Source organism: Dendropsophus ebraccatus, chromosome 6 (assembly GCF_027789765.1).
Source record: "Dendropsophus ebraccatus isolate aDenEbr1 chromosome 6, aDenEbr1.pat, whole genome shotgun sequence".
Lineage (NCBI taxonomy): Eukaryota > Metazoa > Chordata > Amphibia > Anura > Hylidae > Dendropsophus > Dendropsophus ebraccatus.
Window position 1 is genome coordinate 93,169,992 of NC_091459.1, and position 129,976 is coordinate 93,299,967.

Genomic DNA, 129,976 nt, shown 5'->3' on the forward strand with positions numbered 1-129,976 from the left:
TCTTCTCAGATGGTAAAGCTGACCATTCTTCTTGGAAAAAGCCTCCAGTTCCTGTGAATTCCTGGGTCTTGCATGAACTGCACACTTGAGATTTACTCAGAGTGGCTCAATGATATTGTGGTCAGGAGACTGAGATGGCCACTCCAGAACCTTCACTTTGTTGTGCTGTCAAATTGGCCTTGTGTTTTGGATTGGTGACATGTTGGAACGTCCATGTACGTCCCATGTGCAGCTTCCATCTTTACTTCAACTTTGACCAAGTTTCCTGTACCTTTGTAGCTCACACATCCCCAAAACATCAGCGTTTTCACTTCTACGCTTTTACAGTACATAGTGTTCCTTTCATCATAGACCTTGACATCTCTCCAAATGTAATGTTTATGTTTGTGGCCAAAAAGTTTGATTTCGTTTCATCACTCCAAATTACCTTGTTCCAGAAGTTTTGAGACTTGTCTCTGCACAGTTTGGTGTATTGTAGGCGAAATACTTTGTGGCGTTTGTGCAGTAATGGCTTTCTTCTGGCGACTTGACCATGCAGCCCATTTTTCTTTATGTGCATCTTGAACCAGCCACAACACTAGTTTTCAGAGAGTCCTGTATTGCAGCTGATGCTATTTGTGGGGTTTTCTTTGAATCCCAAACAATTTTCTAGTTAGTTGTGGCTGACATTATTGTTGGTCTACCTGACTGTGGTTTGGTTTGTACAGAGCCCCAGATTTTCCATTTGTTAATCTCAGTTTGGACACTGCTGTCTGGCATTATCGATTCCTTGGATATCTCTTTGTACCTTTCCTGTTATATATAGTTCAACTACCTTTTCCTGTAGATCCATTGACAATTCTTTAGCTTTCCCCATGACTCACAATCCAGAAACATCAGTGGCTGGATAAAAGATGCAAGAGTCTGTCTGGATCCCAGAAACGCACTCAGCTTTTATACACACGCACGCACGCACACACACGTTACCTTTAGTAGCCATTCAAACCCATTTGTGTCAACTTCTGGGCATGTTATCAGGCCAAAATCAGGGTATGTAAACTTTTGATCAGGGTCATTTGGATGTTTTTGGTATTCATTATGATTTAAAGAGAAAACACAGTAGATTAACAATAAATGGCTTCACCCAACCGCTAACCATGAGGGGGAAGTTTTTGTGTTATCATTCATATTCTCTGAAAAAGGACAAGAAAGCAAAAATTCTGCCGGGGTATGTAAACTTTTGAGCGCAACTGTACACTGGCAGCATAGAAAATCTCCCCCCACCTCTTGTAATCTACAGTAGCAGAATAATTAATGACATTTCATTCACATACTGTGACTAAAATCCACAGTGTGAAGTAATATGTATTGTATGATTTATACCCCAGTATGTCAGCTTTTCTTGAAGGTTTCACCCACTTCTTTTAAGCTAGGTTCACACTACGTATATTTCAGTCAGTATTGCAACCAAAACCAGGAGTGGATTAAAAACACAGAAAGGCTCTGTTCACACAATGTTGAAATTGAGTGGATGGCCGCCATATAACAGTAAATAACGGCCATTATTTCAATATAACAGCCGTTGTTCTAAAATAACAGCAAATATTTGCCATTAAATGGCGGTCATCCACTCAATTTCAACATTGTGTGAACAGATCCTTTCTGTGTTTTCAATCCACTCCTGGTTTTGGTTGCAATATGAGGACCACAATACTGACTGAAATACACATAGTGTGAACCCAGCCTTAAGCTTTGCAGTGCATAGGTTGAAAGTAGCAGGGGACGTACTGCGATTAAAGGGGTTGTCCAGCAAAAACGTTTTATTTCAAATCAACTATTGTCAGAAAGTTATATAGATTTGTAATTTACTTCTATTAGAAAATCTCAAGTCTTCTCATACTTATCAGCTGCTGTATGTACTACAGAAATGTTGTTTTATTTTCAGTCAGACACAGGGCTCTCTGCTGACATCTCTGGCCGAGACAGGAACTCTCTAGAAAATGAGAGGCTTTCTATGGGAATCCCCATAGAAAACCTTTACTGGTCTGGACAGTTCCTGTGTAGGCCAGAGATGTCAGCAGAGAGCCCTGTGTCAGACTGAAAATAAAACAACATTTCCTGAAGGACATACAGCAGCTGATAAGTATGAGAAGACTTGAGATTTTCTAATAGAAGTAAATTACAAATCTATATAACTTTCTGACAATAGTTGATTTGAAAGAAAAAGTTTTTCGCTGGACAACCCCTTTAAGTCCCTAGCAATTACATTCAGTTGTTTCTTCTGTTTTATTGCCACTGTGAGAGTTGCACTGAAAAGGGGTTCACTAAGGGTACTATTACACGGAACGATAATCGGCCGAATCGATTATCGCTCCATGTAATAAATACAATGATCAGCCGATGACAACGATCATCGGCTGATTGTTGATATAGGTTTGGATCTATTTTCGTCGGGCGGCGACCGCGCACTGCTACGTGTAATAGCGATGCGCGGCTGGCAACTGACGATATACATTACCTATCCAGGTTTCAGGGCTGCTGCTGCCGTCTTCTTCTCTCCGGGTCCTGCGCGCTCTAGCTTCAGAGTGGCCTGTCATTTGACATTTGTCATTCCCCTGTGGTGCGCGCCGCTCTGGAGGAGGAAGGAGCCGGCATACACAGCATCCTCCGGTGTCTGTGACAGCTGCCCGACACAGGAGGATGCTGTCTACGCCGGCTTCTTCCCCAGCAGAGCAGAGCGTGTCTTCAGTCTCCTGCGGGCCGCGCGCGATGACGTCATTTCATCACGCGCCGCCTGCAGGAGAAGACCGGCACAGAGGACCTGGGATAGAAGAGGACATGGGCAGCGTGGGAGCGGAGGTAAGGTGAGTGGGATGTTTATTTTTTTTTATTTGGGGGTTAACTAGGCCACCAGGGACATGCCTGATGGGGGTTAACTAGGCCACCAGGGACATGCCTGATGGGGGTTAACTAGGCCACCAGGGACATGCCTGATGGGGGTTAACTAGGCCACCAGGGACATGCCTGATGGGGGTTAACTAGGCCACCAGGGACATGACTGATGGGGGTTAACTAGGCCTACCAGAGGCATCACTGGGGGGGTTAACTAGGCCACCAGGGACATGACTTGGGGGTTAACTAGACTACAAGGGGCATCACTGGGGGGTTAACTACAATAGCAGGGGCATCACTGGGGGTTAACTACAATAGCAGGGGCACTAGGGGAACAATACTTTGCCTTGCCCCGGGTGCTGCAAACCCACGCTACTAACTGCCGCACACGGTATGCGGCCCTCGAATGATTTTATTAATGCCCGACCGGCCCTCGACATGGAAAAGTTCCCCACCCCTGATCTAGTGAATGGATCACTCAATTAGTAAATCAAAGTTGTCATTTTGTGTAGTGTAAATTAAGACGGTCTGTTATGTAAACAAGTAGTTCACACAATGCGTGCAACAATGTAGCTGACATCTACTGGCTCATAGGTGGGGCCCAGTTTTACAGAAACTATCAATGGGATTACGCATGGATTTTAATTGAAGTAGAATGTAGAAGAATGTAAAACTATTAAGGCCCTATTACACCAAGCGATTATCGACCATTACGGCTGATAATTGCTTGGTCTAATAGCTCCTGTTAAAAGGCAACGATCAGCTGACATGCACAGTATTGGCTGATCCTTGTCTTTCAACATGTTGAAAAACTAGAACAATAGTGGCAGTCTGCGGGCCATAGCTGACGGTGTGTATAATAGGAGCGGCAGCAACAAACTGCTGCTATCTTCTATGGCCCCCCAGACGCCACCCCCCCCCCCCACCCCCACACACACACTCTTAACTGCTTGCTGTCGGTGCGTTTAATATAGCCAGCAGCGAGCGGGGAATGAGGAGCAGGTCAGCGCTCGCTTGCTCTTCCAGATCGGCCCATATAGTAGGGCCTTTAGTCTTTCATTTCTATTTTCCTTCTTTTAGGTTATACTCTTGTGTTTTGCTTGCAGAACTACATCAAAATCTACTTATGTTGTTTCAGCCTATGGGTATTTTTACACAACGTGGATATGGTGCAAATTTTCAGCTACTTTTTTTTTTTTTAACGAACATTTTTAATTTTTTTGCTTGGATTTTCTGCTGTGAATATTTGCAACTGATTCACAATAGATACACATGGGGTGAAAGTTTCTTTTCTTACTTTAAAGTAAGCAGTCAATTACAGTAAACAAGCCAATCCTGAACAATTGTAGCATCTATATAGTAATAAAAGAAGAGAAATCCAATCCACCAGGCATGTAACTATAACATGTTGACCTTGTTAATACAATTCCCAAGGAAACCTGGTAAGTTAAACATGAGAGAAAATAAATAGAAGGAATAAAAGGAGGAGACAAAAAGAGAGAAAGAAGAAGATAAAAAGGGGGTAAGGATGGGGAGGAAGGGGAAACAGGTTTGGGGGGGGGGGGAGGGGACAGATTAATATCTTGCTCTTTGCTCTGGATGGGTACCAATGACACCCAAGCATTTGAGGAGCGAGAAAACTGAAGTCATCACATGCACAAGAAGGGATAGAAGAACACCAGAATCTAAGCCAAGGTGGCCACTGAGTTTCCATTAAGTGATGGGGTCTATCGGTATGTTTGCCATACGTGTCAGAGGACTTCCTGTCACTTTAAAGAGGAACTCCACATAAGGAAAACTTGTTTTCTATTAAAAGTACATTAGAAGTTATATCGATGTGTCTATACAATGTATTATCATATCTGTACGGTTCTGCCACACTGGTAGCTGATAGAAATGCAAAAAGTGAAGAAAAATGGCTTTTGTGCCAATCCATATTGTCTCCTGCTCCCTTTGCTCTCCCCCCTTAGGAGACAGAGATTCCATGCCTCCGTCTCACATTGTGTGTCTTTGCTGAGCACAGGCTGATGATGCAGACAGGGGGCAGGGCGTGATGTCACAGGAGGCTTGGCTGGATCCCCCAATCCCCTGAGTGATTCACCATCTCTGACCGGCCAGAAGCAGCTGCTGCAACTTCACTGATTGTGCAAAACTCTGCAGTGAAATTAGGGCTGTGTTTATACATGTTGGAGTGTCATTGCAGTACTGCAGCGTATTCACAAAAATGATGCTGTAACACAAGTAAATAATGCTAAACGCCAGAAAGGATCAGAGCCGGCACTGCCAATCCCACCTGCACAAAAAACGAGGCATAAACAGTATATCCCATGTAAGATAGTATTGGATAAACTCCTTATTGTAAGGCTCAATTTCAAAGATAAAAGATACTTGATCATAATATGTGCAGGGAAATGAAAAGAAAAAATAAATTAAAAAGTTCTTTACTTTATTCCAATATCAGCATTACAGGTAGAGAATACAGTGTGCTGTGTGGTGTTACAGGTAGAGAATATAGCGTGCTGTGTGGTGTTACAGGTAGAGAATACAGCGTGCTGTGTGGTGTTACAGGTAGAGAATACAGCATGCTGTGTGGTGTTACAGGTAGAGAATACAGCGTGCTGTGTGGTGTTACAGGTAGAGAATACAGCATGCTGTGTGGTGTTACAGGTAGACAATACAGCGTGCTGTGTGGTGTTACAGGTAGAGAATACAACGTGCTGTGTGGTGATACAGGTAGAGAATACAGCATGCTGTGTGGTGTTACAGGTAGAGAATACAGCGTGCTGTGTGGTGTTACAGGTAGAGAATACAGTGTGCTATGTGGTGTTACAGGTAGAGAATACAGTGTGCTGTGTGGTGTTACAGGTAGAGAATACAGCGTGCTGTGTGGTGTTACAGGTAGAGAATACAACGTGCTGTGTGGTGTTACAGGTAGACAATACAGTGTGCTGTGTGGTGTTACAGGTAGAGAATACAGTGTGCAGTGTGGTGTTACAGGTAGAGAATACAGTGCTGTGTGGTGTTACAGGTAGAGAGTACAGAGTGCTGTGTGGTGTTACAGGTAGAGAATACAGCGTGCTGTGTGGTGTTACAGGTAGAGAATACAGCGTGCTATGTGGTGTTACAGGTAGAGAATACAGTGCTGTGTGGTGTTACAGGTAGAGAATACAGCGTGCTGTGTGGTGTTACAGGTAGAGAATACAGCGTGCTGTGTGGTGTTACAGGTAGAGAATACAGCGTGCTGTGTGGTGTTACAGGTAAAGAATACAGCGTGCTGTGTGGTGTTACAGGTAGAGAATACAGTGTGCTGTGTGGTGTTACAGGTAGAGAATACAGCATGCTGTGTGGTGTTACAGGTAGAGAATACAGCGTGCTGTGTGGTGTTACAGGTAGAGAATACAGTGTGCTATGTGGTGTTACAGGTAGAGAATACAGTGTGCTGTGTGGTGTTACAGGTAGAGAATACAGCGTGCTGTGTGGTGTTACAGGTAGAGAATACAGCATGCTGTGTGGTGTTACAGGTAGAGAATACAGCGTGCTGTGTGGTGTTACAGGTAGAGAATACAGTGTGCTATGTGGTGTTACAGGTAGAGAATACAGTGTGCTGTGTGGTGTTACAGGTAGAGAATACAGCATGCTGTGTGGTGTTACAGGTAGAGAATACAGCGTGCTGTGTGGTGTTACAGGTAGACAATACAGTATGCTGTGTTACAGGTAGAGAATACAGTGTGCTGTGTGGTGTTACAGGTAGAGAATACAGTGCTGTGTGGTGTTACAGGTAGAGAATACAGAGTGCTGTGTGGTGTTACAGGTAGAGAATACAGCGTGCTGTGTGGTGTTACAGGTAGAGAATACAGCGTGCTGTGTGGTGTTACAGGTAGAGAATACAGCGAGCTGTGTGGTGTTACAGGTAGAGAATACAGCGTGCTGTGTGGTGTTACAGGTAGAGAATACAGCGTGCTGTGTGGTGTTACAGGTAGAGAATACAGCGTGCTGTGTGGTGTTACAGGTAGAGAATACAGCGTGCTGTGTGGTGTTACAGGTAGAGAATACAGTGCTGTGTGGTGTTACAGGTAGAGAATACAGCGTGCTGTGTGGTGTTACAGGTAGAGAATACAGTGTGCTGTGTGGTGTTACAGGTAGAGAATACAGCGTGCTGTGTGGTGTTACAGGTAGAGAATACAGCGTGCTGTGTGGTGTTACAGGTAGAGAATATAGCGTGCTGTGTGGTGTTACAGGTAGAGAATATAGCGTGCTGTGTGGTGTTACAGGTAGAGAATACAGCGTGCTGTGTGGTGTTACAGGTAGAGAATACAGTGTGCTGTGTGGTGTTACAGGTTGAGAATACAGCCTGCTGTGTGGTGTTACAGGTAGAGAATACAGCGTGCTGTGTGGTGTTACAGGTAGAGAATACAGTGCTGTGTGGTGTTACAGGTAGAGAATACAGCGTGCTGTGTGGTGTTACAGATAGAGAATACAGTGTGCTGTGTGGTGTTACAGGTAGAGAATACAGTGTGCTGTGTGGTGTTACAGGTAGAGAATACAGCGTGCTGTGTGGTGTTACAGGTAGAGAATATAGCGTGCTGTGTGGTGTTACAGGTAGAGAATATAGCGTGCTGTGTGGTGTTTCAGGTAGAGAATATAGCGTGCTGTGTGGTGTTACAGGTAAAGAATACAGCGTGCTGTGTGGTGTTACAGGTAGAGAATACAGTGTGCTGTGTGGTGTTACAGGTAAAGAATACAGCGTGCTGTGTGGTGTTACAGGTAGAGAATACAGCGTGCTGTGTGGTGTTACAGGTAGAGAATACAGTGCTGTGTGGTGTTACAGGTAGAGAATACCGTGTGCTGTGTGGGTGGGACCACAATGAAATGATAAAGTACTGCAAATAATTCAGTAACACAATGAAACTGCAATGTGTGAACACACCCTGCCTATTCCCCGCAACAGCTTTGGGCGGGTAATAAGCAGGGTGGAGGACTGTGATGAACAGCTGAGGGAAAGCATTGCATTCTGAAACCTATAGTACTGTGTACAACTGATAAACCAGGAAGTACAGAAACACGATACAGAACAAATGCCCCCAAACAAATGGATTTTTGGTAGTTTCAAAACTGGGATTGATAGTTAAGTAATGCTATTTGCTTCTGCAGAACTTTCATTCCCCCCCCTCTACCTGGAGTTCCCCTTTAACCCCTTAGCGACCCATGACGTATCTGATACGTCATGGTGCCGCGGGGGGTGTTCAGAGCGGGGTCCCGCCGGGACCCCGCTCTGAACGGCACTGATCCCGGCTGACACGTGCAGCCGGGCAGTGCCTCTGTTAGCACACTATCCCTGGTGTCTAGTGGGTCGGATCTCCCCCCCGCGATGCGATCGCGGGGGGGAGATCCGTTCTTCTGCCCGTGCCGGGCCTCAGTCGGAATGACGCTGATCCCGGCTCGGCAATAGATTGCTATGGCCTGCAGCAGGCCATAGCAATCTATGACCAATCTAATCGATCTTTGCTGTGTATATACACAACATTGATCTCTATGAGAGATCAGTGCTATGTATATACAAGCCCCCCAGGGGGGCTTCTAGTCCATGTAAAAAAAAAAGTAAAAAAGTGTTTTTATTAATAAAAAATCCCCTCCCCTAATAAAAGTCCAAATCACCCCCCTTTTCCCATTTTATAAATATAAATTAATAAATAAACAAATAAATAAACATATTTAGTATCGCCGCACACGTAATCGCCCGAACTATTAATTAATCACATTCCTGATCTCGCACGGTAAACGGCGTCAGCGCACAAAAATTCCAAAGTGCAAAATTGCGCATTTTTGGTCGCATCAAATCCAGAAAAAATGTAATAAAAAGTGATCAAAAAGTCGTATATGCGCAATCAAGGTACCGATAGAAAGAACACATCATGGCGCAAAAAATGACACCTGACACAGCCCCATAGACCAAAGGATAAAAGCGCTATAAGCCTGGGAATGGAGCGGTTTTAAGGAACGTGTATTTGTTAACAATGTTTTGATTTTTTTAAAAGCCATCAGATACAATAAAAGTTATACATGTTATATATCGTTGTAATCGTAACGACTTGAGGAACATGCATAACAAGTCAGTTTTACGATAGGGCGAACGGCGTAAATGCAAAACTCCCCGAAATCAAAACAAATTTGTTTTTGTTTTCAATTTGACAGCGCAAATGATTTTTTTCTGGTTTCGCAGCATATGTTATGGAAAAATAATGGCGGTCATTGCAAAGTACAATTTGTTTCGCAAAAAATAAGCGTTCATATAAGTCTCTCGGTGAAAAAATGCAAGCGCTATGGACTTTTAAACATAAAATGGAAAAAGCAAAAGCGCAAAAACGAAAATTGGCTTTGACCTTAAGGGGTTAAGCAAACATACCCCATAATGAGAATTTTATACATACCTGCCCTCGCTCCCTGGAGTCCTTCTAGTATCTCCCCACTCTCTGCAGCTGCCACTGACACTTCTGAGCTGGTCTCTTCAGTGACAGGCTACTCTGCCAATCACTGGCATTACACTGGCCAACGTACTGGCATACCTACAGCAATGACGTGTTTGAGACAACCAGCACAATCCCACTAAAGTCTATAGTACAACAAAACGCAACAGTTTGCCAAGAAATGCAACACCCTCACCATGCTGTGTTTTGGAAAAGCTGCCAAAAAAAACTCAAAAACACCAGAGAGTAGAGTAATGTCACACCAAAAAACGTCATGTAAGTAAGGTACTGTATATCATAAACTTTCATTGACTTCCAGCCAATTGACTTTTCGCATGGTGTTTTTTATTGGCTTTTTCCCAAGATTTTAAGGCAGAGTGAAGCCGGCCTAATACTGACCACGTGATTGTAGCGTGACTGGCCAATAGCACTGTGGAATCTGTTGGCACTATAGAAATTATTACATACTATTATTATTATTATTATGAGGCCATTGTATATCTGCTGTAGATGGAGTGATCTGAAATATTGAATTTCTTTTGGTTTGTGTAATGAGGAAATGTTCGAATTTAACACAGCTCACAACACGCAACTAAATAAGTGCCTGCTCAGGGAATTCTATTTAAAAAACAAACAAGCAAACAAACAAAACAAAATTCAGTCTTTCCAGTACTTATCAGCTGCTCTGAACAATTCCTAACACACACAGAGGTGGCAGCAGAGAGCACTGCATTAGCCTTCAAAGAATACATCACTTCCTGCAGGGCATACAGCAGCTGATAAGCCCTGCAAGGCTTGATTTTTTTTTTTTTTTTTAGTAGAAGCAACGTACAAATCTGTGTAACTTTCTGGCTCATGTTCCTTTAAAAAAAAAATCTTCTCCGGAGTAACCCTTTAATCATGTTTTAAGGCTCTTTAAGGGTGCGTTCACACGTACAGGACCTGCAGCAGATTTGAAGTTGCTGATTTGCTTTGAATCTAATCTGGGCCATCAAATCTGCTGCGGATCCTGTATGTGTGAACGCACCCAGGGACTATACATGGAGCAGAGTACGGTTGTTTCCCCTCAAATCCGTGTTTGACCCTTAAAGGGGTTTGCAGGGATAAGATGGCTTACACCTTTTGTCCCCTGGTGCTAACTTTCTGCCAGGTAGTTAAAGGGGTTACCCAGCACTACAAAAACATGGCCACTTTTCCCCCTACTGTTGTCTCCAGTTCAGGTGCAGTTTGCAGTTAACCCTTAGACGACCCAGGGCGTATAGTTACGCCATGGAAGTCTGTCCCCAGACGACCTAGGGCGTAACTGTACGCCCTGGGTGTTTCTCCCGCTATGAAGCGTGCTCCGGAGCGCACTTCATAGCAGGTGGGGGCCGGCTGCAATCAGCAGCCAGGACCTCACCGGTAATTACACGCAGCAGCGATCGCGCTGCCGCGTGTCATTAACTCCTTAAACGCCGCGATCGCGGCGCGACCGCAGCGTTTAAGTGTAAGTGACAGGGGGAGCACTGGCTACTATAGGGGTGCTGGCTACTATGGGGGGCACTGGCTACTATGGGGGGCACTGGCTACTATGGGGGGCACTGGCTACTATAGGGGTGCTGGCTACTATGGGGGCACTGGCTACTATGGGGGGCACTGGCTACTATAGGGGTGCTGGCTACTATGGGGGCACTGGCTACTATGGAGGGCACTGGCTACTATAGGGGTGCACTGGCTACTATGGGGGGCACTGGCTACTATGGGGGGCACTGGCTACTATGGGGGGCACTGGCTACTATGGGGAGGGACTGGCTACTATGGGGGCACTGGCTACTATAGGGGTGCTGGCTACTATGGGGGCACTGGCTACTATGGGGGGCACTGGCTACTATAGGGGTGCTGGCTACTATGGGGGCACTGGCTACTATGGAGGGCACTGGCTACTATAGGGGTGCTGGCTACTATTACACAGTACAACTATTCCTGTAAAAAATAAGCCATTACATGGCTTGTGGATAGAAAACTGAAAGTGCTAGAGCTCTTAGAAGGGGAGGAGGGAAAAACGAAAATACTAAGATCAAAATTTGCGCGGTCCACTGGGTCATTTTGGGCCTGGTCCTCAAAGGGTTAAGCTCCATTTACTTCAATGGAACTGAGTTTTAAAACCCCACCCAAACTGGAGACAACAGTAGGGGGAAAGTGGCCATGTTTTTGTAGCGCTGAATAACCCCTTTAACTCTGGGGAGCAGAAGACTTGAGCCATCTTCTGCTCCTTGGAAACCACTTGAGGAGTGCTTTCACACGTACAGATTCTGTGGCAGATCCGCAGCAGATTTAATGGCCCAGATTTTATTTGCTTTGAATCTGCACCATTAAATCTGCTGTGGATTCTGTACATGTGAACACACCCTAAGGCCATGTACACACAACGTATGAATAGCGGCGCACAGACATGTCAGTTCACACAATAAAGCGTGCAGCTCTGACTGCACGCTCCATTGTGTGCAGGGGTGAATTGGGATGCGGGCGCACACGGGTACGCCCGCATCCGAATTCACCAGAAATAAAGATCATCTAATTTGGATGATCTTCAGTAACACCGGCACAGAACAGCCGGTGTCATACGCAAAGTAATCATAGCCTAAGGGTCAAACACTGATTTGAAGGGAATCTGTCTCATGTAGGTGGGACGGAAGAGCAAGTTGTTTTCCTTTGGGAAACAAGCTACTTTCCATACTCTTTTCCCATGAAGCATTACATGGCTCGTAAAGGTCCTTTTAGATGGGCTGAGTATCAGGCAAATGAGCGCTCCTAAGAATGTTCCTTGCTTATCAAATGACTGGAGCTAGAGATGAGTGAAGCACTGATCTAAACGAAGCGAAGCGCTTCATTTGCCCGTCGCTCCGCTCATTAAGCCACTGGGCTGTCAGTGCTGCTCCAATTCCCGCCACTCCCCCCAGGATGTTAGGAAAATCTGGACCCAATCCTGGGGGGAGGGAGCAGGGAGCGGAGCAGTGCTGACAGCCTAGTGGCTTGATGAGCGGAGTGAAGAGCAAATGAAGCGCTTCGCTTCGTTTAGATCAGTGCTTCACTCATATCTAATTGGAGCATTTGTCATCCCTGTTATGTTATAGTTGGGTTTGGATAAATAGATAGATAGGAGATAGATAGATAGATAGATAGATAGATAGATAGATAGATAGATAGATAGATAGATAGATAGATAGATAATGGATTAAAGGCCCTATTACACCAAAAGATGTCTGACATTATTTTACAGATTTTTCCAGCCAAAGCCAGAAATGGATTTGAAAAGAGGAGAAATCTCAGTCTTATCTTTATGCCCTGTTCTCTGTTTATAGTCCGTTTCTGACTTTGGCTGAAAAAAATCTGTCAGATAATCTGTCAGACATCTTTCAGTGTAATAGACAGAGAAATAGATAAGAGATAGATAGATAGATAGATAGATAAGAGATAGATAGATAGATAGATAGATAGATAGATAGATAGATAGATAGATAGGAGATAGATAGATAGATAGATAGATAGATAGATAGATAGGAGATAGATGGATAGATAGATAGATAGATAGATAGATAGATAGATAGATAGATAGGAGATAGATAGATAGATAGATAGATAGATAGATAGGTAGATAGATAGATAGATAGATAGATAGATAGATAGATAGATACATAGGAGATAGATAGATAGATAGATAGATAGATAGATAGATAGATAGATAGATGAGATAGAAAGGTAAAGAGAGAGAGAGAGACAGAGAGAGAGAGACAGCATAGTGTTCAATAGTAAATGTTTAGGGGACCCCGACCCCCGTCTTGCTGTCAGTCCCATGTTCCTCAGCTATAGTCAGAGGGTAATGGCTGGTGAGAGTCCAGAGAGTGATCTGCAGGCACCCTGCTGCACGTTCCCCCCACACTTGTAACCCGACCTGTACGTGGGAGTGCTGCCTTGGGCTGCTGCCCTGTAAGGTAAAGTCCCGGTTGGAGGAGGAGGAGGCAGGGCCGGGCAGGGCACCGCTCATGCATTATTCAGGCCCACAGACGCCTCTCCCTGTCCTGTGAGTTGACATTTTGTTACTTTGTTAGGGACAGGGTGAGGACCGGCAGCAGCAGTCACCCGCTCAGCAGCCTCTCAGCTTCTCCGGCTGCTCCAGGTCACAGAGGGGAGAGAACTTTCGGCCAGTGACGTCATAATGCTGAACTTCTGCAGGGGAGCGTTCACACTGTCTGCGTTGTAGGACTCCTCCGGCTCTCCAGCTCCTGTCTCCCCGTCTCATCTCTCGGGTAATCGCTGTGACTCCAGGCTCCTCAGGCTTCTTGTAACCTTGTTGTCTTTGGTTCTACAAGGATGAACCAGAATCCAGGTCTCCCCCCACCAGGGCAGCAGGTCATCCATGTCACCCAGGACCTGGACACGGACTTGGAGAACTTGTTTAACTCTGTCATGAACCCCAAACCCAATTCTTGGAGGAAGAAAATCCTACCAGAGTCCTTCTTCAAGGAACCCGACTCCGGCTCGCACTCGCGGCAGTCCAGCACGGATTCCGGCAGTCACCCCCCCAGGCTCGGGATCCAGCACGTCCGATCGCACTCCTCTCCTGCCTCCTTACAGCTCGGTGCCGGGACCGGGACCGTGCCCAGCCCAGCCCAGCAGCATGCCCACCTCCGCCAGCAGTCCTATGATGTGACCGACGAGCTGCCCCTACCCCCCGGCTGGGAGATGGCATTCACCCACACCGGCCAGAGATACTTCTTGAAGTAAGTGGGGGTCCAGAGTTTGGGGGTTCCATGGTTGTGTAAGCTCCATGCATGAGAAATCCCTATGTAGGCTGAGAGGGAATTGCATTAACCCCTTCCCACCCACAGGGCTCTGCTAAGGAATGTTGCTATTTCCTTTCCTGCCAGTGGATTATGCAATCCCATCAACCAGGGGTGTCTGTACAGTGTAGCTTTAACCCCTTAGCTGCTGAACACAACACCAGCTCAGGGCAGAGAATCTATAGGAGTAATCCCCATAGCTCTGACCACTCACTGGATATAGGGATAGATTGTATTCAATGCATTTCATCACATCATTTCTTACCTAAGTACAGTGTGACAGTGAAGGGTTAATGTGCCAGGCTTTGAGACATTGTTCTAACTACTTTCTGCCAAATCTTACCCAAGCCATAGCATTTCCTGTGTCCCACACCAAGATTGGGAAGTTGCCCCTAAGTTTTACATCTAGTTATGTTTGTGAACACCAGACCCTCTATGAGTCATAATGTATTAAAGGTATTATATAAAGGTATACATCATGTTATGCAACAAGACCCCAGGTGGTGTCATGGTGGTAGTGCTCTAGTATAGTGAATGCAGATCTACCATCAGGGTCTAATGCCTGTGCGGCTTATTTTATATCTATATTCCTTTCCAAACAGCATGATCATATAAACTGTGCCGTTCTGTGTGAAGGTGTCCCCATTATCCCTGCTGATCAGTGTGTCCCCATTATCCCTGCTGATCAGTGTGTCCCCATTATCCCTGCTGATCAGTATGTCCCCATTTCCCCTGATGATCAGTGTGTCCCCATTATCCCTGAAGATCAGTGTGTCCCCATTATCCCTGCTGATCAGTATGTCCCCATTGTCCCTGATGATCAGTGTGTCCCCATTATCCCTGAAGATCGGTGTGTCCCCATTATCCCTGCTGATCAGTATGTCCCCATTATCCCTAATGATCAGTGTGTCCCCATTGTCCCTGCTGATCAGCATGTCCCCATTATTCCTGCTGATCAGTATGTCCCCATTACCCCTGATGATCAGTGTGTCCCCATTATCCCTGAAGATCAGTGTGTCCCCATTATCCCTGCTGATCAGTATGTCCCCATTGTCCCTGATGATCAGTATGTCCCCATTACCCCTGATGATCAGTGTGTCCCCATTATCCCTGAAGATCAGTGTGTCCCCATTATCCATGCTGATCAGTGTGTCCCCATTATCCCTGATGATCAGTGTGTCCCCATTATCCCTGAAGATCAGTGTGTCCCCATTATCCTTTCTGATCAGTGTGTCCCCATTATCCCTGCTGATCAGTGTGTCCCTATTATCCCTGCTGATCTGTGTTCCCATTATCCCTGCTGATCAGTGTGTCCCCGTTATCCCTGCTGATCAGTGTATCCCCATTATCCCTGCTGATCAGTGTGTCCCTATTATCCCTGCTGATCAGTATGTCCCCATTATCTCTGCTGATCAGTATGTCCCCATTATCCCTGCTGATCAGTGTGTCCCCATTATCCCTGCTGATCAGCGTGTCCCTATTATCCCTGCTGATCAGTGTGTCCCTATTATCCCTGCTGATCAGTATGTCCCTGTTATCCCCATTTTTCTGTATGTACCCTCTTACCAGTGCAGACTTTGTGCAGATAGTAACAATGTGTCCTACCTATGGTGTTTTCATGTATCCCATCTATGTACAGTATCAGGATCTGACAAATAACCTGACTGCTGCCATAGACACTGTATGCCTTCAGCCATGATGTCCTTGGTATGTTTCTCCACTCTCCTGTTTGTATTCCATAGAGAATAATAATACAGCAGTGTAAGTAGGAGGGGGCGGCAGGGATGTGTAGTCAGTCACTGTTTGCTATTACAGTCCCTGCCTCTATGTGAGAAGCTGCCTCCTTCTTCCAGCAGATTACTGGAAGTGGGAATAATAGCAGCCAGATCCACGTCTAGACTTCTGTCTACATATGTCCAGGGTAACATCACCAGGCATTACTATCAGTGTTCCTATTCCCTGCACCAGCTGCCATTCTGCTCCCTGAAATAAGATGCTGGAATAGTATATAGGACAAGAAGCTTCTCGGACTGTCCTGCCTTATGCACATCTCATGTTCCGGCTAAAGTGACCGGACTTAATTTCCTCATAATACCGTGAGGTGTCAGCTGTTGTTCTCTGGTATCTCTCAGTGTACACCTCTTATTTAGCACCTGGGACTTGTAGAACTTGAAACAACAGCTGGAAAAACTACAGATGACCACATTCTTCTCCATTATCAGGATTAGCCTCAATTTGCAACAATGAAAGTGGGAGAACAGAGATTAGTTTGTCTCTTGGCACAACTCCTAGGTGTAAATTTACATAGGACTGCAGCTACCGCATTATATTAGTCTAGAGAGTTCATAAATGAAGAAGCGTTACAGAACACGCTCTGCTCCATGTGTATAGAGGCTGTAATGTGTCTGAGGCCTATAACGTGTCTGAGGCCTGCTCAGCCTACACTGCTGGATGTAAAGGATTTGCTGTCTGTCAATGTTTACATGAAACAGCTGACAAAGTGAACTTGGAGGAAGGTGAGGCGGTCCACAAGTGGCCGATACTACTGCGCCAGATCTGTATTCTCTGGAGCCTTACAACAGCAAACACTGCACAGTGCACCAGATTGGTGATGGCTTCTCTAACCTCTGACTCTTCACACATTCCTTTCTACCTCACCACCTGCAGTAATAGTACAGTGTGTCATCAGTACAACTGGAGATCGCTGCCGTTTTCATGTATTCTGTCAATGGAACCTGTAAGTGTAGACCTGGTTTGCAAGTTTTTTTTAAAATTTATTTATATCATTTATTAATTTTGTCCCTTCTAACAACAGACAAAGCTCCACCCCCTGTGCAAACGCACATCAGGAAATATAATCTTGGATGCCCTATATGCATAACAAGTAGCTCATAGAGTTCACATCGGAAGGCGTAGGGCGTATTTGTACACCCTGCCTGAGATTGCTCAGTGCTTCATGTTTTTTGCATATAGTGTGTCATAAGAAACTCAGCACTGGACCAGAAATAAATAAATAGATGTAAAGGAAACAGCAAGACCCTTAAGGGTGTGTTCACACAATTATGTTTTTAATTGCAGTTATTGAATACAGAGCCAGGAGCAGATTATAAATAGAGGACACGTATAAAAGAAAGACAGAGACCTTTTTAAAAATCCATTCCTGACTTGGTATCCCATAATTGCAATTTAAAACCTAAATGTGTGAACACTGCCTAAGGCCGGTTTGCATGGTTTTCGTGGTACTTTTTATTTTTTTTTTTTGCATATCATATAAACGTAGTTTGTAAAATAGTTTGTTGCATTTTTTGGTTTATCTCATTTTTGCAAACATGGGGGTAGATTTATCAAACATGGTGTAAAGTGAAACTGGCTCAGTTGCCCCTAGCAACCAATCAGATTTCACCTTTCATTTTCCAAAGAGTCTGTGAGGAATAAAAGGTGGAATCTGATTGGTTGCTAGGGGCAACTGAGACAGTTTTACTTTACACCATGTTTGATAAATCTCCCCTATGGTTTGCATTTTTGGTAACATGGTTTGGATATGGCAATTTTTTTTCTGGCACTTCTTCCCATGAGCTTTTCTTTTTACCATAAGGCAGGGAAAACACCTGTACAAAACAACACACAAAAAAAGAAAGAAAAACAGTAAACATGCCATAAGGCCTTCTTTATACATATATATTTTTTGCATTGCACTTCCTTTAAAAAAAAAAAAAAACACTTTCAAAAACTAGCATTTACATGCTTTATTTTTTTTTATATGTGCATTTCTGGTTGTGTGTTGTCTGCGGCATTTTTAGTTAGTTACTTCCGTTTTTAGTTAGTTATTCAGTCCTTAGATCACATGTTCACAGCTGTAATGGCAGATACTAGAGATGAGCGAACCGGGTTCGAGTCGATCCGAACCCGAACTTTCGGCATTTGATTAGCTGGGGCTGCTGAACTTGGATAAAGCTCTAAGGTTGTCTGGAAAACATGGATACAGCCAATGACTATATCAATGTTTTCCACATAGCCTTAGGGCTTTATCCAAGTTCAGCAGCCACCGCTAATCAAATGCCGAAAGTTCGGGTTTGGATCGACTCGAGCATGCTCGAGGTTCGCTTATCTCTAGCAGATACCTCACCTCCACCATATACTTGCTTCACCAAATGCTTCTTGAGGGTAAATAATGTTGGAGTTGATAAGAATCATTTTAGGACAATTCATGTTTATAAAGTAGATAGTCTACTGGTCAAAGACGTCCTTCATCATACTTCATAAACCAACTGGATTTTGGCTGTCAATATTCAGTGTTACCCAATCACAGTTTTTTTGTAAGAGCTATTTACATTTATTAAGTTACTGTCCTTTTAAGCTTTGAAGGCGCCAGTCAGAGGTGTAGTGAATGGAAAATCACATTGACTTCAAAGGGAGTTTCCATGCCATAGTGCCCTGTCCAGCAACAACAAGGCTTAATGAATAATCTGACAAGTATTTCATAGGAGACAGTGAAATGCAAGTGTTCCAACCTACATCCCCACAGCTTAGTTTTCTTGTATTTGATATCTATGAGATTTCAGTTAGAGCTGTGTTTAGAATAAAGTATTTGATGTCTGGTCTGGGGGTAATATAGCCATGAAACAATAGCAGCACATGTTTAATGACTAATTCCACAGTAGAAGAAATATCAAATCACTTAAAGGGATTGTGTGGTATTTTTAAAGGAATCAGGCTGGGTTAAAAAAAAAAATAATAACTTAACAACCCCCTGTCAGCCAATTGATGGTCGAGGAAGTCACAGCTAAGGCCTGTAATTGGCTGAACCTGTTTTGCTGCTACTGGCATGGGTGCAGAGGGGGTTGTAATGTTAAATATATGGGCAACCAATCAGAGATGTGCCCACTGGAGAGTCTGACACCACCATCAGATGATCCATATGCATCTAAGTTGTGCTGTCCTCCTGAGATAAACATGCATCTTGTACCCATAGAAACATCTCAGTAACTGTGTAATAATTGACATTATAGCCAGTTTGTTCCAGCTGCAGCATCGGGGTGGTAAGAACAGGCGATTAAGGGGCATCGCACAAGGAGCAGACTGTTAATTCATTTATCACTTGTACAGAGATAAGACACCAGTGCTCAGCCCACATATCATATGTAGGAATGAACCAGTTATGAAATCAGAGTGGGGATATTTTTAGAACTAGGATATATATATATATTTTTTTTTTAATTTTTTTTTATTATTATTATTTTTTTTTTTACGTTGTTCCAGCTCTTATGGGAATCTGTAGCTAAGGAGGCCATGTTGTTGCAGACTTCTTCTAAACATGGATTTACACAGTATGGGGACATAGAAGTTTGAATTTGTTAGACACATACAAGTGGTAAGGTATGACAATGATACTAGTAGATTTATTTATTGATTACTCTACCTTTCTAGTTGGTGCTTTGACTATGGCCTTCTAGTCAGTTTCTGATACAAAGGCAGTGACAGGAGTAGGAAAGATGTATTGGGCCCATTTAGCCACTCTCATGGTATTGCCTGAGGTGAATTACTTTTAGCAACATGTGAATCTTGAGGAGGAATGCACAAACAATAGATGTTTACTGAGACAAGTGATTGATTAGAGGAAATCACTTTGTTGGTAAATGTATCGGTCTTCCGTGGACTCGTTTTGCCTTCTAGATCAACTAATTAAACAGGGTTGGACAGTGTAGGAATGTTTTTCAGACATAAAAAGGTGTTGCCCAATCACAGTGTCCTGTTTCATGGTCGCACCTGGACACACAGGGAATGGCCACTTAACTGACCACTTTCCACATGGGTGACTTGCTTCAGCCACTAACTGGGTTGAGCAGGCTTTGCCTTGTGGTGGAGACCTCGTGGATGTTAGAAGGACAGTGGCGGGACACAGAAAGGTTATTATCCAGTCATTTTAATAAAACTCCTGCAATCAGTTAGTCCTAAAAGATTTAGTAACTTCAAAGTTTAGTAGCCAGGATCTATTTAAAAGGGTTGGCCATTTTATAGTAAAAGAAAATTTCTGTGTAGTATAAGTAAGTGTATTCACATTACTTACTGACAGACACTCCCTGTGTACCTAATAGAGCTAAAATCACCCCCCCCCCCCTTCCAGACTGTGCTGCCCTGCTCTGTGGTGAGGCTGTCCATAAGTCCATAAGATGGCCAACATGTAGGAGCATGTGACCATGCCCCGCCTCCAGTATCCACCATAGGCATATACAGGCTTAGTGATAAACACTGGAGTGCAGGCCATGGTCACATGCACCTTTATGTCAGCCATCTTATGGACAGACTCACCACAGAGCAGGGCAGCACAGCCTGGAGGAAAGGAGTCTGATTTTAGCTCTATGAGGTACACAGGGAGCTGCTGTCAGTAAGGGCAGTGAGTACACTTACTAATACTGTACACTGAACAATTTTACTATAAAGTGGTCAACCCCTTTAAAGAGTGGGACATAGGGCATGACATATGGTGTGGAAGCATATCATGGTGTCCTCAAATAAAAAAAACAAGTGTCAGGAATAATTTACTATAGCACAATGTCCAACTCTGAAAAGCAGAAGTCATATATCACTGAAAACAATGCAGAAAGCTGTGCCAGCTCCTTCCTTTCTACAGGAGTGGGTTACTAAACCAGAGCTACAGTATCACTGCAGTCAGTTCAAGGGATTATTACACATTAATGGGATTTACCTTCATTTTATTTCTCTTTGTAAAATTGCCTGCCACTCCCTAGGCCCAATGTCATGAACCGAATTGCAGGGTGAAGAAAACCAAATGCCCCCGACTGCTCTTTCTATAATTACACTAAAACCAACATTAGAGGTCAAGAAACAACTGCAAGACACAGTTGCTGAAGCTTCTCTGATTCACAGTTATATGTTTGAAGTGGAGATGAGTGGAATGTGTTGAAGCTGCTCATCACATAGCAGATGCTGCCGCTCCAAGCAACCGAACAGACAAATAGGGGCAGTGGTCCATCCGAACTTTCAGCAGAGATTTTTACAGCTATAGATGCTATAGAGCTCATGTACAGGATGATTGCAGAATCGTTCCAAAAAAGGGATGTATGTCGCCCTCATAGAACCTATGATGGAGTATTGGCAGATTTACTAAGCCAAATGCTTCCAAATGATAGAAAATGGTGTACATCTCATGCGTTTTGTCTGATAAAGAGGTATAGTCTAATGGAATAGAATGTGGCTGAAAATGAGTTAAGTGCATCAACACATGGTGCAGACCTTTACAGCAAAGTAAGTCAAATTATAGATTTAGATTTATCAAACAGCCTTAGCCCCTGTGATAAAGATAGTAAACTTTTACACAGCCTTTTCTAGGTAAGTCTGCCCCATTGTTTTCATAGAGCAAGCCTTCTAGTACAGTCAGATTCATCGGAAGACAATAACCCATTGTTCTAGCATGGCATAAATAGTGGCATAGCACCTGACGATAATTGAGCTGTCTCTGAATTAGAAGATGACTGCGTGTATACAGCATGATGGGGCATACAACTAACCCTGACCCTCTATCCAAACTTGGAATAAAGGCCAATAGTTGCCAGTCGAACATTTGTTGAGCCAACAGTCGTCTCTGCCAATATCCCCATACACATTAATGTTTGGCAGGGCCCAACCCTTATGTATTGCCCATGGACAGAGGAGAACAAAAGGGTTGGCCAGATGGCCTTTTCTCTCATGACATCAACTGCAGGATCAGGAGGCCACTTTACACTTTGGACAACTTTTGACAAATATATTTGGGCACCTTAATGCCCCATTTGACAGTGGCACTATCAATTAATTAAGACTACTGTAGGTCATGACCTTCATGGTCCTTTATGGTAAGGGCCTTTTACATGGGATGATTATTGTGCAATAAATTGTTAAATTTAAGCAATAATCTTCTGATGCAGTATCAACAAAGATCAAATGACAAACCAAAATTTGCTTGTGTGTTGTTGATCGCATCATTTGATGCCATCATTGTTAATTGTTCGCAAGTCCTTCAATGTACACACTCGGTGTGCAAAGGAATCAGTGTATATTACCATAGTATTTATGATCCTATTAACGGCTTTTTGTAGCGATTTATCTTTTAGTCTAAACACATGGGGGAGATTTATCAAGCTAGTGTAAAGTAGAATTGTCTTAGTTGACCCTAGCAACCAATCAGACTCTACCTTTAATTTTTCAAAGAATCTGTGAGGAATGAAAAGTGGAATCTGATTGGTTGCTAGGGGCAACTGAGCCAGTTTCACTTTACACCATGTTTGATAAATCTCCCCAATATTGTTTAAAAAAAATCATTGATTGTCGTTCGCTAAAGGAGTACTTAAGTGATTTATTTGTACGAGTCAAAGGACCCTTGCTGTACTCACATTCACATGCTCATTTTCTCTCTTCCTTATCCAATGTGATCAGTATGGAGCCCTCATCTTTCAGCTGCTGGGCCCCATAGCATCTGCTGCGTCTCCCACCCTTTAAGTTACACACCCATATTTAGCTATAAAAGCTGTATAGATTAGCTATCCCATTTACTGTATATTTATGTTTTATTTTTCTTCCGTGAGAAATCACTGCCAGGGTATTTTATAGAAAATGTAATATAAAATATAGCAAGTTCCCCAGTGCAAGTAGCACAAATCCTTAGGATTAGTGGGGAAATGTCCCAGCACTTTATTCTTTTGCTATGCTCTTGTAGTATATTAATGTTCCCTAGTGAGTCTCAATGACTCTTTCCTCTAAACTATCTGGGGAATGTTGTGATTTCAATAAAGCTCCAAGTGAGTCACTGCTTCATTATTATTTCGGACATTGATGGATTCCGCTTGCCTTAAAGCCTTGATTCAATGTTATAAATGTGCATAAAACTGTCGGAAACAAAGGCGGAGAACATCACTGATAATATTCAACAACAAATTGGTAATATTAAAGTAAATGTGCTTGACACTAAAATAAGCTTTTGGATGGCCCAGATAGTCTTAAAAACATTGTTGTTCCCACTTTGCCATTTGTCAGGTGTCACAGATAGGCAGTTAGGATTTCTTTAGTTTTTAATTTGCAGAAGTGACTAGCATTGCCTTACATTATCACATTATGATATCTTGATTCCATATTCTCTAACCTGGTATAGTGTTTATCAGATCATCCTTAAGGTGGCCACGCGGCTGTAACGCCATCTGTTGGTAAAAAGTTGGGAAGCTATTATATACTTTACACAGTCAGCTGAATCTGTGGCTTTTCCTGGCAAAATCAGCTGTTTCCTGGTTATGGGGTGGGGTGGGGGGCTGGTATTAGGAGATGTCAGCTGCCACATTCTGAAAGGGTGGATAAGACAGCCCCTTTAAGATTTTATAACTTCTTAAAAGGATTAGATGGATCTTACGTTTCATGGAGATTTTCTTTAGTATGGTGTGTGCTAGCAATGGTATTTACATTTAGACTTGTGCTTGACCCGAGAACCAACCTCACTATAGTAGTTGTTAATACCACCATTCCCTCTTACAAAGTATAAATGACATTAAAAACTGTTTGTCATTAATTTACTGGTAGTGAAATGATAAGATTCTATAAGTATAATAGTATTTATCTAACGCCTAACTTATATCACCCCATTTAACGCCCACCGATTTATGTATTTCAAGGTCAGGTAGCATTTCTTTGTGCAGAAGGGGTTACAGAACAATAATAAACTTGTACACGAAGTGCTGAAAAAGTTGGAATTTAAAGCTCATGACTGGAGGACATAGCCAGTCGTCTACATAGAGCCCTCATTGTTCTCCCTATTTGTCTCTTGCTTAAATTTTAATAATTATTGAGTTGCTGGTGATTATTAACTGAGATTATATTTAACATTGAAAAAAGAGCTACATTCCAACCCTGTGGAGGACAACACCATGCTGGCATCTGTTATCATAAGTTGGCAGGACATTTACAGGTAGTTTGGGAAAGTTGCTTGCTTGGCATATGTAACATCTACCTAGGGAGCAGTAACTCAGTCTTATTTAGTAATGTCCCTCTCTGTAAATACAGTTAGGTATTAGTACTGCAGTTTAGTAAATGAATCCATAGCTTAAACTGCTCACTACTCTATTATAATGTCCTCCAGGCTACTGCTTCTAAGAGATATAGGAGAAAAGGATCCACTCTTCTGTGTGTAATCATCATATTGAAAAGAGATTTAGGGTGAGCTGTTGTATCAGTTTTACTATACATTCATAGTATACATCAGCACGTCAGCCCTATACTTCAGCATACTAGTCAGCTAGTAACTACATTCAGGCCTTTTCCTACACGTATATATTTAGTTAGCAGAACTCAAAACACAGTGGACCATGCGTTCTGCAAAGTAATGCCGCCCCCCCCCCCCTTATTATTAAGAATCTAGCAACAGTTGACACAAGTTTCTTGTACTTCTGCCTATTTACTTTTGGCCTTTAAAAAACTAAGGCTAGGTTTACACCTACTTCTAAAGTACTAAGTTTAGGGTATACATCAGCATACTAAAAGATATGCCAATTTATTGTATACTACTAAGTACAATTGAGTTCGGTGGGGCCAACATAGTCTACTACTACTCTAGTCTAAGGGCCCTATTCCACCGGACGATTATCGTTTGCATAATCGTTAACGATTAACGAACTCAAACGACCGCTATTGCGAAAGACCTGAAAACGTTCACTCATTTCCATGGAACGATAATCGTTACTTATGATCGTAATTGTGATAATTTTTTCTTCGCTATTTATTCGCTATTGCGTTCGTATCTATTGCGAACGACCGAACGATGTCTTATTCAATGCGAACGATTTGCGAACGTTTTGCGAACAAGCAACGATAAAAAAAGGTCCAGGTCTTATAAAGCGATCAACGATTTCTCGTTCGGTCGTTAATCGTTAACTGCATTTCAACCGAACGATTATCGTTTAGATTCGAACGATTTACCGATAATCTGAACGATAACGATCCGGTGGAATAGGGCCCTAAATGATTACATTTTGTCAATTTTTTTTTAGTTCTTTTGTAGGACTCCTGGAGTTTGGCCACCAGGAGTCCTGCAAATGTAAATCCTGTTTATGCTGGTATGCAGACATATACCCAGGAGGCCAGGAGGTGGAGTTGATCCTTTAGTTACATATTGTCAGACTGGTAGGTTGGTGTAATGTAGAAAACTGCAACACAGGAGAGTTATAATGCAGTAACAGGAGAAACCACCTACCATGTGCCACCGTAGGTTGGCTGTGACATCTCCCTTGGTACCATATATAGCTATAACTCTAAATAAGAACACCGAAATATATAGATTTACACGTGTAGGTGGCTATGACTGCTGGTTTGGCATTTAGGGTGTAGCTAATGGGTAACAGTAAAGTACAGTTTATTATATAATGTATATTACCTCGGAACATATTTTATAGAATAACTCCCTGTCTTGTCTTTAGGGAGTGTTTTATAGAAGTTTTCTGGAGACAACTGCAGTGTCTGGTCTTAGCGCTGCCTGAAGGAACGTGCAGCCATTTTGCAGATCATGTATATCTTGTTCTTCGGTGCTGGGGTTCTATTTTGGTCGTGACTGTAAACTTGCTGTATAAAGAGGGGCCATGACCGCTCTCTGTTAACATGCTGTAACTTGACTCCTGCTGCTGAACTTAAAGTCACGGATTGGGTTTACTGATGCTGCCTAGAAATGCCTGCTTTAACAAAGTGAGCTTTGTGTTGTAAAAACAAGTTTGGGAGAAGCACAGAGCCTGCTTTTTTAGGATATGACACACAAAGCTGAGATTTTATTTTTTCCCCCTCTTGTTTAGTTTCTTTCATATAGAAAGTTCTCAGCCATCTATGTGGTATAACCTGCAAGTTTACTCCTCAGCCCTTATGACATTTGGCCCCTCCTCTTACGTCGGAGCAGCACACTAACAAAATACTACAAGTTTACTAAAGCATGAAAAACTCCACCAGTTTTAAGAACACTTTAAGAGGGGCATAATGGGTATTTTATTTTATGTTTCTTTTTTGCTTTTTAGTTTTACATTATAAATATCTCCGCACTGCTGCAAAGACAATGTACTCACTGGAGCTCACTATCTTTTTTTCTTATCTAGGTTACACTCTACATTGTTTATTTTAGATTTTTTTTTCTTAGAAACTCTGAACAATGGCACACTGTTTGCCACCATATGGTTTTCTTTGACACCCTACATTCTTCACTAGAAGCAGTGCCTGCATATTATGGCATGCAATGCATTCACATAGAGGTACAGTATGGAGCCATATTAGTTTGTTGGCTCGGAGTATGGATCTCAATTATATCTAATATAGACAAGTGCATTTACCAAAAGCTTATTTAGCCAACAGCTATCTCTCAGACTGGCCCATGGATATGAACACTTTTTTTTGCTGAACATGCATATTTATTGCCATGGGGGAACTGATGGGTTTACCCATGGTGAAGAATACTCACCTGCTAAAGCATATTCCTGTAAAGAACATCAACAAAAACAGGACAGTGACCAGGCACCACATAGTTTTCTTCAAAACTAGGATACAGTTTGTAGAACTGCATAATCCTCTCCAGGTTTTATAAAATATTAGACATACACTCACCGGCCACTTTATTAGGTACACCATGCTAGTAACGGGTGGTCTTCTGCTGCTGTAGCCCATCTGCCTCAAAGTTGGACGTACTGTGCGTTCAGAGATGCTCTTCTGCCTACCTTGGTTGTAACGGTTGGCTATTTGAGTCACTGTTGCCTTTCTATCAGTTCGAACCAGTCTGCCCATTCTCCTCTGACCTCTGGCATCAACAAGGCATTTCCGCCCACAGAACTGCCGCTCACTGGATGTTTTTTCTTTTTCGGACCATTCTCTGTAAACCCTAGAGATGGTTGTGCGTGAAAATCCCAGTAGATCAGCAGTTTCTGAAATACTCAGACCAGCCCTTCTGGCACCAACAACCATGCCACGTTCAAAGGCACTCAAATCACCTTTCTTCCCCATACTGATGCTCGGTTTGAACTGCAGGAGATTGTCTTGACCATGTCTACATGCCTAAATGCACTGAGTTGCCGCCATGTGATTGGCTGATTAGAAATTAAGTGGTAACGTGCAGTTGGACAGGTGTACCTAATAAAGTGGCCGAGGAGTGTACACTTCATTCTGTTTGTTTGGGTATTTATAACAGCTGGTCCAGTTTGGACACCCTTTCCAGTTAGAATGCCCTCTCCAGTTAAGACACCTCCTCCATTTGGGACACCCTCTCCAGTTGGGATACCCTTTCCAGTTAGGACACCCTCTCCAATTGGGATACCCTTTTCAGTAAGGACACCCTCTCCAGTTAGGATGCCCTCTCCAGTTAAGACACCTCCTACATTTGGCATACCCTTTCCAGTTAGGACACCCTCTCCATTAGGGACACCCTCTCCAATTAAGACACCTTCTGCAGTTGGGCCACCTGCTTCAGTTGGGACATCCCCCTTAAAACCCAATACCTTAATAGACAGTACATTTTTATTTCCTTATACATGTTGTAGTAAGCTTATAATTACTTGACTTAAATGTTTGTCTTTGCATTTATTCAGTATGATTTCACAAACTGAATGGTATACTTACAGACTTGTGAATGAGTTTTCCTTGTTACTTAATTTTTGAGCCCTATAGAGATAGTCACACTGAGATTTATACTGCCCTGAGTTGCGTAGCAGGAACTAAGTGGTTATTGTCAAAGATGAAAATCATGAAACAATCTCTCATCGCAGTCATGCTAGAGGCCTATAGCAATTATAAACTACACATGAATGACATAGCATTTTTTTAGCTTTGCAACTTCTAATAATACTATGTTGTTAAATTATGGTAAAGGGGTGGTGCCATCCTATGCATTCATGGTATATCAACAGGATATGCCTTAAATGCCTGATAGGTATGTGTCCCACCCTTTCCAAGGATTCTCCATTCTTGCTCATAGGGGAGGCCCTGAACAAGAACAGGCAACCCCTTTAAGCCACTTGAACGTGAAATCTTTCATATCTTTGGTGACTAATGAATCCCTCATAATGCATCATGCTGGCTGTAAGGATAGTATGTACGACTAATTGAATTGAAAATATTATTCTTTTCTTAAGTTCTTAAAGGGAACCTGTCACTATGAAAATGCAATCCAACCTGGTTTTAGAGTTGGAGGGGCAGCAGACTGTCGCTATCCTGATAATTTTGAAAGGTCATGTTTGAAGAGAACGACCAGCTGATCAGAGAAGAAAATGGTCAGCCAGCGTGCACAATGTCGGCTGATCGTTGTCTTTCAGTATCTTTTAACATGTTGACGGACCAACGATCAGGATAGCAGCAATATCACAGCTTCCCCACAGCTCTTCCTGGCTCTTACCCGCTCAATGTCAGCGCGAGTAATAGCGCCAGCAGCAATCGGGGAACGAGGAGCAAGCTAACGCTGACCTGACAGGATCCTCTGGATCGCCTGGTGTAATAGGGGCTTAAGACTAAAATCTTAGATTTTTTTAAATTAGTGTAAGGGTCAACTTAACGTTACATTTTTGGCTGGGTTCACACTAATCCGTTTTTTGCGGAAAAAAAAAAAACATGGAAAAATGGATGCATTTGTGTGCATCCGTTGTTAATTGAATTCCATTATTAAAAAAATTATCAAAACGCATTCGTTTTTTTACATACGCAAAAATTAGCCGACTGTATTTTTGTGTACGTTATAAAACGGATGCGTTTCGATCCGTGTTTTTTTTTTTGTTTTATAATGGAAGTCAATAAAAAAACTGATCAAAACGGATGCACATAAATGCATCAATTTTTCTATCCGTTTTGTCATCCATTTTTTGCAAATACGGGTGAAAAAAGCGGATTGCAAAAACGTAGTATGAACCCAGTCTTAGATCTAAGTTGTTATGCGTTGAGGAATGAAATATTATTAACTTAAACAGTAATTGTCTAGTCTAATAAATCACAACATTGTGTGTGAATCAAGCTTTGCAGAGGATAATTAACTGGGACAGGTAAATCTATACAGAGATGTACATTTCCACTGGCAATATATTTCATTTTATTCAAAACTAGTGCCATATACTACCTACATCATAGGAATTTACTAAGGCGTCCAACCATTTCCGATTTACTGCTAGTTCAGATATATGCTTTAAGTGTGCTCCAGACTATCATTAGAAGGATGGGTTGGCCTCTCCTTATGTCTAGCTTTCTACTTTATTCCTCAGACTTTCCACGTCTTGCAGGCCCATCATACTCCAGAGTCCGCTGCTTTGGTGGGCCTCATTTCCAAGTGCAGTCTGGTTTTTGAATAAATGTGGCACTTTGATATTCCCCCAACTGTGAGGCCTGTCTTCAGCTTCACGATGGAGCAATGTCTGAACCAAGACTGGCAGTCAAAGCAGAATTGTGTAACTCTTTCTCCAGAAAGCAGGGAGCAGGCCAGCACGTCCTCTCAGCCATATGGCTGTGTATTGTTTAAGTGTCTCAGATTCTGATTGTAGGCTGCCAGTGGAAAGCTGTGCACGCTTTATTACTGGAGGTCAGTCTTGTAATGTCGCATCTCTTAGCAAGCTGCTTTGGAGCGCTTTTTCCGTTCCTTGCCTGCGGACAATTTCGTGGTTAGACCTGACTCACTTCCTGCTCCAATATGTCCTAGATCAAGTGAAAAAACCTGTTTGTTTCACTCAGAATTCACTGGTCTTGCCCATAGTTCACTGGACTGACTTTCGGGAGGTTATAAAAGGACAAGAGCTTCTTTGAAACAGCATGTGTTAGAAGTGAGAGCCCTAGCGTGACTAGCAGATATAAATTGTATGGAAGCAATTAAAGTAGAAGGAAATGTCATGCCGGCCAAATATAAATCCACAAACCCAAAGCTCTGATTAATGTTTTTTCCCCCTTCTTCTCGTTTTATAAGAAGGGAGTCGTTTAGGAGGGTCGTTTTAATCAATCCCTAATGCTCCTGTAACGGTAGATGCCAGATACAGTGTGATATAGTGGATTGTTGTTATGGTTTATTGTGTTTAGTTCTGGTCATTGCAATCGTTACGGGTCAAAGGGCAAAATTTTCTATCACTTTGACTTCACTGATACAGTTTATATTTAGCAGTAACAAACGATAGTGCCTGGGCCTTGTTAGTGTTGTTGCTATTGTTATGGTTTATTGTGATTTTTTAAAACTCTTATTAAATTTAGAAGCTAATCTATAATTATTCTATGTATGTCCTGGGGCTGAATACATCAGTTTGTTTTATCTCTAGGTAAATACTGTACAGTATTCATAGACTATGGGGCAGATGTATCCCAAATGTGGATTATGTCTCTGCGTGACTTTACAAAGGGGCTCTATGCCTCGAAACGCGTCGTCCACCAGACTTTCCTCCAATAAAGAATCTTTAAATTCCTGTCTGCTATTCAGTGATATTAAATTGTGGGTTTTTACTGACAACTGGTTCTGGTTCTGTTTCTCTTACAGATGTTGATGTCCTTATTTGTGATCTTCCAATTAACGTTGGAGGATCAACAGATGGAAGGAGAATCACCTCCTGCCCGATGACTAAGCCACAAGTAGATAGTGACTAAAACAACCTAGTTCGTCTTCCAGATATCATCACTATAATGTTTTTATTAAGTGCGTTGAGTCACGTTTTGTTTCCTTTATCCTCTTTTGTAGTGTGTAGGTGGTCGTAGAAGCTGATGGTGGGACTGATTGAATAAGTAAAGATAGTTTTATGCTTTGGATACTGGTCTTTCATTAGAAAACACGTAACATATTCAGATTTTGCTGTTTGGGATTGGGTTTACAGTGCAAAAGACAGTTCCTGCCAAGGAATGTTCATGCTGGCCGTCTTCCATGGTGTTTGTTTAAGGAAAACTATAGCAAAAATAGAAGTTGTTTAATATGAAATAACTTGTGGTAACATTTGACTAAATTTTATGTTTTGTTGGAGGCACCACAGGATAAGTTTTCTCCTATAATTTTACTATGCACGGATCAACATTTGTGAATAGTCCAGTATCTTTATTCTAAGCTTATGCGTTGTATAGTAATTCTGCCATGTACTGACCCCACAACCTTTGCCTTCTTTTCTGGATTCTAAGGCGTTCTAAATGTACAGTATATAATAATATTAAATAGCAGACAGAATCCCTCCAACAGCAAAAGGGAAATGGTAGAGGACTTCCCCTCTGTTAAGGAAACCACAGGAAGCCACAGTGTGGAACTTGTGGTGGGAATCTGTACACAATCACTACGATAACATATAGATGATTTGCTATGTTTTAGGTATGTGTGTTTTTGTATGTCATAGAATATCCTACCTAGATTGTGAAGCAGGTTGATATGGAGATATTGATAGTGATTTACCAGCATAGGGATATATTTTTAGTATAATTTAGTGGACGTGTCTTGAGAGGATTGGGAGAGATCACTAGCGCAGGATATTGACTCATAAGCCTTTCCATCTCCTGGTAGATTGACTTCTGAAAGAACAATATAACTCCTAGCTTCCCCCCCCCCCCCCCAGTTTTATCTTAAACAAGCAAAGGACTGAATGATTTTCCTACTAAAAACAGGAAACTGCAAAGTATAATGAAAATCTATACCATTCCCAAAAATAATATTGACTGAGTCGTGTTGCCATGTGGAGCAGCCAGGTCTCAGTCAACATTTCTCCACTTTGTGGCCCACCTGTAGTCTCTTGGTTCTCCATATTAGTTTATATTGCAAATATTATACAGTGTATAAAGTAGTCTGATGTAAATATCCCAAAAATAAGAAAATCCAAAAAAGACTCCCTGGAGTATAAATACATCTTTAATAACTGATGGCCAAATGATCGTCCAGCTAAATTACATATCCCGCCACCTATCCACCCCATACACAGGGATGCTCAGCACAGGCAAGTGTTCCTGTGTTCCCTATGAGGAGGGGTAAGCTGCCACTCTCGCTTCAGCTTATTACTCTCCAAAAAAAAGGGGTCTGCTGTGATTTTCCGAATCCGACACGAGGTGTTTGGGGGCCTTTAAGATCAGTCCACCAGAATCTATAAACTGAGCAGATATGGACCAATTCTTCTGATCTATGCGACAATCAGGTTTGGGCAAATGTATTATATTTATCAATTTATTTTGCATAGCAGTATTTTGGCACAAAGTTTTTATTTTACTTAACATTTTTGACTTTCCTGTGTTTTACGCACATTTGTGACTTTTGTACACCAGAGTAAGTATTGATACCTTTCACTATGTTTGAAGTGTTCTGTAGTGATTTACACTCTACAGTGTACACAGTTCTACAGTGCAGTAGGTATCTAGAGGGTAGTCAGACATGGGCTGGGCTCACACTACTGTTTGAGGCTCATTTGGCTGGCTTCATTGCATGCAGTGTTGCTATATCCAGCGAAATGTGGAGCACCATGACGGTAGACCCCACTGGGGTCTGTCATGCACCATTGGTGTCCTGCATAACACCTATATTTTAGTGCCGTTTTCCTTTGTTCTGCTCCAATGACATAGCAATGGAAGAAACAATGGTAAATTGAACCTAGCCATAAGACCATATTACACCAACAGATTATCTGACAGATTTTTCTAAGCCAAATCCAGGAATGGATTCAAAAAGCTGTTCGCTGTTTATAGTCCATTCCTGGCTTTGGATAAAAAAAAAATCTCTCAAATAATTTGTTGGTGTAATAGGTCCCTTAGTTTCCCTCAGCGTCAGAAGAGGCATGTGCCCTACGTGGATACCATAATAGAAAAAAACATGAATAATGGTAGAGAGATTACTTAGTGACTTTTTATATGAGCCAGTGAAACTATACAAGACTTTCAGATATTATTACGAGCGGTGGGATTAGTAAGAGGATGTGCGTGTCTTCACAGGTTTTCTCCATGCTAAAAATACTTCAAAGATCTAAAATGGAAAAACATATTTTCTGAAAGAGGAGCCCTTATTTAGAAACTGATGCTGAAAACCTGGGAGACATCAGACCATTTCACGAGAGCATCTGGTACTTTTTATGTCACACCAAGACACGGATTAAGATCAACTAATAAAGAGGACTTAACTAGTTCATGCTGCTGGTATATCTTTTTGAACTTTGAATTGGATCTTTTAAGAATACCAGCACCTGTTCAGGAAAGAAAGCCTTATCTGAAAATACTACCCTCATGCACTTCAGTATAGTCGTGCATGTTGCGGGCGTCAGAGTTGGCTATCAACAGAGTAGAACATTTCCTTCTAGTAAAAAGAAACTTAAAATACCTGAGGATGATGTATTGGGTTGTGTTGCAATATAATCATTTCACCAAACATTTTTTTAAAAATCCAATCCGGTAAATAATATTCACAGTTTTTAAGTTTTTGTCTCCTGATATCTTGTGACTGATATCTACTATTGTTATCTTCTGACTGATATCCTCTCCTGTTATCTTCTGACTGATATCCTCTCCTGATATCTTCTATACAGACTGATGCATGAAAAATAAAGGCCCTCTTACACAAAGCGATTATCGGCCGTTTTTGGCCGACATGCACGATGTTGACTGATTGTTGTCTTTCAACATGTTGAAAAGTAAACAATCATAATAGCAGCGATATGCTGCCGTTGCTCAGTGTAATGGAGAGGCGGCAGAAGACCGCCACTATCTTCTATTTGCTCCCCGCAGCCCCCCGGCTCTTACACGCTCGCTGCCGTTGCATGTAATAGCGCCGGCAGCGAGCGGGAAATGAGGAGCAAGCGAGGGCTGACCTGAAAGGTTGGCGCTCGCTTGTTCCCTCTCATCGCCCCGTATAATAGGGGCCTAAAGAGAACTAATCACTTAAAAAACACCTGTAACGCTATGGGAATGTGCTGTAGCAGCAGCCAGCACACTTCTCAAACATGCTTCTACACCCCCCGTCCCTGCAATGTACAAGCCGAAAACTTACTTTACAAACTTGGTGTCCTGTATATAAATTGCCCCCAAGTAGTCACCGTGGGCGGTGAGCTGCGGCAAGTAGTCACTGTCCCTTGGGCGTTCCGGAGCGGTAATCACGCCCCTCTGTGCGTGATTAGCCTGCATATTTATTGCGACGTCACTGAGAGGCCCGCACGCCTACGTTCCTGCTGTGCTGCTCATGCGCAGTACAGCGGGCCCGGTCCGCACCGTACTGCGCAGGTGCAAAATAGCCTCGAACTCATTGTACTTGTACATTGCAGGGACGGGGGGTGTAGAAGCATATTTGGGAAGTGTGCTGGCTGCTCCTACAGCACATTCCCATAGCGTTACAGGTGTTTTTTAAGTGATTGGTTCCCTTTAAAGTGTCACTGTTGTTTAAAGTTGTTTGCAGAAATCAAATGCAGAAGTACAGGCGATTTTAAGAAATTTTGTAATTGGCCAAAAAATGCATTTTTGAGTAAATGAGTTAATTTACAGCTACATCACCGGGCTATCTCCTCTGAGGTCAGCACTAACCTCTTTGACCTCTGAATACCGGCTTTCACACAGCTCCCACTGTGTAATCCTTTGTTCTCTGCTCTCTGCTGATGACTAATCTCCCTCCTCCTTCCTCCCCTCTCCATGGGTTACACAGGGCTCAACTGATGTAAAAGAGTCGTGATTTCCTGATAATGAGCAGTGAATGAGATAGAGGAGGGGGGGGGGGACCTGGAGAAAGTCTTTTTGAATGCAGTTAATGGCATATTTGCCTAATAAACTCAATTAGAAAGTTTTGTAAAATCGCCTGTACTATTGACTTCCGCAAAAAAAATAAAAAAATACGACAGTGACACTTTAAGTCATGTTGTACATATGCCGTTTGAGCTGTGTTTACATCTACTGTGCCATCGTAGGAAAAGAACATCCGTGTGGCCTGTAGACCCATTGGTTTCCATCATGTTTTTTTTTTTTTTTTTAAGTAGCACAGCTATTGCTACTATTTCCAGCTTTTTATTGTCAAAGCATCCAAATGTTCGTGTTACAAAGTAAAAAATAAAAATGGTACATGTCCGTCAAGTTTACACCATTTATCAATTCTCACTTCTGTTTCTCCATATAAACTCATGGCAGGTTATGGTGTCACTTTTGTCAGCCAAATTGTCAACTCTGACAGCTGGGACTTTGTGACATCTATGTGTGGCCACAGGTGATTAAACTGTCCATCTGTCCCTTAAACTGGCCATATAGGTGGCATTGCCTGAACTTTCCAAATCCTTGTACATTGCATCTACAATTCTGTACTCTCCATCCATGTCATCAGGGGTGTTACACAGTAAGATACAGTATATGCCCACCACATGTATCTTAGCATCTTACCTATCGTTGTGTCTAGTTGTGCTATACTGTAGGATGAGGGATAGGTAGAATTTTACATACTTAGTTATTGAAGTGAACACTAATTCACCGCCGTATGAATGCACCAGTATGAGAATGCAGTCAGTATGAGAGACTGCTGTACAGTGCCTCCATTATGCACTGTATTTTCCCCTAGAAGCAATACAAAATACCTCTGTACAACAGCATGTGATGGAACCTATAAAATGGAAGGCACATGACCCATAGCAGTCCACGGGCTGTGTATTATAACTTTGTACATGGACCCTTGTTTTTTTGTTTAAGGAGATACATATGAGTGCACTTTCTCCTTGGAGGAAACTAATACCGAGAGACACATCTTTATACTGGACTAGGTGCAGCTGGGGCAAAGAGCGGTTCTCTAAAGTAGACTCTGCTTTTTCATGTGTTTTTAATGGCATTGGACCATTTTTCCCAGCCATTTGCAAACAGTGTCTGTCTGGCAGGATTTCCTGGATACAGCAGACAGTGGAATCGCTGAGGGCCAGCGTTTTGAACTTCTTGTGATCAGCCTGGTTATGGAGGCTGTTTTGCTTTTTTTCATGGGTTATGAGCAGCCTATTACAGGGATAAAGCACTGTTCAGGAAAGAATCCTCATTATGTCACTACAGTAAAACACTAGGGAAGGCTTAGGTATTAAACCAGTATATTGCTTCACAGCAGCACCTCCTGGGAATACAACCGGGGACTTAAGAAATTATCTTCTTGTGGTTTTCTTTAAAGGATCCTTTCATCCAAATGACAAATAATTTTTATTTGATAACGTACAAAAAATAAATTTTGGTTTGTTTTTGTGTCACACCGAATCATAAGAAAGTAAAAAAATAAATCCTTGTGGTTTTACATAGGACGGCAAGTTAACCTAAATTTAAAATGGAAAATAGAAACTTAAGAGGCAATGACAATTTTTATTGGCTAGTGAGATTTGTTTAATCTTTTTTATACAGTGCATATATGAAATAAACTAAATATATACCTCAGATAATGACCATTAGACCTAAAGCTATTGGTCCCAACCTGCTATGCTAATGCTTGGGGAGCAGAGTGGGTTAAAGGGATACTAGTTCTCCCTAAGGAGAGTCCACAATAAGAAGTGTGGCGACTTAAGCCCCTATTCTATGGGCAGACACTGACAGAAGCAAACGGGCGCTATTAGCCCCACCGCTATTCCACGCATCAGCAGCGAGCGGGTGAGTGCGGGAGGGGCCGCTGGGAGGTGCGGGGGTGCTGCCCGGGTGATCGCTGATCGTGTAGGCAGCCCATAGCATACAACAGTAGCAGATCATTGCTGTATAAGTTGTTTGTCTTTCAACATGTTTGAAAGACAACCAACAATGTCAGCTAATCGTTGCCTTCTATTCCATGGGACGATTATCGGCTGTAACGGTCCATAATCGTTCTGTGGAATAGGGCCTTTAATAGCTGTTGGTGTCCACTGGGAATTCTGGGGAAAAAAAGGATATGCAAAAGATGTCACTTGAAAACAATGTGTCACTCCATCTAGGAATCTTAGAACATTGAGTGGTGATCTATGCCAAGCTAAAAATCTCTTGTTTGTTTCAGAGCAGAGCAGGGTGTTGGCTGGCTAGTGGGAGGCCTATCAACTTGGGGCAGAGGCATACTAGTTCTTCTTGAAGAGAACTGTCATAAATGAAGAGAGTGTCATAAATGTATGGAGAGCTCAAGGGGTGCTCCAGCATGGGGGCACTTTCTGGGGGGGGACCGGGGAGGAGGTGGCTGAAATAAAAGACTTCAAACTTCAGACTTCACTCCTTCACTGAGTGGCTGAGCGGCCCTGAGACGTAGCGTCTCTTGCGGCGTCAGACACCTGGAAGCGGCCGGGAACCGGGGACCGGAGCGCCGTGATGAGTGACCCGCCGCTGGAAACGGGGGGTGAGTGGACGTCTTTTATTTCAGCCACCTCCTCCCTGGTCCCCCCAAAAAAGTGCCCCCACACTGGATAACCCCTTTAAAGGACATTTCTGCTCCACTAAAAATTCTGGTTAGAAAGTGTATGCCACCAAGGTCTCACACTACATAGGCAAAGTCAGTCAGTCAGTTAGTGTTTCACTCCATCTAAGAGTTTGAGTGAGGGAGTGGTAAGCCACTACCAGGCACAACTGGAACGACAAAAGGATTGGACAAGTTTAAATGCAGCTACCTGATCCTTTTTTCAAGAGTCATGTCGAGAGGCCACCTTTAACGTTAGATGGTTGGCTGGCCAACAATAATAATGGTTATGGCCACCTTTAAACCTGTCATTACTATTATGCTGTCTAATCCACTAGTCATCGGGGCAGTCCCCGGCAGCTTTTCCCTGCCCCACCTGCCTTGATTGATGTATCTCTCAATGTTTGGGTATAGAGAGAGATCTATCAATCAAGATCAATGGGGGTGGAGAGTAGCATTAAAGTGAAGACAGGCTTCATACTTAATGGGAGGAGTCTAATCTGAACTTCAATACTGATCATATGACATTAAAGAGAAGTTAGTGTTGAATGCGGCCCTGCCTCCCTCAGGATTTGGCAATGAAGGAGTTAACTGTTTCCCAAGGTTTCGAAGGTTTGGGCTTTGGGAATGATTAGTGTTACTGCCGTGCCAGGACCTGCTTTGCACAAATGCATTTGGAGTGCTGGTGCTAATTTTCCACAGAAGGGGACTCGCTCTGTCAGACAGCTGAACTCTCCAAGACCTCTTGTATTATCTGCTGGAAACTCTGAGCAGAGGGAGAACTGAGTTTGTCACTGCCTTGGAAAAAGCCCCTTCACTAAAGTGTCAGGAATCCAACCTGCCAAACACCTTAAACTGAACAGCAGAGGGCTCTCGGTTAACCCTTTAAGACCCAGATCACAAAGGACTTATATTGTCTTCTCATTTTCCTGCAGTAAGAAACAAAGCAACATAAGGGCCAGTTCACACTGAGCAAAACATGTCAATTCTTTAAGCGGAGAGCCACGGAGAACAGAGCCATGCAAGACATCATCACATTGTCACAGTGCGGCAGACCGGATTCTGAGCGGAGTCCTCGGGGCGGGTTCCATGGTGCAGCCTCTGCTCGGAATTTCCACCTGTTTTGTTCAGTATGAACATTCTCTATTAACATGAAAACTCCCTTTGGCACTACTCAGGTTTTTTTTTTTATAGCCGTCATTGATTTGAATGTTATGTCAGATTTTCAGGAAAAGAAATCTTCATGCAGTGCCAAAGGGATCTATAGAGCCTATCAATCTGGAAATCTGATTCCAGTCCAAGGTCACAAGATTTACCAAGGTGAACTCACATGTATCTAGATGACATCAGATGGTCATGTTACTTGTACTTACCTTTTAGATACATCTATTTTTTGGCAAAGCTTGATAAGAACCATCACCACCACCTTTGCATCTCATTCAAAGGTTGGCAACAAGCTTTTCCAGAAAAAGAGAAAAACTTGCAGGCTTAGGCTATGTTCACACACAGTATTTCCATCAGTCTTTTGGTTAGTATTTTTTTTTTAACCAAAACCAGAAGTGTTTGTTTTTTTTAAACTAGAAACTGTACAAATCTTTCCATTATAATCTTTCCCTATCAGTTCCGTTCTTTATTTTGGTTGTAAAAATACTGACCAAAAGACTGAAGAAAATACTATGTGTGAACATTGCCTTAAGGTGTATGGGAGCACTCCCAAACAGCCACACACAGGCTGATTATCGGCACCAAGCTTCCCTGCCTGCCAGTAATTGTTCAGCTTGAAAGGACTCCATTGAAATGTTTTTTCCTCTCAAATTAGTTGATTTTAAAAATTTCCAATCTTCCAGTACTTATCATCTGCTGTATGTCCTCCATGTTTATTCTCTCCAGCCTGACACAGTGCTCTCTGCTGCCACATCTGTCCATTACAGGAACTTTACAGAGCAGTAGCAAATTCCCATAGAAAACCATTTGTGCTTTGGACAGTTCCAGACATGAACAGAGGTGGCAGCAGAGAGCACTGTGTCAGACTGGAAAGAATACACTATTTCCTGCAGGACATACAGCAACTGATAAGTACTGGAAGACTTGTGATTTTTAAATAGAAGTAAATGACAAATCTAAATAACACCTCATATAAAAGATATAAAAAATATTTAGCCGGAGTACCTCTATAACTGTTCACTTCTGATTGTCCCCACTTGGTGGGCAGAGAACTGATAAAAAGCCCATTGCTGAATGTTCCTAGATGTTCATTATGGGGATTGGTGGGGCTCTCAGGACTTGGAACTCGACAAATCAGAACTTCTGATTTGTTGCTAGTAAATGTCAGAGGATTTATAAAGATATAAGTGCCCTTTGATATTTCCTTATTATACGAGTTAATTTTATTTTTTTGTTACTAATAATAAGAGATTATAATTGCACCACGTATATTGGGTCCTTTTTACCAAATCAACGAGGAGGCTATGCTCTCACCCTTTTTTAAAACAACATAAAAACACAAAACAATTCCATAAAATCCCAGGAACATATATATATACACATTCCTACTGCATCAGCCATCTGCAATAGGAACGTATATATAAAGATTGTGGACGTACAAGGCATTAAAGGGAACCTGTCACCCACCCCACCCCTGGACAGAGCCCTGAATACATACCCCATACCCACTCCTGCGTGTCCTGCTCCCGGTATTCCCTGTCCGGGGGGGGGGGGGCTGCCTGGGGTGACAGGTTCCCTTTAGAGGGTTTGTTCTAGAAAAAGGCTGTACTATATATCCAGAAACGTCTGTCCACGGGCAGTGTCTGGCATTGAAGCTCATCTCAACTGAAGTGAATGGAGGGGGACTGTTTGTTGAAAAACAGCAGACCGTTCTTTTTGTCCTAGATAACCCCTTTAAGCTTCTCATTGTGGTTATGGAAGGACTAAGTAAGGCCAGACTGCAGCAACTGTTACTGATCCATGTATATTTAACCCTCTATCAGACAGAACATGACAGAAGTTGGAGATTAGGCCATCTGTCTAATGTTGAGTGGTCAACCCTGAAGAGAGACCATTGTGGCCCATGAGAAGCTATAGCTGGATGTAGCGGAAGTGCTCAGTCTAGCTGCCTGCGTGGGCCACTTAAAGTGCCTGGGGGTTACAGAGGCTATGCTCTTAGGCCCGCTTGGACATAACCCCCTTTTCAGTGTTTGCCGGCCACAAATGTACAAATATATAAATGTGAAGATCTTACAGAGCGCACTTTGTCATTTAGCTTCTGTCAATCACTAAAGAAATGTAACTTGTGGGCCGAGAGTTAACGCTGCACCTTACATTTCCGAGGTAGCACAACTACGTGGGCTCTTGAATAACCACATTATTAGCTCGATAAATGCATTTTGGCTAATGAGGCCCAGACATTAGCAGCCTGTTTGAGGACAGGAACACAATATGAATTGTCTATTTCAGTTTCTGTTCCTTTGTTCTTACTCCTTGGGCCCTGTCCAGATCTTAAATGTTAAATTACCAATAAAAATCAAAGGGGGTTTTGTTTCCCAATGTGTCATTGGTTACAGTGTTAAGTCTGGGAGCATTCTGTATACTAACAATGAACTCAGTCAATAGCTTGGGACTCAGCGAGATTTCTTTAACTAGCTCTTATCTGGATATCTGCAAGAAGCCAGTTATTTACTGCCCACACCATCCTCTTCTCTCTCTGCACAAAACGATCTGGAAGCGATAGCTTTAAAGAGCCAACTTGTTTGGAAAAAGCCACTGTGCAGGGTCATGACGAACAGCAGATCTACAGTGCTGCACTTCAGAATGAAACCTTCATTAAACTTTTGACTCTTTTGAGATAATATACAGTAAAGGCCCTATTCCACAGGTCGTTTAGAGGAGCAACATCGTTCGTATTCGGCCGATATCGGCCGCTACGAACGATATTCGTCCCGTGGAATAGAGTGCAACGATCAGCCGACATCGTTCATGTCGGCTGATCGTTGCAGTCGCTTGTTGAATAGGAGCATCGGCAGCAGACGCTGCTATATCCTATGGGCTGCCCGGACGATCAGCGATCCCCCGGGCAGCTCCCCGCCGCCCCTCCCGCACTCACCCGCTCGCTGACGCCGCGTTGAATAGCGGCGGCAGCGAGCAGGGAACGAGGAGCAAACGAGCGCTAATAGCGCTCGTTTGCTCCTCCAAACGACTCGTGGAATAGGGGCATAAGAGGCTACAGTACTAAACTACTTGCAGAGTTGACCCTCCCACTGGAAACGTACAGGTTCCTCCATGTCTTTCTTTTGCATATATGCTTCTCGCTGTCCTAAATTTGGGTAGTGTACCTCTCGGTGAGAGATTTTTGACGGCTAGACATGCCTCTACTCAAAGACATTTTGCCCAATTGACAAACGAGGAGACGCATCATTGGAGTATGATAAGCAGGATGGTTGTTTTAGCAAATCGCCCATTATCTAGGCTGTTCTTATCAAGCTGTTATGAGATATTGGGAACTAGGGTTACATGAGAGCACCCACACAGGGCGAACAGGCTCCAGGCATATGATCAGTTAGGAGGATTGTCTTCACTGAATACCATGAGCAGGTTGTCCACCATCCAAACACAGGTGGCACCTTCATACACCCCTGTGTACCCAGAACATACATTTGGTGTTACGACACCCATTATATGCCATGCTATTGACAGCCAGGCACTGTTGACTTTGCAATGATGTTATGAAAAAGCTATATTGCCATGGACTGGAACTGTGTCATCTTAGGGACGAGTCAAGGTTCTATTTGGGATCCAGTGGTGATCAGGTTCGAGTATGGAGGCCTTGTGGTAAGTGCTTCACTCCTGTCTTTGCTGTGGAAGGATACACTGCCACAACCGCTGGTGTGATGATCTAGGAACCATCACATATGACAGTCGGTCACCTCTAGTAGTGTAACGAGAGACTACTAGCTCAGTGATATGTACAGCACATCCTACTAGCCCATATGTTGCTTCTTATGGCAGGGCGTCCAGCTAGCTCCTTCAGCAGGGTAATGCTCGCCCACACACACCAAGGGTTTCCCAGAAATTTCTGTGCCAGATTGAAACACTTGGCTTACCCGGTCACCATATTTATCCCCAGTCGAGTATTTGTGGGTTCACATTGCGTTTTTGCAATCAGTTTTTTCATCCATTTTTGAAAAAGAAACTGAAGCATTTGTGTGCATCCGTCTTGATCCAATTCTTATTGACTTCCATTTTTGTGTTGACCACATATTTGTGTACGTTAAAAAAATGAATGCGTTTTGATCCTTTCCTTTTATTTAGTGGAAAAAAAAAACAGATCAAAACGGATGCACACAAATGCATTACTTTTTCATCAGTTTTTTGTAAAAACGCATGGAAAAAATAACGGATTGCAAAAATGCAGTGTGAACCCAGCCTTTGGATCCCTATTGGGTTCATTCAGAAATTTTTGAGTAGGCTGTTCACACACAAGAAAACCAGCCAGCACGACAGAGAAGAGGGAAGGTAACCCTGCATAAGAGTGCACATTTATAGGCTCTTCATAGTCTTTGGAATGCCGACTGACAACCCATATGGCCGCTGTTATGACGACAATCATCTTACCTGCATAGAAGATATCTGACAAGCGTCTAAGTGAAATATAAAACTACTACACCTAAAAGAACATAAAGAGATTTTGGGTTGAATGCCTCTAAATCTAAATGTAGTGTGAATTCATGGGAAATGTGCATGATGATTCTCCAGTAGTAGCTACTAATCGCTTTGAAGAGGATTAATCCATTTCTAAAGTTGGAAAGGAAAGTCTGACAGCTGCACTTAGAGACCGATGCAAGGTTCCCTCCAGTTGTTTTCAAGGGTACAGTCAGGAGCCACCCAGAGTGCTTTGCAACAGCTGTAAATGTGTGACGAAGGAAGAAGTTTATAAAGTGTGCCAACAATGTATTTTAAGATCACTCTAAGAATAGACACAAACAAGCAGCCCTGCTGGAATCTTCACCTCTATGCTGGGACAGGCCACACTGGATGGAGGTTACTCTGGGGTCCTTCATCCCAAACTCACAGATCACCAGCACCATGTAGTGTTCTACTCAACACAGACTTATGTTACAAGGCAATCTGAGTTCTTACTGATGTGAACAGTGCACAGAAATGATAAACTTGGATGTACTGTATGTAGGTCCTGATATACAGTGCTATATAAACACATAGACACTACATAAATCACTGTACTATGTAAATGTTTTATTACAGAACATCCAAATATAACCTGTAGAAAAAATATAGTCAGGTACCGTCTTGAAGATTTTAGGGGCCGTTGGCACCAATTTTTTGTTTCCTCCTATCCATTTATCTGTTTTCAATCCATATCAATTTGAATACCATGGTCAGTATTTAAGGTATAAGAAGTACACAGTATGCTGATATATACACTGCCAATGGCTAGCACCAGTATCAGAGCACACAGAGGACATGTTTAAAGGGGTTGTCCAATGAAAATCTTTTTCTTTCAAATCAACTGGTGTCCGAAAGTTATATAGATTTGTAATTTACTCCTATTTAACAAAAATCTCATGTGTTCCGATACTTATTAGCTGCTGTATGTTCTGCAGGAAATGTTTTATTTTCAGTCTGACACTGCTCTCTGCTGACATCTCTGTCCGAGACAGGATCTCTGTCTTGGTTTTCTTTGAATCCCCATAGAAAACCTCTCCTGCTCCAGACAGTTTCTGTCTCGGCCAGAGATTTTAGCAGAGAGAACTGTGTCAGACTGAAAATAAAATATTTCTTGCATGATATACAGCAGCTAATAAGTAAGGAAAGACTTGAGATTTTTTAATAGAAGTCAATTACAAATCTATATAACTTTCTGACACCAGTTGATTTGAAAGAAATCTGGACAATCCCTTTAATGTGGTTGTGCCCAAATTTAAACTAGTGGCCCAAATAATGCAAAGCATCAGTAGTAACCACAGATGTATTGTGCTATGTATACAATATGTTATAGTAAATGGCTGACTACACCTCAAAACAGAACATTTCTATCACATTTTTTTACATACTTTTAAATGAGTCACTTTTTGTAACAACTTGTTTCCCCCCAAGGATAAGCTCCTACAATTTTTTTATCCTACTGGATTTCATAGCACATTGAGAGCAATGACAACATTGAGTCATAGGTAGAAAATTCTGCCACTAGAAAGTTGGAGGCCGTATACAATGTCCTTAGAGGTCGTAGGTTAAGAAAATAGCTAGACAAGTCACACCACAACCAACAGTCCAGACAGTACAAAGTTGCTAGGTCAATGGACAAGCTCAAAGGCTTATCCGGGAACAAACCAGCAAAGAAATGTTAAGAGTCACATAACACTAAGAAGAGCTACAAATGGTTGAATTTGCCGGTAAGGGCCGTATTACACAGCACGAGCAACTGAGCAAACGAGTGCTGATCTCGATGATCAGTGATTGATTACTGATCCTATTTGCTTTGCTTTAATCAGATGTCGGGCACACTTTTTTTATTACATAGGGGGATGTTTGGCTGATAGACAATGATTTTTAAATATCTTAGAATTGAGCGATCAGTCGGCAACATGGGCAATTATCGTTCTGATCGATTATTGGCTGTGTAATAGGGTGGGAACGGTGCTCTAGAATGTATTCTGGAAGAGATGGACTTTTATATCTGTTTGGCTGGGTTCATACTACGTTTTGCAATCTGGTTTTTTTTTCCAAAAAACTGATACGTTTGTGTGCATCCTTTTTGATCCGTTTTTCCATTGGCTTCCATTGTAAAAAAAACAACCAAAAACTGATACTTTTTTTTTAACGGACAAAAAAATTAGGTTGAATACTTTCTGTATTTTCTGTACATTAAAAAAACTGATCTGGTTTTTTTTTTTTAGAATGGAAGTCAATGAAAAAAACGGATGCACACAAATGCATCCGTTTTTTTCATCCTTTTTTTGCAAAAAAGGATTGAAAAAACGTAGTGTGAACCCTGCCTTAGTCATTTAGTATGAGATGTTCTTGAGCTATTAGTCGATGACAGACCACTATTGATGAGTATGAGCATGTACACTAGTTTAATGGTATGGAAACAAAACTTGTATAGATGTGGGCATCTTTAGCAGGAAAGCTATCCATGAGAACATAATCCTGTGGTCTACATTAACATAAATGGATGTGTATACCCTTAAATAGCTCTCATGTGCTGAAGCTATATCATGCTCAAATCAGCAATTTTCTGTTCATTTTCTGACTGATCTCTGAATCACTCTACATTGGTGCGATTATTATGCTTTTACTCAACCAGTAGTTTTAACTTGTTACCAATTTTCTTCAAAGGCCACCTTAAACTGGATGGCATGCTGGAAAACAGACTTCTTATTGATTTCAGTCCATTTGAAGCAGTGCTGGATGAAGGAAAGTGTTGTGTGAGCAGGAAGTCCTATCCCCAGTCCGGTCTGGGATACACATGTATTTACCAGTGGCGCACAGTACACCTCTGATGGAGGGTTGTTTCTTCTCAGGATCTCGATTTTTTACAGTACTGTATATAAATGTAGAATCACGTAGCACAAGAGTCGTAAGTGATTGTAAAATCAGAGTGTTGCTTTCTTTTAAGGGTTTCATTAAAAATGCTTTCACATTACTTACGTAATTGAAGTGATAGTGATTTATTCATTTTTTTCATTTTGCTGTTGCCTATGCGGTGATGAAATTTCGCTTTGATTGTTTTATGGCTATATACTAAGAATAAAGGAGCTGTATCATCTAAAAAATAATTTGGGCACCACATTAAAGTTTTCGAGTGCATGGACTACATGGATGACACATTAATGTCATTGAGAACTGTGTAATCCATTGTTTTATATTTGGTAGTGCTGCAGATGGACTAAACACTTGCTATACGTTTTCCCCAAAGTTTACAGATAAGCACTGGGGACCTTAGCAGCATAACACTCTTTCCGAATGGAAGCCCCTTTTACACAGGTTAAGTATCGGCAATGAGCGTTCCTAGAAACAACAATTGGCCCATGTAAAAGTGACAGCGATCAGCTCATGAGTGGGAAAACGCCCACTTGTTGGCAGAATGCATCTTTTCCGTGATGCTAAACATTTATCACTATTTGCGCAATTAGGGGATGTATGTCCAATAGTGTAGTCAAATGGCCGCACAAATATTCGTGCTTTGTAAAGACACTGCAAACGAGCCCCAATCTCGAGATCTTCACGTCTAAAAGGACCCTAATTCCTTAATAATTATACCTTACAAGTACTTTTTATGTATTTTTACGTACAGGTGTCATGATCTTGTGATCAGGAGATCAATACAGCAGGGGACCTGGGTGGATAGAAAGCAACAAAGGGTGGAGTGTGTCCTGCCTATACATGCCGTCATTAACAACAGTTTCACACTAGTGTAATACAGAAGCATTTATGCCTCCATATTATGGCCACAAATCCATGCCTGGCTGTGGGCTCTTGCTATAAGCTGAGATAGATGGCTTCTTTTACACTAATATCTGATAGAAACTGAAACAACTAATATCTAATTTACACTAATGTCTGATAGAAACATAAACAACTTATATCTGATGTAAACCTGTTAGATCAAACATGTAGCGTGTTCCACAAAACAAGTATACTGACATATCAATGTGAAAGCAACTACAGTACTTTTAGCTTATCCACCAATTTCATTAGGATTATAAGACCCAGTACTAAATGTTGTAGCAATGGTGGCCAGTAGATCAGCCTTAATAGGACTTCCTGGTGACTGGTTCCCTTTTCGGTGGAAGATGTATAATATTATTAGGCAAGCTGTACATCTATAACATAAATTATACATGAATACATTATAAAAATAGAAGTAATAGCTGCTAAAAATAATCCTGGCTCCTATTATGTAAGACATTAGACTGATGGAACATTTGACCTCCTTTTGTGGATTATAACTTTCTCCATAGTTCATCCAGTTTTCAGATGGACATCTGTGAGGTGGAAAGCCCTGCCCTTGTATGATAATTATAAACGGATAAAGAGGATTATAACCACTCATCTTGATCACGTTGCTTAAAACGCAACCATATTTTTCTTGGTTTTCTTTGGTTTCACTGTTGACTTCAGCAATGGGAATCTGGTATTTGATAGGTAAAGCCCAGTGCTAGGCATCCTAAATTGTGGATATTCCATTGTAAAGACACTTCACATTCTGTCGGCTTCTTTCTCCCTTGTGTATTATGTTGCACAAACTAGATTGTAGGTTGTAGCATAATCGGCTTTATTATTCTATTTACAGCAATATAACTAGGTCACCGGTGAAGAGTTACTGGTTCTTCTTGACTCTCCGGCTGGAAACAGTTGAGCCTCTCACAATTGTGTTAATGTGAAATCAACTGTTGAAAGATATGTTATGTGCCAGATATACAGATATAGAATAGAACGCAAAAATAACAAAATGTGGGCTTGTTCATTCGGTACGCCATGCTATATAATTAGTATTTTGTGTAATGTGCGTGTAGAATTGTGAGAATGAAGCGGATTGTGTCTCTGTAGTCTCTTCACGTGTCATCTTTTCTGTGCCGGTTAATTGATGGGGTCTCATTGCAAAATCCATTCTGGTCAGTAAAGTTTTCAGCTAACATATTAATTGGCCGCATGATTAGTAGACATGGTTCCATGCAGCCAAAACCTGTAAAAGTACTATTAAGGTCCCCATACATCTTCAACAACTGATGGCTGTCAGTCATCTCTCCTATCAAGCCCCCGTCCTTCTCATACACAGGAACAGTCAGCAGGGCTGAGTGTTCCTGTATTTTCTATAAGGGGGAAGGGTTAAGCCGCAGCCACAGAGCTTGGACTGTGGCTTATCTCTTCCAGAACAAAGGGGTCGGGCAGTTTTTTTCCAACATACCCAATCCCTATCTCCGCCGACTTCATGTCACGGTGGACAGTGGGAAGAGCTTCATACACATTATACTGAAAGCGGAAACAGCCACAACTGCTGGGTATGGCCAAGGTGTATAGGAACCGTTTGGTATTGTTCACACAATGCTGTTTTCTTTGCAGCACTGTTGCAGTACTTTTTCAGTTCTGTGTCATTTCAATAAAAACCCTGCAGTACCGCAACATTGCTGCAATGAAACTACATTGTGTGTGACCACAGCCTTATGAGAAACCAGTCTAATCTAATTCATCTGGGAATAATTATGGTCTATTTAACAAAGATCTTACTCTGCAGTTATGGGCACTGTCACATGGGGCAATTGGCTGAACAGATCAACATCCCCCTGTGTAATAGGGCTAGCGATAAGCGGATCAACAATGAAACACTTGTTCATTGATCCATTGGGTCAGTTTCACCTGTCAAAAATTATTTGTTTCCCTAGGCTGCATGTAATCCGATCTCTCAGCTCTGATTTTTAACAGTTTAAAAGAGTTACATATGAACTTAGGGGGGAAGCACTACTATATTAAGAATATTTTTTTCTGGCTGAGAAATTGGTGCCCATTTAAGCATTTACACAGAAAATAAACCAAAAAATCTTCTTCACTCTAGTTCAAAGGAGTACCTGGCAGAACATGGATAAGTGCCACTACAGCTTGTATCTTCCCTGCATGTGGTATAATAGTGTTATCTTCCGTTCTCCTCTTCCTGTTTTGTGTATGTGAAAGGTTCAGTCATGTGTAATGTTATGTCTTTGATCGGCTATTCATGTGGGTAGCCCAGGAAAATAGAAGACAATTCCGTGTAATTGGGAAAGTTAAAATGGTTACCTGTGACGAATGTACACTTGTGTATTTGTAAATTGCTTGTATAGCAATTTCCTAATATAATTCTATTCTCGGAATTGCTCGCCTCTTATAATAGGACATAGCAGCAGCAGCAGAGGAAGTCAAATTGCTCCTGCAGATTTTAGGTCTCCAGTTATGATGGCCCATGTCCTATGAGGATACAGAGAACCCGGCAGCGTTCTATTATCAGATAGATATAATTATTGAATTATATTTACAGATGGTATTATAAACTGTTCCCATGTTTGCAAGGTTAGGTTTAGCAATGTTAAACCTACTCTTTAATGATGGTTCAAGCCTGAATCTCATAGTGCAATCTCAGTTTTTCTTTTGTTAATAGTTTACTTGGCTGAACTAGTATTGTTATTGTACTTCCTCCTGCCTGATTCATTATCTTTCATTCTCACTGGCAGAATAGCCGGTTTTTCTCCATGTCCTAGAGGTGCGGGCAGGCTGGGTAGAGTTTCCGTCTTTTCATTAGGTTAACATTTGTAGTCGATCTGTGCTAGCACCTGTTGGGTAACCTTCTGCTAGACTAGGTGTGTTTACGGCCCTGCAAAGCTCAGCACAAAATGAACAGGCTTTAACATGCCCTGTCACCTCCACAGCAGCCTGCACAGTCACAACTCATCTGTTGCTTCAGAGACATTGATAAGATATAGGGCAACCTGACTTCACCACTTTGCACACTTTCACCGTGGACTTTGGACACATAATAATATTAGAGAGTAAACCACATAGATTTTCTGTAGGTTTGAGGTAGGGAATGGCCTCACTTGACTTCAAGTAAAACTGCTAGTTAATGATACACATTGGCTCGTCTACTGCCATAGGGACAGTACATCCTACTGCTATAGACTTTAAAGGGGTTGGCCACTTTATAGTAAAATTGTTTTGTGTGCAGTATAAGTAGTGTATTCATATTACGTAGTAACAGCAGCTCCCTGTGAACATCATAGAGCTAAAATCAGACTCCCCTGCTCCAGGCTGGGCTGCCCTACTCTGTGGTGAGTCTGTCCATAAAATGGCTGACATGGAATAGCATGTGATCATGTTCTGCCCCAGTGTCCTTATTAGGCAAATACAGGCTAAGTGGTGAAAACATGGAGGTGGGGCAAGGTCACATGTTTCTCCATGTTGGCCATCTTATGGACAGCCTCACCAGGACATCACAGCCTGGAGGAGGGGAGTCTGATTTTAGCTCTATGAGGTACACAGGGAGTTGCTGTCAGTATATACAATGAATACACTTACTAATACTGTACACTGAACTATTTTACTTTAAAGTGGCCAACCCTTTTAAGGATTGAGGTGCCTGTACTAATTTAGATTTTAGACTGTGCAGTATCTCTATGGCCTGCCCTACTGTACAGCCCCATAGTACTGATGTTCTCGGAAGTGACAGAGGAGTGTTGTAATGTTCTGGGCTGTGAATGAGAGCATGGTTCAGCTAATCTGTCCTTGGTACTTTGGCACATATAGCAGAGGGTCCTTGCCAGAAAGAGCCCCATTTTCCTTGTATAATAAGTCTTGCCACATTGTACATCCATGATTACATGACCTAACAGCAGCTGTCTTTTATATGGGATTGTCATGCAACGCCTCCATAGAAATCACTGTGTTTCAGATTACTACAGTCTATACATCACATTTATAATAGGCTTCATTTACAGCTAGAGAAAGGGCAAGGAGGCTTTGTCGCACCTCAACGTTTTCCTGCCATTAATCAGATTTTTCTAAAAATAAATTGAGGAGAAGAACGTCTTATTATTGTTCTCATCACCCTCGTCCTAATAATATAGTGTAAATATAAAGCTCTCTCTTAATGTGTACAAAACATAGCGAAAGGTCTTTGAGTACAAAATCTAGCTCAGTATAGTTTAACTGTGATATCATGGGCTGTAATAGTTTTGTTTTAAAGCCATAGCACCCATCTCAGAAAGGGAAATGGCACGGTATCTAATCCTATCATTATTTCTGGTGTTCCACAGGGTGACACATCGCTTACTCAACTGCAATATCAATAGATTTCCCAACTCCTGCCTGCGCTTCTGCTGGATGGAGTGGGTGTCTCAGCAGGATCCTGGCACACTACAAGCTGTCAGTCAGTAAAGTGCAATAAATGAGTCAAACCTTCACAAGTTTGAGTTTTGTGACATATCCTTCCCTGACTTACCCAGAGGGTGGTCAGGCTTTGAAGTGACTGAGTCATAAGATCGTCTCTATTCTCCAAGTGACAAAGCCCCTATCTTGGCACCAGTGGCCATTACTCTGGGTGTCTGACTCTAAGCTACTGTTATCTTTAATTGCAACATGTTTGCATAACAAAAGCCTCAGACTTTAGTGTCTGCATTGCTTTCTGTTTCCTGGGGCTGTCTATAGAGAAGTAGTGATTTGTCATTAAATAAAAGCTACAGCTCTGCAAATGATAAAAGTTTCCTCCAACGTAGTGAACTGGTGGATGTAAGAATATAATTCATCTGATGCCTAAAGCCTTTACATTATAACCTAGAAATCCAGAAATTCATCCAATAAAATACCCCTCCCTATTAAAAAAAAAAAAAATGTCCCCCCATTCCTCACAACAAACTTGGGGGGCGGATTAGGAGATGCAGCCTTACTCCTCATATTAAAAAGGCTGGCTGATCAGACAACCCCTTGGTAACAATGCATACAGCTTCAACTTACTATATTGATGGGACTTGTTTTTGCTTTGTTCTTCAGCCATTTACTTGTTTGGTCACCATAATAACTTTTTTTTTCTATTTTATTACAGTCACATGGAGAAAATTACAACATGGCAAGACCCCCGCAAGACAATGACACAGCCAATGCCTCATATGAACCACCATCCGGTTACCACTTCTACCCCAATAAGTCAAAGATCACTGGCAATGTCCCAACCCAACCTTGGTATGTTTTCCTGAAACAGTCTATGTAGACATATTGTGATCAGTACTTAACAACATTAGTCATTATCCTGATATTGGGCAAAAGGAATTTTTCACTATATTGGAAAAAAAGGATAGGTATTGCTTACAGTACATTTTTGGCAACTATTCTATTTCCCATCTCACTGCTATAAAGATAAAGACGCCCATACACTGTCACCCCATACTAACAAATGTTTGGCTCAGCCAAGTATTTGTGTGTTTTAAACGAGAAGAGGGAAGGTAAGCCCCTGCCAGATAGCTCTAGCAGTGACTTACCTTTCTGAAAACAAAAGATACAGGCAATCCAAATGCCTAATCCTTCTCTCCCCTGACGACATTAGTCAGCAGGGAGTTGGGATGCCCCACACACATTAAACAGTTGACTAGTCTTGCCAGAAACAGCGGGTCCAGCAAATTTTCAATAATTCGTATTGGGGCCTAAAGGTTGTACTCACCATCACCATTTGGAGCCTTTGTCAACAGTTCCATCAGATTTACAAAAAGAATTGCACTGTGTGCTCCCATCAGTGGGAGCCTATGGGTACAATTGGTGTCCATCATTTCATTGATCTGGTAGACATGACGGCAATGTGAGCAGAACCTAATAGTAATAAAAGTATTAAGAGGGCAGAATGACCCACTACTTCAAAATCTGGTCTACCACTGATCTGTATGAAGGGGCTTGGATTGAACTTCTTAAATGGGGCATTATGCTTATACTTTCCATATGGTCCAGTAAGTTTTTTTCTGAGGAACCTTTTAAGTTGGCCATAGACTTGAGCTTTCTACTGGCAGATTTTAACCTGTCTGATCTTTTTTCGTATGCAGTGTCTGGCAGACACTAACCTCCCTCCCTTCATAGGAATAACGTACTAGTTTGGCCAGGCTGAACACGAATGTTATTGGGACTGTTGAGAAAAATAAGCTAAACACCAACTATGATAGTGTCTACGGCTAGACTTAACTTACATAAAATACATATAATAAATCATCATAATTAGAGCAAATACTGTGTGAACCCCATACACTTTAAGGTAGCACACCTAAAGTGAGTTACACATATTCCACCCTGAACTTCTCACTAATCTCACCGGGATCACCCTGGAGAAGCATGTTTAGATGTCCATTAAATGCATTATAAGATTGCCATTGCTTTTCCCTCCAAGAATAAAGATGGTGAAAATCCAAAATGCCTGATGCTTTTCACCACTGGCATCCTCTGTCTGGGGAGAGTTGGGATGCTACCGTACACCTCAGATAGTTAGGAGAACCTGCCAAAGGTGTATCTGGTCATCAAAAATAGTATCTCCACTATAAGTGTCCAGACACAGTGGATATATCCAGTAACACTGTTAAACACATCACTTGACTTCATGATCACTCACTACTCTCCAGTATTTTGCTATAATCCAATATGCATTAAAATAACTCACGATTCTTGAGTTGGTCGATTTGTCTTCTGGCATTGGACCGTTACAGAAAGTAGTTTAATAAATCCATGGCCTGCATTTGTTTATAGGTTTCTAGTCAGATGTCACATACTTAACCATACATAAATTTCCAGTTGCATTAGAGCCAAAGCAAGCCTTGCCAACATCCTAGTAGACTTTTCAAGAAAATAATGAAAAATGCAGAGCAAGTTAAACTAATTTCTTGGCCGTCACCCCAGAACCCACTTTGAACTGTTCCATCTTGAAAGAAATGGCAGTCTACACCTATGTCTTTATCCTCCTGATTTTCTTCCTAGTCTTGGAATTGAAACATATCTTTCTTTTGAAGGCCTGCCATCTCCTGGCTCCAAGGTTTAAGCATCCAGAGATTGAGCCCGGGTCTCTACATTTAATGGGGAACATGTGTGTAGCTGAAGCTCTTATTTATAACATGGAAAATGTAGTGTGCTTTGTACAGTCTGCTCCCCTGGCTTGCACTACATCTTGGCATTGTTTGAATATACAAAAGTACTTATAAACATTTTTATCAAAATAATATGAATGTGACTAAGCAATACCACATCCTAACATGACTGTGAGCAAATGCAAACCTCAGGGGAGAGGTCACGTAATCTACAGAGTTTAACCCGAAGCCGCAAAACCTACTTTCTTCCTATTTGTTTGCTTCGTTCTACTGCAAGCTGTATACAGTGACTTATCGAAAACTCTGTTTATTCCGAAGCTCATCTGCTAGCCATTAGGTGAAGTTAATTCTCGATAACAGTAATGACTTAATGTGACTGTAAAGAGGTTTTGTTGTATTCAGATGGTAGAATAACAGATTCAGTGTCATTTAGAGATGAGCGAACCGGGTTTAGGTTCGATTCCATCCGAACCCGAACGATCAGCATTTGATTAGCGGGGGCTGCTGAACTTGGATAAAGCTCTAAGGTTGTCTGGAAAACATTGATACAGCCAATGACTATATCCATGTTTTCCACATAGCCTTAGGGCTTTATCCAACTTCAGCAGCCACCGCTAATCAAATGCCAAAAGTTCGGGTTCGGATGGACTCGAGCATGCTCCAGGTTCGCTCATCTCTAGTGTCATTCTTTTGAAGTGGACCTGCAAAGTAGAACTGAAAAGTGTGTGTATATAATATATTATATTTATATATATAATTATTATTTTTTTTATTATTATTTGTTAGAGCATAGGAGTTTGTAGTAAACATCAGTGATGTAAGGTCTAGGGAACCGCAGGTTATAGAAGTCATGTTTTAGTGCACTTCTGAGCGGTTGTTTATACCAGTTGGTCCTGACATTGGTGGGTGATCTCATTACACATTCCACTCTGGAACATTATAAAAGTGAGTAATGCTAGGCTTCAGCTCGGAATGGCCTGTCTGGTGATGATCTATGGAAGACAAATCTAGGAATGCTTCTGGCCTGTGGCATCATTACAATATCTTACATTACAAATAAAATACAATCCAGTCGCTTTGTATAACTAAGGGTATGTTCACACTGAACAAAACGAAAGAAAAAAATCCTGCCTGCCTCAGTGTCTCTATGGGATGGCTCACGTGGCTCCACTCCTGCAGCTCTCCGCTCAAAGAATTGACATGTCAATTCGTTAAGCAGAGAGAGATGGAAGCAGAGGCGCACTAGAAATCCCATAGAGACACTATGTGACGCTGAGACAAGCAGAATTCTGCCCGTTTTGCTCAGTGTGAACGGGCCCTCAGTGGCAGACACAGTGAGTAAGCAATACTCATATTGTTTCCTATACTGTTTACTGTTTGTGACTGACAGTTATACACATCGGTGGGTTAGGTCTCACTGGACCAGACCATGTCCAGAAAGATATCATATATATGTGTTTCTAAATTATTTTATTTGTCTGTAACTTGCATTCATGTTAATAAATCTTTTGTACCATGATTTATTTGTGAGGTTCCAGTTCTGGCGTGGTTTTTGTGATTAAGGGCCCTATTCCACAGTAACGATAATCGGCCAGATTGGCCCCATTTGGCCCGATTCGGACGATTATCGTTCGGTGAAATAGAGAGAACGATCAGCCGATGTCATCGGCTGATCGTTCATTTAGGGCCAGACCTAAAATCATCGTTTTCCCACCGCACATCGCTACGTTTGAATAGCGGTGCGCGGCGGGCGACCGACAATTCGACAAGTAGCAGCAGCATACATTACCTGTCCAGGCTTCTGTTTCGCGCTGTCTTCATCCCCGGGTCCTGCGCGCTCTATCTTCAGAATGGCCTGTCAGCTGACAGAGCGCTCAGCCAATCACAGGCCGGGACCGCCGCGGCCTGTGATTGGCTGAGTCTGGCCTGTCAGCTGACAGGCCATAATGAAGATAGAGCGCGCAGGACCCGGGGATGAAAACAGCGCGGATAAGAAGCCTGGACAGGTAATGTATGATGCTGCAAGGACATAGGTAACGATCATTGATCATTGGGCCGTGGAATAGGCCCAGTAAACGAGCGGCGATCTAGCAGATCGCCGCTCGTTTACATCGTTGATCGGGCACTCCTCGGCCCGTGGAATAGGACCCTATAAATTTTAGACATCTTCGACTAAAGTTAGCCAAACATGTTGTCTTTTATGGGTCTGGCTGACTGTTTAAGGTGTATGTTGGTCTGCCGACTCATCATCTGTTGATGGAGAGTTGGGTCGGGCATGCTGGATGCTACATGCTGGAGTAAGCCATCACCAGGGCTGTCTGGCTGCAGCTTACACCTCAGGTCCCCACAGAGAACACATGAGCATTTGATCAAACGTGCATGTGTATGGCCCCCTTAAGATGACAAATATGGAGACCCTCAGTCCTCATTATTGCTTGACTTCGTTGAGGAGAACTTGAAATGGTGCGGTGGTCAAGCAAGTGCAGTGCGGTATCGCTCTATTCAGAAACAGTAAGAGCTATGAAAGCAGCCAAGTCCAGGACTCTTTCTAAGTGATCACTGGAGAGGTCCCAGCAGTGGGGTCCCCAGCAATTGTACACTTTATACCTATCTTACCCATCTACTTTAATGTCAAAATATATGATACTTTTGCCATAATGTAACTTGTAGTATCAGGATATCCTGCCTAGTAAATATAGGCATTGACTGTTTAATAGGGGTATATTCTTTTAAATAGTGATACTTTTGCAACATATTAGAAATGTGATTCCAGGGGTCCAGACTGAGCATCATATGTAAGCTGTGCTAGCAGTCAGGTATAGCACCTGCTACACTTTATCGGAAACTAAATGGTCAGGAAACCTCAAAACAATGAGCAGTTTCAGAAAGCGGTGCTGAAGGCTATAAACACATGCAACAGACTTTTCCATATCCTGCTGCAAGGAGGAGGAGAAATGTCCTATTGTTTGAAGAGGATGTCATGAAATAATGGTTATGTTGGCTTCATAGGCTGCTAGATGAAAATGGAAAATCCCATTTTTATTTTCCCACCTTTTAACCTATCATTTCCACCACTGGTTGCCAGATTCCTATTTGATATATTTATATTCGCTATTATCTTCTGGGTACTACTTGTCTTGTCCCCAGCACAGACACCCAAACACCCCTACTAAATAAAAACTGTCCTGCTTTAAATGGATGGGGCTTACCTTGTAAGTTTCCCCCCCAGTTTTATGCAAATAAAGCTTATTGTTGTATAATGTTATAAAAGTTATACAACTGTCTAGTATAGCTTGTGTTGACATTCTCTTACCATATTCCTGCTTGTTGTCAGGGAATAGAGCCAACATTCTTCTTTCCATTCCGTAGCTAAAAAACCCATCCTGATTGTGTCCAGTTCACTCAGGTGGACAAGTATGTCCAATGCCTTGTGTCAATCTGAACATAATTTATAGTGTTTTTCCCCCGAATATCCTTCATTTACAGGAAACCAGAAAAGTTAAAATGACATAATAACAATAATAATTTTTTTTTTTTTTACTCTTCCAGCATAATAGGACCAGAAGTGGCTAGTGGGGCAGACTTATGCTGGGTGGGTAAAATAAGAGTTTTGTTGAAGGGACATCAAACTGCTTTGCAATTTTTGCCTTCCCATTTTTTAACCCCTAGGCGACCTAGGACATACCGTTACATCCTGGAAGTCTGTCACCAGACGACCCTGAACGTACCGGTATGTCCTGAGCTATGAAGCGCGCTCCGGAGCGGAGCGCGCTTCATAGCAGGTGGGGGCCGGCTGCAATCAGCACCGTTAGTGACACGCTGCAGCGATCGCGCTGCAGCCTGACATTAACTCCTTAAACGCCGCAGCGTTTAAGTGTAAGTGACAGGGGGAGTCCCCTGTCACTTACCGATCGGGACCCCCGCAGTTAAAACGGACCGCCGGAGGTCTCTCACCTGCCTCCCTGCGGTCCGATCGAAGCTCTGGTCACTGAGCCTGCACAGGCAGGCTCAATCAGCAGAGCGCCGATAACACTGATCAATGCTATGCCTATGGCATAGCAGTGATCAGTGTAAAAATCAATGTATGTACAAGTCCCCCAAAGGGACTTAAAATGTGTAAAAAAAAAAGTTAAAAATCACTAACACACTACCCCAAAACCCCTCCCCCAATAAAAGTTTAAATCACCCCCCTTTCCCATTATATAAATAAAACATATAAAAATAAATAAATAAATAAACATATAATATACTGTAGCGTGCGTAATTGTCCAATTTATTAAAATATAGCAAGCGTAGCGTAGCGTAGACGAAAAGAGGGAACAAAGTGCGCGGATTACCGATTTTATGTTACATTATAAATAAAAAATTTTTTATAAAAAGTGATCTAAACGTCCGATCTTCACAAATATGGCATTAAAAAAAACTAGAGATCATGGCGGAAAAAATGACACCCCATACAGCCCCGTAGGTGAAAAAATAAAACTGTTATAAGCGTCACAATAGGCCCATTTTATTCATATTTAATTGCCAAAAAAAAAGGATTTCATTAAAAATATATATAACATTAGAGAATCTGTGTAAACCTGCATATGGTTGTGTTCGGGCTGACCTATAGAGTAATAGTATCGCGTACCATATTGCATTCTTTTTTACGATTTCACCTATTTATATCTTCATAAATAATAATTTGGGGGTTCCATCATACATGTTATGGTAAAATGAAAGACGCCATTACAAAGTACAACTATTCCTGTAAAAAACAAGCACTTACATGGCTTGTAGATAGAAAACTGAAAGTGCTAGAGTTCTTAGAAGGGGAGGAGGGAAAAACGAAAGCGCAAAGATCAAAATTTGCACGGTCCACTGGGTCATTTTGGGCCTGGTCCTCAAAGGGTTAAATGTCAAAAGCTATTTTTGTTTACTATATTCAGGCTATGTTCACACTACGTATATGTCCGGCCGGACGTATATTTTACGCGGCCGGACATATACGTGTGAAACTCCGGCTGGGGATTTATGTAAGTTGCGGCCGGCTAAATACGGTCCGCAAACTTACGCCCGTAGTCTACTTACGCTTCCCGAGCGCCGTACGTAGCGATCTGACAGCGGTCTTTTACTTGGATATCTTCGGCTAGCCCCGGACACCCCACAGAACCTTTTGGATCGGCAAATCAAAGTGCAAAAATGAAGAAATCACCTTTACGTACGGGACCGCATGTTACGCTACGGGCGTAAGTTACAGCATTTCCGTCCTGAAACAATGGTCTGGTTCATTTTTTACGGCGCCGCATACGATCCGGGCTTAAGTTCTTACGTAGTGTGAACTGTGCAGCCGTAGATCGTATACTTTCCATTGTACGCAAACGACGTAAATCTCCGGCCGCTTATTCACGGAACGCGCTACAGCCGGAAACTTAGGTAGTGTGAACATAGCCTCAAGCTGCGAAAACAATTTATCCAATAACCATGTCACAAAATCACAACAATGAATATTACGAGCCACTTTGTAAAGTTTCAATTCTATCTTTTCTCTATACTGATTCACGTCTGCAACAGCCTGTGTGAGCTGTCATCCAAGGTTTTTCTCCCCCCCTCTCCATAGCTGGTGTTTAAGCTCCAACTCTTCCTTGCCACTATCTCTACTAGTGAGAGAGCTGATAATCCCTCTGATGGATTTATCATAACATTCTCTGAATATCAGCTAAATGGTAAGGACTAAATAAAAGTTAATTCATTTTGCGCTTCGGAAAAAAAAAAAAAAACAGCTTCATTCTTGTTTTTTGTCTGGTATTGTACCTAAATGGGGCTAAACAGCAATACCAATAGAGCCCATTGATGACGCTGGAAAAAATAAACCCCTCTGATCCTAGACAACCCTTTAATAAATAAATTTTTGTGTTTTGTAGGGTACAATATTTAACCGTCTAAGGGATACGAGCACTGCATTCTCTACTCTGTAGATTTCTGTGGGAGTGAATGAGCTCCTCATATCCTCTTAGTGTAGTCAGTGCATTTTAAGCTCTCCCTAGCTTGCATTGTGTTTATTTATAGCAAAGAGATTAAGTTTTCACCAAAAACCAAGACCCTCAGTAACATTTCCTGCTCAGGATTTCCCCTCTACTGCTAAATGTGGCCCCATACACAAATAGCTATAGACGCTTAAGCTTCATGTGCCACTGCCATGGTCATCAAGACTTTTCAGGCTTGCACATGTTGCCATGTGCTGTCAGACAGAATTATACACAATAGTTGCTTTACAGTTCTTTTTCTTCCTCTGCCCATCAATTTAGGCATTGTGATTATATATTCTGTATAATGCAGGTTATATATATTATAATTATATATTAAAATACAATAAGCTGGAGCTCTGGTTTGTAGTGACTATAGAGAGTATATTCTAGAACTGTATATTCAGTATGTTAGAGCATTTATTGTACATTTCCTTAACATAAACCATTTGGGCGTAGTGTGCCCTTGTCAGGACTGGCATATGAAATTGATTGAGGATTACTTTATTATAACCTGGCTGTGCCTACGAAGCTCAATAAACCATAAAGTGTATTATTTTCAGGGATGAAACTTACTACTTTCACTGTTGGGTGGGAACATTTACTGGCTGCGCTGCTTGTTATGTTCTGTAATGTTTTGCTCCGGCATCATTGTTATTACTGGTATCGTCAGTATTGTAAAGCATTGTTGTAGAGAACAATATTCCATTATAATTAATTGGTTGTTTCTTTTTGTTTCCAAATGCTGCCATGCATCCATTCTTGGTAAGTATTGTTGACTTGTCGTCTTTTAATTTAAGTTCTACTACTGGAACTTAAAAATGAATAAATAAAAAAAATAAAAGAAATGCTTAAATTATATATATATATATATATATATATATATATATATATATATATATATATATAGTCAAGTCCTAACCAGTTATTTACAGCTCAGTATATGGACATTTATAATTTATACACAGATAGCTGTCAATTACTGCCTACTTGACAACTTAGCCCAGAATGAGCAGCGCTTTCCATAAATACACAATACAAACTATGATAGTCTCGGCACTACTGACCTTATTAGCCTCTTTACAGTGGTATAACCTTATGCTATGACCCCTGGGCTTCCAGTGGTGCTCAGCATAATAAGATAAAGTCAAACATATAATCCAGTTTAACAAAACAAATGTGGCACTCACCCAGTGAAGCCCCAATAGACGTAGCTTATTTCAATAACACACATGGTCCGGGGACACAGAAGCATGCCCGGGCAACAGCCGTTTTGCGCGTTTACAGTGTGCGCTTTCACTCAGCCAAGAGGAAACGTTTATTGAAGCTTCGCTGGGTGAGTGCCACATTTGTTCTGTTAAACTGTCTTTACATAAATAAATGACAGGTTTCCCTAGAATTTTTACCTCAAAACTGCTTATTAGAGATGAGCGAATCTCGAGCACACTGTGTTCCGTCTGAACCCAAGCGTGTACTATTTGATCACCGGTGGCTGCAGAAGTTGGATGCAGCCCTTGGGAGTCCTGGAAAACATGAATGCATCCATGGCTGTATCCATGTTTTCCAGACAGTCCCAAGGCTGCATCCAACTTCTCCAGGCAGCGGGATTCAAATGCCTATTGTTTGGCTATATACAGACCCAAACTTTCAGCAAGTTCGCTCATCTCTAATCCTATTGCATCCAATCTAATGTATGTTTTTTGCAGGCACATTTTGTCAGTGTCCTTGCCTGACTGTATGTTTGACAACCCACACTCGTAGCATCATAAATCCATCATAGACCACAGTGGTCTTACCCTAACTCTGCTTCCTTTTCACTTAAGGCAAATATACCACTTGTACATGGCCTTTTTGTTTTTTACATAAATAGACCAGCGGGGGGGGGGGGTTGAGTGTGCCACAGATCTTTCTTGAACAGCGGCCTGGTTCTCACGCACGGTGCTGGTCTATTACTGAGCACCGTCCAGGCATGAAGCACTGGAGGTAGGCCCGCCGACCCCCAATGTGACGATCTCCCCTCTGTGACGTGGCACCATTGATTTTAATGGAGCTGCGTCACAGATGGGTGGGGGTTTCAAGAAAAGGACTGCGGCACCGACAACCCCGCCAGTCTATTCATGTAAAAAACAAAAAAGTGATGTACTAGTGGTATATCCGCTTTAGGGTCAGTTCACCTTTGGCTGTCTAGGCCTGATGGGAATTGTAGTTTTGCAACAGCTGAAGAGTTGAAGGTTCCCCATACCTGATCTAGAACATGAAAGACAAAAGACCTGATCAAAAATGTCTAGAATTGATCTGAATAACCTTAAGGGTCAGTTCACACGTACAGACTTGCAGCGTAAATCTCGCTGCGAGTCTGTCAGGTCCTGGCAGTTCACTGTCACTACATACTTGCAGCTGTCTGAATGACTGCTGCGTGTATGTTATTCTGCTGGCCCCTTAACCCCTTCTGCTGCTGCCGCCCGGCTCCCGCTCTGTATACATTACCTCTCCTCGCTGCACGGGGTCCTGGCGTACTGCTCTCCCACCCGGCCAATCAGTGGCTGCGGCAGGGTAACACACTGATTGGCCGGACGGGAGAGCAGTACGCCGGGTCCCCGTGCAGTGAGAGGAGAGGCAATGTATACAGAGCGGGAGCCGGGCGCCGCAGCAGAAGGGGTTAAGGGGCCAGCAGAATAACATACACGCAGCAGTCGTTCAGACAGCTGCAAGTATGTAGTGACAGTGAACTGCCAGGACCTGACAGACTCGCAGCGAGATTTACGCTGCGAGTCTGTACGTGTGAACTGACCCTTAAGGTTATTCAGATCAATTCTAGACATTTTTGATCAGGTCTTTTGTCTTTCATGTTCTAGATCAGGTATGGGGAACCTTCAACTCTTCAGCTGTTGCAAAACTACAATTCCCATCAGGCCTAGACAGCCAAAGCTAATGCTTTGGCTGTTAGGGTTAAAGTTTTGCAACTGCTGGAGGACCGAACGTTCCCCGTCCCTATCTAAATGTTGTAGCAGCCAAGTTATATTTTTCACGTCATTTCCTCCTAAGACATTACCGGCAGTAAAAGTAGACGTCCATGGCAGTCTAAATAGTTGTTTTCTTGACTCACACCTCAACCTATACATCATAGTGTGAGATATCATATTAGCAAACCAGTCCTATAAAGTTTTCTGTATGAATGTCCTCAGGATTGCGTGTGATAATGTAGCTACCAGAACAAAGTCCATTCCAAAAAAACACCAAAATCTACATTTACTCGTATTCCTTTTGGAAAGCTAACGCTGCTTCTCGGAAATCTGTGCAACATATGTCTCTCATTGCTCAAAAGAGGGAGAACAGAGGCCAAGCTCTTGTTTCTCTCATCTGCAGTGAAATAAGTGTTGTGAAAAATAAAGTGAGTTTTTCTGTCCATAAAACCACAGACATATGTTTTCCATCAGGCTCTCTACTGTCTGACACCTGACATTGGATAGTCCTTATAAGCTAACGTGAAGACAAACAAATGGTGGGTAGGGAGGGGGAGATAAAATGGCTCTCAGATGAATTCAGTATGCTGACACAAGCAGAATGAGTCCTCAGCATAAGGGAATCTGTCAGGTTAGCACCTGGCTATAGGTCATCTGCTAATACTGACAGCTCATATAAAATATTCCTATTATTCCATCGTTTGCACTAGAATTGACACTTATAAAACTCTTCTCACGTTTCATTATACTTTTTAACGTGTTCAATTTTGACTCTATGAAGTTGTTTCCTATATGAAGACATTTTACCGCTATATCATGTGATCATAGATATGGGAAAGAGTCTGCTTCTCAGTTGTTCATGAATTTTGACATTTTCTGCTATTATTCTAATATGACAACCCGTATTGTTTCTAATGGACAATAAAACAGTATGCACTGATTTATTTTGTTTTTAACTCTAAACTATGGGGAGAATGGGAATTCTATAATTCCCATTGTGCCAAGCAAAATGGTTGACAGCAGTCAAGAAGAGGTAGAAGGAGAAGAAGAAGAAAAGAGCAGGGGTAAAAATCGGTTCACCACCAAGGAAGGGCTTTCCGTGAACTTTCCATGTGTTGTTATTTTTACTACAACTTTTTCCTGCTTTCCAGGCTGCAATTTAAATATCTGGTCATTCCCAAAGATATAGTTTCATGTACAAGAGAAATATGTGACTGGGATTAGCTGAGGATCGGATTGTATGCATCTTGGGTGGGTGTCCTGGGGACACGCAAAGTGTTTCCTTGTTAATTGTACCAAGACGTAACTCTAGCCCATCAGCTTATGTAAATGAATGCATTACGTTCTATTCTAGCTTAAGTACATAATTATTATTATTACATGGAATATCACAAAGCGTCTTCTGTTCTTTGCCTGCCAAAACTTTATTAACCAACAAAATGTTTGTTTTACATGCTTTACTTGTCAGAGCATGCCTTCTGAATATCATTTGCAAATCCTATTTCCACTGGGTTGCCTTGTTTACATAGGAACCTCACACATGGACGATTCTATCCTATAAGTATTTTGGTTGATTTTAACTTATTTATGACACTTAGTGATGGAACACAGTTGTACGTAGAATAGATACTTTTTTGTCATTGTGAACTCCTTTGAAGAACAATTATTGTTTGACAGCAGATTGATATTCCGATTAATTTACTCTGTAAAATAGCACAGTTCATTTTCTTTCAACTCAGCAATACAAACTTGCCCCAAATCAGTCTCTGGGTTGCCCAATGGGACACTGGTTTCAGCATATCCAGCCTGTTGCACTTGGTTTTTCCATCTGAGACAGGTCTGGGTCACCAGACATATGTTTACCTGGCCTTATTTGCCTATTAAACCAAAAATAGATGGAATAAAGAAGATTATTTAAGTATTGTGAGTGTGAACTCTTTGATCCTCCTACCTAGTAACATGCAACGTGATTCATGTTGTAACCTCTACTCTCACTTTTGAATACACCCCATTATTTCCTCAGCTCTTTGTTCCATAAATTATTGTTAAGTACTGGTTTATGCAATGGCAATTTCCATAAGCATTATCACACATGAATATTTAGTAATCTTACCCATCTTTCTCCTCTTCTAGTATTGAATCATCAGCATCAGCAACAACAGATGACTTCCAACCCAGCCTTATCCCAGCAGACTCACCCCTCCCAGAGTCATCAAGCTGCCTTAATCAACTTGCCCAATGCGCTCACCACCCAACAACAGCAGCAACAGAAGCTCAGACTCCAGAGAATCCAAATGGAGAGAGAACGAATCAGAATGCGGCAAGAAGAACTGATGAGACAGGTGAAGACATACAGTGTCATGGATGGGTAGTGGTGGGGGTACAGTGTTACACATTATGAACTGTTCTTGAGACCAGGGTCAAACAGGATGGGCCTCCAGACACAACGGGAGATGTGAATGGGGCCTCAGATGCCCGAATAAGACTAAATGTGCTGCAGTTAACAGTTACTAAAGGTGGCAATACACCTTCAATAATTGACGGCCGAACGTTCCTGTGTTCTCTATGGGGAGGCGTAAGCTGCCGCTAGACATCTCTAGCGGCAGTTTATTTCTCAGAGAACAAAGGGGTCAGGCAGTAATTTTCCATCACATCCAACCCCTATCTCCACCAACATCATCTGTCGGTAGAGTCTTGGGGGACCCAATACACTAAGGACTTAAGTTGACCAGTTTGGCTTACATAAGTCTAAAGTGTATGGGGCTCTCTTAAGTGCTAAACTGTAGGCTGGAACAGAGTGAACCATATATTTTATTAAAGACCTCATATGACATGCTCTTGGACTAGAGTGTGTGATAGTAGTCTGCTCTAAAGGCACAGAAGAAGATGGTACTTAGTAGCCAAGAAGGTTCACTGAGAGAACAGCAGCCAACAAATTCATCCATGAGTATGTGGCACCCTCTATGCTAGTGATTGGATATTCTAGGGAACTTACATTGGAACAATTGAAGCTACCTCAGAGTATAATCATATGTGGAAGATTTGTTTCAGAAAATTCTGCGATTGTCTCAGTCATCTGTATGGTGCTAACAGAAATCTATCACATGCTGTGGAAAAAAATCCCTATCTGGAAGAGATTTGCTCCGGTACACATCCATCTCCCCCTCCCATACTATTTCATTGTATGGGAGTCCCTGAGCTAATCCACAACTCCTGCCTTATTTTCCTTAATGTAACCTGTCCAGAAAAATGCTGAGTTAGTACTTTGAGCAGTTGCTACGTAACTGGAATGAGGAGGAAGGGTTTGGGTGAAAGGGTGTGGAATTCCTTTGGCAGGTCTCTCCGGTCTCTTTTTAACCTGACAGCAGTTACTGGCCAGCCTCTCCAGACGTGACAGCTGCTGTGCGGGGAGCAGACACACCCAGCTGAGAGAACATACCAGGCTCAGGGAGTTCAACTTAAGATTTACATTTTGCTAGGTGAAGTTATTATACCTATAAAAAAGTAAGGTTCTCTACTGAGCTCCCATTCTTCTTGGAGCTTACCTTATGAACCGATAAAAAAATAATGGTAGCTGTGGTTCCCTAGAAGCATTGCTTCTACGGTAAAATATATATAGCACAATATATCAGTTGCTTGTTTCAGTTTTCCATTAAAGTGATATTGTTCCCCCCCCCCCCTTTTCTTACACGGAGTTCTCACCACCATTCTTAAGCTTATATGATGGACATCTTACCATATAAAAGATTTGTTTGTGGTCTCTCCCCTCAAAATGCATGTTATTGTTGGTGGACAGTGCCGTAGGGGGGGGGGGGGGCTTATCAGCTGAGGAACCCAATATCACTGCCAAAATTGGTGCCATAGGCCACTCCCACTCGGTGTTGGCATCACTGTCAAGGCCCTGCCCCCTCTGGAGCCATTGGAATGGCCTAGGCCTCTAAGTCAGCCCATTCCAATGGCTCCGTAGGGGGCAGGGCCTCAACACCGTTGCCATCATCAAGGGGATGGGGCTCACTGTGCCAATGTGGGCAGTGATATTGGGTTCCATGGCCATTAAGCACCATCCCTATGGCACTGTCCACCAACAATAACATGCATTTTTGAGAGGATAGATCCTTTATTTGGTAAGTTATGAAATATCTACAATATAAGATTAAGTATGGTGCTAAAACTCCTTGTATGAAAAGGGGGTGACGATATCACTTTAAAAGAATACAGGCTCCTATAAAGACTGCACTGAGGCCCCTTTCCATAATCTATAATTTAGGACAGTATAGGACCCATTGATATGAATTGACACTTTTTACTAGGGATGGTCCGAATCTCCGAGGTTCGGGTTCGTATCAACCCGAACGCTCGGCATCAGATTCCCGCTGTCTGCCCGCTCCGTGGAGCGGGGGAATACAGCGGGAGGACCACCTGGAAAACTGGGATAGAGCCTATGGCTATGGCTGTATCCCAGTTTTCCAGGCAGTCCTCCCGCTGGATCTGCCCACTGCACGGAGCGGGCAGATAGCGGGAATTATTACCGAGAGTTCGGGTTCGTACGAACCCGAGCCGAACTCTGTTTGGACCATCCCTACTTTTTACATATCCGTAATTTCAATGAATCTGTAAAGGGCCATGATCCGTGCCACAATGAATATTGGCAAGCCATAACATGGGTTGTATTTACGGCACAGATAAGCCCATTCCAATCAATGGGGCGGACTGGGACGGATACACATCTGAGGGCCTAATACTCTATTAGATCGCCCAAACCTACCCTGGAACCGAGCGTGATCTCGTGGATCATTGCTCATTTACAGATTCTCTGTGTAAGAGTAAGAGGCCGTTATAGTATTACACAGAGAAAATGTTCACATTGCTTTTATAATGCTTTAAAATTGATTTTCACTTTAAACTGTTTTATATATGGATAAATGCAAATTAAAATGCAATGCCTGGAGGAAGACTTAACTATTAAGTTAGCAACCCTTTAAATGCTTCGGGGCAGCAGGCAGATCCTGGAAGGAACAGGCGATTAAAAAATGGAATAGCAGCTGCTGCGGTGCCCAAAATAGAGGTAGAAAAACTTGTTTGAACTTGTTAAGACCTCTGGTGCATTTTTATCTAACACATTCATGAGGCAAATTTACAGTGCAATTCAATGACACCAAGAGATGGGCCGTGAGCCTGCACAGCTATTATTGACTTAAAGCTGCCATGCTAGGAACAATCAGAAAGAGCTAGCGTGTGGATTCTTCCTTTTCCCAGTTTATTTACTACTTAATACCTTAATTATTTGGATTAAAGGTGTGTGATTTCACTGATGTCAACTCGAAGCTAAACTGTATGTATCTTTAAGAAATACCTCAGGAATATCTCAGGAAACTACGTATATAGCCCTGAGCTGTGTGTAGAGAACATTAGGTAAAACTCAATGTGATATATTGTTATTAAAAAACGTGTTAGTGATTAAGTAAAATGCAGGTTATTTGCATTTCTGTGAAAGTTCGAATCCTTCTAGCTATTAGTCCTATAGAATACTATTAGTTTGGCCTATTTAGTTTTTGTAACATTATTTTTTTGACCTTAATAAAATAAATAAAGCAAACAGGTTCAATGAAAACTTTTGACATGCCAGAGAGACATATTAACAGTTTTTCAGTGTACAGACCCGTACTGTGCAGTATAGCGTGCAGGGAAATGACCGCATTGCTACTGTGCCCCTCTCCACACTCTGTTTGTATGAGATCTGTATGGACCCATAGACTTGCATAGGGAGTCTGTCCAGGTCACATGAAGCTAAGTGTGCACTTCTTTCAGCTTGGTCTCAGATCGATCAGATCGATCGCAGTCTGAACACTCTTAACCGATCAACACTTTTTATATATCTCTGTAAAATAATAATAGTTTTTGTTAATGACAGGTACTCTTTAATCCACCTGGTCTGTACTAAAAAAAAATCTGTGCGAATAAGTTTCCACTAGAGATGAGCGAACCGGTTCGGCCGGTATGGGATCCAGGTCCGCGGAAGTCCGAGTCCGATTGAATTCGGATTTTTGGAAGTCTGCTCCGAATTTTTTTTTTTTTCTTGCTTTCTAAAATGGCAGCCGCCATTTTAGAAAGCAGGAAGTATTCTGCGCTTTCCCATGATGCCCGGAACACATCCAATGAGCAGGGATGTTGCACTAGCCCACCCCCTGTGTGACGTCGGTATAGCTTTAAGAGGAGCAGTCACATGACCACATGAGGCAGTCTACAGAGAGAAAGGAAGGAGACTGTTACCAGTGCACAGAGCTCATCAGTGACAAAATGCTGCTGCTGCACGCTGCTGTACTGAGAAGATATTCTACAAAAGCAAAGACAAAAAGATTATGAGGAAAGTGGAGAGGAGAAACATATAATGATTGAGAGAGAAAAATAGAGAGGGCGAAAGATAGGTACATAGATTAGGCATAGGAGAGCAAAGGGTGCACAGAACAAAAACGTGCTATACAGATATCCAAGTACTATATTGGCACCCTTGCAAGAGTTTATATGACATAGGTGTTTGCCTGACATGCAAATATATACCTTGTGTCCTCTATCCTAAGTAGAGATGATCGAACACCGGAAACAGTTCTTGGGGAACTTCCCGTTCCATGGGGAAGGAGGAAACAGCTCGAGTACCACCTGGAATCCGGGATACAGCCTATTACCTAGGCTGTGTCCTGGAATTCCAGGTGGTACTCAGGCTGCCTCCTCCTTCCCCACAGAACGGGAAGGCATCGGGAATCAAATGTGGAAGGTTTGACAAGGTTCCAGTGAGGAAAAAAGCGAAAAATTCCATACCCAGAGCATGCTGATTATTGACAAAAAAAACATCACTACAAAAACATGCTACCAGAACCCAACAAAAAATAAATTTTAGGCCATTTAATATGTTACTATAAGCTTGAATCTTGCCGCATGAAACATAACAGTGGAGGAAACACAATATATAGTTTTTATATGTAAATGTGCCTTAAGCTAGAAAAGTTAAGACCTCTGATATATGTTTTATTGTCTAAAGCTATGCCATCTTCCAAGTTCTTTTTTCTCAAGCCAGGCGCAGTAATGTATTACAGTCAGTTATGTTTATGCAGAAGTAGACCCCCTTGATGTTTTTATTGAGTTTTTACATTGTGCTCTCATTGAGCTGGAATGTGTATTGGCTTGTTGATCTTTGTTAGGATTCGTGAATGAAAGATCTGTTGATACCATGTTTACAAGGCAGTAAATTTACTGCACCACAGCCAAGAAAACATAGAGAAATAATCCACATCCTTCTCTAAGGAGGAAGCATATCCTCGAGAAATACAAACCTTATCTCATCTGTGTTGCGTTCTACAGCTCCCAGAACAGGAGCTGGGGGCTTGCTTTTTGGGCTAGCTGGGTTTCTTACTTGCAGAGCCTTTGTTAGACATTTATAACCATGAAGAGCCCCTGGCCATGTCTTGAGTATCCTTACATACCATGATGGAAAGTCAGATACCCAAATAAATCCCCTCCAGTTATGTAGCTGTTTCTATTATTCCTATACAAAGCTCTCCCGCAGAGCTCCCACCTATAGATTGCCATCAGATGGTTAGGATTACTTAGAATATCTTTTGTTTGTGCCTACTGATGTTTACAGAGTACACAAGAATACATGAGCTTGTTAGAAATCTCTTTCAATTTCGTAATAACTGTAAAAGGTCACAATGAACCTCCCTGTTTCGTACATCTGAGCCATAACAAGACAAATCGCCCCAATTTCTTCTGCTTGTATTTAACATCAAATTGATGACCAACACCCCCACTTAAAAGAAGTAATTGATCAATAAAGGCTAAAGGCATAAGACATTTGCCAGCCAAACCCACCAATTTGGGTAGGGCCAAAAATATATATAAAAAATATATAATGGCATTCTGACTCCTCCTAATCATGTGGAGGTTTAAGTGGTCAATCATTTTGTTCTTAGGAGATAACCTATTGACAGAGGAGTCTAAACTCTCAGAGTTGAGTCTTCATGTGTATGGTGGGATCTGGAGAGGTAGCTGTTGATTGTGTATGACCAGCTTTGGTCATAAGATGGACAAAATAATAAAAAAAAGTATAAAAATATAATTAAAAAAAAATGCCACTGATTCTAGCAAATGTCGGGGGGGGGGGGGGGGGGGGGGGGGGGGGGGGGAATTGGGCACTTTTCTCTCAATATGCCCCATTCTTTTATTTTGATGTTGGGTGAGAGCATTCAGCTGAAAGTGATCTAACATCTATGACCAGCATTTTTCTTTCCAATAAGACATACTGAATGTAAGGTCTACAATTTGGTGGTACGGCTGTGACTGGTATTGTAGCTCAGTTCTAATGTTGGAGTCCAAAAAATCGCCCTTTAATCTTTTAGTCCAAGAAAAAACCTTTTCCAACTTCTATAGTTATGCTCAATTCTTGCTTTCTTATAAAAGATCTGTATTCTAGTATAGGTATTTATTGGGTATAAAAACTCAAAACCTATGCTGGAGCAAGGGGGGCGGGGTTGGGTGCGTTGAGGCTGTTTGGGTGATCACTAGATTGCCAGAGAAGCCCATTGAAGATAGCGACAGCATGTTGGCTGATCGTTGTTTTCTATCGACCGTAACTGACGATATCGCCCATATTTGATAATCGCTTTGTGTAATAGGGCCTTTAGTCCTAAGGATGTGCTCAGAGATTTGAATGCATCTAGTGTGAACACTAGTGTGCTTTGCTTATGTCACACCTGATATCTTAAGACTTTCTTGGAAGTCTAATTTTTTAGGCTGATACTCAAACAAGTGAACAATATTATTAATGTATATAAGCAACGTAATAAACTAAGTAGTACTGCCCAGAAAACTGGGTGGAACAGTGATAGTAATGAATGGAGCATAATGAAGTAGATTGAGGCAACGTGAGCGTTGGACACGTGCACAGACACTCTCGTGCTTAAGTTCATGACTCCCTATTCATGAGTCATGAGTCTTCCAAAGTGGAAGAGATGATGATACACCTTGTCTGTGCGTTACCCACCCATTGGCTCCAGGTTATCGGGAAGAATAGAAACTAATTATGGCACAGCTTAATTATTGGATTGAGATTTTGTCAAAAAGATGACTGCAGACTGAAATAACGTAGCTTACAGCAATCCAGTCACCTGTGACAAGCTTAGGGATTTTTGTAGAAATTGGCATTCTAATTAAAATATGTAAATTACTCCACAAGATAAAGTTTCTCCTAAACATGTGACTTTCATTTCATCAAGTATGTAAATTCTTTGATATAAGAAATCTATATCCTGTCCTAATTTTTTTTCTTTCTTTTTCATCCAGGAAGCTGCTTTATGTCGACAAATTCCAATGGAGTCTGAAAACATTGCCCCTGTTCAGAACACAGTGAGCCCTCCTACCATGAACCAAGACATAAGATCCATAACAAACAATGGTTCAGACCCTTTCCTTAGCAGGTAAGTTGAGTAGGAATGGATGAGATGCACAATACCCTTGACCTACATGGAGTCTATTTGCTAACCTACTTTTATTCTGTTATCCTCCATAGTGGGCCATACCACTCCAGAGAACAAAGCACAGACAGCGGGCTTGGCCTGGGATGTTATAGCATACCAACAACACCTGACGATTTCCTTAGTAATATGGATGAAATGGATACAGGTAGAATTTTTATCTCAAATTAGATATATTTAAATTCTTTGGTATGAATTTTGTACACTACTGATACTTTTGGTATATTGTCTATGGGGTCAACTAAGCAAAACATAAAAAAAAACTGGAAGCAAATTTAATATTAAAAACATAATAAATTTGTACATACAGTAATACATATTAAACTGGGAATCTGGGACCACATCCCCCCTTGGTTACTGGGAGTTGAAGTGTTGGTGGAAATCTATCAATCAATGTCATCAGCCCTCGCTCTGAAAACCAAGTGACTCTGCCACCCCCCTGCTGCTTGTTGCTAAGCACTTATGCAAACAAACATATAAAATATTCATGAAGGAATCTGAAGACAGAGACTAAAGTAAAGTGATGACTAGCTATTGGCCAACACTCTTCCTGCTTGGTGACCCACATATTTATTAATAAAGGCTTTATATATATAGCCAACAAGTTCTGCAGCACTGTACAATGGAGAAAGTAACAAGCACGTAAAATGACTAAGAAACAAAACAAAGAACAAACAGTGAAACAAAAGGAGAGAGATCCCTGCCCGTAAGAGTGTACAATCTGAATAATGCTTTTTTTGGGGGTAGTGCCTTGGGAAAAATATGCAAATTAGCTTTCCTCCAAAAGAAAGAAAACTAATACTAGCAAACCAAAGTCTAAATGATAAATCAAAATAATAATTATTTACTTAATAATAATAAGAGTTCAATTTTATAATATAATAATATAGTCTAAGGCCATGTTCAGACACTGAATGAACATCAGTCATTGTTTGACATGGCTGGTGTTTGACGTGTCAAACAACGATTAATGTCTCCGATGTTCACCCGGCTGATACTGCAGTATCGGCTGGGTGAACATCACTTTATTTTAATTGGAATGCGGGCACATTTGGGTGTGCCCGCACACCAATTAGTCATAGAGCACAATGTAAAGTACTGCCGAAAGCCGTTCTTTACATTGTGAGAATAGGCTGTTCTGTACGGTTATTTTGTGTGGCCGCAGAGAACAATAGCCGTAGTGTATACAGTGTATATACACTATGGCTGCTGTACCATACAAAATATTGTAATGCCACACTGGCAATAAACAGTGGCCGTTTTTGCAATCTTCAACAACGGACGTTGTTTATTGTAAAAAATACATAGTGTGAACCTGGCCTAATACTGTATAAAGGAGTGTACACTAGAAGCCAATCTTGGGTTATTACTTGTAATATTTTGGACTTTTCTTTTTTTTTTTTTTTTACTGGGGAACAGTCCTATAATACTGGGGAGCAGTCCTATAATTGCAGACCTATAACTTTCTCCCCACTTGAAGTGGACATGCTAAGAGAATGGAGCAGCTACTATGTCGTGATGATCACGATGATGATCACACTAGAACATTGGCTGTAGGTCTATTTGCCTACTTAAAGCGACTCTGTATCCACCATCTGACCCCCCCTTCCCCCAAACCGCTTGTTCCTTCAGATAGCTGCTTTTACTCCAAGATTTGTCCTGTGGTCCGTTCGGCAGGTGATGCAGTTATTGTCCTAAAAAAACAACTTTAAAACTGGCAGTCCTGTGCCCTTTGGCCGTGGCTTAGTTTGTGTATGCATTAGGCTAGCACAACCTCTCCGTCCCTCCTCCCCACCCTCTTCACCATTTTTCCTATTCCTCTGCAGTGAAAACTACACAGGTGCCTTAACGATCCAGCCCATGTGCAGTGCTGACACAGCTGATGAATAGGAGGCAATCTGCCTGGAGCATTCCTAATGATGGGGAGAGTGGGGAGGAGGGACAGAGAGGTTGTGCCAGCCTAATGCATACACAATGTAAGCCATGGCCAAAGGGCACGGGGCTGCCAGTTTAAAAGTTGTTTTTATGACAGCAACTGCATCACCTGCCGAACGGACCCCAGTACAGATATTCAAACAAAAGCAGCTATCAGAAAGCGGTTTGGGGGGGGGGGAAGATTGTGGGTACAGAGTCACTTTAAGGCTGGTGTCACACATGGCAGTTTTCTGGGAAAGTCACCTTTTTTATGTTTGCTACACCCCCTGCCCAATATTTTTTTTTAAATTGTCCCTGGACTTAAGAAGTCTCCTTATTTTTTCTACAAGGTTTGCCCATTGTTCCTCCTTTAATGTAATGCAAATTTTTCTCTACAGGTGAAATTCTGGGACAACCAACTTTGAACCTGAATCCACAGACACGTTTTCCGGACTTTCTTGATGCCCTTCCGGGAACAAATGTCGACTTAGGAACACTTGAGTCTGAAGATTTGATTCCAAGTCTGAATGATGTGGAATGTGTGTTGAACAAAAATGACACCTACCTCACCTGGCTGTAGACGCTGGTGCTCAGGCTGACCAGTTCCTGTTCCCTTTTTAATAACCTAGCTTTATGTTTTTCTCTTGTGGAAATCTATGATGAGCCTCATAAAATGTTTTGCTGCCAAACTGCCTTGAGCTGTCATTCAACAGATGAAAGATATATACGTGTTTATGTATAGATTTTTTTTTTATTGTATCACCACTATGCAAAGGCTGTGAGATTATGTACAACAACCTGTGGCATATCTATATGAGGCCATCTTTAAAGTTCTAAAGTCAGACCTGTTCATGGTTTCACTTGTTTAGGAGACTAGGTTATAAGTTACAAGTCGATAATCATACACTACATGGGCAGTATATGTTATTTATAACTTTAGAACCAAATGCATTTAACCATTTTAATATAAGCTTTACGAATCATTGTAACATTACAAAAATGTGCTGGAAATAGAGTAACAAGTAGATTTTTTATGCCAAGCTACCTAGGACGTTCTCTTTTTGTGTGTGTTTTTTTTTTTTTTTTTCCAGAAGCACAAAGATCATGTTTAGAGGTGTTCTTCAGTATATTACTGTATAGCTTATAGATGGGAAAACAATTCTTCCAAGTAGCATTATGTTCAATAATCGTGAGACACTACAACGTTGACCAGTTGGGTACTAACTACCACCATTATTATGGTTTTTTTTTGTTTTTTTTTTAACAATGTGACTACAATTTTTTTACTGTTATTTTTAATGCATATTAGATTTTATTGTTTATTGTATTAAGCACTATTTTTTTTAACTAATTGTATCTGATAAATTGAGGCCTTTTTTATTATACAATGTAACAGTATCTCTGAGAATATCAAAGGGAGTATTTAAAAATACAAAAATGAGGTATTGTCTCGAGTGGGTTACTGAAAATATCGCAAAATTGGAGGGTGATTAAGAAATCTGTTTTATATATGATATATGTTTGAAAACCCACTTTATGCATTGTTGTTACTTATACTGTTATGATAAAAAAAAATCTACTATTTTTCTATCCTGATCTTCCAACAGTGAAATATTATTCATTAGCTACAGTTGGAGAGCAGGGACTATCTGCGATATATTGTATATTACAGTGGAGATGTGGGACTGATTAAGCATTGAAAGTACAAGTTATACGGCATAGTCTCAAGTGCAGATGACGTCCTAAAAATCCATAATACTTTTTTGAATCATTATAATATTTATATCGATAGACTAAAGTTTATTTGTAACTTTTTGAATAAATCCATTTTAAGGCATTATTGATCAAAGTCTCTTGTGTCCACAAGAGATACTCTTTGCACTTACAGCGGGTATATGGGCTCATTCCCTCTAAAGGGTCTTGCAGTATGCATGCTCAATTGCAGACCTGTTTTACTTTGGGCAGATGAAGAATGGTCCACATTTTGAAAGTGCAGTAATGGGAAACTAGAGGCCCACAGAGGGTTTTTTTTCTAAATCAAAACTAGGGTGGAGAAAGATATAACTGTATCTAATATTAACATGTTAGGGTACTGTAGATTTGTATGAAATAATCTACCTTACCGTATTTGTAATCTTGTGCAACATTGCATTTAAGCCAAATTCACAATGGCTTTTCCTTTTAATGCAGTGTTATTCATAATGAAGTAGATCACATATAAGAAGAAAATTATTTAAGGGACACTGCAGGGAAATATCATACTCTGCCTGGTGTCTAGTGTCAACTTGAGGGGTGCCCCTGCATCTTGGATCCCTATCAAGCCAAGCACTGGGCATAGCACAGTGTATCAGTTCTGACTAGAGTGGTCCTTTAAACACAAAGAGGAACTAATGACAAGAGGAAGATTGTGCCTTCAAAAGTACACAATATGAATCTATAGGCTACATTGGTTCATTCCAGTAAATGTCTATATTTGTGATCCATGGATTTTTCCATTTAATTTCCAATTCAATGGTATAACAATAGCTCCATTGTCAAGTGTTAGTTGTTAGGTAAAATATTTTCTCGATGGTTCCCAAGTCAAGAGCCAATGGTTATATTTTAATTTCCACATTAGGAAATACCACAATAAAGAAAGATATAAGTCAGAGCCAAAGCTGTTTTTCTTTTCAACCATAGCTGATAGTAATTTGAAGGTGAATAAGTTATGATATCAGACATAGATTGTAGAGTACTAAGTAGCAGTCAAGAGATATATAAAGTATTGATATTATGTAGGTTGCTTATGGAAAGTGGATAGAAGCCATAGGGAAAGGAATGACATTGTGACGTGTTCAGTAAAATCCTGTCCATATAAATTGCTTCAGTCATTGACGAAATAAACATTTTGTGATGAAACATTTGATACTATGTTTTCTAACTTTATTACTTAGAATTTAGTGTTTTACAGTAAGTTGCATGGATTTTGAGCAGTACAGTTTATTTGGAGGTAGAAATACTCAGGAAATGTACTGATGTCAGTACCGCTCAATTACAAGGGAGCTAAAGCATTTATAGGCATGCAATATGAGAGGTCTGAAAATAAGTCTGAGATCATTTACAGTATGCTTGGCTCCACTTTAAATGCAGTTTGATATGTTTCCTGCTGTACACCAACAGGGACATCTCTACCCTGACAACACAAAAACAACACACAGATTAAACAACAACCAAGTAGACACCGCATTGCATATAAAAACAGAAGTATGTGACATTCCTGGTTCCAACTAGTAGAAAAATACACTTTTAGCTGTACATTTATATACATATTCCTTGTAATATTGTCTTATTTTGGACAACACCAATGCCAGATAATACAGTGTTTTACTAGTATTGCCAAAAGTCCCATGTAAAATGCCATAAAGGTTCTTTATGGGTTACTTTAACATCTTGTAATTTTTTTCATTTTTCTAAAGCCTTAAAGGGAATGTATCATCTAACAAAAGCAGAGTAGGACATTTCTTTTATTATTTTTTAGTCCTCCGCAAATGTTTCTTTTATATTTTCTGTACACAATTATGGAGGGTGGCTTCTTGCCCGAGCCACTGTTAACAGATGTGCTTTACTGCAGTCACATGGGCCATAGGAATAGGCTCATGTGTCTTATGACTCACTGATCTCTATGGGAGAGTGTTTTAGGCATGCTCTATGACCCACACAGAGAGGGGAGGAGGAGAGCTATGACCATCGCCTGTTGTGAATGGTGGATTCTTTGTCTCACCTTTCTTTGTAATGTTGCCGATGATGAGGAGACTGTGGAATGCGGGGAAGTGTCAACTTATTATTGGGCTTAGTGGCCAGAGTGATGATTGCAAGATTTCAGGATTATTTTTCATATATATAGTTATATGGAAAATGGAGAAAAAAAAGATTAACAGAAAAATGTATCTATAGAATAGGTAATTTTCTGATTTTTATACATCCTACAGTGTTATAAATGTTGCCAAGCAGGAGAAAAAAATGTGGGTGTGGATATAGATTAATACCCATCTAAACAGAGGAGCCCTTTATGGAGGAGGGCATACAGTACATTAGAAAGTTAGCCCCTATGTGTCCACCTTTGGCCTCATGTCTAAAGTCCACCATACTGTTACCACTGGTATTTAACCCTCCAGTTCCCTCAGTTGAGGTTGACACCACTTGCTCATTTAATTTCCCATAGATAGGGCTTGTCTTAAGACTGTGTACTTCTTCTTGTATATGCTATATGAGGAACAAAATAAGATACACACCAAGGCAGTGTCAAATGGCATTCATGATTCAGTATTTCTAACCTTGGCCAAAATTATTGAATCTTTTTTTTACTTTTTTTGGACTATTGCAGTAAATATTGCAAGGATGGGGAGTACATCATAGGTATTAAAGCCTGATTTAAAAAAATAAATATATAAAATTCTGTTGCACGTAGCTGTGGACAGGTTACCAGTGTTACATTAACGGGGACTACTGCAAGCAGGACTTTTCGGGCTATAAAATGCTTTGGCCCTTTAACCCTTTTGGTTGACTCTTATGAACATAAGCTCATATAGCCTTGTCTCTTCTATCCATGCAGCACCAGTGGCATTCATAAAGTAGGAAAGTGCTACCTGATCATAGTGAACAACTAAGCAATCACAGTTTTCTGCTGATAATTGAAATAATTTACAATTAATTGCATGTAAAGTGTCTGTGAGCAGCCTGAAGGTTGGTCTGGGCTCACAAACCACTGGACACCAGGGATTAGAACACTAAACCACTGGACACACTTCCAAAAGAGTTCTGCCTAAGAGCCACGGGGGAGGCAGTCTGACAACCACTTTACTCTGTTGAGATGAGCATTTTGTGAGCTTGGGCCTCATGTACACCTTTTGTAAAAGGGCCCTTAGCTATCTTCTTCAGGCTCACTGGTCATAGCATTTATCCAAACTAGATAATGGTCATAGTCTTCACCAGGTCTTCGTGGATTAGATTACAGCTAAACATATTGGGGGAGATTTATCACACTGGTGTAAAGTAGAATTGTCTTAGTTGCCCCTAGCAACCAGTCAGATTCTACAGATTTTTTGAAAAATTAAAGGTGGAATCTGATTGGTTGCTAGGGGCAACTGAGCCAATTCTACTTTACACCAGTTTGATAAACCTCCCCTATAGTGTTGCTGTATCAAAGTCTAAATAAAAAAATTAAAAAAAAAAGAGTTAAGGGCTCACCAAGCCCTGTGTGTAGTCTACTAGTATGTATAGGAAATATTGCACCTGCCAACTAGTGGTGACCACAGTTTCTTGCCTCAACAAAGTCTCATTGTTGTCTATGGTAATAAGTCAGGTTAAGTTTGAAAGTCTGATCAGATGTGATCTGATCAGTTCCTTACAATTTTTTCTTACTTTTTTATTCATGAGGCCCAGTTAATCTGTTGCATGTATAGACGGCGTAGTCACTGATACAAGCGGTTCTTGACTGCTGCGGTGAAGGAGACCTCAGGACAGATGGGAGATCTGACGGGTGACTACACAGCAGCAGGGGGCAATATATTTTATCATAGTCGCACTACATAACAATGGTTTTACATGTGGAGTTAAGCTTTAAATAATTGAATGTGAAGTTGCACATTACAAATGCTATAGTCACTCTTGTGTAGCCCTGTGCTGACCGGCACTACATTTGTTGAGGTTTAATTGCATGAAATTATTTTTTTTATTCTGTAACATGTAATTTTTAGACACTACAGTTAAGCAGAATTGTTCTATAATTTGTGCATTCTTCTTATGTAAGTTATACTCAAGCGAGTAAAGTTTGTTTTTCATCTGCATATGAATGTTTGCTGCCTATGAAGCTGAGGGCCGCTGGATGAAACAAATTGCTAATACTCATTGTATTTCTTTCCTTTTATTATACCAGTTTATTTAAATTAATATTCAGCTCTGCTTCTTTGTTTGGGCAACTATGCAATAAACCCTCCAAAAAGTATTAAGTCTCATTTCTTATTTGGAGAAAACCCTAGAGTGTTCACCTTTGCATTAAAGGGGTATTTCAAAGAAAAGAAAATTGTCTTTAAATTGAGTTATATAGATTTGCAAACTACTTCTATTTAACAAAAAATAAATATATATATATATATATATATATATATATATATATATAAAACGTCTTCCAGTACTTATCAGTTTCTGTATGCCCTGCAGAAAGTGGTGTATTGTTTTCAGTTTGACACAGTGCTCTCTGCTGCCACCTCTGTCCATGACAAGAACTGTCCAAAGCAGGAGAGGTTTTCTATGGGGATTTGCTTCTGCTCTGGACAGTTCCTGTCAAGGACAAAGGTGACAGCAGAGATCACTGTGCCAGACTGGAAAGAGCACACCACTTTCTGCAGGGCATACAGCAGCGGATAAGTACTGGAAGGCTTTAGTTTTTTTTAAAAAATAGAAGTCAGTAACTTTTCTAACCAACAGAGTCTTTCATAGACAATTCATTACAGACATCCCTTTACCGCAACCAAGTAGACTCAGACATGTTTCTTAGAAATGAGTTTAAGCCCAGACAAACAAAAACGTAGCATTTGCAGCCCTGGAATATGTTACATCCAGATCAACCACAAGGCAGCATGGACTTCTATAAACTGTATGATGTGAAGAAGCCAAAGACCAAACATAGGGTTACAGACAGGACATTTATAGAAAACCATGAAAATATGTTACAAATTAAATCTCTCTGGTTAGAGGTTAAGAATTCGCATTTTTTGCACATAATTCCTTGAATGGATAATTATTCTATGACTTTAATGTTTTGTAACATATTATATAGGTATAGTATATGCATATACATATATGTAAATATACTCTGATCAGCCATAAGATTAAAACTACTAGTTAATATTCAGTGGGACTGGCCTGTTGGGGGCTGCACAAATGAGGCAGATATCGCCCCATGTAATAGTGCAAGCAATCAGCCAATTGTTCACTGTCAAAAAATAATCAGCAGCACATCTGTGTAATTGGAGAGGTGCTGCCAATGGCTGGATTGAAGGAAAGAGCTGCTCGAACATAGCTTTCCTATTACCCCGAAAATAAGAGTGTCTGATATTCATTTTTGCTCCCAAAGATGGTCTCTGTCTTAGTTTAAGGGGATTTCTTATTTTTCCATGAAGAAGAATTCACACTTATTGTTGAACCAAAAAAAACAAAAAACTTATTATATACTGTATAGTAGTTGTCATGTCAAACCAGCATAGACAGGCGATTGCTGAATCTTGCAGTCCTCATGTTAGTCATGGTCACATTGATCTCAGTGTGTAGTGGGCTTCCACAACAACTCCACATGGTCATGTGCAGTACAAAAAGTAGGCCTGGCACAAGTTTAACTTGCAAACAACTCAAAATTCTCTTTACTGGTCATCATTAGCCATCAACCTAAATGGAGACAGCGTTCTCGTACACAAAAGTAGACAGGCCTAGCTGTGAATAGAGCGTGCTTACTGAAGGGGTAGAATCTAGGATACGGAGAGCTGACCTTTAGTGTAGCCCCTGGCACTAGTCCTATGACATTCTTTCTAAAGGAGGCTGTAACTTCTTGGCTCACAATTTCTATAGTACAGGATCATGTAGTTACATGATCACAGCAAAGCTCTTGTCTCATTGGCACTGCCATTACCATCAGCAGGGAAAGATCTTAAACATTCATACACTGGGCCTTACCAGAAGCCCACTTTAATGTAACACTGAAGTTACAGGAGTAACCCCCTTGCCTACACCGAGGATTTCAGGACAGTCACCCCCTTGAGAAGGAGAGGAAAAGAAAGGCTGATCCGCAGTAGATCACAGATACAAGTAAGCTGCTCTCTACTGACTATGCTCGACTACGTAGGAAAGGTTTCTTCTAGGTAGCTGCAACCAGAGACAGAGGCCTGGGACTCGTACTACCTATCAGGGCGGTGACCAAAATAGAGAGACAGAACGCGATCAGATATGAAACAGTAACCTAAACATGAGTACGAGGAGTTCTTCACCTACATCCCGGCAGAGTATAAAACTAACTGAGCAAGGGCCTCCTATCCGGCCCCTATTTACTGCTACAGTTTTGGGTGTTACCACTCATGGCCACTGTGACAAGTCGCCCCAAAACACCATAGCCCATCCGCTGGTTTGACATTAGTATCAAGCGGCCCAGGCCATGGCAAAAGTTTTTAGCAAGGTTGGTGTATGTTAACTCTTAGTGCTCTGAGCACTGCCTGGTACATTACCGTTGCTAGTCTGTAGTCTAAATAATATATCTTATTTTTCCAAGTTCTGGGTCTAATTCAAAAATAATTCCTACCTTTTCCATAATATATTCATGTACTGACCTCCAATATCCCTTCAAGGAGTCACAGGACCAAAGCATATGTTCTGTCCCCCCCCCCCCTTATCACATCTAGGGCATCTTTAGTACAGTATCGCTTTTACTAGCCTTACAAAAGCTGGACCGTAAAGCAGGTGCTTGTCCTCTGAGTTGTCATGAGATGAACCAGCAGAATCTTCTTTTCTTTTGTTTGCTTCTCCAATGCTGCATTATGCCACCTTTCCTCTACAGGGGCAGAGGAGTGCAACTATTCAACAGTCCATTCCTAGCTAGGGTGGGTGCATACTGCTACTGTCCACTTCCAGTTGCGAAACCACCAAGTACAGATCTGTGCCTCACCATTGTAAGGTCCACTAGCCATTAAAGGACGCTGGCCAGGCCCATCTTAGGTGATCCTGACCATTTATCATTAAAATGAAAGGGACTCCTACCTTGAATCTCACTGTTGCACAGGTATACATTTGTTGAAACATATTAGACTATAAATCTTCTCTGAACAGAGCCTCTGGTCCCTCACAGATGAGATTCCTTCTCATACCTTTTGATTCTTGTTATGCCCATCCCAAAACCATTAGAGAGGCCAAAAATCCTCAATAGCCTAGTGAGAGCATTCTCACAATGGTCCCCATGTCCTCACAATAAGTGCCCCCTCCCCTTCCCCCAGCAGTCAGAAACCACCATTCAGTTTTTTTTTTGTATCTCTTGGCCTTCAGATATAAACCAGTAGTTTGCAATTAGCTTCTTTCACATATTCAGGTATTGTTTGGACAGCGTTTTGATGTTTTCTGCAAAGCTCAACTCAGCACGGAAGGAAGGTATTGGCATTAGCTGATTTACCCCTTAGATGCTGCAGTCAATAGAAACTGTGGAATCTAAGTGGTTAGGCAGGGGGAGGGGGTTACAGTCTAAATTTTTTGAAGCCCATCCTTCTCAATTTACCTTCCTGACAACATCTCTATAATACTATGAATATGGGTCTTTAAACCACATGGGCTGGCACATTAAGCTGCAATGCAGGCACACATATGCACTTGTATTATTCTCAGGTAAAATCAGTTCAAGGCCAAGATCATATGTAACAGTATTGTGTTGCACAGAAAAAACACACATGCTTTTCTGCAAATTGCCCCATGTTTTATAGGTGAAATTACAATTTTTATACAGTAGGTGAAACGTGTAAAAATATGCTTGACCTCTAAAAAGCTCACAGTAAATTGCATGCTGTTTTGGTGTGCATTAGTTGGTCATGGTGATATACTCGCCACTTTCCATGCCCCAATACTTAAATAGTCTTAACATAATAAAATAAAACAAGTATGACAACTGCTTATGAAAAAAAAAATTTCTTAAGGGTTGAAATTTAAGTTTAAATTTTATAATAAAAAATAATCATAAAGAATTAAATAAATTAATCTGGAAGCTGCCCACCTCAGCATTAGTCCAACAACGAGCTCCCATCAGGACTGGATGACCAATTAAAAGTACCTGTTAACATAGAAAGGGAAACCACACTCCACCAACACAACACAGTTCAATTAAGCTTAAAATGACTCTGTACCCACAATCTGACCCCCCAAACCGCTTGAACTGTCAGATAGCTGCTTTTAATCCAAGATCTGTCCTGGGGTCCGTTTGGCAGGTGATGCGGTTATTGTTCTAGAAAACAACTTTTAAACTTGCAGTCCTGTGTCAAACGGCCATGGCCTAGATTGTGTATGCATTAGGCTGGCACACCCTCTCTCTACCTCCTCCCCGCCCTCCTCATCATTAGGAATGCTCCAGGCAGATTGTCTACTAGTCATCAGCTGTGTCAGCACGGCACATGGGCTGGATCGTTAAGGCACCTGTGTAGTTTTCACTGCAGAGGAATAGGAAAAATGCTGAAGAGGGCGGGGAGGAGGGACGAAGGGGTGGTGAAAAGTTAGGGCACAGATACTCCAAGCCACGGCCGTTGGGAACAGGGCTACAAGTTTAGAGGTTGTTTTTTAGGACAATAACTGCATCACCTGCCGAACGGACCCCAGGACAGATCTTGGATTAAAAGCAGCTACCCAAATGTACAGAGTCGATTTAAGGCTCTATTGTGCCCCCATACATGGTGATGTACTTGCCACTTCCAATGCCCCAATATTTAAAACTAGTCTTAGGGCAGCTTTATACACAACGGATCACAGTGAAAATCTTGCTGCAAGTTTTGCAGCGAGACCCGTTACTATTCAAGGTCCTGTCAATTCCTATATGAATACACTGATTGGCTGAGTGGGAGAGCAGTAAGCCGGGAGCCCGTGCAGCAAGCAAGAGCAAGGACGGTGAGGGTGTGGGTTAGGGGGCAGGTGATTTACATACGCGCAGCGGTCTGAAAGATTCACTGCAAGTATGTATTCACACAGGAAATGACAGGACCTATGATCGTAACAGATCTCACTGTAAAACTTGCACCGAGATTTCCGCTGCGATCCGTTGTGTGTGAAAGCATCCTTAACATAATAAAATAAAACACACATGACAACTGCATATGGAGAAAATTAAGACCAGTGTCCTTTTTTTTATTAAGGGTTAAAAGTCTATAGTCAAAAATAACCATAAAGTATTCAAACTTTATTACAACCAACAACATATCTGTAAAAACCCAAAGTCCTACCCCTTCAGCAAGGCTGGGTGACTCAATAACCCCCCACAACCACAACCACAACCAAGTATGTACCCGGGCCACTGGGGTTAATGGCACTGACTTTGACAGACTCACAGCGTGATGACAATCTCGCTGCAAGTATATCATCCCATTAAAGTATATCATCCCATAAAATCCGCTGTGGATACAATACCTGTGAACCTGGCCTTAAACAGCACAAAACCAGGTAACACAGCAGTTTAACAACAATTTTCCATAAAAAACACTCTGTGTGCAGCAAAATCTGTTTATTAGCAAAAGCAGAAGATGAAATAGTGACAGCAACTACTACTGGAAATAATTGTAAGAGCACCTTATTCTCCAGCAAACCTTCTCTATGCCGTATCACTATCAATGAAATCATTCTGCCAAATCATTTTGCCATTAAAGGGAACCAGAATTTCCAACCAAACCTGCAAATCAGCTTTCAGGGGCTTTGTCATCCTGACAAGAGAAGTTGGAGACTTGTGACCCCTAATGGCCATTAAAAGCCTCAGAAAATACTCTGTCCGTAGGAATGACTCTTGTAGCAATTTGAGTAAAATCTTCTTCACAAAGCCTAAAGTCTAACTACCACAAGCAATGTGCCAGTCTTCTTATCAGGTACCAAAAAGCACACTTCAACAGCACAATACAGTTCCTTACTTTAAAAGTAATAAATCATGGGGCAAAGGGGGCAAGAGAACACCATGGGGGGGGGGGGGGGGGGGGGGCACAAGCTTACAGGAACAAATCAGCAAAAAAAAGCATAGAAAGCTAAGTAAACTTGCTGATAGAGCACCCTAAGGGCCCTATTTCACAGTAACGATTCGGCCGATTATCGTTCGGTGAAATAGAGAGAAATGATCAGCCGATGATCGTGTCATCGGCTGATCGTTCATTTAGAGCCAGACCTATCGTTCCCCCACCGCGCATCGCTATGGTTGAATAGGCGGGCGACCGACGATTTGACAAGCAGCAGCATCATACATTACCTGTCCAGGCTTCTTCTCCGCGCTGTCTTCATCCCCGGGTCCCGCGCTCTCTATCTTCAGAATGGCCGGTCAGCTGACGGCCTGTGATTGGCTGAGTGTGGCCTGTCAGCTGACCGGCCATTCTGAAGATAGAGAGCGCGGGACCCGGGGATGAAGACAGCGCGGAGAAGAAGCCTGGACAGGTAATGTATGCTGCAAGGGCTGCGAGGACATTGATCCAGTAAACGAGCGGCGATCTAGCAGATCGCCGCTCGTTTACATCGTTGATCGGGCCCTCGGCCCGTGGAATAGGACCCTAACATATGCTTATAGTTTGCAATAATATGTAAACTTACTTTAGTAAAGACCTGCACTGTATGTAAATGAGCCCACAACTAGTCATCTGGACATTGTCATCAGAGCTCCAAAGTCTTCATTCGGGTGGACATGTGCAGCACACCCAGATGACTAGTTGGGGGCTCATTGACATACAGCACGGGTCTTTACTAAAGTAAGGAATAAAGGAATTATTGCAGGCAGAGACGGAGGCTATAAGCATATGTTAGGAAAGTGTGCTGGGTGATCTATCAGCATGTTTACTTGGCTTTATATGTTTTTTTTTAATGATTGGTTCCCTTTAAGGCTCTATTGTGCCCCCATACATGTGGCTCACTACTACACTATGTACCTAAAAAGATGCAGAGATGAAATTGTCATAAATTGGTTTTGATGATGCTAATTCATCTGGGCTACATATGTTTCTTTGGAAACCCCCAGATTCATTGTAATATCTCTGTTACAAGTTATATATTTCTGTAGATGAATGTTTAATAGCTAACACTAACCAAATATAGAAAACACAGACCAATATCAATGAAATACATGAACATGCTATGTGATTGTAACATTCAGTGGGATAACTGAGGAAAGTAAATGTTTTACACGTTCCTCAGTGCAATACATAACTAGACCTCCTCCTATTACACAAGAAAACACACAATGCTGCCACCTGTCTGTGCACCAAGATATAGCATCTCTGAGAACATGGCTAATGTAACACGCCCAGTGAAAGCATCAACTGTCTAATTTATGGAATGCAGCGTATCTCAGGGCCATTTTAATATACTCCTCAAGAGTATTAAATTAAATTATACTTATCAGGTATTATCACAGGTGAAAGAAAGGGAGTATGTCCCTGCGTCAGGTACAATACCCCTACATCTATCCATGTGTGGGTTCATAATAAGATTAAAGTCGCCCATACAAATAACCAGGGCATGAGGGAAGGTAGCAGCAAAGCGAACAGCTTCATGAATAATGGAGAGTAAAGCTGGCGGGGGCATATACAGACCTAATATCACTGCTGGAAGTTTCTAGCCATGCTTGAACAAAGACACCCTTCCCTCCGGGTGCTTAAGGGTTACCCCAGGTTCCTACCGTAGGGTTTGGTGAACTAATAGGGAGACCCCCCCCCCCGGGAGTATGAGGTGTGCGTGGAATGTAAGGACCACTGTATCCACTGGCGGTTCATATACTTCACAGACGAGGTTTGCATATGGGTGTCCTGGAGACATATAAGCTGTGGTCTATGTTTTTGTATATAGGAGAAAACTAGGGGTTTCTCCTTTTGAGGTATGGCAAGTCCCCTAATGTTTAGAGAGAATATTTTTGTAGGCATAACATAAAATGCACTCGCTTCCTTAAACTGACCCTATAACGGGTAGGGCAATAAAAAATTAAGAGATCGAGAACGCCTCCTAAAGAGGGTAAAGATAGTACAGTGAGGGAGAAAGGGAGAACCTGCAAATACAGGGGGGATTTAGTCTGTGCTATACTGTAGGTGGAGGAGTACACAGACTACAATACATTCTTGCGGGTGGAACATAACATAAGCTGCTGCTCTCAAGGGTAACCATAGGGCAGGCTTGTCAATTGGTAAAGAACCTAGAGCTACAGCGCCACCTAGCAGACATATTGTGGTAATGCAAATAGAAAATAAGGGCACCAATGCATAGGCTGACAAGATAGGATATAACAAGAATATAACTTGCAAAATGAACGTGCTGTGCATTCTCCATATCAGGCAGCCATTATCAAACAGTCACCACAGTAGATACGTAGCTGGCCATAACCACTTGTGTCCAATATGGAGGATGAACTGGAGAGAAGCGTCCAGGAGTCCAGAGAAGCAGATGATCTGTCTGGCTAACATCCTGCTTTTTTTTTTTTTTATTTAGAAATATCAACATTACACCATATGGCAAAACATCATAAAAAAAGGGGAAAACCACGTACAAAAGGACTTACATATCCTTTCACAAAAGGTAGTCTTTGAACATCCAGTTTGTACTACCCTCAAATTGGTCCTTGCCCAGCGGATCTATCCCGACCCCATTTCGAATTACCTCTCTTGTCTCCCCAAAACAAAATAACAGACCCAGCATAAGCTTTAGCACATCAAATGAAATAAACACCCCCCCCTCCCAACCCTCCCCCAATTAATCCCTATTTCCACAATGTGCTCCTAGAGAAAGGCAGACCTGGCCCAGCACGGCACGCCACTCCATAACCTCCTATTTATAAACACTACTGTTGTTAATTCCATTACCCTTACCCTTCCCCACCCAACCCCCCATTATCCTCTCTCAACACCTTGGGACGCCACCCCCTCCTCACCCTACACTCCTCTAAACCCCATGATTAAACTACCATACACACCTCCCCCTCCTTTCCTATTATTCCCCCAACCTCTACGGACCACGTCCAGGGCGCAGAGGACGACGACCGCCCCCATACCAGGCCGATCACGAAACACCAGCTTTCATTCACGGAGCGACCATCACTTTTAATCCCTCTTAATATCACAAGGAACCCGTAAAGACCATCCCCAACTTGGTTCCCTCCTCACGGAAGGAACCCCTCGGGAATGTTACACTCCACAGGTCCCTATTATATGTGTTGGTGACACCCGGGCCGCCCCCGACGGTCAATGACCCCATATAAGGGCCATCCCCCGTACGGAGACTCCCAGAAGCCATCCCCACACACTCCCATATAAATATTTATTGTTATGCTAACAGCATTTTCCTTTATTTGTGTATCTCTATAATGCAAAATCAATTATTGCACATTATGCTCTCTATGGCGTCTCCTTTACTCTCAGTCACACCTTTTTACCACCAACTCTCGACCACCATATGCCGCGGTCGTCGCCTCCCCACGCCTCAAACCCGACCCAACCCACCTACGTCTTTCTATCACTGAGAGGGAAGGCGTCCCCCCCCTTAACACACACCCTTCTCCTTGTGTTATCCTAATGCCAGCCCTGCCAGGTCTGCCCCTCCTTACACCGTCTCCAGATTAAACACATTCTAGATCCACCCCATCTACTAAACATATCCTAAATTTTACCATATTATTATCCCCCCCCCCTACCCCAAAAGCGGAAAGAGAAAAAAAAAAAAAAAAAAAAACAAACAACCCTCCCACCCCCCACCCGCCTCTGCCTGGCTATATTACCTCCCTATTCCATTCTACCATTTTGACCATAGATTTTCGTATTCATCCATCTTCATAAGTTGTACGGCTTTTACATAATCCATCAATTTTAAGCTCTTAATCTCTCTATTCCAATCCTCCAATGTTGGTAAGTTCGGGGAAATCCACTTCTTTAATATACAGAGCCTAGCAGCGAACAATACTCTACAAACTATACCTTTTTTCACCCTCGTGACCTCAATCCCTCCCAAATCCCCAAGCAATGCAGTTTCCGGACAAAACTTCAGCTCCACCCTAAGTCTAATTTTAATTTGACCGAATATATCTTCCCAATATCTTCGTAATTTGGGGCATCTCCACATCAGGTGGATTACGTCCCCCCTATCTCCCTTGCATCTATCGCACAAATCCATGTTTCTAATTTTCATCTTAAACAATTTAACAGGTGTAAAGTGTAACCTTCTAATTATAAAAATCTGTGAAACTCTATGACTCATTCTCAAACTAACCTCTTTTATATTGCCCAACACACTTCCCCAATCTATTTCGCATGTCCCCATATCTTCTTCCCAACCAGATCTAAATTTCTCCTCCAAATTAACATTTGCAGTGTGAATTAACATCTTATAAATTTTCCCCACCGTGCCCTTAGCTGATTTCATTATATTTTCATTAAGTAAAAAAAAATCCTCTACCACCAATAAATCTTTCTCCTTAACCCCTCTCTCCATGTGTTTAAGTTGATAGTACCGTAGAGTATCCCCCTTACTAAGGCCCCATTCTGCTGACAAAACTTCGAGGGCTTTTAAATTACCAGATGTATCGAACACATGTTCTAACCTAATAACCCCCCGTTTTGCCCAGAATAACCAGTCGTGAAATTTATTAAACGGGGCCAAGTGCGCATTAAACCACAGAGGCGTGAATTGATTACTCTTGTCCAAACCTGCTATCTTTTTGCAATGTGACCATACTCTATTATATACATCATTAAGGGGGTCATTCTTTATCATAATCCTCCCTGCTTCTAATAATGCCGGTAAATCGGGAGCACACATATCGGTCAAATCTTGCCACTTGCCCCAAAAGTCGTACTCCTTCCACTTCACAATATACAACAGTTGTGCCGCTAAGAAGTATAGTTCAAAATTGGGGAGATTAAAACCCCCTTCCTCCCATTTTTTCGTTAGGAACTCATATTTTATCCTCGGGATTTTCCTTCTCCAAATTAGCTCATTACATAGCCTTCTTATCTCCCAAAAAGTTTTCTTACCCAGCCATACTGGGCTATTGGCCAAGACGTACAGGACCTGAGGCAACACTATCATTTTAACTAGCCCCACTCTGTCAGCCATACTAAGAGGGAACCGCTCCCATAATCTAATTTTCCCCTGTATCTTCCTGATTAGAGGGATCCAATTGTGTCTTTTATACTCACAAAGATCAGGCGAGAGTGCTATACCTAGATACTTTATGGAGGCCCCCGGGGCACAAACCCTCACCTGACCAAAGTCCCCCCCCTCATTGGCCCCCAGCATCATTAGTGAGGACTTACTCCAGTTTATGGCAAACCCCGAGTAACACCCATATATCTTAATTGCCTCCATTACCTCTTCCAATGAGGACCTAGCACTCCCCAGGAACAGCATCACATCATCCGCAAACATTGCAATCTTTTCTGTTCCCGAGGAGTGCTCAAAGCCCCGGACACTACCAGACCCCCTAATATACTCGGCTAGCGGCTCCATTGCTATGGCGAACAAGAGGGGGGACAGGGGGCACCCCTGTCTCGTACCTCTAGATAACTGAAAGGGGTCAGAGACCTGCCCGTTAACCATTACCCTAGCCCTGGGTTCCGAATAAAATAATCTAACACAGCTAATAAATCTTTCTCCTATTCCCATTTTCCTCATAACACTCCATAAGTAAGGCCATTCCACCCTATCGAAGGCTTTCGATGCATCGAGGGTAAGAATGGCCTTACCCCCCGGGTCCTTCTGCCCCTCCTGAATATTACTAAACGCTCTCCTAATATTGTAATAAACCCCCCTACCAGGGATAAATCCTGACTGATCCCTGTTTATAAGTTTCCCTATCACCACTTTCAGTCTATTAGTTAATATTTTGGTAGCCAGTTTAGCATCCACATTAATGAGGGAGATGGGTCTGTATGACTCCGGGCCCCTAGATTCCTTACCCTCTTTTGGTAGTACAATAATTATAGCCTCTTTCATGGAGTCTGGCAGTCTCCCACTCTGCCATGCCCCATTTAGAACATCCAGTAACTCAACCAGCAACTTCTCTCCAGCCACTTTGTAGACTTCTGCTGGCAAACCATCTGAGCCCGGAGCCCTACCGACCCCCATCTCCCCCAGTGCCTTCTTCATTTCTCCCAACGTAAATGGTGCATCTAGCGCCTCCCTCTCATCCCCTTCGAGACTAGGTAAGACGATATTCCCCAAATACTCCTCCAACTCCTCTGGCCTATAACTCCCCTCTGAGGTATAAATAGACACATAATATTGTACAAAGATATCTAAGATCTCTCTAGTTGTAGAGGCTTGCCGTCCCTGCCACTCCAGTGAGGCTATCCTTGTCGATCCCCTATTACTCTCCACTAATCTCGCCAACATTCTCCCTGGGCGTTCCCCTTCCACTCCTCCTCTAGCTTTTAGAAACATCTGTCTGGCAGCATTCTTTTCCAGAAGGACTTTCTCTAATAGTTCCTGCTCCTTTACTCAGATATTCCAGTTCTCCTGAGAGGTATTCTCTTTGTAAATTCTTTCCGCTGTCTCTATAGCTACATACTGTCTCCTTTCTTTCTCCCTTACTTCTCTTTTTTTATATACTATTTTCTGGAATAGAAGCCCCCTCAATGTTGCCTTCATGGCATCCCATACTACAATACTCTCTGCTGTCCCTTTATTAAGGTGAAAGAACTCCTCTAAGCTGCCAAGCCATTCAGAATCTATAACTTTCAACCAGGTAGCGTTTAACCTAAACGGCCTACCCGGCCCCGCTTCCTTATTCCCAACCTCTATCATCAGTGGGGTATGGTCAGAAAAACCCCTACGCCCAAACTTGGCTCTCTTGATAAGCTCTAGCATCTGTTCATCACCCAGTGCCAAATCTATCCTGGACATACATTTATGTGATTTATTTACACATGAGTACTCCTCCCTATCCCCATTTTTAATCCGCCAAATATCATACCAATTTAATTCTGTGCAAATCTTCGACAACTGTGAGCTTCCCCTTCTAATTGGTCTTTCTCCCACATAGCTTCTGTCCCTTACGCCATCTAATATTTCATTGAAGTCCCCCAGCCATATCTTAGGACACTCCGCCATTCTGTCCATTGTCCCGTCAATTTCCAGAAACAGCTTCCTTGAAAATGGTGGAGGGAAATAGACGGCACAAAGGAGAAGCTCGACATCCTCACAAACCAAGTGTATAATAACATATCTCCCCGACTCCTCCACCTTTACCTCCAACACATTTACCTTTAATCCCTTATGAATAAGCACACTGACACCTCTAGAGTAATTAGAGAACACTGAGTGAAAGCTAGAGTCAACCCACTTTCTATGTATGCAGTTCAGGGACTCATGTGTCAGATGGGTCTCCTGGAGACAAACAATAGCTGGCAAATATCCATTTATAGCATTAAAAATGGCCACTCTCTTTTCTCTACTCGCCAACCCCCGTACATTCCACGTCACGATTCTGAACCGCCCCATTCCACAACCTTTCTTTCCTCATACCCCACACCTATGAAGTAAATGTACCCAGGCAGAAAAAACGAGAAAAAGGAAAAAGAAGAAAAGAAAAAAAAAGAAAAAAGAAAAAGAAGAAAAAAGAAAAAGAAAGGAACAAAAAATTGAACCCCTACTACCCATAACCCCCCCTCCCCCCCCTCCCCCCTTCCCCCCTCCCCCCTTCCCCCCCCCTCTCCCCCCCCATCGCCACCCCCTACTTGGCTAGACTTCACCGCTAGGCTCGGCCCACACCCCTTACTAGGTCACTCCCTACCCCTCCCCCCCCCGCCGACGGACCAAGCAGAACAAAAGCTCTCTTCTATTACTTCGCTAGTTACAAACCCTTGGACTCGAGCCATTTGTCTAATTCACCCGGGTCCGTAAAGAAATGGGTTCTGTCTCCGTGGATAATTTTCATTTTTGCTGGGAACAGCAGGGAATATCCTATCCCGGCCTCCCTCAATCTTTTTTTGACCCCGACAAAACTTGTCCTCATCCTATTCGTAGTGTATGAGAAGTCCGGATAGATTGCGATCTTATTTCCCCCATAGGACAAATCCCCCCTTCTTCTACTAAACGCCAGGATCGTGTCCCTGTCACCATAAAATAACAATTTGGCCAAGATCGGCCTAGGATTGGTTCCAGTGGGGTACGGGCGGAACGGGACCCTGTGTGCTCTCTCTACCCCAAAAAACTTTGATAGAGTACCAATGTCACAGACCGAAAGCAGCCAGTTGTAGATGAAAGCCACACAATCTTCCCCCTCAGCTTTTTCCGGGAAACCCACCACTTTGATATTGGCTCTTCTCTGTCTATCCTCCATATCTAGAATTTTTTTTTGATTCTGTTCCACTATCTTTTTTAGCTCTTGCACTTCTTTTTTGATGTTGTTCTGCGTATCTTCCACTTGTGATATTCTATTCTCTGCCTCTCCCATCCTTTCTCTCACCTTACTTAGTTCATTCTTGATAATGGACACATCAGCACCAATGCTACCTGTCTGAACCAAAACCTCCTTCACTGATTGATCTAGTTTCTGGATCATGGAAACAATGGCTTTCATATGTTCCCCGTCTCCAGAAACTGATCCGACCCCTCTCTCCCCAGACACCAGCTGAGCGTCACCTCCCTCAATATTCTCACCCATTATTTCATGGCTCGATACATATAATTCGGGCAGTGGCGCTATAGATTTTTCCTTCATTGTTGGAGACTGCAGGAATCTATCCAGTTTCTGACCACTCGTTTTGGCAGAACTCCCTACCCCCTGTAGCCCTCCACCCCCGGATCTACGTGAGCTAGGATCCTCTTTGGATTTTTTAGGGGGCATAGTCACAGTACACTCACTTTTGCCAGTAGCCAAATAATTTTCTAAATCCACTCTATACCAAGTATGTGTGGCCCCTCCAATACAGTTATACTGTTAGTCTACTATATATGGCCCTTTATATGTCCACTTGTGTGTCCATTTAATATCCAGTTCAACCTCCAGACACTCGGATGACAGATGGCCGCAAACTTGTAATGTCTTGACAGGATTTCTAGTAAACCTCCAACTGTTATCGCCCCTCAATATGCACAAACCCATGGAGTTCTCATACGACACTTTTGCCCATTAGGGTTTAAGCACACTCAGGCGCGCCTGGTTAGCACCATGCCAACCAGGCGGCAGACTTTTTAAGGCACCTAGGAACAATATCGCTTAGACCAGGTGGTTAGAGTCTTGCAGTCCTCTAGGGTCCGCAGGTGTCCCACGGTACACTGGGTTAGTACCACACAGACCAAGCAGCAGGCTCTTAAGTTCATATAGACACAATATCAGCTTTAAACCGGGATGGTTGAAATCATGCAAACCAATGTGTTCAGTTAATGTCACCCGGGTACATCCTATAAGCACCTTCCAGAACGAACGCCAGGCACGTTAAATCGCATAAGAACAATATCCCTTAAACCAGATGGTTAGAGTCTTGCTATCCCTATGTGATCGAAAAATGTCCCACAGGTCCCCAAGACTAAATATCACACACTCGTAAGGGGATAATTTTCAGTAAAGTTAATGGAGGTTATGGCCTTCTGAGGTAATTAGGCAGATATCAATAAACATCCTGAGTGCCTTCCCCCTCCCCACAGGGTATCTCCATATGCTGCTGGCAATGTGCTTACTACTACCAACAGCACCCTGTGACGCTGCCACTGGTCCTGCCGAACCCCCTCAGAACAATCTCACCCGGCACCGGGCTCTTAGTTGTTGGTCCACAGGAGACTTCTTATGAACTCCCCACAGACGTCCTGGCTCCACACCGGCACCCGCTCTATGTCTCCGGCACCATGAACGCCGCCTGGCTGCTCCCCTCGTCTTGTTCCTCCACAGGTCACGTGCGCTCACATGCGGGTCCCCGTCACTCGTCCCGGTCCCGGTCCTAGTCCCCGTCGCTCCGTGCCCCGGCCTCAGGCGTAGCGGGCCCGGCTAGTACCGCTCAGCTCCGCTTCCCAGCAATGCATCCCTGGTCCGTCGGTCAGGTGGAGGGGGGAGGGAGCGGACGCTACGTGCTCACGTCCGCTCACGTGACCCCATCCTCAACATCCTGCTATAGAGAGAATAGGAAGAACCTCATGCCCAGAGTAGTCCAGTACAGAAATAAATGAAGTGAGGCTTGGGCCATTGTCTGTAAGGTACATATAATTCTTTTACTTGTAATAATACCTGATGAGTCAGTGCATCAGGGGTTATCACAGGTGATAGAATTGTACTCATCAGAGGTTATCACAGGTGATAGAATTATACTCAGAGTGTATAAAGAGTAATAAATACAGAATAAATTACTAAATTTTTCTTCTAGCCTTTATAGCAGAAAACCCGGAAACTATGTCACTCAAGTCTGTGTTCAGCAAGAACAATCCACATTAAAGTAAGAGCATTCAGACGTTTCTCTTGCATTTGAAATCTCAACTCAGTTTTCAGTTTAGAGAATGAATGTTCACCCTCAGCTACAGACACATGCGGAGGGCTATATCTACATTAGGATAAACACAAACAACGTGTTTCTCTCTGAGCATTTTGTTGCAGTACAAACTGTTAAATGCTGCTGAATGTTTTCTGCCACTATTAGGACTGGAAATTACATTTCGAAGCGGGCCCTGAAATGCAACAATTTTAATGGGAAAGGTGGTGTTCCTGTAGGTCTTTCCTTTCAGTAGTCGTAATTTCGTCCAAGAAACCAAACTTCTGGTTTAAAAAGTATTTTTCTTTTTTGTGTTGCATACACAGAGGGGGAGAATTATCAAACTGGTGTAAAGTAGAATTGTCTTAGTTGCCCCTAGCAACCAATCAGATTCCACCTTTCATTTTTCAAAGAATCTGTGAGGAATGAAAAGTGTAATCTGGTTGGTTGCTAGGGGCAACTAAGACAATTCTACTTTACACCATGATTGATAAATCTCCCCCAGAGTGTCTATTATAGTGTTGAAGGTTTTAATATGAAATTTCTTCGTACCTTCAAGAACAACCTCTGCAGTTTCTGACTCATCAAATAATCTTCTTATTCTATTATCATAAGTAGAGTTAGGCATCAAGGTTTTTGATGCAGCATGAAATGGTTTAAATTCTAAGGGGGACATGTATCATTGTGCGGTCCGGGGGTTTTCGGCGGAAATAAAAATATTCGCAAATCGACACTTTCCGACGGGTACACCGGGGGGCGGGGAGGGGGTGTGAAGGGGGCGGAACGGAGGGCGCGGACTCAGAGTCTGCGTGATTCACCATCCGTTCCGCAAAAAGATACGCCGAAAACCTACTCCAGTCCTCAGCTGCCGTAGGTTTTCGGCGGTGCGCACCAGAGCGCACGGGATTTATGTAGAGGCAGTCCGCCTCTACATAAATCCCCGTAGCGCCGGAGATGAGGGGACATTCCTAAGTCCGGCGTAAAAAACTACGGACTTAATAAATGTCCCCCTAAGTCTCTAAGACTAGACACATATTGTTCTAGAGACATAAGTATGTTGGTAGCAGTACCTAAAGTTACACTGCTTGACTACAAATAGGCATTTGATTTCTTAAATTGCTCCAAAATGGTATGCCACAGTATACATAAAGTGACATTTTCTAGCCTTTTCTTCTTTTTACATTGCCCAATGGCAAGACATTTTTTCTTAACACTCTAACATGTTCCAATAGTTCTGATGGAAAGTTCTCACAGTATTGGCATGACTTGACCGACGGGTATCACCTAGTGATTTGACTGTCAGTAATCTGCCTTTGTCATATGGCTGCAAATAGCTTAGAAGTAATTGCCAGCAATGAGTAGATCCAGAAAAAAAATCATACAGATTTTAAACAAGTGAAAAAAAATTGGATGCAGCAGGACAGACATTTACAGCTCGTCCAATAAGGTTCAGTAAATGGGCCTCACAAGGAATATATTTTGCTAGTGGATAACAGCGCCTACACCTTTATATTTTCCAGACATATTACTTGTATTATCATATGCTTGTCATAGAGATCTTGTGATGTTGAAAAGTGTTCAATATAGTGTTTGCCAGAGACTGTCCGCTGTGTGAACGAATGGGAACGTTCATCACTACATGTACCAACGTTCCGGATTGTGAAGGTAAGCTGCACTCTCTGGTCCATTAGTATGATAATTCCTTCACATATTCTCAGACATAGGTAAGTTAGGTAATAGTTTTTCTCTACCTTTGTTGCCATATGTCGCAACATGAGCCAGCAAGAAATGCATCAAACTTAGATAACTACTCAAGTGCACCAAGATAGACTCCATTATTTGGAAATCCAAAAGGGATTTTGCTTTTCTAAACAATCGGCAACACCCAACCCCCCCCCCCCCCCCCCCCGATAGTATATATCGTGCCTTGTGATGGAGAGTAAACAATAAAACTTCTTTTTACATGGTCTCCATTTTGAGAACAACATACAAGCAGAATTTCTGTGAAACAACGCTTTACACCATGCACAATACGAAAACCAATCATAGCACATTCGCCCTCTAGTATAACAATGAAATGTAGGGCCAAAATGCATCACAATGGTGTATTACGCATACCGCATTACGTAAACCGCATACGAGCCGCAATATGGCCGTCAAGATATATGGGCTTGAAACCACAGCGGCTTACTAGGTTAACCAATGAAGACAGGTAGCACAGTGTAGGCAATAACAAAAAATTATATTATCAGATGTGTGTAAAATTCATACTCCGAAAACCCTTAGTTGTGGTCTCAACGCATTTCATCTCCTCAAATCCTCAGGAGACCCGATGTAAGAATGATAGACACTGTCCATGCTAGCGATGTCTGACATGAATGCCATAGACGTGGTGGATGTCCATAAATTTGTCTATCTCTGCAGCGTTCCCGCTAACCTTTAAAAGTCTAAGTCCCGCCTATCGGAAGTTGTGGTGTAGGGAATCTCACGATCCTCCTGAATGTACAGGTAAGTTCGCCCGACAAAATGGAGTCTTGTAGGTCGGTGACAGTTCTGTATAAAGGAACCTCTTCCAATCTCTCAGACTCCAAAAACATGGAGTATCACTGAGCGGCGACACTTGTACATGATAAAATGTATGTCTGCCCATCCTTGCAAAACAACAATAATGGAATAAAGCACAAGGTAACTTATTAACAAACAATTAAATAAGCTGCTGGAGTGAAGAGAAAATAGCTACATTCATCTCAAGTCATCTACAGTCATATATAGTAACCAGAGCAATGCACGTTGGATAAAAACATGCTCCGGAAGCTGCAACTGCCCAGAAAGATAAAGATTAATATCCAAACATGATAATGTGACATCAACCCAAGGTTGCGCATAGGCAGAGATATATCAAATACGGTAACAATAATACTTCTTATGCAGACCAAGAACATAAAAACAGCAGCACAGACTTATACTTGAAGTACAGCGAGAAATATCCAAATATATGAAGGGTGGTTAGTATACATCCTCCCCATAATGTAAACAGGATAATTACCAGGCATGTTGACAAATGTCTACCATATATGTATACCATATTATAAAAATCTGTGGCACCCTTCTTGTGCCGATATCTGCAGGGCTTTGGAATAAAAAGTGGGTCAATATAGTATATGCTAATAGGCTAAATAAAGCATGCGAAAGATATAGCCTCATTGAGGCCATCTGGTGCTATGGATTTACATCAAAAAATCCATTGTGATTCCTTTTGTAGGAGCTTTTTGTTAAAGTCTCCTTTTCTGATCGAGGGTCTCACCACTTCTAAGACAGCAAAATTTAAAAGGATAGGATCCCCCCATGGACTTCATTCATGTGCCTGGCTACAGGCGTATTACATGTCATTGACATGTTCACAAATGTGCCTTCTCAGTTCACGAAAAGTCTTGCCAATATAGTCCTTAGGGCATGAACATTGTGTCATATAAACAACCCCCTTGGACCGGCAGTTGGCAAAGTCTCGCAACCAGAAGGTTTGACCCGTAGTGTATGCTACTGTACACTTACCTTAGTACATCTCATAAAATTAAAAAATCTCCACCGTTTTCCTACCTAGCCATCCGGTTTTAGGTGTGGGGCGTGAGTAGTGACTCCGTACTAGATTGGCCACCCAAAGGACCCTATTCCACGGGCCGAGCAACGATGTAAACGAGTGCCGATCTGCTGGGCCTATTCCAGTTCTGTTGACTTTTAACTTAGAGTGCCACCTTGTGTTCAAATATCCCTGTGTTGGACCAATCACAAGAACGGGGATCTCATGTCCCCTTGGTTGAATGAAGTGTTGGACAGGCATGCTACCAATTCGTTCATCTCCTTGGGACAGAACTTGATTAAATTTGACTGCTCCATGTGCTTGCTATTGACCTTCATACCTCAGGCTTTGTATCAAGAGAAACAATTTGAAGCCGTGGTCCCCAGTGCAAAATCTGTCACAAGGTCCTCAGCTATAATGCTTCATTTATAGTACTGTGTGCTCCCCCCGTTTATATAACCCCCCTGTGCGCTCCCCCCGTTTATATAGCCCCCCTGTGAGCTCCCCCGGTTTATATAGCCCCCCTGTGCGCTCCCCCCGTTTATATAGGCCCCCTGTGCGCTCCCCCCGTTTATATAGCCCCCCTGTGCGCTCCTCCCGTTTTATATAGGCCCCCTATATATAACACACACAAAAAAACAAACAAAAAAATTTTTTACTCACCTGGGTCCGGCGTCTCCTCTTCTCTTCTCGTCTCTTCCCTCTTGTGGCCGCGGGAAGTGTTTCCCCTGCGGTCACAAGAGGCTGCTCTCCCGTTGTCATGGCACCGGCGCTCCAGTGACGCCTCGAGCGCCGGCACCAGAGACACAGAGCAGCCTCTTGTGACCGCAGGGAAAACACTTCCTGCGGCCACAAGAGTGACTGACAGGGAGGGAGCCAATGGCTCCTGCCCTGTCAGTGCCGCTGCTGCCTGTAACTATGTGCACTCGTTACGAGCGCACATAGTTAGCCGCAGCGGTCTTGGGCACCAGAGCGGGGCCCCCCCTGGATGTCGGGGGCCCCACGCAATTGCGTGGTATGCGTGGTGCCCAAGACCGCTACTGTATAGAAGAGAGATCATCAATCTCCCCCTATAACATGGGTCTCCAAACTGCAGCCCTCCAGCTGTTGCAATATTACATTTCCCATCATACCTGGACAGCCAAATCCAGCTTATAAAGCTTTATCTGTCCAGGCATGATGGAAATTGTGGTTTTGCAACAGTTGGAGGGACTCAGATTGGAGACACATACCCTATAGGTACACCAATGCCTGTAGCAGCTGATGTGGTTGCTTTCACAGTATTTCTACCCCTGACCTATCCTAGAGACTAATCTTTCCAGCAGGTATTGTTTCTTAAAAATTAATGGGAAGCCTCTAACTCGGTTAATCCCAAGTCTAGACCCAGTACAGATTCAGAATCTGGAGAAAAATACAGAACAAAACTGGATGTAAAAAAATATGATTGCCAACTTGTACAAACAGAAGAGGGCAAGCATACACCTGTGAACTGAAAAGACAAACTTTATGAGGTTTCCTTCTTAGAGTATGTGCACACTACAGAATATCTGCGGAGACTTAAGCAGATTCCAACATGCGGCCTCCACTTGAAGTTTCACCCGTTCCATAGACTCAATGATATTTGCCGACAAATTCTGAGAATTCTAAAAGAATTGACGTCTTGCAAATAAAAATATTCCCAGGTTTATTATGTTTACCTACAGGCCAACAATACATAAAAAAATTGTGTGAAAATCTGCTGGGGGTGGTGGGAGTAAAACAGAAATGCATAGATGTGCCTGGAGGGAATACGTTATGTAGAGACCATGTATCCCACTTCTTGTGCCCTGTTGTATGAGATACTGTTATGGAGACATATATGAAAGTATACAGAGGACTTAGCCAGTACCTTGAGGGGAAAGAGAAAGACTGTAGTACTGTTACGCAAAGTTTACGTATATGCCTCCTTGATGGGAGGGAGTTGGGTCTTGTAGCAGTTCCTTTGTGTGGATGTTTCAGTTAACCCTTTCCCGCACGAGGACGTACCCCGCTCTGAACCGCCGCAATCCCGGGTGCCGCATGTAGCCCGGGATCGCGGCTATTAGCGGGCACGGTCCGATTGCTGTGCCCGCTAATTAGATAATTGGAGGCAGCTGTCAAAGTTGACAGCTGCCTCCGATTACCGGATTCAGCCGTTCCCTGGTGTCTAGTGGGGGAGATCTCCGTTACTGAAGCCAGCCGGGGACCTCTCCAAGATGACGCTATCCCCGGCTCGGCACTCGTTTGTTTTCGGCTGCAGCAGCCGAAAGCAAACGAGTGCCGATCTCATTGATCTTTGCTGTATAACTATACAGCAAAGATCTCAATGAGAGATCAAAGTGTATATACTAGAAGTCCCCCAGGGGGGCTTCTAGTATATGTTAAAAAAAAAAAAAAAAAGTGTTATTATCAATAAAAAGCCCCCTCCCCTAATAAAAGTCTGAATCACCCCCCTTTTCCCAGGTTATAAAAAAAAGTAAATAAATAAATAAACAAACATATTTGGTATCGCCGCGTGCGTAATCACCTGAACTATTAATTAATCACATTCCTGATCTCGCACGGTAAACGGCGTAAGCGCAAAAATATCCCAAAGTGCAAAATTGCGCATTTTTGGTTGCATCAAATCCAGGAAAATTGTAATAAAAAGCCATCAAGAAGTCATATATGCACAATGAAGGTACCGATAAAAAGAACACATCATGGCGCAAAAAATGACACGTCACACAGTCCCATAGACCAAAGGAGAAAAGCGTTATAAGCCTGGGAATGGAGCGATTTTAAGGGACGTATATTTGTTAACAATGGTTTGAATTTTTTACAGGCCATCAGATAAAAGAAAAGTTATACATGTTACATATCGTTTTAATCGTAACGACTTGAGGAACATATAAAACATGTCAGTTTTTCCATAGGACACACGGCGTAAAAACACAGTCCCCCAAAGAAAAAGAATTGTTGTTTTTTTTTCAATTTCACTGCGCATATAATTTTTTTCTGGTTTCGCAGCATATTTTATGCAAAAGTTCAGCCTGTCATTGCAAAGTACAATTAGTGACGCAAAAAATAAGGGCTCATGTGGGTCTGTAGGTGTAATAATGCAAGTGCTATGGCCTTTTAAGCACAAGGAGGAAAAAACGAATATAATCAAAATTACAGATCCATAGGAATATTAAAAACATTTCCTCTTACTGCCAAGTTGCCCAATCACCGAAGAGCTCTTAGACCCAGTTCAGGGATCCTCCACGTTATGTATTTTGTACACAGCTTTTTCACATACAGATGATTCTTTTTGTCTTTTTTTCTGTAACTTAATATTTGTGATGAGGATATAATAGTGTTTTTGAAGTATGCAAGTGTATGAAGTTGAAATTATGTTGCACTGTGATGCTGTAACAATAGTATTTGTAAGTATTTATAGACTGTGATGTATTGTGATAAATAGTCTATAGTCAGTGGAGAATTATGATGGCATCACAGCAGTATGCATGCCTGTATTTATAGGTTTTGCTACAAAGGAGAAGTCCAGGATCAGACGTTTTTATTTCAAAAGAGTCAGGGAGGAGGTGGCTGCTACCAGGTCTAAATGAGGCTGACACGTCATGACCCGGTCCCTGCTCAGACCAGGAAGTGGCCAGGGAACAGGAACTGGAGTGAAGAACAGCGGACCCCTGCACTGGAGCCAGGGTGGTAGGTGCATGTTGTTATGTGCAGTCACCTCCTCCCCGGCTCTTTTGAAAAGTATCCAACCCCGGACTTCTCCTTTAATGTTATTTCATTAGGGCTCTTTGAGCGGAGAAGTGCGAGTCCTCCTAATCAAAAAGATAGAAGGCAGGATTCTGCGCCACTCCGTAGTGTGAGCGGGCCCTAAGTGCAAAGGTTAAAAGTGTATAGTTAAATAACAGCAATAATTAAGGTAAGCTGTAAAAGACCTTTAAATTAATCTTGTGATATAGACTACTAAAAAAATACTGTTTATTATTGTTTATTTGGAACTAAATTTATTATTGTTTTTTTTTATTTGTTAGAACCTATTACTGTTTAGTTTGAATGTAATACTGTTTATTTCTGTGTATTTTGAATTGTATTTTAACTGAGGATATTTGGTCCTTACTGCTAGGCTGCAGTGTGTTTTTGGTAGCTGCATTTTGTTAATCTGGCAGGGTGTGGGTAGACTTTCCTAACCAGGTGTAGCTCTCCTTCATTAACCTAATTAAGGGTGCATTCACACATACAGGACCCGCAGCAGATTTGATGGAGCAAATTTGAAGTTGAAGATTCAAAGCAAATCAAATCTGGGCCATCAAATCTGCTGCAGATCTCCTGGCCCCGCTCGGACTTACCTGGCCCTGCTCCAGGCTCCGCTTTGACTTACCTGCCCGTACTCTGCTCTGACGTACCTACCTGGGCTCCAGGCTCGGCTCTAACTTACCTACCTATCCGCGCTAAGTTCTGACTTACCTGCCCACGCTCCAGGCTCAGCTCTGACTTACTTGCCTCTGCTCCATGCTTAACTGGTTCTGCTCCAGGCTGCGCTCTGACTTACCTGGTCCTGCGACAGGCTCTGTTCTGACTTACCTGGTCCTGCTCCTTGCTCCACTTCAACTTATCAGGTCCCGTTCTAGGCTCCACTCTGACTTACCTGGCCCCGCTCCTGGCTCCGCTCTGACTTATCTGACCCCGCTCTGACCTACCTGGCCCTGCTCCAGGCTCCGCTCTGACTCACCTGCCCGTACTCCACTCTGACTTACCTACCCACGCTCCAGGCACTGCTCTGACTTACTTACCCACGCTCCAGGCTCTGCTCTGACTTACCTACCCGCGCTCCAGGCCCCGCTCTGACTTACCTGGCCGTACTCCGCTCTGACTTACCTACCTGAGCTCCAGGCTCTGCTCTGACTTACCTAACTGCGCTGTCTCCGGTCCGCGCTAAGCTGTGACTTACCTACCCGCGCTTCAGGCTCTGCTCTGCCTTACCTGGCTCCGCTCCATGCTAAGCTCTGACTTACCTGCCCGCGCTCCAGGCTCCGATCTGACTTACCTGGCTCAGCTCCAGGCTCCGCTCTTACTTATCTACCCATTCTTCAGGCTCCGCTCTGACTTACCTATTCCCACTTCAGACCCCACTCCTGACTCCGCTTTGACTTACCTGGCCCTGGTCAAGGCTCTGCTCTGACTTATCTGGTTCCGCTACAGGCTCCGCTCTGACTTACCTGGTCCTGCTCCATGCTCTGACTTACCTGGTCCTGTTCCAGGCTCCTCTCTGACTTACCTGGCCCTGTTCCAGGCTCCTCTCTGACTTACCTGGCCCAGCTCCAGGCTCTGCTTTAACTTACTTGGCACCCCTACAGGCTCTGCTCTGACTTGCGTGGTCCCGCTCCAGGCTCCACTCTGACTTACCTGGCTCCGCTCCAGGCTCCACACTAACTTACCTTGCTCAGTTCTGACTTACCTGACCACACTCCAGCATCCGCTCTGTTTTACCTGACCAGATCCAGGCTGCGCTCTGACTTTTGTGGCTCTGCTCCATGGTCCACTCTGACTTACCTGGCTGCGCTCTATGCTCCGCTTTAACTTACCTGGCCTTGTTCTATGCTCCACTGACTTACCTGGCTCCGGTCTGACTTACCTGGCTCCGCTCCATGCTCCGCTCTGACTTACCTGGCTTCACTCCATGCTCCGCTCTGACTTACCTGGCTCCACTCCATGCTTCGATTTGACTTACCCGGCTCCGCTCCATGCTCCGCTCTGACTTACCTACCCGTGCTCCGCTCTGACTTACCTGGACATGCTCTAGGGTCTGCTCTGACTTACCCGTCTCCAATCCAGGCTCCATTCTAAATTACCAGGCTCCACTCTGACTTACCTGGCCCCGCTCCAGGCCCTGCTCTGACTCACCTTGCTCCGCTCTGACTTACCTGGCTCCACTCTGACTTACCTGGTCCCGATGAAGGCTCCGCTCTGACTTACCTGGCTCCGCTCCAGGCTCCGCACTAGCTTACCTGGCTCTGCTCTGACTTACCTGGCCACACTCCAGGATCTACTTTGACTTTCCTGGTCCGCTCCAGGCTCCGCTCTGACTTACCTGGCTCCGCTACATGCTCCACTCTGATTTACCTGGCTTTGCTCCATGCTCCACTCTGATTTACCTGGCTCCGCTCAATGCTGCGCTCTGACTTACCTGGCCCCGCTTTAGGCTCCGCTCTGAATTAAATAACTTTGCTCCAGACTCCATTCTTACTTACCTGGCTCCGCTCTAACTTATCTTCTCACGCTCCAGGATCCGCTCTGACTTACCTTGTCCGCTACAGCTCTGCTCTGACTTACCTGACCGCGCTCCAGGCTCCACTCTGACTTAACTGGTCCCACTTCATGCTCCACTCTGACTTACTTGCCTCTGCTCCATACTCCGCTCTAACTTACCTACCTGCGCTCCAGGCTCCGCTCTGACTTACCTACCTGCGCTCCAGGCTCCGCTCTGACTTACCTGGACCCGCTCCAGGTTCTGCTCTGACTTACCTGGCCCGCTCCAGGCTCCATTGTGACTTACCTACCCGTGCTCCAGGCTCCCCTGTGACTTACCTACCTGCGCTCCAGGCTCCGCTGTGACTTACCTACCCACGCCCCAGGCTCCGCTCTTACTTACCTGGCCCCGCTCCTTGCTCCGCTCTTACTTACCTGGCCCTGGTTCTGGCTCCACTCTGACTTACCTACCTATGCTCCAGGCTCTGCTTTGACATACCTAATTGCGCTCCAGGCTTCGCTCTGGCTTACCTGGCCACGGCAATCGATTCATCTGGTCTGCTGCAGACCAGAATAATACAGCACTTTTTTTCAGATATCTTTGGGCTGCTGGAGCCCAAAGCAATCCATCACCAAGGCGGGATCAGCGCCATCATGATGCTGAAGCCTGGCGATCCTCCCACTAGGAGGGCTATTTACAGCCATTTAAATGTAGCCGTCAGCTTTGACAGCTGCATCTAAATGGCTAATTAGCCGGGCATGGTGGTCTGCTGCACTGGCTAATTACCGAGGTCCCTGGATGCTGATAGCAGCTCGGAGCGTGGTGGTTCGAGCAGAGTCATGGAGCAGGCCCAATCTGAACCCCATCCACAGCAGGACATGGCGGCACGTCCTTTTGCAGGAAGAGGGTAAATATGTTAAAGGACTTAATATGGTTCAAGAGGGAAGTCTTTTTAGAAATTAACTCAAGAACAAGGAGACACAGTCCGGAATTAGTTGGGGAAAAGATCAGAGATCAGATGAGAAAACATTAGTTTACTGAAAGATTAGTAGATGCTTGGAACAAACTTCCAATAGATGTGGTTAGTAAATCTACAATAACTGAATGTAAACATGTCTGGGATAAACATATATCTATCCTAAGATAAGAAAAAATAAACTAAAAGAGAGACTAGATGGACCAAGTGATCTTTTTCTGCCAACAGGGCCGGTTTTAGGCTAAGTGAGGCCCCGGGTAAAGTGGGGCCCCAATTAAATGTACCATGTTTGCTGTAGATTGGATGCGGTGTCTCATCATTCATTTACATACCATAGTTCGCAGTGTAAAATCTGTAGCGTAAAATCTGCAGCAAACATAGTACAAGTAAATGTCCCCTTGAAGACACATTCACATGGAAGAAGTTAGCAGCAGATCTCACGCTGCAAGTTTCTCAGCAAATCCGCTGGGATACTCGGTATCATTATGGACTCTGGCCCTGCATTCTGAATATCTGCTACAAGCATGTAGTGACCGCAATGTTTAACTAATTAACTGCCAGTAAAAATAATAAAGAGCAACTGATTACTTTCCCGCACTCCCTCATCACGCTCCTCCAGGAGTCTCTGGGTCTCTGCACTCAGCCAGTGTGCTGTCCTGTGGCAGCCTGTGATTGGCTGAGCGGTGATCAGTGAGCAGGGACCCAGAGACTCAGGCAAGAGCGCGAGCAGGTAAGTATGGGCTGGTTATTATTTTTACTGGCAACTAATTAGTTAAATATGGCGGTCACTACATTCTTATAGTGGAATAAATATCCGTTGTAAGAATCCAGGGCCATTTACTATAATGATACTATTGCAGCGGATTTGCTGAGAAACTTGCAGAGTGAAATCCACTGCAAACTTTCTACATGTGGATGCACCCTAAGGGTACGTTCACACTTACCGGATCTGCAGCTTATTTTCTGCTGCGGATCCGCAGCAGATTTCATTTAGATAACTGAACACAGCACCAAATCTGCACCATCAAATCTGCTGCAGATCCTGTAGGTGTGAACGCACCCTTAGGCTATGTTCACACTACGTATATGTCCGGCTGCATATTTTCCGCGGCCGGACACATACGTATGAAACTCCGGCCGGGACTTTACGCAAGTTGCGGCCGGATACGTACGGAACGCAAACTTACGCCCGTAGTGTACTTACGCTTCCTGAGCGCTCTTCGTAGCGATCTGACAGTGGTCTTTTACTTGGAAATCTTCGCCTAGCCCGGACACCCCACAGAACCTTTTGGATCGGCACAAAAAGCTTTCAAAATGAAGAAATCACCACTCCGTACGGGACCGCATGTAACGCTACGGGCGTAAGTTACGGCATTTCCGTCCCGAAATAATGGTCTGGTTCATTTTTTACGGCGCCGCATACGATCCGGGCGTAAGTTCGTACGTAGTGTGAACTGTGCAGCCGTAGATCGTATACTTTACATTGTACGCAAACTACGTAAGTTTCCGGCTGCTTATTCACGGAACGTGCTACGGCCGGAAACTTACGTAGTGTGAACCTAGCCTAAGGGTACAAACACACACAGCAGATACGCAGCAGATAAGCAGCAGATTTGATGCTGTGTTCAGTTATTTAGATCTAATCTGCTGCGTATCTGCTGCGTATCGCAGCAGTAAATACGCAGCGTATAAGCCGTGTGTGTTTGTAACCTTAAGCAGATTTGTTCTACTTCATACGAAGCAAAAGAAATCTGCTTTGCTCCTCTCTAGTACCTGCATTAGATGGTTTGCTTGGCAGCTGTGCCACATGGCGTACAGCAATTTCTCTACATACCCAAAGTCAAATTGGGCAGAAAAAGCTGCGCTGCACAGCGGTATTGTCACTTATCTAAACTTCTGACATGTCGGGGAGAAGCCTGATGAAATTGTCAGTTATAAGTGGGTGAAGCACACAGTAGTGCACTTCACTCCCTGGCTGATTCACTCACTCCACAGACTAGAAATCAGACCTTGCAGCCGGCCTAGGAGTGGTGCACACTGCTGTGCACATCACCCACTTATAACTGGTGATTGCAATAGGTCTCTGGATGATATGTCACAAGATACAACAAATGGCAGCACCGTTTTAATACCTCAATATATGTGTGTATATGTGTATATATATATATATATATATATATATATATATACAGTATATATATAGTGCCCCTTCTTATAATACTTATGTATTGAGGCACTTTATATTTACTCCATACTAAGGTGTCACTAGCCAGGTGCACTCTACATTGTATATACTCTAGCCGGGCTTCCATCTGGCCACACTAAAAACCGACATGTCAGTTTTCTGTGGCCACTATTCATTGAATAGCGGCCACAGAGAACCTGTCAGTTCAAACAATGGAGCATCTGGCTTCGGCCACACGCTCCATTGTGAGCAGTGGGGAATTCGGATGCTGGTGCACATGGGTGTGCCCACATCTGAATTCAGCAGAAGAGAAGATCATCCGGCCTGTACTGCAATACCATCCGGGATGATCTTTAGTAACACCGGCCATTCTTTGATCCGACCGGGTCACAGAACAGGCGGTGTTATATGTTGTGTAAACCTAGCCTCACACATACAATCTCACACATATTTAAACACACACATACAATTACAATACACATTACAATACACATTATAGAACAGTACACCCCCCATACACATTATAGAACAGTCCCCCCAATACACATTATATAACAGTACACGCCACATACACATTATAGAACAGTCCCCCCATACACATTATATAACAGTACACCCCCCATACACATTATATAACAGTACACCCCCCATACACATTATAGAACAGTACACTCCCCATACACATTATAGAACAGTCCCCCCATACACATTATAGAACAGTCCCCCCCATACACATTATAGAACAGTACACCCCCCATACACATTATAGAACAGTCCCCCCCATACACATTATAAAACAGTACACCCCCCATACACATTATAGAACAGTACACCCCCCATACACATTATAGAACAGTACACCCCCCATACACATTATAGAACAGTACACCCCCCCATACACATTATATAACAGTTCACCCCCCATACACATTATATAACAGTACACCCCCCATACACATTATAGAACAGTCCCCCCCATACACATTATAGAACAGTACACCCCCCATACACATTATAGAACAGTACACCCCCCATACACATTATATAACAGTTCACCCCCCATACACATTATAGAACAGTACACCCCCCATACACATTATAGAACAGTACACCCCCCACACACATTATAGAACAGTACACCCCCCACACACATTATAGAACAGTACACCCCCCATACACATTATAGAACAGTACACACATACACTCCATACACATATACTTACACTAGTAGCAGGTAGTGGATAGCAGCTGATGACAGGTCCAGGCGGGGATCCTCATGCTGCTGCTGCCTGCTGACTTCCTCCTCTTTCCTGTTGTCCCGACTGCCAAGCAGTGTAATATGACACCAGCTGCAGCAGCAGGACAGGAAGACTGGTGTGTATGGACCTCAGGAAAGGAGGGGGAGGGGGCTGTGTCGTCTCCAGCAGCTTTCCTGTATTCCTGAATCTGACACCCAGGAATCATGGCAGCTGCAGGGGGCACTGGGCAAGTGCCCTGTTTGCCCTCCCCCCCCCCCCCCCCCCCCCCCAACGCCGGCCCTGTTTGCCAACAATCTTCTATGTTTCTATGACTTATCCAGCAGCACAGTAATAGGTATACCACATAGTTATTGACATACCGCTTTACAGATTTGTTGATAAAAGTCCAATGGAACTGGAATATTGAGGATATAATTGTTTTCATGTCTGTGACTTATGAGAATACCTTCACTACTTTATTCACCCTGTTTAGGTGCATGCAGTGTATTGGATTATTTACAGTGAACTGAACAGCGCAACAACATCTTTTCCACAGAGAACATGAGGACAGCAGAGTAAGGCTATTTTCGCACAATGTCTTTTTCTAGGTGAAAAAAAGGGCCATTGTTTGATGATCATCATTATTAGAGATGAGCGAATACAATTCGATTAGGGTGCTAAGACATAGATGATATAACAGCAGCAGCAGCAGCAGCATTAGCTGTATTCATTCCAGTACCCTGTGTGTACAAGTGACTTATAGTGTCCCTGGTTTAGCCCACTAAGGGCACGTAAACGTTATACATATTGTGCCAGTTGCCCAGTAAAAGGCACGTGATACCTATTGTGCCAGTTGCCCAGTAAAAGGCAAGTGATACCTATTGTGCCAGTTGCCCAGTAAAAGGCAAGTGATACCTATTGTGCCAGTTGCCCAGTAACCATAGACTATAATGGGATTGAATATTTGTTCGAATAGTCGAATCTTGGTGCCTAATAGATTCAAATTCTCGAAAGTCGAATATTTCACTACTCGCTCATCATTATTATTATAAAATAATGGTAGTTATTTTAAAAACAACAGCTGTAATTTTACCTAAAAGACATTGTGGGAGCATAGCCTCAGACCTTACTTTGGTTTATTATTTCTGATGGTAAAATATACGCATGACTATATACACATCCCCACCCTCAGACAAAATCCTGTGTATGTATTTTTTTACAATATTTGTTTTGGGATGGTTTCATAAGCTACTGTTACTTTCTATATACCCTACATATAAAATCTCAAAAAAACATATATCCACACCACAATAATTCTGAATAATTCATATATTTTTTAGACAAAAGCTAATACTCTCATAAAAACATGTACACTACAGACAAGTTAAAAACACCAAGGAGGAGATCAGGAGAATCAAGTACTCAAACTGGGTACAATAGGATAATGTGAGGATAGTAGTTATTTCATAATCATATAGAAAATATCAAACAAACATGTGTCCATAGAAAACTGCACAATGCCCATGGGTAAGTGTCCTTGGTGTTTTTAACTTGTCTGTAGTGTATATGTTTTTTATGGGAGTATTGTGTTTTGTCTAAATAGACTATATGAATTATTCAGAATCTTTGTGGTGTGGATATATATTTTTTGAGATTTTGTATGTAGAGTATATATTGAAAGTAAAATCTCATACATATTTATTTAGATAATTATGATGTTCTTATGTAGGTGTAATCTACTGCTACTTGATAATTTCTTCTTGACCTATTTTCCTCATGAATAGCCTGCAGCTGCCACTAGAGGGAGCCCGCTGTATAGGGATTTAAACAGCAAGTAGTGAAAAAATAATTCACACCATAGCCATCTATGGCATAGCCACATATACAGTGGGAAAAATAAGTGGTTGATACACTGCTGATTTTCCCATTTACAAAAAATGGAGAGGTCTGTAATTTTCATCATAGGTATACTTTACCTGTAAAAGACAGAATATATAAAAAAAAATTACAGAAAATAATTTATTTGCATTTTTTTTTGCATATAATAAGTATTTGATCACCTACCAACCAGCAACATTCTGTTAGTTTTTTTTTTTGTTTATGAAGCTGCTCCTATTGTGCACCCATTACCTGTATTAACTGCACCTGTTTGAACTTGTTACCTGTATAAAAACATCTGTCCATACAATCAATCACACTCCAACCTCTCCGCCATGGCCAAGACCAAAAAGCTGTCTAAGGACACCAGGGACAAAACTGTAGACCTGCACGAGGCTGGGATGGGCTACAGGACAATATGCAAGTAGCTTGGTGAGGAGACTGTTGGCACAATTATTAGAAAATGTAAGAAACACAAGATGACTGTCAATCCTCCTTGCTCTGGAGCTGCAAGATCTCACCTCATGGGGTAAGGATGATTCTGAAAAAGGAACCAGCCCAGAATTACATGGGAGGATCTGGTCAAAGACCTGAAGAGAGCTGGGACCACAGTCTCAAAGATTAGGGATAGTAATACACTATATAGTCTTGGATTCAAATTCTGCTGGGCACGTAAGGTCCCCCCTGCTTATGGTTCAGGGAAGAAAAAGAGTGCTGCACCTCACACCTATGGCTGATACTAGTACCTCTCGGCTGCATAAAAAACATCAGAATTCTGTATGTGAATTGATCAAGCCACACTGCCCCATGTACCTCGTGCAGGTATCTGATACACATGGGTCCCTACACTAAGTCCACACTGTGCCAGTCAGCGACCACCACCCCCGCAGGCGTGCACAGTCAGGGAAGGAAGGCCATGGAACGGCCCTGCAACCACCATGCCACAGGACCAGACCCAAAAATGCCACACCAAAACCCAGCCAGCACCACCGGCGGAGGAAGCTGCCCCCAAACAGTTTAAGTCTGGATAAGGTATTGCACTCACCATAGCTATCAAAGATAGAATGGGACAGACAGGAGGGATTAAAACCATGAGCACTCAGGTGTCTCCTGCTAATTGCGGTCATGTGGGTCTCACCAGGAGGAGTGCAAAACACGGAGAAAAGAGAGAAACAAAATATGGTTCAGGGAAGAAAAAGAGTGCTGCACTTCACACCTATGGCTGATACTAGTACCTCTCGGCTGCATAAAAAACATCAGAATTCTGTATGTGAATTGATCAAGCCACACTGCCCCATGTACCCCGTGCAGGTATCTGATACACATGGGTCCCTACACTAAGTCCACACTGTGCCGGTCAGTGACCACCACCCCCGCAGGCGTGCACAGTCAGGGAAGGAAGGCCATGGAACGGCCCTGCAACCCCCATGCCACAGGACCAGACCCAAAAGTGCCACACCAAAACCCAGCCAGCACCACCGGCGGAGGACGCTGCCCCCAAACAGCACAAGTCTGGATAAGGTATTGCACTCACCATAGCTATCAAAGATAGAATGGGACAGACAGGAGGGATTAAAACCATGAGCACTCAGGTGTCTCCTGCTAATTGCGGTCATGTGGGTCTCACCAGGAGGAGTGCAAAACACAGAGAAAAGAGAGAAACAAAATACGGTTCAGGGAAGAAAAAGGGTGCTGCACCTCACACCTATGGCTGATACTAGTACCTCTCGGCTGCATAAAAAACATCAGAATTCTGTATGTGAATTGATCAAGCCACACTGCCCCATGTACCTCGTGCAGGTATCTGATACACCCCCTGATAATCCCCCCTGCTTATGCCAGCACATGTCTTATCCCGTTTCAAGTTCGGCAATGACAATCTAAATCAGGGGTGGGGAACCTCCGGCCCGCGGGCTGCATCCGGCCCCTGAGACCTCCCGATGCGGCCCGCGGCTCCCCTGTGACACGCGCCGCACTGGAGAGGAAGGAGCCGTTGCACACAGCATCCTCCGATGTCTGTGACAGCTGCCAGGAGGATGCTGTCTGTGCCGGCTCCTTTCCCACTAGAGCGGCGCACGTCTTCCGTCTCCTGCGGGCCGCGCACAACAACGTCATTTCATTGCGCGCCACCTGCAGGAGAAGACGGGCACAGGTTAGAGGGGAAAGAAGAGGACCTGGACAGCGTGGGAGCGGAGGAAAGGTGAGTGGGATGTTTATTTTTTTTATTTGGGGTTAACTAGGCTACCAGGGACATGCCTTATGGGGGTTAACTAGGCTACCAGGGACATGACTTATGGGGGTTAACTAGGCAACAGAGACATGACTGATGGGGGTTAACTAGGCAACAGGAACATGACTGATGGGGGTTAACTAAGCTACCAGGGACATGACTGATGGGGGTTAATTAGACAACAAGGACATGACTGATGGGGGTTAACCAGGCTACCAGGGGCATGACTGTGGCAATTAACTAGGCTACCAGGGACATGACTGGGGGGGGGGGAGGGGTTAACTAGGCTACCAGTTACATGCCTGGGGGGTTAATTAAGATACCAGGGACATGCCTGGGGGGTTAATTAAGTTATCAGGGACATGCCTGGGGGGGTTAACTAGGCTACCAGAGACATCACTGGGGGTTAACTAGGCTACCAGGGACATGACTGGGGGGTTACCCAGACTACTAGTTACAGGCACTGGGGGGGGGTTAACTACAATAGCAGGGGCACTAGGGGAACAATACTTTGCCTTGCCCTGGGTGCTGCAATCACGCTACTAACTGCCGCGCATGGTATGCTGCCCTCGAATGATTTTATTAATGCCCGACCGGCCCTCGACATGGAAAAGGTTCCCCACCCCTGATCTAAATGATCCAGAGGAGGCATGGGAGCAGGTTATGTGGTCAGATAAGATCAAAATAGAACTCCACTTGCCATGTGTGGAGGAAGAAAAATAAGTATATCCCCCAAGAAACATTGTGAAACATGGGGGTGGAAATATCATACTTTGGAGTAGCTCCATAAGTGATGATTGGCCGTATTTGGCCAATAACTGGCTTCTCTGGACGATAATTGTTTGGTGTCATAAGTCATGTTAAAAGGCAATGATCAAGTGACATGCACAATGTAAAATGAAAACTATCATGACAGAGACAGTCTCTTTAATCGGCCACCCCTCACAGCTACCCTGCTCCTCCTGCTCGCTGTCTGTACATGTGGTGACCCTCGGTGTGAGGGCACGGCCGGTCACTTGCCAGATGGTTAAGTGTGACGCCAGTCCTGTGGTGGTTGGCCGAGATATAGCCTTGCCTGGTGGTATTTTGTCATGATGCCAATGCCGGTTGGTCACACAGGTATGGTGGCACAACTGTTTTTAGTTTAATGGGCTGGCTATACCTAGTTCCCCTGTGGACAGTGACCTGCCGCGTTGTTGCGGGGTCCCTTGGGTAGTTATCACGGTGGCGTGGAGTAGTGACCCACCCGGACTATTGGTACTGCCACCCACAGAAAGGGGAGATGACCCAAGAAAGGTGTGTGTTCTGTGTCGGTGCTTGGCAAGGAATAACAGAGTCCCTTTAGCATAAATATAATCTTGTTTACTCTGAAGATACATGAGGTAGGCAGCAGATAATACAGCTTTGCCTTGTTACAATACTTTACACTTGATAAGTTACTTCATACTTTGTAGTCCAGATCTGTACTGAGAGTAGATTGAGTGGTACAATCGTGCTGACTGAGTTGCGTGATGAGAGGTAGAAGAGAGGATCAGAAGAGTAGAGAGAAGGATGTCGAGAGAGTCTAAACCCAAGTAGTAATGTACTCTGCCGGAACTTCAACCTTTTTTGAGCCGCGGCACACTTTTTATACTTAAAAAATCCCGGGGCACACCACCAACCAAAATGGCATAAAATGACACTAAAACAGTACATATTATACATATAGTTAATAATATAGATTCTAAATGTAATGAAACCTAGGCCTGTTTTCTTCTCCCCCCTGTGCTTCTCTCCTGTGCTTCTCTCCACCATAGTTCTCCCCCCTGCTTCTCTCCTGTGCTTCTCTCCACCATACTTCTCCCCCCTGCTTCTCTACACCATACTTCTCCCCCTGCTTCTCTCCTGTGCTTCTCTCCACCATACTTCTCCCCCCTGCTTCTCCCCCCTGCTTCTCTCCTGTGCTTCCCTCCCCCATGCTTCTCTCCCCCATACTTCTCTCCACCATGCTTCTCTCCACCATACTTCTCTTCCCCCTTTCTCTCCCCCATCCCCATGTTTCTCTCCCCCCTGCTTCTCTCCCCTGTTTCTCCCCCATCCCCAGGTTTCTCTCCCCCCTTGTTTTCTCCTGTTTCACAGGGGCACCATAGTTTGGGGAACTTTCCCCGCGGCACACTTGACCATGTGTCGCGGCACACTAGTGTGCAACGGCACACTGGTTGAAAATCACTGGTCTTGACCACAAGTTAGACTGGGGACCTGGCAGGAGCCAGGGCCCAACTGGACTGCTTTAGAGAGCATTCTAGCTTGCATCCTTCCTCTACAGAAATCCAAAGACAAAAGACCCTACACTTCCTTTACGCATGTGACTTCCTTCCTACAGCCAGGGCCGATTCTGGGGTCTCTGCCGCGTGAGGCAAACCTCAGGCGGCCGCCCCCTGAGTGATGGCCTGCATCATGCATCCGCCCCCCCCAACAAGCCGCTCACCTGTCCCACGCCGTGCTCTCCGCTGTCTCCACATCCCGTCAGGTCCCGCGACGTCACCCTGCAGCTGTCACGGACCTCCAGGCTGTGGTGATTGAGTGGAGTGATCGGGTCGCACGGGCGGTCCCGTGCGACCCGATCACCCCCAGCGCATCCCTCACCGACCCCGGGCACTCACCACAGCCTGGAGGTCGATGACAGCTGCAGGGTGACGTTGCGGGACCTGACGGGATGTGGAGACAGCGGAGAGCGTGGGCGACGGGACAGGTGAGCGCCCGCTGTCATTTTTGTTAAGTGATACTTAACAAAAATGACAGCAGGGGGGACATAATGCTGCCCCCTGCCGGACCGCAAAATCTGCCGCCTGAGGCGGAAGGCTCATTCCGCCTCATGGCAGAAGCGGGCCTGCCTACAGCACATGTAAGGTGTGCTGTGAGTGGGTGAGGAGTGCATGTGTTAAAGTATAGAGAGAGATGATTGATGAGAGGAATAACTCTCATTGGTGTACTGACCCATGTGGTACATAAGCAAAACAATAACCCTTTGGGTACTAAAACTGTGCAATATCTAGATACACTTAGTTATAACAGCAACATCTTGAGACAAAACTCTGGTACCACTACATCGCAACTTAATCGTAAGTACAGGCTTTTACGAAGGGTGTAACCAATAGCAACACCCGTGGTGGGACACCATATACATGTAATAGCACAGGCAGCAAGAGGGAAACGTGGAGGAAGTGAATGCTGATCTGACAGGATCTAAGAAGCAGTCGCTTGCTTCACTCTGTGCTATGGAAAGCTCTACGGAGGAAAGATCATCCGGCCGGTACTTAAGTACCGGCCGTGATGATCCGGGCTGAGACCGGCCGTTCCGTGACCTGGCCGGAGTCATGGAACGGCCAGTCTCATACGTAGTGTGAACATTGCCTAAAACTGTATTTTCAAGAAAAGTTTGCTTTGGTTCTCAAACTCTGCTCGCTTCTCAAACACTTTTTGGGCTCTCAGTGTTGAAGTATTCTGTATCTAAACGTTTTTGCGAGCATAAATGGTGGGTTGTACTTGGTGAGTTTAGCACTGGAGAGGTTTCCCATACAGTACAACACTGCATATACAGTACAGTAGTAGTACAGTCAGTGCACCGCCATCTCCCATCCTGTACTGTATAAGACTGCTGGAGTGCATATACAGTACAATAGTAGCACAGTCAGTGCACCATCATCTTCCATCCTGTACTGTATAAGACTGCTAGAGTGCATATACAGTACAGTAGTAGTACAGACAGTGCACCACCATCTTCCATCCTTTACTGTATAATACTGCTGGAGTGCATATGCAGTACAGTAGTAGTACAGTCAGTGCACCACCATCACCCATACGTTACAGTGCTGGGGTGGGGAGGACTCTATACAGTAAAGGATGAGTGAGGAGTTGGTGACTTCTGTACTATAATTGTTGGTTTTGTTGAATGTTTCTTGTTTATAATGTCCTGTACAGTATATAGTGCTCTCCTGTACTGTACTGTACTGTACTGTAGTGATTAAACTGGGTACTTTTCAATGTAATATATGGGTACTGTGGGTAATTATTGGTGGGTGCTGGAACCAATTAAACACATTTACATTATTTCCTATGGGAAAACACTGCTCGGTTCTCAAACTGCCTCCCGGAACCAATTAGGTTCGAGAACCGAGGTACCACTATATATATATATATATAACCACACCCATTTCTGATAAGCCACACTTACTTATTGGGCAATGCGGAAACATGTCTAAATCTCATAAGGGGGTATGTATCATACCGTACCTCATTTTATGAGTAAGCAATGCAGAAAGTACAAGCTATGTTTTTAGTTACTTTTCTTGCAAGTGTATGACTTAGTACTGCAGTATTATCTGCTCCCACTAGATGGCACTAGTGGAGGATTGTCAAGGCTTTACAGGAGAAGCACCTGTACTGCTGTGAAAGCAGCCTGACCCGGGCCGATCATTCCCCCTTGTCGCTGTGATATTTCCCTGTTCTGATGCTGTTCTGGTCCTGTAAGGTGCCTATATAAACACACCTCTGGCTCAAAGCTGGCTCACCTTTGCTGAGACTGGAAGTCACTGTCTTTGGTGTATCTCTATGAGAAGCCCTGTAATGTGTGAGTGACTGCTGTCAGCTGGCCGGTCCTGACCCCCTACATTGCCGCTCTGGACCCCATGTGATGTCGGCACCTTCTGCACAGTAGCTATGAGCGCTCATAACGAGCGCTCATAGTTACCGTTAAGCAGCACTGACAGAGAGGGAGCCCTTGACTCCCTCCCTGTCAGTCACTCTTGTGGCTGCAGCGGTCACAAGAGGCGGCTCTGTCCTCTCTCTGGTTTTGGCGCTCGAGTGATGTCACTGGAGTGCCGACGCCTGGACAGGGGAGAGCGGCCTCTTGTAACCACTGCAGTACGGACACAAGAGCGAAGAGAAGAGGAGACGCCGGACCCAGGTGAGTATAAGTGTTTTTTTTTATACTACTGGGGACCACAGGAGGGCTATATACTTCTGGGAGAGTGCACAGGGGGGCTATATACTACTGGGGAGCACAGGGGAGCAATATACTACTGGGGGAGCGCACAGGGGGACTATAGACTACTGGGGAAGTGCACAGAGGGGCTATATACTACTAGGGGAGCGCACAGGGGGGCTATATACTATTGGGGGAGCGACAGGGGGCTATATACTACTGGGGAGTACACAGCAGAGGTATATATACTACTGGGGTAGCGCACAGCGGGTGGCTATATATTACTTATAAGTAATATATAAGTAATATATTACTTATATATTGCAAAGGGGTGCTATATACTACTGGAGGAGCGCACAGGGGGGCTATATACTTCTGGAGGAGGTCACAGGGGGGCTATATACTATGGAAGGAGCGCACAGGGGGCAAATTACTACTGCGGGAGTGCACAGGGGGCTATATACTACTGGGGAGCACACATCGGGGGTCTATATACTACTGGGAGCACAAAGCGGGGGCTATATACTACTGGGGGAGCGCACAGGGGGCTATATACTACTGGGGGAGCACACAGGAAGCTGTATACTACTGTGGGAGCGCACAGGGGGCTATATACTACTGGGGGATCGCACAGGAGGGCTGCATACTACTGGGGAGCGCACAGGAGGGCTATATACTGCTTGGGGAGCACATGGGGCTATATACTACTGGGGCAGCGCACAGGAGGGGCTATATACTACTGGGGGAGCATGCAGGGGGCTATATACTATGTGGGGCACAGAAAGGGACATTATTACTATATGTGGGTACAGGGACATTATTACTATTTGTGGGCACAGCAGCACAGCAGGGGATCCTACATACAGGGGGCAACCCAGATACCTACTGACTTTACTGAAACAAACCAAACAGCAGAATTACTACTGTATGGGAGCCTACAGGAGGGAAAAGGGGTATAAAGTTGCTAGAAAAGTTTGGAGCCTAAGATGTTTGTCTGGCAGGTTGTGAAAAGACGAATTGTAGCTGCAAGAAATCATTATGGTGGTCTGGGCCGGATGAAGAGGACAAGGAAAGTGACAACTCAGATCAAAGAAGACGTCACCTGTGTCCCTGAATGATGATTTCTGTATTCAGTAGAACATTATTTGGTAGGAGCGCTGCACTGCTCTATGCCGCAACAACAGTAACAGTTCATGAGGAGCAGTGAATGCACGCACTAGGTAGCAAATGTTTACAGTTATAAAAATAAAATGATCATATTAATAAAGTAAAGTGGGAAAGCTGTTGTGAACTACACTGAAGTTGTGAACTACACCTACCAGCATGCCCTGACAGCTATAGACCTTCAAGAACTGCTGGGAGTTGTAGTTCCCCCTACAAAATTTAAAAAAATGTATTTTGTGGGGAGAACATAACTCCCAGCAGTTCCTGAAGGTCTATAGCGGTTTTGGCATGCAGGGAGTTGTAGTTCACAATCTATGGGGTTGGGTGTTACATTTTTTATTCCTATAAAATGAATACCCCAGAACTATGTAGCACCTAACCCAATAGATTGGGAACCACAACTCCCATCATGCCCTAACAGCTATAGACCTTCAGGACCTGCTGGGAGTTTTAGTTCTCCCAACAAAATATATTTTTTATTAAGGTAAAATGAATACCCTAGAATTATCTATTTTGTTGGGAGAATTACAACTCCCAGCAGTTCCTGAAGGTCTATAGCTGTTAGGGCATGATAGGAGTTATAGTTTCCAATCTATGGGGTTAGGTGTTACATAGTTCTGGGGTATTCATTTTACATGACTAAACAAATGTAACATCCAACCCCATATATTGTAAAATACAACTCCCAACATGCCCTGACAGCTATAGACCTTCATGAACTGATAGGATTTGTTGTTCTTCCTACAAAATAGGTTTTATTAATGTAAAATGAATACCCCAGAATTATGTAATACCTTACACCATCAATTGTGAACTACAATTCCCAGCATGCCCTGACAGCTATTTACCTTCAGGAACTGCTGAGAATTGTAGCTCCTAGTATTGTCCAACAAGATTATATGGTATACTAGAAAATGTACCTGGCGCTGCCCGGGTATAATTGTGTCAGTGTGTTATTTAGATTTGTTCTAAGGTGCCCAGGAGGCCAATCTAAAGGTATTGTTTCATCTGAGTTAATCAGTGGAAATAGTGTATACCTGTAGTGCATAGTTGGAGCGGTTCTGTGTACCTACAGTGTATAGTTTTTAGGGGTCTTGCATATCTGTAGTGCATAGTTGGGGGGTGGGGGGGTCTGTATACCTATAGTGTATAGTTGGGGGTGTCCTGTATACCTGTAGTGTATAGTTGGGAGGTCATGTATACCAGTAGTGTATAGTTGGTGGGGCTGTATACCTGTACTGTATAGTTTGGGAAGTCCTGTATACCTGCAGTGTATAGTTGGTGAAGGTCCTGTATACCTGTACTGTATAGTTCGGGGGTCCTGTATACCTGTAGTATATAGTTGGTGCTGTATACCTGTAATGTATAGTTGGTGGAGGTCTTGTATACCTGTAGTATTAGTTTGAGGGTCCTGGATACCTGTAGTGTATACTTGGTGAAGGTCTTGTATACCTGTAGTATATAGTTCAGGGGTCCTGTATACCTGTAGTGTAAAGTTTGAGGGTCCTGTATACCTGTAGTATAGAGTTGGTGGAGGTGCTGTATACCTGTAGTATAGAGTTGGTGGAGGTCCTGTATACCTGTAGTGTATAGTTTTGAGGTCCTGTATACCTGTAGTGTATCGTTTGGGGTCCTATATACCTGTAGTATATAGTTGGTGGAGTTCCTGTATACCTGTAGTGTATAGTTTTGGGGTCCTTTATACCTGTAGTGTATAGTTTGGGGTCCTGTATACCTGAAGTATATAGTTGGTGAAGGTCCTGTATACCTGAAGTATATAGTTGGTGGAGGTCTTGTATACCTGTAGTGTATAGTTTTGGGGTCCTGTGTACCTGTAGTGTAAAGTTAGGGGTCCTGTATACCTGTAGTATATAGTTGGTGGAGGTCCCGTGCACCTGTAGTGTATAGTTTTGAAGTCCTGTATACCTGTAGTTTCCTGTATACCTGCAGGGTCGTATTTACCATTAGGCACCCATGGTCTGGTGCCTAGGGTAGCACCTTGCAGAGGGGCAGTACCCTCCCATTCAGACTTGCAAGAAAATCTGGTGTCTTTTTGAGGGGGGGGGTATGGCGGTATTGGTCAGGTCTGGTATAGCAATGTTATCCAGTCACAGTATGGCGGTATTGGTCAAGTCAGGTATGGCAGTGTTATTCAGTTACAGTGTGTCGGTATTGGTCAGGTCTGGTATGGCGGTATTGGTCAGATCTGGTATGGCGGTGTTCTCCAGTCACAGTGTGGCGGTATTGGTCAGGTCTGGAACAGTGGTGTTATCCAGTCACAGTATGGCGGTATTGGTCAGGTCTGGAACAGTGGTGTTACCCAGTCACAGTATGGCGATATTGGTCAGGTCTGGTATGGCAGTGTTATCAAGTCACAGTATGGCGGTATTGGTCAGGTCTGGTATGGCAGTGTTATCCAGTCACAGTATGGCAGTATTGGTAAGGTCTGGTATGGCAGTGCCATCCAGTCATAGTATGGTGGTATTGGTCAGGTCTGGTATGGCAGTGTTATCCAGTCACAGTATGGTGGTATTGGTCAGGTCTTGTATGGCGGTGTTATCCAGTCACAGTATGGCGGTATTAGTCAGGTCTGGTATGGCGGTGTTATCCAGTCACTGTATGGCGGTATTGGTCAGGTCTGGTATGACAGTGTTATCCAGTCACAGTATGGCGGTATTGGTCACGTCTGGTATGACAGTGTTATCCAGTCACAGTATATTGGTATTGGTTACGTCTGGTATGACAGTGTTATCCAGTCACAGTATGGTGGTATTGGTCAGGTCTGGTATGGCGGTGTTATCCAGTCACAGTATGGCGGTATTGGTCAGGTCTGGTATGACGGTGTTATCCAGTCACAGTATGGCGGTATTGGTCAGGTCTGGTATGACAGTGTTATCCAGTGACAGTATGGCGGTATTGGTCAGGTCTGGTATGACAGTGTTATCCAGTCACAGTATGGCGGTATTGGTCAGGTCTGGTATGGCAGTGTTATCCAGTCACAGTATGGTGGTATTGGTAAGGTCTGGTATGGTGGTGTTATCCAGTCATAGTAAGGGGGCATTGGTCAGGCCTGGTATGGTGGTGTTAAATGTGACGTCTGGAGCTATTATCTACCAATCTATCATGATGCTAATTAGTGAGTGAAGATGGGGCGTCTTCAGGTTTAGTGCTTAGGGCAGCAGCAGCTGGTAATACTGCCCTGTATACATGTACTGTATAGATGGAGTAGGGGGTCCTGTATACTTGTATTGTATAGATGGAGTAGGGGGTCCTGTATACCTGTACTATATAGATGGACTAGGGGGTCTACCAGTTATTTCTGTGGATCTGTTGTGAGGCAGCTGCCCTAGCAACCTTTCACATTCCAGCTCCCTATGAAGCTGAAAGTAGTAATCCTATTGGTTGCTAAGGCTCCCAACTGCCGTTTACTGCTGGGCAGAGCTGCAGCTAATTATGTCACCTGTGTGTGCAGTGTGGAGATTTTCCCATTCATCTCTATGGCGCGGCGCTCCTCCCCCTCCCCCTCCCCTCCTGTACATCTAGTGGGGACGGGACCTTTGCTCTAACCTTCCCGGGCACCCAATGTATCTGTGTTAGTTATCCATACTTTACTGAGGAAAGAGTGAGTGAGAAAGCTCCAGAAACGCGTTTAAAGAGGATAACAGAGCCATATACATACTTTTCATCAAACAATTCTACAGCCGTAGTACGTCAACATGAATTGCCAACTGAAATTTGAATGAGCGCGCGCTTTCCAACATGCAGACGCCCTGACAGTATCAGCAGAACGGTGAACGCAGACGACACAGATCTCTGAGCTTCTCAGCGTGAACAGGAATACATAGCAGCACAGAGGAGCTCCCTGCCCGGCTACTAACATCTTTACAAACCACTGGAAGTCGGGTGAGAGGTGGATGATCCACCATCAATATTTGAATATATGCTTTTATCTGCTATATCTGCCCTTGAAAACCCAAATGTTCTATGCAAGCCGATTACACCTTGTGCACTAAGGCTATCATACTCTGGACGACGAGTACGATCTGTCTCCTAAGGGTTACAGTGGGCATAAGGGTCCTATTTCACGGGCCGAGCAGGGCCCGATCAACGATGTTAACGAGCACCGATGTGCTAGATCGCCGCTCGTTTACTGGGCCTATTCCATGGCCCGATGATCGTTGAGCGAGGGCTGCAGGGACATCGTTACCGATGTCCCTGCAGCCCTTGCAGCATACATTACCTGTCATGTCTTCTGCTCCACTCCGTCTTACTCCCCAGGTCCCGTGCGCTCTAGCTTCAGAATGGCCTGTCAGCTGACAGGCCACTCAGCAAATCACAGGCCGCGGGGGTTCCAGCCTGTGATTGGCTGAGCGCTCCGTTAGCTGACAGGCAATTCTGAAGCTAGAGCGCACGGGACCCGGGGAGGAAGACGGAGTGGAGCAGAAGACCTGACAGGTAATGTATGCTGCTGCTTCTCAAATCGTCGGGCGCCTGCCGTGCACCGCTATTCAACCGTAGCAATGCGCGGTGGGGGAACGATGATTTTAGGTCTGGCCCTAAATGAACGATCAGCCGATGACACGATCATCGGCTGATCGTTCTCTCTATTTCACCGAGCGATAATCGAACGAATGGGGCCGATCGTTACTGTGGAATAGGGCCCTAAGTTACATCGTCCAAAGGAATCAATATTTCAAAGACTATTTAACTACTTTCCTGCATGATTATTTTACTGTCAGTGGAAACAATAAGTGTCTTGTACTGTGGAGATACAGAGTCATAAATACAGAGATAATTAACGCAATTGAACTCTACCATATACAAGCGCTACGTTTGTCATAACTCACAAGTCTTGAAAGAAACACTACCGTATCACTATACTAATAATCATTATCTAATTGACTGATTGATATAACTACAGGCTATATGTTATCTACAATACAGATATATTTTCTTATCAGCTGCCTGCGCAAAGGGCCCGGCACGGACAGCTGAACTTGACTCTACATATTATACAATCGGACACTATATGAGCTCATCCATGAGAGCTCTGATTCTATGAATTGCACCTTTTATGTATTTTATATCATGTATATGATATTTTATTATTATTTTTTTTTTTTTTTTTGTATATATATATATATATACTGTATATATATTTTATTAGCAATAACCATTACTTATTAAGTCATGCTTGTGTATAAGTATTAATTACTGTATATCTATTTTTCCACTACAGTATATACCACTATTCACAACCAGTATATTTACTTGACCATATATACTATATCATACACCTATTCCTAGAGAGCCTACTTACTATTGTATTTCCTTGTTTACCCTCAGGCACAGAGACAGTAGTGCACTCGGAGTCAGGGTTTAGCCACCATATTGTAGGGGTGTAGCAAACATACAAAATAATCAATGTATCTGTTTGCCAAATTTGGGGTCAAACGGTTCAGGCGTTTGGAAGTCTATACGGGACAGACAGACTTTCATTTTTTTATATAGATAGTGTCTGTGCTGCAGTGACATTTTATCATACAATTTTCCCCGTACGGTAAGTGGGCCTGTGTGCATTGACATGTCAGGGCTGATTTTCAGTCCCAGTCTTGCCCTGGCTGTCAGACTGTGAGTCATAGCCAAGGAAAGAAAGAGCTACATATAATTGGTACCAATGTGTCTGTAATAACGGATCCTATAAGATTATAACACTGTTTATCCTGCATGGAGTGTGACAGCCAAACTCGTACACTAATAGACTGCTGTGTTCTGTGTTTTTTACCCAAAGCTGTGCACCCTGGGAAAGGAAGAATTAAAACCACATACTAATAAAGTTAATCAGCCAAATACCAGCAGTACCCGGCAGGCTGATTGGGGTTTTTTATTATTTCCATAGCTCACGGCTTAAAAAGATCAGCAGTTTTTGGATGGAAAAATAAATAAATGTCATTGTCCAGAAGGCTAAAATATGCCTTTGGCATGAGACCAGTGATCGACCATTTTAGCACCACGCATACACCCCTGAGAATTGTTATTAAGATCACAGAATACAAAATATAAAGAATCACGTGATGGCTCTCCTCAGCTCCGTACACACCTCCGAGAGCCATCACATGTGATATTCATTATATTTTGTATTCCGTGATATATTTTTGTACTTATTATACATATATAATTTTTTAACAATTTTCTCTAACAATGGTCACTTTGCTGTAATTTATTATTGGGGGTTTTCACCATTATTAGTGTGGAGCTATTGCACATGAACTTGTATTATTCTTTTTTCCATAGTATTTGAATACAGGGGTGCCTTGGTTTAACAGTAACTTGGATTAAGAGCGTTTAGCAAGAAGAGCTCACAGTTTTTCAAAACTGTAACTTGGTTTAAGAGCATTGCTTTGGTTTAGGACCTCCCTGTACTGGGTGGGAGGGCGCGCTGGGGAGGAGCATTGGTTTTCATAGTGTGGCCCGGAAAGAGAGTGCTGCATTTATGTGCCCACATCTGCCCTGCTAATTCCTGCTGCTGCTATAATCTGCCTGCACTTACACTCAGCCATTCACACTGCTGTATAGAAAAGTTTCTGTCACCGTCCTTCTGCACAGCTCTGTGATTCTCACTTCCTTATTGGTCCATGCTAAACACCTCCCTTCCCCACTGCTGTCATGTGACCACACAGACCTCTGACAGCAGTTCTGCTTCTCTATTCTAGCCTGTTGTACTACACGACTGCATCATGGGTATCTGCATCTCCATCCTGTATCTACAAACTGCTGCAGTTTTTTCTGGTTTATGCACATAGTATACATTATAAACCACATGCTGATTGCTAGACTGTACAATAACTTATAATATCACATATTCAGCTGTTTCTCATTGTTTCATTTGTTTTACATGTTATTCAGAAAAAAAAAATAATAATTATTGGGGTGTAGAATCAATTGTCTACATATCATTGATTTCTTTTGGGAAAATTTTCTTTGGTTTAAGAGTGATTTGGATGAAAAGCACTGACCCGGAACGAAATATGCTCGTAATCCAAGGCACCACTATATAGGAAACTAATTTGGTATTGCCTGTGGTACTGATTATCTTGTATTGTGCTCTTTGTTAATATTTTGGAGGGGGTGGTATGGTACACATTGAACCTTATAAGGCTTTGTGCAGATGTTTGTTTTGTATATTTTTAAGTGGTTTTAAATGTCATTTTTTGTGTTGTATAATAAAAGATTTTATATTTTTGCTACATATTTTTTGAGTTGCAGTCTATTTATATTTTTTCAAAAAAAGAGACCAAACACAGGAATTGACCAGTGCAGTCCAAGTCCTTTGAGGGCTTACAGAAATATGATGAGTGTGTGGCGTGTGCTAGTGTCAGCTGTACACTATTTCCAAGCTATGAGCAACTGCTTGCTATGCATGGCCAGAACATAGCCTTAAAGGCATTTTACAACCACATAAAGAGTATTGCATAACAGATTTCAACATGGTTTACCTCCTGTTTTCCTTGTGAAAATGAGAATTTGTAGACAAAACTACATTTTATTAGACAAAATGCCAATTTACTGCAAACACATGGGATTAAAATGCTCAACAACGGGGCGTGGCTTAGCCGGCAATGTGAGCAGACGTGCCTCAGTGAGCTCCACCAGCTAATCCTTTGTATATCCTGGGCATCCTGCCATCCACTACATTTTCTTGCCTTAGACCGGGTGGACTATTGACCGGTTCTCTGCTGAGACGGGAATGAGCCACAAAAAACAAGAACTCGACCAAAGATAAGACGAAGAGGGGAGGAGGAGCGCAGGGGTCTGCTGTCCCGGCGCCATCTTCACAGACGGACACCGCGGCTAATATCACTGGGTGGCTCAGGAAATACACCCGCACGCAGGGAGAGTCTAATCCTGCGGACGACTGGGGAGATATCAGGTCTGCACAGGCCGAGTGGCTATCTCCTGGGACCGCAAACTCCGGGACAGTGGCGCTCCAAAGATGGCTGCCGCACCTGAGGTGAGCGCGGGAAGGACTGGGGAGGAGGAAGCCGGGGCTTCTGACCAGAATGGCGCTGCCCCCACCTTGCAGGACGTGCTAACAGCTATTGCAAGAGGCAACAATGACCTCACACTACTCATGGGGAACATGCGGGAGGATATCAACTTGCTCCGCCATGATTTACAAAAAGTCTCTGAACGAATGGGTGCAGTGGAGGAAAGAGTGGGAGACATAGAGGATCAAGTGAAACCCATGAAAAGAGACATGAAAAGGGTGGTGACTGGCTTGACTGCGTTGGCTGCAAAGGCGGATGACATAGAAAACCGCCTGCGGCGGAATAACGTGCGCCTTATAGGAGTACCGGAGAAAATGCTCAACAACACTCCTAGATTGATAGATTAATTCCTTGAGGGGTTTTGTTTCCAAAATGGGATCACTGCCAGTAACAGACTATAAACAGAACAGGTCATAAGGAAACATGGAGATTTCTCCTCTTTTCGAAACTATTCCTGGCTTTGTTTTCATCAATTGCAATAAAAAAAAATGTCTGTGTAAAGGCACCGTTAGACATTTCAGATGCAACATATTTTCTGTAAAATCTTTCTAGTAAAAATCTGCACCAAAACTGCTTTTAAAGATGAAAAATAAATAAATAAATAAAAACAGCTGAAACTATGTTATTGAAAACATCTTTTTTAATGATTTTTGGCCTAATTTTAACCCCTTAACGACAGATGACGTACATTTACACCATCTCGTTAGTAGGGGGATTTAGAGGGGGCGGCTCCGTGACCCTGCTCTAAACTGCCGCGATCCCGACTGCTAATTTCTGTAAAAGGTTTTAATTTTTTAAAAGCCATCAAATAATATAAAA

At 42.9% G+C, this 129,976-nt stretch overlaps 1 protein-coding gene across 1 annotated transcript; it reads left to right on the top strand.

Moving 5' to 3' along the window:
• The first annotated feature begins 13,354 nt into the window (after positions 1–13,354).
• Positions 13,355–80,447, top strand: WWTR1 (WW domain containing transcription regulator 1). The gene is made up of 6 exons (XM_069975377.1): positions 13,355–14,095; positions 52,042–52,178; positions 65,157–65,365; positions 72,360–72,493; positions 72,586–72,698; positions 74,863–80,447. The coding sequence occupies exons 1-6, from the start codon at positions 13,686–13,688 to the stop codon at positions 75,042–75,044; spliced, it is 1,185 nt and encodes a 394-aa protein (XP_069831478.1). The 5' UTR covers positions 13,355–13,685; the 3' UTR covers positions 75,045–80,447.
• The last annotated feature ends 49,529 nt before the right edge of the window (positions 80,448–129,976 follow it).

Excerpts from the sequence above, each read along its gene's own strand:
- WWTR1 (XM_069975377.1), top strand. The coding sequence starts at position 13,686 with ATGAACCAGAATCCAGGTCTCCCCCCACCAGGGCAGCAGGTCATCCAT. Across the intron at positions 52,179-65,156 it reads AATGTCCCAACCCAACCTTG|TATTGAATCATCAGCATCAG; the intron begins GTATGTTTTCCT and ends CTCCTCTTCTAG. Across the intron at positions 65,366-72,359 it reads AAGAAGAACTGATGAGACAG|GAAGCTGCTTTATGTCGACA; the intron begins GTGAAGACATAC and ends TTTTTCATCCAG.